The sequence below is a fragment of the Ixodes scapularis genome, unplaced genomic scaffold (assembly GCF_016920785.2).
Source record: "Ixodes scapularis isolate PalLabHiFi unplaced genomic scaffold, ASM1692078v2 PGA_scaffold4__175_contigs__length_147842914, whole genome shotgun sequence".
Lineage (NCBI taxonomy): Eukaryota > Metazoa > Arthropoda > Arachnida > Ixodida > Ixodidae > Ixodes > Ixodes scapularis.
In genome coordinates this window covers 117,663,299-117,807,477 of record NW_024609879.1, presented here as the reverse complement: position 1 = coordinate 117,807,477, position 144,179 = coordinate 117,663,299, and the positions used below count along the sequence as shown (strand labels likewise).

Genomic DNA, 144,179 nt, shown 5'->3' with positions numbered 1-144,179 from the left:
GGTGATTTCCTACCGTCGTTTGTCACACCCTTGAGGACGCGGGCGAAGAACTCGCCGAGCTTGTCGAGAAGCTCGAGCAGCTGTAGTCGTTCAAAAGGATGAAGCTTTAAGTCGATGTCATGCTCTGAGGACGGCGTTCTGTGTTGCTGCAATCAAGTCGGGTCAGTGAAGTGATTGCGGCTGAGTCCCGAAGTTCTACAACACAGCCCTTGGAAGTACCTTTTGAGGCTCTTGTTGATTGTTAGTAACGAGGACCGTGGCACGCCCGTCTTGCAGCTTTGATACACCTCTTACGATGCCGATCCCTCTTCCTCGAAGTAACTGAACACCTCCATCGATCGGAACTTCGCCGCAAGTAGCGTCATCAGTCCCGACGGGTAAGAACACATTCGATCGTGACGACAGGTTCACGAGGTTGGTGATTCCTCATACCGCAGATGACGTGGCTTTGGGTTCTTCTGGCAGAGGGACAGGCTTTCGTACCGTCAAATGGTTTCTTCTCAGATCGTTGACCGCGTTGTATTCGCACAATAAATCCATCCCGTGAATAATGTCCCTCGCACAGTCTTGGAGGGCGACGAACTTCACAGGGCAGGTCGCACTATGAATGTCGAATCGTGAGGTGCGCCTTCCGATTGGAGTTGTCAGGTGGCCTCCCGCGGTTTATATTTGCGAACCGTCCTATGGTGTCGTCATTTTCCGAAGGCAGCGAGAGAGCTAATTTTCACTCAAGGCACTAGTCTGCACTATTGTCCACGAGTGCGACTCTTCGTGACCGTCGATAAAAACGCTGAGGTTGTTGGACACCGTTGCAGAATAGTCGCTCCGATGCATGGTGTCGGTCGAGTAAGAGGTCTCCGCCGTTCTTAGAGGCTGTTTACGTCGTCGGTCTACGGCAACCCCGCCTGCAGGGGTTGCCGCGCTTAGTTTTCTTTTCCGGCGAGACATGGGAGACAAGCTTTCTCGGCAGGACCTATAGACAGGTGATGCAGGACGTCGGGGTGAAGGCGAGTGGGAATCTCGTTGAGAAGCGGCAGCTGGAGACGGCGGACGACGAATGTACTCCTCGATTTCTCGAGGACGCTCGCCGTCACGTGGTTGGGAGTCGTTCGCGTGGAACACGCGCAGCCCGAGTCGCCGGTAGAGGCATTGCAAGAAGATATGATCGGCGTCCCCACAGTGAAAGCAGATCGGGCGGTGGTCAGCCGTTTTCCACTCGTCCGTCTTCCTAGGTGCTGGTCGCTCCAGGCGGGCGTATTGAGGGCGACCGTCTGGTCGTCGGAAGTACTGCAGCGATGGAAAATCACTTCGGGGAGGCGTCTTGCAGTGCTGAGCAACGGGAGGCTGCGGACGATGAGCTACGGCGGCGAATGTCAAGGCCGGTTCTTCCTGTGTGGCGTTGACAGGGACTTTAACTGGAGTTCCTGTTGGAGGCTTTCACGGACAGTGTCGAAGATGGAGTGAGATGCCGGACGACCAGCGGCAGGCAGCAGTTTTCGAAGCTCCTCTCGAACGACTTCTCGGGTGATGTCCCGAAAGCTGTCTCCTCCAGCGCTGAGCTCGGGGTGCGGCAGTGCGAGGGTTGAGGCGTCACCCTGTCGGTGGAAGTGAGAGATTGGGGCCGCCAGTGCTTGCTTTATGTCGCTTGCGTGGGTTACAAATCCAGCAACCGTCGTCGGGTGGTTACGGACGAGACCACCGAAGGTGTCGTCCCTTACGCCACGCAAAGACTTGTAGCTTCTCTCCTTCTGTGGCAAAAGGGTCGGCGCGTGAACCTTGGCGCGAACATCTTCCACGAATTTAGTAACGGTGTCATTCGGGCCTTGAGTTCTTGACCGAAATAGATCATCGGCCCTCTCCAGTTCATGTTTACTCGAGAACGTCCGTCGGAGAACCTCTTTGAGCAGTTCCTAGGAGCTGATCGTGGTTTCGTGGTTTTTGTACCAGTGCCCCGCGTTCCCTCCAGGGAAAAAAATCGATGTTCTGAGGGCACTGGGTCGGCGTCCATTCATTGTGGCGAGCCACTCGTTCGTGCTGCTTGATCCTGTCGTCAACGTTTTCGCAAATATCGTCGGGGAATAAAGTAGCTCTCCGAGGGGCAACGGACAGGTAGACGAAGAGGTGGCGGCAGGGGTCTGCGACGATTGGTTACTCATCGTCGGCTTGATCGACTGGTGGGTTTTCTGGCAGTAGACTGAATTTTGGGAGCAAACCTTGAACACGGCGGCTTTTTCGGGGCCTCGGTCGTCTCCAGAGACGGTCATGTTGAGCCGGGGATTGGGCTTGTGCCACATGGCATAGGGAAGAGGGGGGGGGGGGGACGGCCTGCATCTCCACCCCACCTTATATGTCTTGGTACAAAACAAATATTATATAATAATTCAATCTAAAAAGTCAGAAGCTATAGGCGCTTGGCAACGTGTGTAATTTCTTTCATTTTCTTTAACAGATGGACGGAAAGAAGCTTGAAGCAAACATGTATCATGACAGAAATCGAATGGCATCAGTAGTCGTAGAGGACAAAAACGGCACAGTTGAAGTGGTATACACTTTCTTTATCTCCAGATGTGCCACTTGAAGTGAACTAGCAGAAAGATTATACTCCTTATATGACAAACAGAGAGCATGTGCTCTAATCATGAGCCACTCTGTCCCAAACGCGAATAAATTTTACAAATAGATTAATATTAGCGATGTGTGCGACAAAAATTGTATTCGTGTTCGAAGTTCGCGATTGGCCCAACCATCGCCTTTGTATATTGATAATGCTTGCCGAACCGCCAATTTTACGCGCACAAATCCTGCCAGTCACGGCAAGGCAAATCCTGATCGTGGCGTCACGGATGCAAACCATAAGAGGGTGCCATTGAAACTTCTTGGCGCTAATAGAGGCAATTCCTAATATAAAAACTAATTGATAGTACCGATGTCTTCTTAGTAAGTGAGAATGGGCTATATAACAAAATGTTGTAATCAATACATTTGAGCTCAAGATGACCAAAATATTTACTGACATAATATATTCACTAGTGCGGCAAAAAAAAATTAAAAATAGAAAACAGAATATAGGTAAAACGCAAACTTTAAAAAATGTCAAAACATATTTTTTTAAGTCACAGATTTCGGATGTGTGCACGAATTTCAGATCTGTGCAAATGAGAGCAAAACAATATATACTGCACAATAAAAACCTTTTCTTCTAATCTTTCTGTGTATTTTTACGTAAATTTGTGTTGGGCAAACTTGCAACATTTTTCAATACCTTTCTCTAGTATTGAAATCAAACTAATTTCATTGTAAATTGCATTATACTTAACATATTTGTAAAACCTGAATACTTGCGGATCTTGGAAATGTTACCGAGAATCACTGTATTTGCATGCATCTTGTTTTAGTTTTCACTCTTGTATTTTGGCTTTGCCCGCATTAACCGTAATTGAACACCATTGTTACTTTACTAATCTTATTTAAGCTCAGAGAAAGGGCACCACGCTGAAAACTGCTGCTCTTGCTTCCTAGGTGATTAAAATATTTCATCTAAGATACTAGTTTCCTGACGCTCTCTACATTTTTATTTTCTCTATTGAAGTACTTAAGGAAAATAAACATTTATGGATGTGTGTGTTATTTTGTATATGAGACTACAAAATCTATATGTGGTTCACTAAAAGCAACATCTCATACTTCCCAATTCCATTTTCAATAAGCGATATTCATTTAAGGACACTATAGAATGCTGTTCCATGATACGTTTATGTTAATACAACTTATCATGACAATCACGTGTTATGCATTTCGTGTACGTAACGTTTTTGTTAATGGAAATTGATTAAGAATTAAAAAGCCATAATTATAACACTCGAAGGTTTATCAATATAGTGTTATATTTTATTGGCGTCATGAACATTCTGTCACAGAATGGCGTTTGGTTTTCAAAGTTCATTAAAACTTCAATTTGGAAGGTGTTTTCAATTTTTATTTTAGTTAAGCTTTAGTGCTTTGTTACGTATTATTTTCGCGATATCTCAAAGCCTACAATAATGTGTCTTTATAATGATATTATCCACAGACCGTCGATTGAAACACCGAGCATTTGTATTAATAATGTATATTTACTACACTATGTTTATTTAATGCCGTGATGCAGGCGTTGCCTCCTTTGCTATGCAAGAAGCAAGAAGTTGAGAAGAATATCTAAACTTTGATTAATTTCAAATGCTAGCTCAATCTCTTACTTAGATTGAATCCTATTATTTGTTGTGAGTCCACAATACAGATATTTTTGCCATTTATTTCAATCAGACTATTTTGTTTGGCTTTATAAGTTTACCAATAATAAAAAGTTTGATAAATTGACCTCTCACCAGCACTGCCGTTGTCCAGGTGCTCGACAGGGATTAACATAAGTTCCCAGCTTTTTGCTAAAATATCTCAGTGAGTTATGCATTATTGGTAATTCCTAATCGCCTAGATTTTACCACCTAATTTTTTCGATGATAGTTGAAGTTAGGGAACCCTGTTAATAACCTCAACTGTTTTCTATTGAATGCATGATTTTTTTTTTCATTTTTCATCGACTGAGTGTTTAAATGTTTTGTTGCAGAAAGGAATTTTGAACAATGAACTAAGAATTGCACCTCTTAGTATCAAAGCTCGATCAGAGAATTGGCCTATTCCGCATAAAATATTCGAGGTTACGTCCCGTTCCGATGAGGAGAACAATAATAATGGTATAGTATGTTGGGCAAAATTGCTTGCAATCAAAGTGTATTTTGTTAGTGGATTCATAGTGTTTTAAAGATCTGTTATAATCTAGAAAAATGTGTGCATGAGTACGGTAAGTGGAATATTTTCCAGGGACTCAAACCGTAACCGTAACCGAAACCGAAAACCGTTTAGGAACGAAATTTTTTCTGTAACCGTAACCGGAACGAAACCGTTATTTGATATTTATAAAAACCGTAACCGTAACCGGAACCGTAAATTATTCACCGGTAACCGGTTTTAACCAATATTAACCGAAAAATAAACTACCGTATTAGTTTTTCTGAAGTATGACCTGGAGGAGGGATCTTAAATTGTTGTGGCCATTTGACAGAGTTACTCTCTGCGAGTGATGCATCTGGTTACATATTTCCATTCAATCTGACTTTAGGATTAAGAATACTCAGATTGAATTAGTGGTCGAGCTTATAATTTAAAAAATTCTATATTTCTAAATCTGCCACACTCCTACATCGCTACATGTATTCAGTACGTGTCGCTTTCAGTGTATTAACTAATAAGTTCGAATTCTCAGATGTCCATCCAACTCGGTTCTATCAAAACCACCGATGTTCCTGACATGCAGTAGCCAGTATAAAGAAACGAGGTAAATTGGCCATCATGCAGAGCTGGCGGAAAAGAAAACATGGGCCCGTTTGCTCGAAGCGCTAACCGCGGCTAAAGTTAGCAGCAGTACCTAGGAGAGGGAGTTTGAAATCACGTGACTGGGGGCTGGGATGGCGGGAAGCATGGCGGCGCCCCGGTGCGTGAGCGCCGCTCGCTTTGTAACTAATATGTCGTTGTAGCTGCACTATCGGGCGCGTTAGTCAACAACGAATGGTGCAGGAGGCTTTCGCTTTGCCTTACCTCGCTTAAATCGCAAAGCACGAGCAATGACTTCGCGGCATTTGTTGCATAGTCTTTCGATTCTGGCCTTTCTAAGCCTAAATGAACGCGATAAGTGTCGGCATGGCAACGTCTTTGGAAAGCGGATTGCCTTGACTCAATCGACCGGATATTAATAGTACACAAAAGAAGACCAGCGTCCCGCCCCGACAGACCTTTTTCTAAATTACCCAAGCATCGAGAAGAACGCTGGAAGTGTAATTCTATGGTCCGCGCTCGCTGTCCTTCCTCTTATAAAAGATTCGAAGTAAATAATCATTATAAGACTTGGACGAACGCGCGTGCAAGGCAAAATTTGTTTTAGACTTTTTCCTTTAGAACGATAGGCCCGTAGCTCACAAGTTTTGAGCAGCGCTGCAGGCGAGCAAAATAGAATATTTGGCTCGCGTTTCGAACATGCATCAATACGCTTCCCCACTAGAGTTTTTTCTACTCAGTTCCATTCTAAGTTCCAGCGTAGCAGAGGCTACAAGAGCGAGCTGCGAGCTTTCCGCGTCCCTGCCAAGCACGCGCGCTCGTGCAGTGCGAGCATCGTTCAGGATGACGCGCTTTTCCGAGTAGCTTCGGCTTCACTATCACGTAAAGTGAAATATACGTGCTCGCGGAAGCTGTGAAAGAAAGCAAATATGAAAGGAATGTCTAATGGAACGCTGCGGCCGCAAGCAGCATAATTCTGTTCTTTTTTTTTTTTAAACTTTTTTTAGACGTTTTGTTACCGCACATCTACAGATGCTGACAGCGGCTTGTATTCGAACGTGGCACGTGCAAAATCGAACGTTACAGCGCCACACGGATGATGCAGCCAGCAAAACTTGGTCGCGTCTTGCGTAAGTCGTCCGGACGCGCTCGCGCCCCCTGCCCAGAGCAACGGGTATATTACTACTGCATACGCCAGCACGCGCAATGTCTGCAACTACACTCGTAGCATGCACCTCGGTGCTTGGGAAATTTATGTGCTATCAATACAAGGCCGATTGAGTCAAGGCAATCCACTTTCCAAAGACGTTTCCATGCATGCCGACAATTATCGTGTTCATTTAGGCTTAAGAATGGCCAGAATCGAAATACTATCTAAAAAATGCTGCGAGGTCATTGCTCATGCTTTGCGATTTAAGTGAGGTAAGGCAAAGCGAAAGCCTCCTGCACCATTAGTTACTGACTAACGCGCGCGATATTGCAGCTACAACGACATATTAGTTCAGAAGCGAGCGGCGCTCACTTTGCGGGGCACCGCCATGTTTTCCCGCATCCCTACCGATCCCTGTCACATGATCTCAGAATCCCTCTCCTAGGTACTGCGGCTAACTTTAGCCGCGGTTAGCGCTTCGAGCAAACGGGCCCTAAAGCCCCTGTATCCTGGGAAAAGTGGCGCCTTCATTGTTGTGGAAACGCGCGAGACACGTTCAGCGCGCCACTTCTGGAAAGAACATGGCGTCTGAAATCTAGCTCAGTGCTGCGCTGTGCCGCCATGACCTTCCCAAGGGATGCACGTTGCACGTGCCTCGTGCATCGACGCACTTTGCGCTACTTTTGAAACATGAAGGGGCTTTAATGGGCCCTGCTGTTCATTAATAATGTTTATGTTGTTCATTTAGTGTGAAACGTGTCGCGAGTGACGATTTTGAAACAACACAGAAAGAAAAAAAAAAAGTCAGGGGTTTGACATTGGCGTTTTGTATTATATATACAATATATATATATATATATATATATGCTCGGGCTGAGAGTGGTGGAAGGAGCGACGAAACGTCAGAAGGGTGTCCGAGTTTTTTTCTTTTCCTTCCCGCGCCGAGACCCTTCTTCAAACCGAGTGGCACCCGCCGCCTAAAGCCCCTTCATGTTTCAAAAGTAGCGCAATGTTCGTCGATGCACAAGGCACGTGCAACGTGCAGCCCTTGGGAAGATCATGGCGGCACAGCGCAACACTTAGCTATTTCAGACGGCATGAATTTCCCAGAAGTAGCGCGTCGCACGTGCCTCGAACATTTAACAACAATGAACGGCGCCACTTTTCCCAGGATAGAGGGGCTTTACCGTCGCCGGCACTGCCACGCCTCTCAGCTTCTCAACATGACAAAAGAAAAAGCCAAGGAGAAGGATGCCTCCTCGTCAAACGCGCCAACGCGCCACCCTCGTCCAACAGACACGGGATGCAATTTCTGCCTCCTTCGCCTGAACCTTGGGAGCTGCCCTGCTTCCAATCGTCGATGGCCTGGCCAATCTCGCCCCACACGGCCAGCAGTCTCAACAGTCTCTCTCGCAAAACTGTGAACGCGAGCTATTCGAACGTCGGCACGGTGAGCTCGAACATCCACAGACGCGCCGAGAGATCGCTTCCAGCATCGCCGGAGGCCTCCCCCTGCAAACCAGGTATGGCTTCTACGAGAATCATTTCTACCAGAGCCACCAGCGCAATCCAACTACCTCTCATAGAGCCCCCACCACCCATGCCGGAGCGAGGGTCCGTCATGCCTACGACATTCTGAGCGACCTCGCCCAGGACACCATAAGTTTCTCCACGAGAGATGTCCATGAGATCAGGCATCTCCCCCGCCATCGGTTCTACTGGGATGACATGCTCCCCGAACACCAGGACCTCATTTTCGATAGTCTGGAACTCTTCCACGTCGTCGCGAGAGGGAACTGTAGGACGGCAGTCCTATCCCAGACGTCGAGGATTCGAGTCTGAGGTTTTCAGAGAGCTCCCCGACCAGCTACCCAACCAGCCTCGACGCGGACGCCACACGCCTCGTGCTCCCGCGCACACCAGCTACCGCCCAGACACCAAGTCGAAGAGGCCCCCTAATCGTGAGTCCGGCAGCTACGCTGAGTCTTCGAAACCCACCAGTGCCATCATCGACGGCACAGTCGTCTCCTCGACGCTCCTGTGCGTTTTTCCTGTCGTGGACATTCTCGCCCATGCTCTTTGCGAGGCTGGCGTCTCGGCCGACCGTGCCCGAGCTTGATCTTGGATCGAAGAAAACGACCCAATGGATCCCGACTCGACAACCACCGCCACCGAGCGAATCCTGGAGTGGCTCAGCAGGACCGACAGTCATTGAGCCCCACGCCGATGACGGCTCCTTCGACACGTACGATGGCAAGGAGGAAAACCACACCAACACAAAGGAACACACTACAGACAAACAAAGCGTCGTCGAAGACTCTCAGTCGGACCTGGGTAGCACTGCCTACAAGTCAAAAGCGACGGGACCTACACCGCCAGTCCACTCGACCCAGCAGGCACCTGAAGTCGACTGGGCAGTGTTTAGTGAGGCAAGTAGTTTTCACGGGCCGCCCGACTACGGCGGACTTTCCATTCGCTGCACGAAGGCTTCTTGCCTCACGGCCCGCCCAGCCCAGCTCTCAATTTTATTACTTCATTCCACTTAGCAGTATTTTACTAGTGGATGGCTGTAGTTCTGTTCCTTTCTTCAGTGAAGCGAAGACTCGCCTGCAAGTATGAGGTTGAAATCAACTGTAGCGACGAGAAAGTGCGAATGGTTCTTCCAGCATCAAGTGGGAACTTTCTTAGGGTAATTGTTTATAAATGGTGCCAAACAACAAAGTAGCGGTGTTTATTTTAATTTTTATTATATAGAACGCGATGATCCCCGAGTACTAGAAGTAACATGTATGCTCGGGCATCAAACTAAATAATGTAAGTAGATGTAGTGAACAAGAGTTGGAGCTAGGAACGTGTGCAACTTCTGACCAATTAGAAGTATTAAGACGTTTCTAGGTTCCTTGTATTTCACGTTATTGGATATCTGAGACTACTTTAAACGGTTTTTTCTAAAATGGCTGTCTAGCATTTCAATTAGACAAATTATTGGAAAAACTGAAATAAACCGGTTTTTATGAACGTGTAACCGGTAACCGAAACCGTAAAAATTAAAACCGTAAAAAACCGAAACGAAACCGTTATCAATAGGAAGCGGTAACCGTAACCGTAACCGAAACGTTATATTTTTCGGTTTGAGTCCCTGATATTTTCCTATGTTCGAAGTTAAAAGCCGATACCCTGTATACTCATGCTAAACCGAGGTTCAAACACAAGACCACTTGTTCCACAGACCAATGCTTCACGTCTACGTCAGCTAGAAGACTTTCAATGTCCACCATTTAGACTGTATGACCTACTACTAGAGTAACTCTCTAGTACTATCTAGTGGGTGGTGATGTTCTAAGGAAGGGTGATAATTTTTATTTAACATTATCGTTCTTCACTCCTCGGTACTGCTCTTTAACTTTTCTAAAGAAACATACGCGATCGTTTCTTCAACACTATGTTTTATACATTATTTAGCTTTGAAGATTAGCTACAAATTAATGTTTTTTTTTCATATAAGGAGTACACATAATATTTATTTTGTTGATTACTTAAAAAGTTATCATGTTATTATTACTGCTTCTCAATACCGCCTATACTGCTGCTGGATAATATACAAGGTCCGATTGAGAAAAGTAAACCCTACTTTTCGGCCGTGTAAAAAAAAAAAAAAAACTACGCACCGCAGAACGCTCAAACTCCGCCAGAATGTAACCCTAGCGGTCCGAGCAAGAGGCCGAAGTTTCAGAACATGAGCGTACCTGGATCAAAAGATAAAAGAAAAAAAAAAAAAAAAAAACGAGAAATCTCTACGGGGAGGCTCCGATCACGGAGAGACGCAGACGGAGGCCGTCTGCTTTGCGTTGCATCGCATAGGCGGCGCCACCACCTATGCGGGTTGGCGGGTTATCACGGGCATCTGCCGGGCTTGGCGGCAAATTCGGAATTGTTCTGTATCATTTCTGAAGTTTCACTTACGCACTGCTTTTCACTGCAACGGAAATTAAAATTACACGCTCTAATTTGTGATACTTCGGTGCATTTGCTTAGGCATAACATTTCTTCCTGCTAATTATTTTAGCAGATGTCGTCTGCCTTGCTCTTCGCAAACCCGAACACCGGTTCTCCCGTTGATTACTTTTAATCTCTACCGTGTTTCGCTGCATTTTCCTGCCTGATGAGGCTATTAACCCAAAAGCAACGCGCGGACGTCGTGGTTTGGTATTTGAAGAGCAGAAGCTTTAAGGATGCTCGCCGCCGACACCGTCAAGTGCACCGTTCCAGGCCGCCGTCAAAGAGAACCATCTGGAAGTGGGTCCAGCGTTTTGCCGCAGTGGGCAGCGTCGCGAACATGAAGCACGTCTTCGCCAGCACGCCAGACAAAGAGCAGCTCGCGTACGGGATCATGGGTGCTTTCGAAGCGGACGCGCACCTGTCCACGCAGAGAGCGGCGAGTTTGTTTGGGGTTTCAGATTACACTGTGCGCCGGATTCTTCGCCGACATTTCTACAAGGTTCACGTTCTCCACGAGCTGAAGCCTGAAGACTATGAAAGACGGCTCGATTTTTGCCGCAAAGAGACCCTAAGGATCGCGACCAAACCCTCCCATCTGGACTTCCTTCTGTCCTCGGACGAGGCCGTCTTTCACGTCGATGGAAAAGTCAACGCTCAGGACTGCCGGTACTGGAGCAACGGCAACCCGCACTGGACAATGGAGAAGTCTGAGTACTTTCCCAAGGTAACTGTCTGGTGCGGAATCTGGAGGGAGGGTGTTGTTGGGCCTTTTATTTTTCGATGAGTCTGTGACGGGCAGAAGTTATCTGCGCATGTTGAAAGAGAAGATTCTTCCCGAGCTCGAGGCCCTCCACATGCAACGACAAGTTTGCGTATTCATGCCAGATGGAGCGCCCCCCCCCCCCCCCCACACACACACACACACTGGTTGACCTCCGTCAGGAAATGGTTAAGTGACACCTTTCCTGAACGCTGGATGGGAAGAGGCTCGCCCAGCATGCCATGGCCACCGCGCTCCCCTGACCTAACAATCTGGGATTTTTTTTGTATGGGGGTTCATCAAGTCGCGGGTCTACGCCGGCCGAATCTCCACCCTCAACATCCTCAAGCAACGCATTGAGGCTGCGTTTCTGCTCATTACGGACGAAATGAGAGCTGCGGTGGTGGGCGAATACGAGGAGAAACTTGGACGTTGCACCTGGCATCTGGGATGTCAGGTTGAGGCAGAACCGTAGGACTACGGTGTTGCCTTCCAGTGCCTGTTCCTGAGGCACTCGACATACTTTCATCTGGAAGCAAGAATAGCTTACGCCATGTGCGTGGTTTTTTCCCGTTTTTATTTCGTTTACTTCTGACAAATGGCCCTTTTCAGGGCTGTCAATTACGGTTGTCGGCTGCTGAGATTCTGCTGCTCGGCGCTCTCCCGTGTTTCTCTCATCTGGCGTCCCTGGACCATGCAAATGGTGAACCTGGTTCTTTGACGAGGCAGCTTAATTGTCCAGCATTTAATCTAAATAACAGCAAACCAAAACTACTAAATTTCTTTAATAATATTAATAATAATAAATTCGAACATGTTCGAGACTCGACATAATGAGTAAACCGGGTCACAAAGTCGCTGACTTGACATCTTCTGCCTCTCCCTTTTTTAATTTTCATTGCCATCAAAAAAATAAAATAAAAAATAAAAATATATTGGCCCAGCTTAAGTTCATCTGCAGCCGAAAGGAGGCTCCTCTGACGGCAGAGCCCAAATAATGTAACTTAAAGAAAAATAATTTGGTTATAAACGGTTTATTGGCAGTGAGCAGACTTGGCCACTAGAGGACGCTAACACATCCATACTGAACTTCACATAACCTGCAGCACCTAGTGTCGAAGGTGCTACCGAGCGCGAAGAATAGGTGCACCGCGGCGTTAGGGTTTGCGAAGAGCAAAGCAGACGACATCTGCTAAAATAATTAGCATGAAGAAATGCTATGCCTGAGCAAATGCACCGAAGTATCACAAATTAGAGCGTGTAATCTTTATTTCCGTTGCAGTAAAAAGCAGTGCGTAAGTGAAACTTCAGAAATGATAGAGAACAATTTCAGAATTTGCCGCCACGCCCGCCAAATGCCCGTGGTAACCCGCCAACCCGCATAGGTGGTGGCGCCACCTATGCGATGCAACGCAGAGCAGACGGCCTCCGTCTGCGTCTCTCCGTGATCGGAGCCTCACCGTAGAGATTTCTCGTTTTTTTTTCTTTTATCTTTTGATCCAGGTAAGCTCATGTTCTGAAACTTCGGCATCTTGCGCGGACCGCTAGGGTTACATTCTGGCGGAGTTTGCGCGTTCTGCGATGCGCAGTTTTTTTATGCGGGCCGAAAAGTAGGGTTTACTTTTCTCGATCGGACCCTGTACAATCTCAGTCGTATTATCACATAAACGCATTATGTTTTATGTGGACCGTTACAAGCTGACAACTGTTCAAAATTTGTCATGCTTCTTCTAACTAGACAATGAGTTTTATCCAAATATACCTCATTTTTTAATCAAATTACTTTTTTTTCGTCTTTCTACAGATGACCTAGGAGTAAAAACCACCGGAAGCGTTTTTCTTGTGGAACTAAAAATTTTGGTTGACACAGAGTACATAAAGGCTTTCGAGACCAAGGATGAGTTAGCAGTCTACTTAGGAATGTGTATGGTATTGGTATGATATCTTCTTCAACCCTAATTCCAGATGAGCGTTATGTTCTTTTTTTTTTTTTTAAGATCGTGATACGCTCATATAGTTCCTATACAAGGTGATTTTAGGCCTCACCAATATCTCTAAAAAAGTTGTAAAATCTAGGTCTTTTGTATTTTGTGTGGTGAGTTATACGGCCAGGAGCACAAGGGATAGGGGACTAATTATCAGATTAAGTAAGATAATTAACTAGAAGTTGCTAATTGACATTTCACTTAGTGACAATAAACAAATTGTTTTCACTAGAAACCTGCTAAGTGTCAGTGAAAACCACTAAATCAGTAAAGTTTAGAAGTACTTTGTGCGCGTGCTACGTTTTTCTGGGTCCTAAAATGTCCCCACGGTTTTTTGTGTCTTTCTGCGCTTTCACACTTTTTTCGGCCATTGTGGCCAGCACAAGGGGACAACGTTTTGATATGCCAGATGATGCGGCGAGCAAGTTTCACTGAGCGTCCTTCTTACAAGGCTCTGTCCGCAACGACTTGTACCAGAGGTTACCCCGTCACTGTTTAAGGATAATTTCCAAAGACAAGAGCGACGAGCATGCAATGGGGGTACACCCCGAAGTGTAGTGAAGTAACCACTGTGAGGCCTGGCCCTGCACAAGCTCGCCAGTCGCGGCCAATGCATTGATGGACATCCAATTTCTCCCCCGTCCAACCTACAACACAGCATGACTGAAAAGTCTTCTTGCGACTGTCAAGGTCCGCCAGGTTAAAGCAATGGAGGTACCTCGTCTACGCGTCTCGCAACTTTTACATTCCTTAATGCAAGCAACATGCCCTTGGATGGTCGTAGCAGGGTACGCACAAAGCCCGCCCCATGCCAAGTCAAAACACCGCATAAATCAAAAGACTTCTTAATACTGGAGAGACTGGTCAGGTTCGGACAATGAAAGCACCCGGCACGCGCTACAAGCCCGATATTGAAGTGCCATATAATTCAACCGACTGACCTTGGGAATGGACGAGTTAGTAAACTATGCTTGCTTTGCATAAACATTTTCTGCAGCGTCAAAGTGTGTACCGCATTTACCGCTGGATTCCAACACCCGCTACATATCCATGCAAAGGCTGTGCAGTTTGTACAGCTTTGGGCTGACCCAACGCACAACAGTTACAGGCCGCCGACGGCCATGCCGTTGCCATATTCCTAGGCTCCCCCGACACCCACCTACGTGAAACTTAGGTCTTCCAAAACCCCCGCGCAGCTGCACAGGATAAAACTATGAGCGACTCGTCCCATTATCACAAGACCGCCGCCTACATCCTGAAGCTTTTCGCTACGCGAGAAATGCTCCTTTCCCATCTAGCCGTCTCTCCCCCTTAATGGTGAATTTTTCTCGCGGATCTCGAGCGCTCCAAAAGTACTCCATTTGACGCGCGCATATTCCGCTCGCCGATCTGGTTCGAGGTTGTAATTTTCCGCTCGTAGATCTCTGGCAGCGCACGCCGCGTGGGGTGTTTCCGATACCGCCAAACTTGATCCGCGAGACTTCAGGGAGCTTGGCGGAAGTTGACAGAAGCGCTCGTCAATGCCTTTAACTCTGCGCTGCGCATGCGCGGCTAGGTCGGCGAGGTCGCCGGACCGGCCGGGCCGTAGAAATCTATCCAGATGCGCCGATTGTTTACGTGGCATTGTGACGGCTCGAACGCTTCTACCTCGCGTAGATCAGGGCTAGAAGGCGTGGACTGGAGAGTGGCAAATCGTAAGCGCTGACATCTGCAATTGTGATAGGAACAACGAGAAAAGAGAACGACAGAAAATCCGAAGGTTAGGCCTGTATATTTTCTTACACTGCATGACGTCCTAGTTTTCCCGTGCAATAAAGCAAGAACAGATTAGGCAACGACCGTCCAAGTGATGGTTTGTTACATATTCCTGTTTACTAAAGTTGTATCAGAAATCTGAAGTCCACCAAAAGCGGTCGCTGTGCGTGCCTCGCCTTTCCGAGGCGGCCGAAAGGTATGTGACGATGGCGAACACGGAGCGGACGTTTTGCTCGTTATTTGTGATACGGGCTCTGTGGTACGGATATTTTCGCCCGGCCTGTTTCGCATGTTATTTCTGCAGCTAAACAGTGACATTTATGACTGGCCGTTGGAGAGCTCAAGACGCTGAGGAGTTGGTCAGCTTGTCAAGTTCAAGCAGCGGCCATTTTGGGCGGCCGACCGAATCGGGCGGGTCGCTCCAAAAATGCGAGTTCATTTTCCTCTCGTCGATTTGGAGCGGGTTCCACAGAGTAGAATTTCGCCTTCCTCGTAGATTTTGGAAATCGCACCGGATCACCAGTGTAATTCACCATAAATCTAACCCGTTATACCTCCGCGCGCCCTCGCGTCGCAACGCGGACACAAACACTGTGAAGAAACGGTAGCATTCCCGTCGTCAGCACAGGGCACGTGCTTTACCGCGTCTTTTCCGGGCATGGAGATAACGACTCGATAGTAACCTCCTTTCGAAGCACAGACTCCGATATGGCTGTGTGAGCAGCCGGCAAAACCCTGCCAGGGATTAAGCGGAATCAACCACACAAATCTACACCCAGGTACGAACGGAACATGATCATTGCGCCAGCCTGAACTCCACGGAATATTACACACAGCCACAAACAGGTTGGTGAGGAAAATCGGTGAATCTCAGAATTCCGATGCATTCGTGCCAGGCATCGCGTATCTGGCACGACTTAAGGGAGATTATAGTCCTAATCGGTCGCCTCTGGCCGCTAGGTACTGCAATAGAGCAGTCGGAACCAAAAGAGCGCAAATTGTACCCGAACGCTGCGGACGCACGGAGCTAAGAGCAATGTCGTTAGCTGAAGCAAGGCAACCTGGGAGCGAGCGTGCAGTAAAACTGGTACGCTAGGCTTCCCCCGGACAAAATACAGTTCGGGAATAATTTCCCAACGCAGTCCGTGCAACCGCCGTCCGCAATAGAAATATTAATACACTCCCCGAGCGAACCCTCTCTGACGAGAGCAATGGTTAACAGTCAATTCAAGACATTGCCACAGTACGCGAACAAAGGCGGTTGCGCGCGTCACACCGCCTAATAATTGAGCAGGCATCTCACCCACGAGACGTAGACGGCCGGAGCCGTAGTTGGGGCGACAGAACACCCGACACTGCAGGCCTCAAAGGGGGCGGGAATATCCACGCACACTGAACACTTGCGCCGCACCAACAAGCTGAAGGATAGACCTGCCAGCATCTGACGGCGCAGCTAAACAGTGAATAATCAAGGCGCTCCTTGCCGCAGGGGATAAATAAACTCCTGGTTAACTGAGACAAAGTATTGTCACCAAAGACAACGTCTAGGTCCGTGCTTCCTCGTCAAGCGAACGATCATGTCGGATCTCGTGTGGCGTTGCTACGAGGATCGCCCCCGAAGAAGTGCGAAAGCAATACCTCAATCCACCCGGAAACAAGTCAGGAATCGCAACTCTAGCATGAACGTAAATACGGCCCCATGTTGGGCTGCCAATTATGTAGGGTTCTAGTCTGATTCCTCGGACCCCTGTCTCCGGATGAACGTGACACAGCAACGCATAGCTCTCGGCAGAAAGGGTTTATTCCACTCACAGTCTGCTGGGGAGTTTCGAGATCGGTAAAGGTCATCGAGGAAGCTTGGGACCGTTGCGCCGCCACTATACTACATGTCGATCGTCCCGGCACAGCTGCTGCGCACCGTATTTTGGGGACGTCACCGTCGAGGGTTGAATCCGGAATCTAAGTCCGGACCATGTCACCGAACCGTTGTTCCAGTGGACATCTCGGTCGCCACCGCCGCGAACGTCCGCTGTTGCTCAGTTCCCGCTCATATGTCCTTCCTCCAAACTCCCGTCGCCCGTCGTCCCAGCTTCCTTCGCTGTTCCCACGGTCACCGCGCACGACACAGGCGGGATCGGCTTGTCTCCCATCCTGGGCGGTCTCCCGTTGTAGCCCCACGTCCGGCTCTCCCGTCGCACGTGCAGGTCCTCGGACTCCGACGCTGGCTGAGTTTACATGGATGCGATCGTAGCGAATCGAATCGAGATTAACCGCCTATGATTGGGTAGACGAGGAAGGGAAAGAAGGATCGCGGGCGCGTGACTGGTCACATCTCGATTCGATGCGCCATGGTCGCATCCATGGAAACGTAGCCGCTGTCAGGGAGGGGAATATGAGTATGTCCACCTCCGCCACCGCCAATATCTTCCAGATGAGTCCCGAGGGAGGAGGCACTCGAGCACTAAACGCGCAACTTCGCCACCGAGGCGACTGACAACGAGACCCCAGGCGCTGGCATCCTGTTGTAGAACATATAGGGGCTGACGAGACCCCACAAACTTTATCATTGGGAACCTTTAGCATATACCGTTACCGTGTTCGGTGTACCGCACTACCGTATCTTTTGATGCGTGCTTTGAATCGCACGCCCATGTCACCTTTTCACACGGGCGTGCGCTTAAAAGCTTGCTAAAAGGTTTGCTAAAAGTACGTATTGACAAGCCACATTTTGCCGGCAGCCAGGATCTCGTTCAGCGCGCTCATTAAATGATCACTGCATGAATCAGAAGCGTGAAATGGAAGTTAAAGGAAATCGAAGACCTGTGGAGCTTGATATGACGTTAGATATCAAAACCACGCAGATGTCCTCGTGAAGGACCCAGAACGCATGGCTTCTGCAATATAATGCGTACTATAACCTGCGTAAAAAAGAGGACTATGCCAGTTACGACGGAGCGTGACTCTTCACTCACAGTCCTCGGACTCGCGCGCAAAGCGCGCGCGTAAGTAGCCTGCTCCTGCTCAGCACCTGCTGCGAGCGGCAACCATCTTCGCGTGGCACGTGCCGAGCCAACGAAAGTGGTTGTTAAGAAACTTCTAGTGCACCACCAGTACCAAACGGCACAGCGTCGGAAGCTTGTGTTGGGGTGTTCGAGCGTGAAACACATCGGAGTAGGACGCATATCCTCTCAGTGTCCTACTCTCACGCCGCAGTTTTATCAGTTTCCAGAGGCCTTCAAGTTGCGGAGCATCTGTGGTTCGCCACGAAAGCCGTTGATGGCATTTTATTAGAAGTCGATAGTACTAACAATGTCTTGCGAAGTAAGATTCCTTCATAAAATAAGTTATTTTGACTATGACTTCTTTACTGATTTGAGGATCACCAGTTTTACAGGGCTGAGGAAAGTTCTGTATTTTTACTGTAATCTGACTTTCTTGCCCTGTTTATTCACCACAAAATGTGGGACGTGTGAATAACATAAGCTTTGTTTTCTAACAGGTAACCATCCGTTTTGTAGTGCTCATTCTAGGAAAAAACAACGTTTTTAGTGGCACAAAATTTTGTGTTGTTCTTCCCGGTAATACAAGCATATTTAAACTGTTTATTTGCCAAAAGCTTGTATTCTTGACGAATAAAATGAACCTTGTTTATGTTATTCGTATAGTAAGCTTATCGCTTTTCAACCAATAAGCTTGTCTCTATCTTAACCCAGCAGAACCGTTTCCTTATCGTATCGTAAACTTATCGGTTTTCAACCAATAAGCTTGTCTCTATCTTAACCCAGCAGAACCAGTACCTCCGGGATATTTCTTTTTATATTACAAACATTTGTTTACAGTGCACCCAGCTCGCATGTGACAGTATCACGTGCACTCCACGTGGGCAGATCACGTGGGCATGTGAAAGTATCACGAGAGCAGGATCGCCGGCGAAAAGATGCGCTCCGATGAGAAATCGAATTCTAGAAATGCGTCCAAATTGGGCTTTTTTTTTCTTTTTCGCAACGTTCTGAAACAAATTTTTTTTAATAAAATGAATTGATTTAATGGTTTTCGAAAGTGCCTAGCAAGTTTCTAATTTTAACAATCTGTCTGCTTTAACTAATTAAAAAGTTAATTAGTAAATGCTCAATCATAATTTAGCGTTTTTAGTATATTTTTTTGCAACCTTTGACGTCCTTTGAGGCTGGCAGTTTGTTCCCAGATTTCTTTTGCTTTTACCCACCCAATTTTTAGTCATTTCTTCAAATCCTTCGGCAAGTCGGCATTCATATTTTAATCTAGGGTACGTGGTAAATTATTGAAAGAAGAAAAATAAAGCATGAATATCACGTGCCATCGTCAATATTAATTAATATTATTAAACAAATAATAAATGTGTCTATGCTTATACAACCTGAAGTTAGTCTGCCTCAGCGGGCGACTTGTCTCCGGGCTGTAGATGAGAAATTTAGCTAGTGCACCACAACCGGTAGCTCATCCAAATCTAAACGGGCAGGGCTAGGGATAGATCCCAGGACCCCAGTGTTCTGCAGCACGAGCTTTCAATTCACGAGCACGCAAGGAATAATGGAAACATTCGTTCGCAGTGTTTCTTTCATTTTTTTTTTCATAATGGATTTTTTTTTTACTTTGAGAGTTTTAATTAGGCATACGCTCTATGCGTTTTCTATCGTTATGTTCTAATTCGTTGTGAAATAATTATAGCAGCTTTTGTGCTTTAACATTAAGAAATATAGGCATATATCACGAATTAATTGTAAAATTTCGTATTGGTTAATTTTCTTCTTGATTACTGCAGACGAAATACACAAGGTACAGTTTCATTTCTGGAGACGTTTAATTGTCTCTTTCGGCTTTTTGTATAACTCGCAGGTTAACTTTCGATATGAGGACACGTCAGAACCAACGGTCCAGTTTCTCCTCACCACTGTTGAAGTAGCGGTACGTGCCCACCTACTATATACTACCTTAATATAGCCAATGGCTTGTAAATTTTTATTTTTATTTTCTTTTCAGCTGGACGACATTCTTCATACGTTTTATGGACCTGATGTTGACTGCACTTCGTGTCCTAGCAAAATGTACCTAAACCCTGAACAAACACTTGAAATGATGGCATCAATGTATGGAAGCAATGAAGAGGATGTTGTCGTCCTTGTAACATCGTAAGAACAAGCTAAATATTACGCAATATCCTATCTTCTATCAACCGGAACTTGGAAAGGTCAAGAAATCATATTTTTCAAATAAAGGATTTGAATTTAAAATAAAATTATGAAATTGCACAGAACATTTACTCTACCTTACCAATTCTCGATGCGACGTTCATCTCTGCTATGGCCGTGCCGCTACAGCGCTTCACATCCGTTGTTCCGGTCTTAAAGAATGCACGTCCTGCCACTGTTATTTTGAAACAAGTTTGATAACACATGAAGAATGTAATAGTAAATGGCAAGTAACTCCTGTATTTTTGTTTTCATGGAGGTTCATTTGGCATTTTTCTAACGTTGCTTGAGCCATCTGGAGCCTTGGTGTTATTGGCTGTTGACACTGGCGCTAACCCGGAGAAAGTGAGAGCCAGTAAATCAGACGACATTAAGCATCCTGGCCAAGGTGCAGGATGTGGCAGCGCGCATACGTCAATATAATGAAAGAAAGCACAGTAATATTACATGTCTCCTGCAAAGCAAAGTTATAACTAAACACGTTGCAACATAAAATAACGACTGCCCGAATATAATGTGCTTCAGAATTTGATTAAAAATCGGATATTCGCTACACATGATGTAGTGTCACCAAAATGCACCGCGTGCAACAACGCAGGTGTTACTATGTGCTTGCGGTGGCTTACTAATTTTGACGACGCTACACGTAGATCGGTCCCCTTACTCGATCAGTCTCTGCTCCGCACCGGGGATACCTTTCACCGTACAAGAGCCCCGGCAGCGCTTCAGAATAAACATGGCAGTTCCCCACATGGGGTAACATAGGGACCCATACCCCAAGGGGCCCCGCCGAAGAGCGAAGGAGGCGACCTTGAACCAGTTGTCTGATCGTACGCAAAATTTGTCCGCAGCTAACTTCGCGATGGATTATTCAGTTTTATAAGGTGTATATATTTGTAGAAACAACATCAAATTTATATACAGTCGTATGACCCCTCAAGCTGACTCTTCAGAGGATTTCAGTGAAGAAGAAATAATTAATAATGAATGTATACTTCGAGGATCTTTCATATGAATGTGTTGTGAACTTGAGGTGTTTAACGTTCATCAAGCGTGCATATTTTCTGCCATTCTGCTAGTATTTTCGTTCTGTCAGGAAAGTGTCTAAGATGAACTATTTATTAAAAAAATAAGCAAAAAAGTGGGTTGAAACCTTGTTGGTTACTTTTCAGTTCAGGCGCTTGTATCGTGCTGATCATCCGCCATTCGAAGACAAATTACATTATCTCCTGAGATGGTGTGAATAAAAAATATTTAAAAAAGCAAACTAAAATAATAAAATAGTTATTTAATTATATATTTATTTAATTCCATCCTTTCTCTGTGACTTCGAGTCAAAATAAGCTTCTTGTCAATATAAACGTACATCTTATTTACACTGCGTGACACTGTTAGCGCGAACAAGCGACGTCGGCTTGCTCAGCTTTTCTTCTGACACAAACAGTGTGTCATCAGAGTTAATACTGTAGAGCAAAGTGCTAATTTGTGGAACTGATATAAGTGGTAAAATGTACGGCCCGTCAATACCCTTAAAAGGTAGGCCGCAAAAAAAGCTTTAATTTAGTGTTCGTCCTGCTAACAGTCTCACGCCTTGGTCAAGAAAATAGTCGTGCAAGTTAAACATGTGTTCTTACTTTCAGGATGGATATGGCGGACAAAGATTTCGGTGTTATTTCAAATATTGTAATGGGTGAGCACAGTTTTTTCTTGTTTGACATGACTCGGAGTCGTTTTTTTTTTATTATTTGACATGACTCATTTCATTTTTAATACTTTGTCTCAGCAGGAAGTTAACAAGTTCATACTCCTGGTCCGCTGGACACTTCCAGTCAACAGCAGCTTTAATTATGGGCAACTTTTATACGTTCTGGGGTTAACGTGTTGTTGCTGTATATGGAAAGATTAACAAACATAGCCTCATATAATCTTTTAATATAAACCGGAGGTCTACTAAAAAACGCGATGTTGGCGATTTTACATTGTTGTTAACTTTGCCGACAAAATATGTATATATGTTCAAGACATATTCTTTCCTTTCGGCCGCAACCATTCGAACCTCCTAGTTTGGTGCCCGGAACGCGGGTATTTATACTCCGTTTCACGCCAAGCCCATCGCGCTGGATGCTACGAGCTGGTGGGACCGATCAAACACTGTCAAAAGCGCACCAACATTGAGCTAGTGATGTTTATGAACATGTTTTATAATGGCCAAATCAATCTTTAACATTGATCAATCAAACGAAATCTAAAACGCATGTTTTTTTTTACAATGTTTGAATGGTGGCATTAGCTCATAGCGTCAGTTGTGTCCGGAGGTAAAGTGAAACGATGTATACGTGAACCACGGGTAACCTTCTCTTCCTTCTGCGAAGACATGCACCCGTTACTTCAGAAAAGCAATTAATTACAGTTACATTTACTCGACGTAAAACTTAATGAATTACCGCCCCAAATTACTTCCCGTAATAAGTAATTGATTAATTACTTCGTTACTTTACTGGACTACCTCTGCCGTTCTCCAAGGAAACACGAAACGACACTATATATTGCATGTTTGAGGGGGGAAATTTTGGGCCCCATGAAAATTTAAACAAAAGTACAGCAGATTCAGTACCATCTACGCATCATTCTGGGTTTATAATTTTAGGAGAATGAATCTAAAACGTCTTAAAGGACTTAAACAGGTGCTCAAGATAAACGAGCCTTGCGCTGTATACAGCCGTGACAGAACTAAATCTCATGAACATGCGCCGAATGCACTTGGGCGGTGGAAGCACGCACACCGTTCTTATTAATTCGAGTTTGGCATCGGTGAGCTTCAAAACACGATTCCCCTGAAGGTATGGGTTTTCTGTGCTTGCTACATGTTGCCTAAATAGGGGCTGATTTACATACTAAAACGGACTGGCTGTGAGACCAAGATGCGGTACCTGCCTTTCTGTACACTTCAAGGGCTCCTGCTTGATGACGGTTGTTATCCGACCGAATGACCCACTTGATCTTCTTTGTTGATCACCAAACCTATCAGAAGTAACAAATCAAACGAAATAATAATGCACGATCTGTCAGCCGATCTGATTTCGCAGTTTAGAAATTATTAAAATAAAGCACAGCTTTCAGTGAACAGGACGCCTCCACGTCTTTCACGCGTGTACAGGCGGCTTCTCAACTCCAGTCTCCAAGTGAGTCACTGTTTATTCTCAGAAACCTCGGGCTGCATTTCCTTTCCCTAAAATATGTCTAAGTTCCCGCAGGCTCAGTTGGCTGAATCTGCTGACGAGGACCCTAGCATTCTCGTGTCTGAGAATACGGGTTCAGCTTGGATGTCCCATGACATGTTGTTGTGCTCCGTGGCCAGCTTATTGCCTGCTGTCCAAAACCGGGGCTTAAACTGACAGCAGGGTTGATGCTAGTTTTTTTTTATGTTCCATTAAACTGCTGCATCCCACCCCTCATGTTTTTGCCCTACGCATCCGCTAGTGCAAAGTCAAGTGACAGAACCCAGATAGCTGGTTGGTCCAGCCAGTATTGAGCATTCGCAGTGCTCTCATAGATGAACACGGTCGAGGTCTTTATTAGAACTCCCTCTCTGTCTACGGGGTGAGCGTGTATAGGCAGAAACATCGACAAGCAAAGAATGGTTTCGTGCGAAAAAAAAAAGATTTTGCTGGTCAAGTCGCAGAGGGGTGGGGAGGAAAGAAGGAAAGTGTAGGAGGGCAGGGGAAGAAAGGGAGCCGACATATGCATCACGGTCGCTGTGTCCACGGTCCCACTCGACACGAACCACACGCGACGGTTTTATTGTCCCTTCGTTTTCTGTTCTTTTGTACGCTCGAAGACGTCCGTTCGTTTTCCAAGAAGTTGAAGCCCGTTGCCTTATGTAGACACAGTCGAATCCTCTCAGCCTGGCTGACCGTACGAACGAGTCGAGAAGCGGGCTCTGGCTGGGCTGTCGTGCCCCCCCCCCCCCCCTTTTTCCGTGAATTCCTTTCCCTCACCAGCACTCTCTTCATGACCAAACCCTCGTCTTGTGTTACCATGCTAAAGGCGCGAAGGCCGTTGCATCCCTCTTCTTTCCACTCTATTTCTCCCTCTTTTGGGACGGGAGAATTATAACGAGTAATTTAAGAAATTGGTTACTGAAAAAATAATGATTACCTTCCAAATTACATTTCCAAAAACATAACAGGTTAATTACTAAATTACAAGAAAAGTAATTAATTACGAGTAATCCCGTTACTTGTCACGGTTTACTTCCAAGTCTTCTTTCGCGTAAGTCCTAACGGCTGACAAATTTATTTGAGCTTTGAGGACGCCGTGCTCATCTCCCGGCATATTAGTGAAATAAGGCAATATTACAACAAAAAAAAAAAGTATTTTTCTTTACAAAGTAAGAACCGCGTTTGCTTCCTATCTTCTTTTAGAAAGGAAACAACGTTCTTCACTCAGAACAGGGAAACGTAATTTCTCCCTCGCTTTCACATTATTATTGCGACTACGAATCGAGTGAATCGAGCTGGATAAGGCTTAACAGTGACGCTACGCGTATTGTCGACCTTGAGGCGAAACGCTCCAGCGATTCAACCAAAAGCAGTTAGCAGTGTTATCAACGGGCAAGTAACCCACGTCACTGGCAGCCTCCCGGTGTCTGTGATAAACAGTCCTCCCTAGAAACGAGATCTGCCGATTAACCCTCATTAAAACAAGTCTGCACTTAGGGACAAGCTAATAAAAAAAATGCACGCCATCTTTGTGCATAATAGTTATTGCTAGAACCGAATTACCGCGCAGACAAGAGCGTGAACTGTCATTATTAGCACAGTTTTTTTTTCTAGTTAAATAGGTCGTTCTTGATATCTTTTTTTGCACTAAACCATTCGGGGTGCTTCGAGAAAAAATTATTTGATGCATTCCCGACCGTACGAAACATAGGTGCAAGGTGTTCAAGCATACGTCTGAAACATTGGTCGCCACGAGTATACACTCTCAAGCTTCATGTGGAACATGAAAGATATATCCTTGACTGTACCACGTAAAACGTTATTTAACGTTTTCTTTTTTTTTTGACTGATCTGGCGGACAGTACACCGATCTGTGCCTGCCCGATCAAAATTACTTGCACTTTTTATTGGCCATCCTTTTTTCTAAGTGTAGAAAAAGGCGAAAATCCAAGGAAAACTCCTCGGGAAAAATGACAAATAGCTCGCCTGCACAACTAATACATGGTTCAAGACAACGTTACCCAATTTTATTTTTTTAGGCCTGGCGAAAATTAATGGTCTCTGCAGCGTGGGAGAACGCGTTGCAATTGTGGAAGATCAACCACACACATACTCTTTCACTCGACTTATCGCACATGAACTGGCACATACGTAAGTATAAATTTATCTACTGACTACTAATAATAGAATTCAGGATTAAGAGTAACATTTGCCATTTGACATAAATTAACATAATGACTCGCGCAAACTATACCTGGCACAACCTTTCGCAGCAATGTACCTAAAGTTACGGAGCAGAAGCGTCACATGAACATGAGACATAAGGTAGTTCACGAAAATATTGGGTTGGCTTTTATTTAGCAACTCAGAAGTATTTTGAAATGATATAATTCAAGTTCTGCTCTGCAATTACGCTACATCTTTAAGTGGCGGGTGTCAACAGAACGACTTACATTGTTTCAGCTTTGCGTTAACGACATACAGTACAGAAATATGGGTGTTCTTTCTTGTTTATATGCTTGCTGTTGTTTCAACTTTATATTTTGGGGTAGAAGCAATTTATAACTTGAATTTCAATAAACAAACTTGAAACCGGATTGCCTAGGGGTTGTTTTAAACGTCATTTGTGTCGCATTTAGGGAGATATATTCTGCATGCTGCCAGGTTGCTGCCCCGCCTATATTCGCAATGCAAAAGACGTTAAAAGACAACATTCTTCATAACGAACTTTCTAGTTGACTAAGTACCTTGAGAGTCTTAGTGTAGACAGGCGATTCGTTTGCAGAAAAAAACAAAAATCGAGGCAATTTAGGGGGTGAACTAAGGGCAAAATAGCAGGAGCGTAGGAGCAGCGTCCCTTAGCGTATTGGCTGCACTGCCGCTTAAGGTTTTCCCCAGTAATGGCCTAAATGAAGAAAACAGACGATTGCGGATATATGTGGCGCCCCCATGTGTGCTCGCGTGTTACGACAATCCCGTGTGCATCAAGTGGAAGTGTGCGCATAAATACGAGTTAATGTTGGTTTAATATTTTTGTGATTTCAGGACGTATGGAAGGCGTGTGATAACGTAACAACGTACATGTCCCCTTTGTTTTCTTTTTCATTTCAATTCCCCTTATGTTTTGAACTGTCAGTAATAAGAAAGAATGAATTGTGCGGCATCCAGAATATAAAAAGCGCCCGAGTTGGCTTTAGCGACCATGAGAACAGCCCCACGATTCCCCACACCGCGCGGTGCGTTCTGAAATAACAGATGTCTCAATGAATTTTTTGAAAACATCTATGTGGCATGTTGGTTCCGTATTCAACAAGCAATAACCGAGATTACCATTTGAAAAAAAAAAAATCTTACGCGACAGCAGCTTTACAGCACCAAACACTGGTCGGCTACTGCTACAAAAAATGGTACGTTCAAAATAGCAATAATGGAGTGCGTCCTTTTTTTAGCTATCGTAACGCGTTTGTTTTGAATTTCAGTACCTAGCTGCTAGCTGGTTTTGGAGCGAGTAAGTGACGATATTTAGTTAGGCATAGTTATAAACCCGAGACTGGGGATATGGACAAGGGACAAACACAGAACGACACGGACGAATCCCCAGTCCCCAGTCTCTCTCCCCAATCTCAGGTTTACAACTATGCTCAATTTACACCAGCTAGCCTGCACCCTCACCACTGCTTCATATTTAGTTACTTTTTTGAGTAACGTGTACATATCTGCTGAGCTCTAAATATAACTGAAGCACTGTTTAAAAGTAGCTATGTACAAGCAGACGACACAACGATCGAAAAACAGAGCGCACGCGCTCCCAAACGACCCGGGGACACGCGATGGCGCATGCGCGGCGCTGCTCGCGCATCCGCGGTGGATCCCGGCGTTCAAAATATGAGACCATTGCGATGCTCTTCTCAGCAAACGAAGCCTAGGCAGTTAGTCTAGGCTCCACCGGAGTGTCCAATTTTGGCGGTGATCGGATTTAAAGGAATGTGGAGTTCCACGTCTTTGATGCGCCATCAAATAACAACGAATTACTGTCTCGTACATTAGCTGAAGATTACAAATATTTGCAGGCTTGGAGCTACTCACGACGGGGATGAGACGGAGCTGGGTCCAGATGGAAATCCGGTCAACAACTGCAGCCGAAACGATGGATACCTCATGGCGCCTTATACTCTCGGAAGTAACAGAGGCCACTTCTCGAACTGCTCTATTCGACAGATTCGGGAATTTGTCAAGTAAGCGACATGCGGGACTCTTCATTTCACACCTTCGCAAGGCACCTCAGCAGCGCGAGGTTTATAGACACGTTAGCACCGACTAAATTGTGTATACAGCCTGCTCATTTCTGCAAGCCATTAATATTCTACTTTCGGAGAAATAATTTGCTTCAACGCTGTAGTTTACGTAGCTCTTTAAAAAAACTCCTGCATTGTTTTTCGTCTAAAATGATATCATGGGTGCAGTTAGGAAGGATAACAAAGCAATGTCTGTGAGGTTCATTTGGAATGGTGAGTTCGACGGAAGCGATACCAAGGGGATTAAGTAAAGTCGCATTCGCACTGCGAAGAGTGCCACCGTTCCAAGGAGTACAAACAAGTCTAAACATTTTGCGTACATCTTCACGAATGATTGAAATAATTAATGATCCAGTGTCAACAAGTGCCTTGAATCTTACCTTCTTAATGAAAACGTTTAATAAGTTGAATGTTGGCGTAGTCGGTGGGGGATGTCGAGGGAAAACAGAAGCAGCTGGACCCCATCTCGCTACCTCTACTAGTTTTCCCCATCGACGAACGACTTGGGGAAGGTCTGGTCAGCGCGTAGAGTAGAGCGGCGTCGGTATCCGGAAGAAGGGCTTCGGTCTCGAGCATTGCGACTGGAGGGTGATACCGATCGTCGTTGGTACCTGTGTGGGAGGTTGTCATCGTATTCGTTGTAAGAGGGCGGTTGGTTCGTGCCATAGAAGGTGGAGGGGTGAAAATCGGGAGTCCTTCTTGATATATCCGATATGCGGAGGCGACAGAAACGGGCAATATGGTCAGCTATTCCGCAATAAAAGCAGGTTGGTCGACGGATAACCGGGTATTTTTATTTTATTTTTTATTTATTTATGACATACTGCGGACCTAAATGGTCCAAGCAGGAGTGAATACAGATCGTAAAATACACGACAAAAAACAGTCTTCAACAAAAGATATCAAAAAAGGCCACTAGGTTAAAATATACAGTAAATAACAAATGCAAAAATACAGGACAAGAAGCTTCCAAGACCAAGATACACATTACCAGTAAAAAACCTATACGGTCATGAGGTAGGAAGAAGCAAGTGACTCAATGGGCAGGGAATTCCAGTCATTGATTGTTCTTGGAAAAAAGGAAAATTTGAAAAGATTGGTGCGAGCAAAGTACGGAGTCAGTGAATGTGGTTGGTGATGTCTGGTCTGTCTCGTAGCAATGGGTTTTAGATATGCATGGCGATTAATAGATAGCTTATCATTTGCAAGAAGAAACAGAAACTTTACCCTTGCTATTTGCCTTCGTTCCTGCAACAATTCAATTGTGTTTATCTGCATTAGAGAGGAGGGAGAATCTGATCGCTTGAACTTATCGTAAATGAATCTGACTGCCCGTCTTTGAACCCTTTCCAATTTAGTTATGTCTTTTTTGGTAAAGGGATCCCATACAACGCTGGCGTATTCCAGTTTAGGTCTCACAAGCGTGTTGAACGCTAACAATTTTACGTTAGGGGGTGTATTTTTCAACTTGTGTCTAATGAGGCCTAGCTTTCTAAAAGCAGCAGATGTAATGTTGTCGATGTGTCTTGACCAGCCCAAATGACTATCAATTGTCAGCCCTAGATACTTGTAATGGTCTACCTCAGAGACGTTAAAATCTTTTATTTTGTACTGAAAGGAGAGGTACTTCTTTTTGTTTGTGATTCTAAGAAAGACAGTTTTCTCGAGATTCAATTTCATTTTCCATTGGTAGCACCAGTCTTGTATAGAGTTTAAGCTTGAGTTAAGTGCGAGTTGGTCATTAGTACACAAAACATCTTTGAACAATACACAATCGTCCGCAAATAAACGAATGTTCACTCCTGGGTCCACAACAGAAACAATATCATTGACGTATATCAAGAACAATAGTGGCCCAAGGACACTTCCCTGGGGTACACCGGAAATCACATCAAGCATCTCTGAGCAACCAGAACCAACCTCGACATACTGTCTACGACCATGTAGATAGGATCCGATCCATTTAACGATGGCTGAGTCAAGACCAATACTTTCCAATTTAAAAAGCAGTTTACCATGTGGCACTCTGTCAAATGCCTTGCTGAAGTCTATGAATACGGCATCTATCTGACCAGATTTATTCAAAGTGGAGGCAAATTCGTGCACCGTGGTGACTAGCTGTGTCACTGTTGAATAGCCCTTTCGAAATCCATGTTGAAACTCGGTTATTAAGTTATTTTTATCAATGAAGTCAGTTACCATATTTGAAATTATATGTTCTAGTAACTTACACGATGTACACGTAAGCGAGATTGGCCTGTAGTTGCTCAGAGATAAGTGGTCTCCTTTTTTAAACACCGGCACAACACGTGCTAAGAGTCAATCATTCGGCAGAACTCCCGATAAAAATGACGTGCGGAATATCACTGTTAACAAGTGTGCTAAGGGTTCCGCGAAACGACGCAGAAAGGCATTGGGTATCTTATCAGGCCCAGGTGACTTTTTCGTTTTCAAGTTCAATAACATGGAAAATACGCCTGCAAGCGATATGCAATCAGCATTCAGGTAGGACCGCTCATGATTTTCACACTAGTACGTTTCAGCGTCAGAAAAAACTGACTGGAAGTATCCATTAAAATGACGAGCAATCACTATGGTGTCATCAATCACTGTACTGTCAACACATATTTGGTCGATGGGTTTTCTTTTGTTGCTTAGGTAGCTCCAAAACTTCTGAGGGTCGTTTTTAATAAAATTAGGCAGAGTATTAGAAAAATAATAATCACGAGACTGCTGAACGTGCCGTCCTAGCTCGTCCTGCATGTCCTGAAAGCGACCGTTGTTTCTACGTTTAGTTTTTTTAAGGCGTTTAATCCTTCGCTTTAAGTGAATTATTTTCCAATTCACCCAGGGGTGAGCCCTATTAACACGCTTTTTCTAACTGGGGACAAAGTTATCCAAACAGTAGTTGCAAATAACCTTAAATTTGTTCCATAAAACTTGCACGTCTGAGTCGTTAAAACTATCAAGTGCCAAATCCAGATAGTCCAGAATACACTCATCATTGGACTTTGAGAAGTCTTTAATTTTCTTAACTACACTTTTCCGTTCAGGTGACTCTTTCGCTAAAGTACAACAGAAATAAACAAGTTTATGATCCGAGATCCCCCTCTCGACACTGACCGTATAATCAGATAAGCATCTACTAACAAAAACGAGATCAAGGATAGAGCAGCTCGAGCCCTGCTCTCGCGTGTTTTCGGTTACAACCTGCCGTAGATCATAGGCAAACATAGTGTCAAGAACAATCTCACTGTCCTGACATGAGTTAGCGGACAAATTGGCCCAATCAAAACCCGGAAGGCTGAAGTCCCCAACAACTGCAAGTTTATTGTTCCTGTATGAGGATATGTGGTTGTACAGTTGGTTTAGGAAGTCTGGTTGAGAATTGGGAGGTCTATAAACAGCGTACAAGATAATTGTGTTACCCCAGCAATTCAGCTTTAAACATAAGCTTTCATGCTCTTCAATCTGGGCGGTCTCTGCGGAATATGCTGTAGGATGGTGGAATGATACTATCATTATTAATGTCCTCGTGCAACCATGTTTCCGTTATTACCGTAATATGGGGATCATAATTCAATAAGAGAAGTTCCAGTTGGTTAACCTTGTTCACAATGCTCCGTGCATTTATGTTTAAAATGCGGAGTTGCTTTGATTCTGGAGTACATGGGCGTCATTCATTCGAACGTGGTTGTAATTTTGGCAGCTGAACACGGGAGTTTGCGACGTCATCCGAGATATACCAGTCATCATTTATACGTAGCTTGTCATGTACCAAAACACTTTTTTCCCTTGGTCCTTATCGGTCTTAGCGCTCAACCAAAGTGCCCGACGTTTTGCTAACGTGCTTGGTGAATAGTCGTTGCAAATGGATATCCGTGTATTTTTTAATTTTTTGGCATTGCGAAGTATTGCTTGTTTTTCGTTATAGTCCTGAAAGAACAAGATGACAGGCCTTTTGTTACTAGGTTTACCGAGCCTGTGAATCCTTGAAATGGAAGTGCAAGTTACACCTAGTATGCCATTCAGGACCTCTGTGATCACTTTACTCTTAAGCTGTGCTTCCGTTTCATCTTCTGTTTCTGCTATCCCGTAAACGACTAGATTTGATCGACGGCTCCGATCCTCGAGATCTGTAATTTTCTGAGTTTGAAAAAGAACAGTCCTTTCAAGATTTACGAGGCTACTTTCCAGCGCCTGAACTCGTTCCGTTTTCTGCCTGAGCTCGTGAAGAATTTTGTCAAATTCAACAAACCTGGCGTTAATTCCGCTTATCATGACTTCAGTTTTACTTTGTTGTGTTTTAACTCTGTAATTTCTTTGTGGATTGCACTCTGTCCGTTCATTATTTGTTGAAACATCTCCTCAGTCGTGGGGCCAGGATTGGTCTCGACATCACCGCAAACAAGTAATGTGCATGCATAGAAACAATCATACGCAATGTCAATACAAGTTTGTGGGCATGGCACAACAATGAGCATGAGAGTATTGCTCGCAAAAAGAGAGGTTTTGTGACCAACCTGTATAAAAGAGAGCGTTGTCTTAGTTGACATCGTGCTCTTGTCGCTTTCGCCGAGCCCACTGAAGATGAATTCCTGGGTTAGTCCTTTTGTAGGCGTTGAAGCACTTGACGTCACGAACCCAGAGGGCAGCACTTCTGCGACTGGCGATTGTAGGGACACTTGGTCATCGTTGGCGGCTTGCTTGTCGCTTCCACACGTGCTGTAGTCGATCGGTGCTCCAAGATAAGAACAGAGCAGGGCCTGTATAAAAAAGAGCTTTGTCTTAGTTGACATCGTGCTCTTGTCGCTTTCGCCGAGCCCACTGGCGAAAGTGGTAGTAGGGCTGTGACCATGGGCGTTGAGTCCCGAGTTCTGGAAGTATCTTGACTGTTGTGGAATCTGTTCTGGCTCGAAGGTGTAACATGGTGCCGAGGTCGTAGCACATACCGTCTGAGCGTGTGGAGCTGCTGATTGCGCCAGCTCGGTGCGAATGAGAGCTCGCAGATCATCTGGCGTGGGGCTTGATGAGTCGTCCTGCTGATGGTGGCAACCACGCGGAAATAGTAAGGCAAGCTCCTCCTTGATTATTTTCTGAATGGTGATAGTAAGGTCCCCAGTGGAAGAGACTCCGGAGGACGGTACACAATTTTGAAGTCGGTGGACGGCTTCAGGGCGAGATATGCACCTATTCCGAAGCCCTTCCCAGCGCTGACAGTCTTCCTGGAGTTATTTCACAGTCCGTGGGTTTCGTGACGTCAGCATGGTGAAGGCGTCCTCGGCGATTCCTTTCATTATATGGACGACGTTTTCTGACTCGGGCATGGCTGCGTTAACGTCTTTGCACAGCGCGAGGATGTCTTCGGTGTAAGAGGTAATCGACTCGCTTGCAGTCTGGGCTCTGGTAGCAAGTCTATGCGTTGCATCTTCTTTCCGGCTGACGGGACATCTGAAAACATTCCACAGGTTCGTTTGAAGGCATCCCATGAGGAGAATTTGTCTTAATGGTTATCGAACCACACTTTAGCTGTGTCTCGTAGATAAAATACCACGTTTGCGAGCTTCAGAGTGTAGTCCCATGCGTTGTGGGTGCTTACTCGTTCGAAGCTTCGCAGCCAGTTGTCAACGTCGTCGGGGCCGAAGCCGGCGAACGTCGGAGGGTCCTGTTGGCGATAGGGCACTGAGCCTGGGCGGAGCGCCGGAGTTCCTGCCGCTTCACCTTGTGACATGGCCAGCGCAGGGGCCGTTGATGGCTTCGGAGAAGCGTGGTGATTAGCGTGCGGAGAGGTACGGGGCTCGATACCCCGCACCTCTACCACGATGTTACGATGGAAATCAAGAGCAAGGACAAGAGCGGTTTTCAGCCTCGATCTTTTAACCGACCTGCCCGCTCCAGCTAGCGCTGGAGCGAGCCCCACCGCCAGCGGCCCGATAACGACGGGCATCGTCATATATATATGTTTTTTTTTTTTTTTTGCTTCGGAGTTAAATTTGATTCGATCCCCAAAATCTTTTCGGTCCGCCATCTTGTTTATAGTTTTGCGCCGCGCATTCTTCCGTGTTTTAAGGCGAAGGCCGAAGACCCTATATATATATATAGGGTCTTCGCCTTAATACACGGAAGAATACGCGCCGCAAATCTGATGTCGGATGTTATCTGATGTTATCAAGATGTCGGACCGAAACGATTTTGGGAATCAAATCAAGTTTAACTCCAAAGCAAAAAAAAAAAAAAAAGAAACACCTCGAGTTTGAACCGGTTTGAACCGGTTCATAGGTGTTCATACAGGTTCTTTAAGAATAAAACGAAGAGGCAATCATAAACCGTAAACCGACATTTTAGCGCAACGCCAGGGACTTCATTCCGGCGAAACATCTTCTCCTGCGCATGAAAAGTAGAAAACTAAAACTCACGAGCGAAGGAGTTAGTGTAGTTTACATAAATTTAAAAAAGCATAGATTTCTGTTCATATCTGCTTGTTTTGAATGCGGAAGTTACATTCATTACAAATAGTGTTGCCAATAGAGCGGTTTTCCTATTAAATTTAACGAATTTTTGTTATCTAGCGGGATAGCCTAATCTAACCTTCATTGAATGCTTTCAGACCATGAGACAATTTATTTATAATTGATAACCTTTTTTAGTAACGCGTAAAAGACAGATCAAACATGAGTCGGCTAAGAATAAAATGATTTTGGTCTTTTTTATATCTGCGGTTTTTAATCGCAAATTGTATTATAGATGAAATTTGAAGTTTCACTTTCGGTTTGAATTTGTATCCTAAATTTGTATTGAGCTTTTTGTTTTACATTAAATTCTGCTTTTATTAAAGTTTCTTCGACTTTTACAGTTCCTCAAAAATCGGCATTCAAAAGATTGTTCACACACGAACACCTGCATTCGTATGCGAAATCATTTGCCTTTTGCCGCTCGTGACTTCAATGGTTCAAGTACCGCCCAGGGTACTGTAGTTGAGAGCATTGCCGCTTAATGGCTTGCAACGCGTGGTAATTTCGCCGAGCAGTATTATCCGAAGACTGTACGCTTTATGGCCTATTCGTAGCTTGCATGTAACGCCATTCGCGTCCATGCCGGTAGTTCATGTGCCACGGGCGTTTGATTCACCCTGTTACCTTCACACCGCAGAGGTAGTAGCTCGAGGGAACCAGTAAATAGTAGTTCCCGTAACCACCCGTGCACAGCAATGGCGACACCTGCTAGCTATGCATAGGAAGTATTCACTGGCGGCCATATCCGTGTGCGCTGCTGCTGAGCGCGTGCTGATGGCGAGCTTCCGCAGTCCTTTTGGAGGGTGCATTTAGCACCATCAAGGTTGCCGGTCTTCGGAGGCTATTAATGTAAGCTCGTTCTGAGCATGCGCTTTAAACAACGCCCTCAAATATGGCGTCCAGTGAATACCACCTATATAAGGTATACTCACTGGGTGCCATATTTGAGCGAGCCATTTACAGCGCATACAGAAAAGAGAAGGGTATGGGGGCGGTGAATTGGTTGCCATGGCAGAGGTCCCCGTGTTCTCAGATCAAGCTCCTACATAACGTTTGCAAAAGAATAGCGATCTTGATGGTGTGGAATGAACGTTGCGGAAGCACTTCGCGAGTTTTAACATAATCGACGTGTTTCATTTCCTTTCGTTCTCAGTTACGCGGCTTCCGTATCTAGTATGTAGGACGGAAAATATACATTTCAACATGTAACTTGTGAGAAAATATAGGTGAGGCAAAACAAGAATGCTTGACAATCACGCCTTTTTCGTGAACACCTTCCTGCGACGTGAAGAGATCAAACCGATGTTTTAACGCTTACCAGAAGTGAGGACATTCAAGATGGCTACGCCGATGTGGCAGAAGTGTATACAACGTGCTCTCCGTTCACCCTTACGCTGAGACTCCAGCTAATGCTACAAGCACGATAGCTCGAGGCCGTTGCCTTGCAGCGTTCTTCCGCAGAGCGAGCACTCGCGCTAGAAGTTAACGCCTCGAAGCCTGGAGCGCGGGCTAGTTCGCGCTTGTAGATTTGGGTGTTGTCTCAAACTAAGGGTGAACAGGGCATAGTAATTGCGTTAGCGTCCTTCGTCAAGTCACATTCACGACTAATAGCGAGTTCGTTTCACGGCACTCGTGCCCACGCGTGCCCACTCGCAGCGTGGAACGCGTTCGTTTCGGCCGGCGCTTCACGAGTGGTTGCACTCTCCGAGTTCGTTTCAGCGCTGGCACCCCACGCGTGCATGCACTCGCTGCACCGAGAAAATCGGGAGTGCGCCAAAATGCACTCCCGTCATGCCTCGCTCCGGCGGGGCCGGCGAGGAGCGGGAGCAGACGACGAGGGTTCGTCTGCTACGATGTGTCGCGGAACCGAAAGGAAAAAAAAGTAGATTTTCTAATAGAAATCGCGTTCCGCGGGCAACGAAATCAAACGCCAGCTTGATTTGTGAGCGTCTGCTATTTCACGAAGAAAGCAATTGACAACCCGTGATTTATTTGCAGGTTTTAAATCGCTCTGTTGCCGCACGAACGCTGAAATATACCAGTGTGTAAAGAAATGCTCAGAACAAACGCAACAGCGGCCCCCGAGATGTCTATCACCATCCGTGTGCGGGTGAAAAATTTAACATTTTTCGATAAAACTCTTCCAGCAGAAACCTCTGACTGCCCAATAAGCAGCAGAGAAAGCTAAAGATGGTGACTTTACCCGAGGATGGGGCAACATCATCATGTTTAACATTTACCTACGCAGCTAACTTGCCCCGTCGTATTTTGTTCGAGAAAGCTCTCGTTCTCGACGCCTTCACCAAGGCTAATATCTAATCCACAATGACGATCCAAATCGAAAGTCCCAGTTTTGCTGGATATTCCAACAGGCTAGTTTTAAGCCGTACCCCTTCAGTGGTTCACGCATAATACCATGCTCAAACGGATCAAGCTTCTGCTCGGACAGCATCATCAGTTTTCTTCAGTGTAAACGGTTATAAGGATTGAAAGATCGCAACCAGCTGCTTTGTGGACAGCTGGTTTCGGAAATTTACGCCGTCTGTAACTATCTCTACGGCAGCCGAGCTGCTTGAAGACATCGCAACTATAAACTACAGCTTGCAGTTGCCAACGTTTGTAGATAAATGTTGGCAGCGACTGCATTCTCGCATTCCCACGGATCACTCGGAACAGAAAGGCGCTAGTTTCGGTTTGAAGTCGGTACCTTTTCTACTACATAGATGGCGGCAGCATCAGTCTTCTGCACTCGGTGCATTTGGCGAGTTCGTTTGAGTCCAGTTTTCCGCGCAACACTCTGTGAGTGCGATGCATTCTGGGAGAGAACTCGAACGGTGCCAGTGCGTGTGAAACGAACTCGCTATAAGTAACTCCACGAGCGAGCCATACTGCCGCGAACTGGCGCTATTTCTTAGAAAATCCTGACGTGGTAGCATTACAACAGAGCTTCAAAGATCGCCAGCAGACGCGATTCTGAACTCTGTTAATTAGTTTTAAAATTATAACTTTTTACTTTTCTGCTAGAAGCCCCAAAAGACTAGTCTAGGTTAGTGTATGTGGGCTGCGGCAAAACATATAGCACATCTAAGCAGAAAAAAAAAAAAATATTGTTTACACATGGACACAGTGCAGTGCGAGACATTTTTAATATGAGCGATATCAAATGAAATCTGCTTTTTATAAAGCCGCTCTGTTGACCTACCAGTGAGTGGCGGAAGTGGAATAACTCAATCACGAATCGGGTGAACTTACAAGTAGAAGCGTATTGTATTATTTAGAGGGCCTGAATGTAATCACATATAAATGTCAACTCAGTTTGTCGATAACCTACCTGTTCGCTTTAAAAATTAAATTTTTTGATGGTTCAAGGTATAAAATCAAAGAAAAAACTATTGTCCCTAAAAATTCTGGGGTGGGGAACCCTAGCAATGGGGTCCCTCATGTGGACAGGGGGGACAACGAGGGCATAGCCAACCTTAGCTTTCCCCGCTGGAGGACGGAGCCCCTGAGGCGGGGAGTGCGGTGTGTAACGTGTGGCGTGAGACGTGGGGACGGCGTGAGGCCGCATGACGTGAAACGCCTGGATGAGAAAACATGTGGGGCGTATGACGTGGAGCGGAACACGTGAGATCGTGACGTGTGACGCGGGACGTGACGTCGCGTGAAGATCCTGTCGGGGCATCCCTAAAAGGGGAAGGTTGACATAAAGGTGGTGCCTCTCGAATCTCCCCAAGGTGGGAGGCGCCCCGCATGATGGCGGAGGTGGTCTCCAGGGGAGCCGAGAGATATAAAGCTCATCACTGCGACGGGGCAGTTTGGTCCATGGTTGCCAAGCAGTGACCGTCGGACCCGCTGTGAGACACGCTCGTGTCTTACTAGCGGAGCTGGACAGTGAGTCGAGCATGCGGGTACTTTGAGTGCCGGTTGGTTTTCCCGGGCCGTTCCACTGGCTGTTCCAATAGTTGGTTTCATTTATCCCCACTTAATTCCAATTCGCTTTTTCATGAAAATTTCCACTTGATCACACGATCCAATTCATTTTTATTACAATTCGTTTAAGCCTGCAGTGCTAACGCGGGAGCGGGCAGGGGACCAGTTTTTTTCAATCTTTTACAAAGAGCCTTAACTTCAAAAGGTGTCCCTAAAATTTCTTTCTACTTTTTTTCAGCAAGTTAGGTGAAGACTGCAAGAAAGTAAATTCAAAGAACAAACCTTACGATGCAAACACAGCAGAGCTCCCAGGGATAAATATGAACTCAATTGATTACTGCAAGCTCAAACATCCGAATTTTTGTAACATAACCGCAAAAGAGGTATGATTGACTATAACAGTATATGACTAAAAAAGGACGACAGGGCGGCTCTCTGGAATAGCCTGCCTCCAGCACGCCCTCGTTCCCTCTCGCTGTGTTTTGGCTGCGCGTGCACGCTTGAGACACACGGAACACCGACGCGTTATGGAAGCTGGGAAGTTTGTGCTTAAAGACCGACGACCAGTTCGCGCTTTCCACCTTTCCCCCGCTTCCTTCTCTCCCCCTTTTACCCTTCCCACCGTTGCCTGTTTCCTCCTTCCCCATGGTGAGGAGGACCTTCTGCCTTGCAGAATCCCGAGTATATTCGTCGGCCTTTAAGGCGGGACAACCGAAGCCCCTCCCTGCCGTCCTCATCTTCTCAGAGGATATGGAATAAAAGTTGCTGCAGTACCTGGGTCATTCAAGACAAACTCGACATTCTTAAAGTCCGTCTTTGCGTCTGTAAATCTTGATGCAACGTTTTATTTAGCGGAACTCATACCGCAAATACATTCCGATGACGGCGCCGTTGATTGCTACTGTGAAACATGATCGATTAGGCCAGCCAACGGGAGTGAAGCGCCACAAGCGAAAGAGCATGTGACGGAGAGGACATGCTTGTAATTGCCACCAAACTTCGACACGCACCAAATTAGCATAGCCTGTTAAATTGGGCGTGAGAGATATTTCCCTCATAATTCAACGCGCAGGAGTTACGTAACAACGGACAGCCACTTATACATTTTTGGAAAGAGGGTTTATGTTTTCGTCCTCTTACCTTTTTGGTCTGTTGAGGGTAGCTCAATCTCATATAAATCCTGAAATAAATTCAGCTGTATTTGAGACAATGTGTTGGATTGTCCTTGGATTCTCCCGTTTCGGGGTTTGGTCTTAAAATATGAAAGTAATTTTTTTCTTTCCTTTTGTATTATTCTGCCGTCTTGAAAGATGAAGTTAGTGTTTGAGCTGATTAAATGGTTTTCGTAAACGATTGGTTAGGAACAAAACGATTTCAGCTGAAGTGTTCTGTAGAAAAGCGAAAGTAATTGTTATAAAGAGTTATTCAAAGTTTAAAATTTCACTGGGCCGCTTGATCCAGGTCACTACTCAGACAAAGTAAAAATTCCCTACAACTTCGTCTGCAAAGAAATAAACATGAGCAGGCCATATTTGCATGTGGGACTACAAAACGGAATATAGAAAATCTTCCTCCCACGTGCACAGAGTAAAATCCCTCTGGTCTATTAAGGATCAAAATTAAATACTAAATTAGTAATATTGTAAGGTAAAAATGGTGCATACATTACGTACAGATGTAGTGGAAAGATTTATAGAAATCTAAAAGATTGATTTCGTGAGATAGGTCTCGTATTTTGTATATTGATACGGTTATGCTATGAAGATATTAGATGTCCATTCCTCTCACTGCATTTGATTCTCAACTTTTGCATAATGTCAAACTGTTCGGTTTGCGGCATCTAACGAAATACTGAGATGAAACAACTAGTAGGAAACAAGACATATTTAGTAGTTTTTTACTGCTGCAAATACATTTTTAGGCTTCAGTGTGTTCGTGCCGATTGAGAGGGAGTTTGACTAATGCTATTACTTATCTAGAAACGTCGTTTTTTCAGCCAGCTTCAATAAGACTAATCACTACTAAATATATTAAAATTAAATGTAAAAAAAAAAAACATAATCGCAACTGTTTTTTTTTTTTTTTTTCTCTCAACTCAAAGTTTGAGTTTGGAACCAGTCCGCCTGCCGTCCCGCAGGTCTTGAAGTTTTCTCCTTTGGAACACTAAGTTTGAACGCAACATTAAAATCGCAATGCACTCTGAAGTAGAAATTAAGAATTTATAATTTTATTAACCATTTTGTTTACAGTCAAAATTAGTTTTTAATGTGTAGAACCAAACCTATCTGTAACATCTAACCTCAAGGATTTCTACTCATAACATTATAAAGCTAGTTTATATAAATCAATAGAACTGCGTATTTAATGGAGAAACCTTAAACTTGGGTATTGTGAGCTTAGTTTTGAAACACATATGTTTACGTTGCAAACAGGATAAAATGAACCAATGCACAATCGATTGCTGCCCTGGTGGTAGGGTTAAGTGTTATTATGACGAAAAGAAAAGGAAAAGCTCATGCAGCGAGGAAAGGGTAAGTACAGTTCACGCCGCCATCAGCATCAGTTTTATATCATTTAATGTCAAAATATATAGGTCAAAGCTTATTTGAGCTTTTGTATCACACGAGTGCGCATAGTTTATATTGAAACACGGTTGTTTAAAGCAAGAAACGTTCATGGTACCATTGACTGAGTCGCTGGGCCTAAATGCACTATCAGCTCGGGCTAAAAAAAGTGTTATAATTTGTTTTATAATGATGCATCAGTTATTTCTAAATCTAGAATCCGCACGTAAAATGCAAAAATAAAAGAAAAAAAAAAAAACTCGTTGTTTGCGTGCTTGATTTCGTAACTCACGTTTTGGTAATTCAATTACCAGGACATAAATATGGACACAGTCTGCCCCTTCAAATGCTGTTCTCCGAAAGATTTCAAGTGCTTTACAGAAATCGCTTTAGATGGAATGTCTTGCGGAGATGGAATGGTGAGTGCGGACCACGATGCAATCGACTTGCGTTTTATACAGCTTTATATCAAATAACCAGTTTTCAAATTTTCGTGTATTCCTAGGACACATGACAAAATAACGCCTCACTACTATGTTTTTTTCAGATAAATGTCCTTCGCCCAGGTATTTGGTTGTAGTTCAGCGATGAAACCATTGAAGAACGTGGTTTAAGGAACGACGAGTTGCTTACGTTATAAAGAAACGAAACGGTTATTCTCGACTTCGCTAATTATACGTAATAGCTGAGATTTCTAAAAGACTAGGAGTACTTTGGACTTTGATTTCCGTCACTTCACTGTCACGGAACATTCGGGTATAAATTGAATATCGTATGTTGTTATGTATGTTAATACGGCGTAAAGTCTGTCTGCCCAAAGAGCGACAATTGTCTCTTAGCTGTAGATGCGCAATTTATCGAGTGCAGTTCAATCGTCAGCCACTTGATCGTGGCCAGAGCTATGAGATTACGATCCACCGGCTTATGCCTCAATTTTCCTAAACGACACGGGCTGACCTTTAAAATGATAGGAACTCGTATGCTCTGGATATTGTTGAGCTTTGGTGATTCCTCTCGGAGCAAAAATTGTCACAGAAACGAACGCAAAATGTTTTCCGGCAGAATAATTGTAATCAAGCGTCAACCCGCCTGTGACACCTGTTCTTACTTATTCACTTATTTATTTATTTACAAAGGGCCCACATTTTCGCGCTAAGCAATATTGTAGTTTTTTTTTGGTTTTTGTTTAGAATACTCTATAATAACTGAGAAAAGAACAAGTTGTTACCGTCAATTGACGCACTCTCTTCCGGAAGGTCGCTGCGCTCAGTCCCGATTTTAACAAAGAATGAATTGGCCAAACTGTGAGTTTTATAACGGGGTACAGCAACCTTCTTAAAATGACCGAAAAGCCAGGAGACGATGGCTCAAAAAATATGTGCAGATTTATAATCTTTCTTTTGTTATGAAATACTAGGTGGGAAAAATGAATCATAGTTTCTTTTTTCGTCTACATTAGAGCGTTTCATATCCCAGAGCAGATTTCATTTCTGTAACGCTAGCATAAGTATCACAATTGTTAAGTATAAAGAGAGCTGCCGGACTTTGAATGTTCCACAAGTTTGTTTATAAGAAAGCCGTGATTAGGGTCCCACATGGCGCACGCGTAATTTAAGTTCGTTCTTACTAAAGATAAGTAGAGTGTTTCTTTAAGGTTGCGAGACGTTGATCTAAAATTTCGACGAAAAAAGCATTCTAATAGCTTATCCTCCTGTTCGTTCTATATGACAGTTCCATTTTAGGGGGTCTATAAATAGGATTCCTAAGTAAATGTTCTCAGATACAGTACTTAAAACGGTACTGTTGGTTAGGGATCTTTGGAAGATCTGTGGCTGACTTCTCGAGAAGCGCATATGATTACTTTTATTCAGATTCCAACTAATTTTCCACCGACTTCACCAAGTATAGATAAATTTCTTATGCCGGTTTGCAATCTGGCAAGGTTGTCTGAAGAGTTCACCTCCCTGCATGATAGGCGGTTTTAGTATCAAGATTCCCCTGCGAAAATCAAGTGCCTGGATCATTGGCCTCCCCTGCTAGTTTTTCTTGCAGACAATTACGCGCTTTCCATTTCGTAAATTTTATAATTGACTTTGATTCATAGTTTGTTAGCTAAACCCAACTTTCTGCTGTGCTTTTGGAAACCTTTAGTCTGTGCAGACGAATGAGACGCATGTCCTATACGTTATGAAGATCAATAATTTGGTCTAAATTGAAAGTCACGTGACGTAACGCTCTCTCGTGGCGTCCACGGTGTCACGTGACGTCTTGGGTTTACGTGACATTTTCTCACGTAACGTCAGAGTATCACATGGTGTCAGCATGTCGGTGATGAAGTCACGTGCCGTCATAGTTTCACGAGACGTCATGACGTCACATGGCACAGGAACGTCATTGAGACTACATGTCACGGACAGAAACTTCCTGAGGGAGGCTAAATGCTACAAATTAAGGGGTGGAAAATCTTTTATGTCTTATTTAGCCAAGGGTAAGAATCTGTAGAGGGACAAACGAAAAGCGACTACGTCTGATGAATTCCGCGATCGAACTGATCCGGCCTTTTTATGTCCACGCGATATTCTTATTTTCTCAATGGCTTTCGCCACATAGCCCTCTCCCCCCCCCCCCCTTCCCCCCCCGCCCCCCATCCCTCTTTGAGACGGAGTCGTCTCAGTGAACCGTCCTGGATTGTTTGATGCGGGTGCCGGGTACTACTGTTGAACTCGAGGCAGCTTGCACCGTGGGAAGATCCGCCGCCTGAGCGATCGCGTCGCTGTCAACAAATGCCGGCTTGACCGACAAACAAGAGCGTGTCACGGCCATTAACCCGCAGCGTGAATGTTTTTTCGCCACGTGCCACGACGAGGTGGGGACCAGAGTAAGGTGGCTGGACTTATTGGCGGACGGTATCGACGCGCAAAAACACGTAGCCGCTGTTGTGCAGGTCGCGATGGAAGACAGGAGGCTTGCTCTGGCGCGTCCGCGTTGGTGCAGCGCGAACGTCACCGAACAGACGTGTCAAGTCTTCTACGTCTGATTTCTTCGAGCCGAGGGAAGCTTCCAGAAGGAATCTGAAGTGCTTGAAGAAATCAAACTTCTGCGTGCTGTGCCCAGAATGGAGGCAGGTAGCAATAAGTGTGCAGTCAAGGGAATTTGCGAGTAACACAGTCACGTCAGCTTCTACCGGCTAATCAGTATAGTGCCCCGAGCCCGCCACTCCAGCGAGTCGCGCACCAGCAGCGTCCGCGGTTACTCGATATGAAATCACAGCACTGCGAGAAGATGTGCAACATCTACGGGAGCTTGTCGCAAGCACCTTACGCCTTTCAGGCCCTCGCAGCCCTAGACGATCCTCACAGTCTAGAAGCTCCCGCCGTCGTTCTCTCTCGCCATAGGCGAATTGTCAGCCTAGACATAACCAACCGCGGCAAGAGCAACAGCACTGCTGGTATCACCAGCGCTTTAGAACTGCTGCGGAACGCTGCACCAGACCTTGCAGCTGGTCGGAAAACAAGACCCGGGATCGCTAGTGGCGACAAGCGCTCCCACAAATAAGCAAGGTCGCCTTTTTACATTACTGTCACTATTAGTGGACTAAGGTTCATGGTCGACACAGGAGCTCAAGAGTGTGTGCTACCCGCAAAGTCACTTCACTGCACACTTACTCCTACCTGCCTCCATTCTGGGCCCAGCACCCAGAAGTCTGGTTTCTTCAAGCTGAGGAAACTTCCGACTGGCCAACATAACATCCCAAGAGTTTCGGTTCAGCCATGTCCAGGCTTCGCTGCCCTGCGAAGCGGCGCCGATGAGGGCCACCTGCTTTTTGTCTACAACATTGGGACCGATGCGGACGAAACGTCGCTGTGGCAACTGTTTGCCCAGTACGGGTCGGTGATCAAGGTGAACATTACGTCCGGTTCACCAATCTAGAGAGACAGACGAAAAGCGACTACGTCTGATGAATTACGAGATCGAACTGATCCGGCCTTTTTATTTCCCCGCGATCTTCTCTTTTTTCCAGTGGCTATCGCGGCAAATTTATCTTAGTTAAAGGGAGCTAACACACAAAATAAACAAGGGACACACGAAGTATTTATTCGTTACTTTTTGTTAAAATTCTCACGCAGTGTGTGTTCTTTGCGTGCATGGCAGTGCACCAAAATAAACCATTAGAAATGAACAACCAGAGCACTAAAATTAACCACAAGGGTAATGATACCAATTGTCGCGTTGCTGATGGTTATTGATTATAGGTCATTCAGCGTAGTATGAAGTGTGTATTTGAGCGATTGCGTAGAATGATTATTCAGACAAAGTTTTAGAGTCTAAAGTTGCACGGAGAGTTTTCGGTAGGTAATGGTGCGCGCTTTTATAACACAATTATCGAGGTTGCGTACCTTTGATTTCCGTTATGATTTAAAACGAATCATCAGCCACTTCTTGTGCTTACTGAAAAAAAATATTAGTCTTAATTTAAAAATATGCCTTCGTTTCACAAAGCGCTTTCCCTAGGAGGCCCACATCTTTTTTTTATGGCAATAAAATATTATTTATATTTGACCTCATGAACGATTGGGAAACCTATACTAGGCTTAAATATTAACTCCCCTCAAAATATTTCACTCAAATTTAAGATTGTTTCCTTTTCGCAGATGTGCTTCAGAGGCAAGTGTATTCCGCGTTGTGATCCTTTCAAGAAAACGTTATCGTCAAGATCGCCTACAGTCGAAAATGAATCAATAAAGGCTCCGTGACAACAACGTTCAGTGTGATTTCAATCGAATTTGACTAAACTTGTAAATACTTTTAACAAAAAACTTTCTCCAATATTCAGTTTCATAAAACAAAAATCCAAGATGTCAGAAGGAGAAATGTGTCAAACAGTTAATTTGATTCCTTTTTTTCATATTTGGACGTCCTTTCAAGACTATTGTTTTTACCTTTTTTGATAACATAATTTTACAGTGCAGATCATGTTACGGATCATTTTAGAGAGCAGCTCTTAGGCGCCTGTCTCCGCCTTGAGTGGTGTCGTCGGCGTCTGCAACGGCGTTACCGCGCGTTGCATTATGGGACGTTCCCCATAATGACGCCACGAGGGTAAACCCCGTGAGTGTTACGAGAGTTACTCTCAGGAAGGTTAGAAGGGTTCCCCTAGAGGGTCACGAGGGTTACCCTCACGAGGGTCATAGGTTTATCCTCACGAAGGTTACGGGGGTTACCCTCACGAGGGTCACGAGAGTTACCCTCACGACAGTTACCCTCACGAAGGTTACTTTCGTGACGTCACACGTGACGTCATTATAGGAAACACGTGACGTATGATGTCGCGTGTGACGTCACGTGACGTTACGTGACATTACACGCATCTAACATTAGGCAGTTTTAGTATAGCGTTGCTGGCTCTTACGTACGCAATACGCAATAATACAGCGTACGCTAAAAACGACCCACTTGGACCGAATTTAGTTGTGCGTTACGTGTCCGAGTGAACAACTCGCATGATCTTGTTAAATTTGCCAGAGCCGTAGAATTCCGCGTGCTTATAAAACTACCATGGCCCTGAAAAGAAATATTGAAAATGAAAACGTGTCCAATCATTTTATTTTAAGCTAAACTAAGCCCCAGCTCCTGCGTCAAACGCGTTTTTCTGCGGGGTAACGGGGCTACAGTACGAGTGCGTTGGCAAATACCGTCACGGAGCTAGCCTCCGTCAATCGTTCCGTAAAAACGGCACCTTTCATCAATACTATCGCGGAATGAAATGCATTACCTACTGATGCCCAGTGCATAGCGAGAACTCCGGCTACTTCTCGAAGAGTCGTTCGTCCGTCGGCGATGAACTGTGCGAATAGGCTTAGCGTTGAGCAGATCGCAGCGTTAACGCACATTGCAAGCGGTGAACACTTTCACTGTGCACACTGTAAAAAAAATCACCTCTTTTTTTACGGAGAAATTCTATGGCGAAAAGTGCTGCCCGAGAATTTCTCCGTAATCCAATTTAGTGGGGTGAATTCATCCGTAACCCAATTTAGTGAGGGGTCTGCTAAAATACGGACACCTTTAAGTTCTAACATTTACGGAATTTTTTGTAGAGGTTCAAACGGAATATGCTCCTTAATTGGCGAATTTAGATCTTCCGTAAAGAGGCAACGAAAATTGCTCCTTAATTAGTTGCAAGCACGGCCCCTGGGTGACGCCATCTTGCTAGCTGGGGTGCGCTCTGGGGTGCACTATAGTCCGATTACGGCGTCTTAGCAAGGCATTGTAATCAAATTATGGTGCGTCCAATATGCACCCCAACAGGCAGGATGGCGGAGCCCAGGGGTCGTACTTGCAAACGTGTACACACAAAACCATCTGTAAGGAGGTGAACTCAAGTATGCATTTTGTAAAGAAACAACAAGAACATTGTTATTTAAAAAATGTTTTTGGGTGTCTTATTTTGTGTTAATCACTGAAGACATTATTGCATCCGAAGAAGTGGTATGAAAATAAAAAAAGTTTAGTCACCTTGGAGTGCTTTATTTAGGGTCCTCAAAGGCTTCAGTCAAAATGGATATCCTATGAAGTTTTGCCACTGTTCTCACGTTCAGTGTCGGATTTCGTCTATCACGCCCAGCTAGACAAGAAAAAGAGGGGAGAAATAGCTGTACATTGAAGTATAGTAATAATAAACAATAATAATAATAATAATAATAATAATAATACATTTATTTTCGAGGACTATACTCATGAAGCTGTCAGGTTCGTCAAAGCCGACATGGGCTTGTGTGACTGAACCCTTTTGGGTAGAATTGGTAACATAATCGGTCAGAAAGAAAAAAAAAACAAAAAAGGGGAAAAAAACACAAAAAAAACGTTAAGACACTAGAAGTACACAGTAAATGTCCACTTCAGCGGAACTAATCAATATAAATTATTTGAAGAAAACAGGAGAAAAAAAGAGTTAAAATTGGTTTGTCCGTCTGGTCATAGGACATTAAAAAAAATATCGACACAAAACTTTGAGGCACAGATCTTCGGGATGAGGAGTCTAGCAGAATGAACAAAAAAGGGCGGACTCACACGGCACGTCTGTTCACAGCACATTCAAAGATCGAAACAAAATATGAGGGACAGAAATACCACGCGATGAGTCTCTCCTAGACACAAAAACATACTCCACAGAAATGTGAAAAAAAAGACAGTTATCCTTTTTCTTTTAGTATATCCATATGACGGAGGCGCTTTTTTAGTTTTTTCTTAGACGTAAGGTTCCGGAGATCTGATGGTAATTGATTAAAAATGTCTGGAACGTAGAATGAACGCATAGTTTCGCCATACCGTGTGTAGCATTTCGGGACGAGATATTTGGAAACGTTCTGTAGCTGCCGTGAGACGAGAAGAGGAGATTTAAAGTCGTCAGACCAGTAGTGATTGATCACAACTGTTTCTAAAAAAAGAGATCTAAAGTTCGGCATTAACAATGTCTCAAAAAGGTCTAAATGAAAATAATTGAGGTTATAGCACACGTTTTTCAAAATCCCCTTTAAGATATTGTCTATTTTCGTTTGCCATAAATTCGAGCATGAACCGAAAAGAGTTATACCATAGCGCAGGTGACTATAGGCTAACGAATAGGCAACGCGTTTGCGTAAGCCGAGGGGCATGAAAGTTTTGATGTTATAAAGCAGACAAGAAACGCTTCTCAACTTCGAACATATTTTCGTTAGATAAAAATTCCACGAAAGGTCGGAGTCGAAGTGTATACCAAGATATTTTACAGAGTCGGAATACTGCACTTCAGCACAGTGGCACGAGCTACAGTTTGATGTGTGTAGCAAAAAAGGAATATTTAAGGACACTACTCTCAAGGGATTGCGAAAGCAGACGAGTTTTGTTTTCGACACATTTATAGAAATCAAGTTCCGAGAAAACCAGTCCATGACTTTGTTGGAGGATTGCTGGAGCATCTGAAGCGCTTCTGGGTAGGAAGTATGACGTGTTAATAAAAGGGTGTCGTCTGCATATTGGTTAATAATGCAGTTTGAAACCACGCTATATAAGTCATTGGCATAGATGTTAAACAATAGTGGAGAAAGAACAAACCCTTTCGGAACGCCAGATTTTAAACTAACTGTGGAACTTTGCACATTGTTCACCGAAACCAACTGTGCGCGCCCAAGCAGAAAATCTTCTAAAAGTGACAAGAAAGGTCCACGAAATCCTATGGCTGAAATTTTGCTAAGTAGTATAGAGTGATTAACAGTATCAAACGCTTTTGACACGTCAAGGAAGCATGCGCAAGTGAACAAGTTATTCTCAAAGCCGTAATTTAAGTCATCAGAAAACGTGTCCAAGAGAGGTTGTGTTCCTTGGCCAGCTATAAAGCCATACTGACTCGGAGACATAATCTTATATTTATCAATAAAGGATGCCATCGTCATATAAATATATTTTTCTAATATTTGTGCCAGACATGGCAAAATAGATATTGGGCGATAGTTTTCTACCTTACTTCTTTGACCTCCCTTAAATAGGGGTTTGACAACAGCAGTTTTTAATTCACGGGGTATGATACCAGTCTCTATTATATTGTTGAAAAGTAAAAGCAGTGTATCCTTAATGTAAGTGAAATTTCTTCGAAGATCACTAATGCGTATGTTATCTATTCCAGGGGATTTGTTCAATTTGAGGCTCAGTATTATAGATTCTAAGTTGTTTTCTGTCATGTAAGGGAGAAAAGCGGAAGCAGGGTTCGAGTTAGGAATAGATGAACACATTGAGCTTTTTTTGGCTGTTCCGGAAAAAGAAGAAAAAAAAGAAATAGAGAAAATAATAATAATAATAATAATAATAATAATAATTGTAATAACTTAATAACTATTTAATTAATTTTGATGGAGACTCAAGGAAGAAAGCTGCAGCGCGCAGCTTGACTGGTCTTCTGGCCCCTTACACTAGTCAACGACGAGCACGCAGAAAATAGAGAACATATGGAGTAGGAACACTGCACATCTAAGGTTCATATGCATACAAACTAAGGTTCCCATACATACAAATCATAAAGGCCATGCATCAAGCACATTCACACTCCCACAAACATGATAAATCTATTAGGAGAGTGGTTCTAAAACACTCATGGCTGGGGGCAACTCTTCTGGTATGGTAAAAGTAACAGGGACCCCTCTATGACAAAAAATGAGAAGGGTGGGGAGAATACAATGGCAAATGAAATAATCACCCTACCATATTTTCTGGAACGCAAAATATATGAGTAGGCCCCTAATTAAAATAACTGAGCACAAATGAAGATGTTTTAATGTAGGCAGGCCCAGCCTTCAAAGAGAAAAATGTATCTCACGAGCGCTCGCTGATCCCAGATAAAATTTATTTACCGATCATGCTGGTCACATCAGCCTCTGAACTTCCAGAACCAACCACATGCCTCTCCGATCTGTGGTGCTTGCAATGAGACACTCATGTCAAGCTTACTATTTTGCACCAATGCTGCAGGGCACAGATTTCCCGCATTGCACCAGTGTTCGCAGAGAAGCGGAGGCCAGGGGGAAGCGCTTCCTTGCAGTCAACTAAATTGAGTACAATTTTTTTTCTCAGGATTATAGATTGATCTCTAACTTCAGAAACCAGTGCTAAAAAAATTAGACCTCTATCCGAACCAACCGTCCAATGCTATCATGAAATGGGCTTGCTCTATAATAGTGATATTAAGAAACATCGCACGAAGTGTGACATTTGTTATGTCTAGAAGAGCAAAAAGGTTGATTGCTTAGCTTGACTAACAATTGGGGGGTTTGCAGACCCCCGTTTGGGAACAACTGTACTAGAGGTCAAGCAATGACTTACCGTAAAAAACAGTGAAAGAAACTCCGGTGCTGCCAACTTTTTTTCTGATCCAAAATATCACAAACTACAGGCCTTTCTCCAGACTCTTCATTATACATTGTTTGAAGTTTTGTGACCAGAATTCAACATCCTGAAAACTAATAAATACATGAATTTAAACGGCAGTACGCCAATTTAAACAAGTTATTTCCATGAAGGTCAACATTTCGGCAGACGTCTGCCTGGTTGGGTTAAATGTTATAAATGAATAAAGGGCAAACACCAACCAATCCCTAAAAGATCGTAGGGTCCCAACGCTTCGGTGCCGGCTCGGCACCTTCTTCAGGGGGGCTATTTAAAGGAGAAGCAGCTTCTTTCTTTTCTTCTGCGGTGAATGTTGGGCAGTATCTTCGTTTTTTTACGGTGGTTAGTTTTCAAACCAGGTGCGGTACCTTCGTTTTCTTTGAAGTTGGTTATTTACAAACGAGGATCAGCATCTTCGTTTTCCTCTATGGTAGGGGCCTGTTTCTTTGGTGCCTTTTCTAAGTGTCGTAGTCCACTGACGTATGCTGAGGGCAAGGTGCCGGAGGATCGATTAATATTTCCTGGTGTGGTCTGTATGCGCCATGACTCAATAAAGAGCCGTTGACGCCAGTTGGCAACGGCTCTTTATTGAGTCATGGCGCATACAGACCACACCAGGAAATATTAATCGATCCTCCGGCACCTTGCCCTCAGCATACGTCAGTGGACTACGACACTTAGAGAAGACACCAAAGAAACAGGCCCCTACCATAGAGGAAAACGAAGATGCTGATCCTCGTTTGTAAATAACCAACTTCAAAGAAAACGAAGGTACCGCACCTGGTTTGAAAACTAACCACCGTAAAAAAACGAAGATACTGCCCTACATTCACCGCAGAAGAAAAGAAAGAAGCTGCTTCTCCTTTAAATAGCCCCCCTGAAGAAGGTGCCGAGCCGGCACCGAAGCGTTGGGACCCTACGATCTTTTAGGGATTGGTTGGCGTTTGCCCTTTATTCATTTATAAAAGTTATATCCATGTTACACAGGCAGGCTTAACCTCAGTTAAGCCAACCATGGTTCGTGGCCTCTAAACTCCACCGAGATGCTATTACATGGCTCCCTGGCTCCCAGTTAACGCAAAAACAAAACCATGATGGGGTTAGGTAATCACTATGAATGCTAAAGTAGATTAATTATCAAGGCATATTGTATTGTTTATAGGTGTCTTCAACCGCTTTCAAATGATTTAAAGTAAATATCTAACGTAGAAGCCTCACTGCCATCGGCAGCACTAACCCTCCAAAAATAACAAAAAAAAAGAAAAAAATAGAATTATATCTTTGTTCCCAGACGTGCTGCGATTGCTATAAAGGCAGCATCAACCCCTAGGTATGGCTCCTCCAAGAATATTTGCTGCTACAATCACGACTCCCCCAGCATTCTAAAACAGTGAGTACTTTGCCACAACTTGCGGACGTGGTGAAGTAGTGGACGGCACCAAATTGAAAGCGGTTAGCAAGCCCGAAGCGAGTTCGCCAACCTCGGTCTGCTTTAGCCATGGTTATCGGGCTAACTGCAGCTTGGTTTGCTGTGTAACTGCGGATAACTGCGGATAACTGCGGTTAAGCGTGAGTGCAGTTGGCTTAAATGAGGTTAAGGCTGCCCGTGAAAGAAGGGTAATAGAGTTGCATAAATTGTAACTGACACTATAGTTATGTGCAGCAGTCTTTCAGTACATGCATGGGTGCAAAATACTATCAGAGAGGAGATTCGTCACCACACAATGTATAGAAATAGCAATGAAGAACCAGACTCCTTTGTGGTTGGCTTATTTGGACATCAAGGGAGCGTACGATAATGTGAGCCAGGAAAAACTCTGGAGTCAGCTGAGGGAATATAACTTAGATGCATATTTGGTTGGGTTTCTTCAGCAGGTGTATACAGACAATAAGGTAATTATAGCATGGGAGGCAGAAACTACACAACCCGCAGCGATAAAAAGAGGGCTCAGGCAGGGCTGTCCACTGTCACCTCTGCTTTTCATGATATATCTCAGGGAAATGGAAAAGAAACTAGAGCAGAGCAACTTAGGTTTTGATGTGAGTTATATGGAAGGAGGGAGAAATGTATTACAGGTAATACCAGGACTGATGTATGCCGATGACATAGTACTTATGGCAGATAACCAGGATACGTTACAGGAACTAGCTAGAATATGTGGAGAGGAAGGGGACACAATGGGCATGAGTTTTAGTAGAGAAAAGTCTGGAGTAATGGTGTTTAACGACAAAAAGAGGGAACCCCTGAGGATACAGGACATTGAAATAGACCAAGTAGGAAAATACAAATATCTGGGAGTCTGGCTCAATGAGGGAGCGAAATATCTAGAGGAACATGAGGAGAATATAATTAGAAAAGGGAAAAGAAATTCATCAATTATGAAGCTCAAGGCGCTATGGAACTATAATAGATATGAAGTGGTCAGAGGTATATGGAAAGGAGTGATGGTGCCAGGGCTGTCTTTTGGCAATGCAGTGCTGTGCATGAAATCAGAGGTTCAATCAGGATTAGAAATTCGACAAAGAAGCGTAGGCAGGCTGGCACTGGGAGCACATGGAAAAACACCAAATGAGGGAGTACAGGGGGACATGGGATGGTCGTCTTTTGAGAGCAGGGAGGCAGTTAGTAAGTTGAAATTTGAACAAAGGTTGACCGAAATGGATGATACGCGGTGGGCACGGAAAGTATTCAAATATTTGTACATGAAAAGTTTAAACACAAAATGGACAAACCGAACCCGAAAGCTTACATTTAAATACCTACACACTGGTGATGGGGCTGAACAGACTACTTCAGTGAAAAAAGGGGTGAAAGAGGCAGAGAGGAAAATGTGGGAAGAAAGAATGCAGGATAAATCAGCTCTAACAGTGTACAGGTCACGAAAGCAGGACATAAGAAAGGAAAATGTGTTTGACAACTCAATAGGAAGTTCTTTGCTGTTCGAGGCGAGAACGGGGGCTTTGAGGACGAGGACGTATAGGGCTAAATTTCAGGAGATAGACACATTATGTGCTGCTTGCCATAATGAGAGTGAGACACTTGAGCACTTGGTATTAAAGTGCACGGGGCTTCGTCCTGCACTCCCTGAAGGGGTAACAGATCTGGCCGGGGCCCTGGGGTTTGCTGGCGACGATGGAGGGACGGAGGAGAAGAGGATTGCAGTCACAAAGAGGAGATTAGAAGATTGGTGGAAATTATCTAGGGAAAATTGAATGATACAGAACTAACTAGCACAGCTGGGGACAGGCGGGACAGAGGAAAATTGGGACTCCCTCCCGCGTGGCTCCGGCCCAAAGTCTCAACCCTGTCTCCCAGTGGGTCCGGTGCGGGGGTAACGCCGACAAGGTCTGACCAGAGGAAAATTGGCGACTCCCTCGCCGGGGGGAAGAGGCGGGGGGTGATGTTTTTAGTTTTTTTGCCCGATCCCCCAAAGGTCATCCTGGTGATATCCCACACTACCTGGTGATAGTTAGGGGGTAGAAAATTGGCTTAGAAGGGCGCGGGAAATCAAATCAAATGTTTGTCTTTCTTAGACTTAGGCTAGGTGGCGCAAGCTACCACCCGCTACAAAGGGTATAGCCAGTAACATCCATCCATCCATCCATCCATCCGATATGTGCTGTGACAAGACAGAAAACACAAAAAGGAACCATCACGCAATTCCCTCTTCTCAGAACTCATGATATAATCTACCAAGAATAAAAATATAAAAACAATGGCTTACAGACGCTTTTTGAGATTCAGCATGGTGGTGTTCGCACAGAAACAAAAGTTTAGGCCAGCTTGATTATGCTGACAAAGACCGGGAATGCACAGAATGTGTTGACATCACTCAAACGCATGCTGTGCGTGCTCGGGGACAATAGGTAATGGTCACGTGACCATGTGACCAAAATTGGTTACAATTTCTAGTGTGATCAGATAGTAGACCGGACCCCACTGACCATGATCACGTGAACACCAATGGATGACGGTCTCGGGCAAAGATGCGACACTTTCCTGGTTTCCAAACCCTTTCCTGGCTGGTGGTCACAGAAAATTGGGGTCAACAGCCAGCAGGGACGTGGTCTCTACCTCTCTACTGAGCTCATTTAAGAAAGGAAGGAAGTGCAGCATGTGTGAAACTGACACTTTATGCCGAACAGACTAAGAGGAGTGGGTCTCGGGCCAGTTGATTCGTTGTCTATTGGCGTCTCAGCTTTCGCAACCTCGGATGGTGCACCTCTCTCTGCCTGACAGTGAAAAAGAGGCTATGTATTATATCTGCCAATAAGCTGCATATAATTTGCTACGTGACTGCCCTTCTAGAGATGCGCATGCAACGCCATATTTATACCGATTCTCTGCACGTAAAGAGTGCAGGCCCATGACATAAGAGAAAAACGTTCAACAAGAACTTCTTCTTTGGCATTTGGGATCGCATGCCAAGGATAGTTTTGCGGGGTCGGTGGTTTCAGACTTTCCCGAGAATTAGGTGGGTAGCAAGTCATTTTGACACATAGCTACTTTCATTAATTATGAAGCTGAAGTTGCCCAAGTGGAAAAATGCCCGTAGATCGCCTGAGCTAGCAGTCCAGACTTCTTGTTCAGAGGGCGACAATGAGCACGCAGCGCGCTCGTGATGTGTCTGACTGACTCCCGACACATTTATGTTTCACAGCTTTTTTATGGTAATTGTTAACTTTTTATTCAAGAGCGTCACAGAATATCTGGTGCATCATACTCGCCAATGCAGGACTTCCTTTTGAATATCTGCTAAAAGTAAGGTATTTTCCTCTTATGTATCAGTGGATGACCAGCTAATTTCGCTTAATTGGCACATTAAACTCTTTGCAAGTATTCCAAACTGTTGTTTTTTGCATACAGGGGAAAGTAAGCAAAAGCATATATTCCAGAAATAATTAAACGTTGTAAAGCACACTACCATGAAGTCTTGAACGTGCAAGTTGACAAAGTGGCCAATACAATAGAGTGTATTCACATAATGTCAGACTGCCTTTGAATGTGAGTTACCGCACACAAACATGGTCGCTAAAGGTACTAAAGAGTCACTCTGGCTATAGTTAACTTTGTCTTCCTTCAGTTCTCTATTTAGATTTACCTATTGGCACTTATGTTTGTAGGTGATGACTTAGCCTGCAGATCGTCGGCAATGCGGAATCCATGGATCAATTTGAAATCGCAATGTATTAAGAATCTGTGGATAGTGTGAAAAACCTCCTGGGCGACATTCTGCACTGTGTTGGAGTATGAATATCAAACAAGCTGTACATGAAAGGGTCAACCCCTTTCCCCTCCCTCCCCCCAAAAAATAATCTTGCTTTGCCCCACCGAGAAAAAATTGTGCTGACACTCACGGATATGTTAGACAAGGCTTACTCTCATAAACATGATAAATATCCTTTTGAACCAAAATATCATCAAGTGGAGGCATTTCTCCAAGCATTTGACTATAAAACATTGCTTGATGTTTTACACCTCGAAGCAAACGTCCTGGAAAGTCAAAATATAATTTAACATAAATTGCAGAATGAAAATATAAACAAGGCAGAGTTTTATATTTGCAAGTAACACTTGCTATGCAAAGCAATGTTGCAGTGTATAAGCATGGATGCAGAAGACTGCTAGGGATAAAGTGACATGTGCCGGGAACCGCCTCTGAAAAATATTTACCATAAAAAATTGGAAAAAATTGGCTTAAATTATTTTGAGACAGTCATGGTGATGTTTGCACATATCAATACAAAACCTATTTCAAACATTCGTGAACAGGGCCCTTGCTTGTGATCTGTGATTCAAATGAGGCAAGTTCCTGACCTATTAGGACTCAGCAGCTACTGCCTTGCTTGTCATGTGCAGCATCCCCAACATTCTGGTCTTCCGTCCGCTGGGTGCTGTTGTATTCATTGTGTCAACTGGCAACACCGGCTAAATTAAAGTATTCATTTGATCAACAGTGTCATTCTTATATATCATACCATATGAAAGAACAATATTAGGCACATCAGATTAGCCTTACCCTCTAAAAATGGTAGATCTGCAAAAATGTCACTTTTCCCTATAGGTACAATTTACGTAGCAATCAGCATCAGTCTTATATAACTAGAGGTCAAAATAATTCTGCCAAAGCTCGCGTAATCTTTTATTTCACTCGAGTACGCCGAGTTTACTTTTTTTTGATCACGGTTGTTTAAACCAAGAAAATGACACGGCGCACCTGACCGAGTTGCTGGTTTTAGAGGCACCATTCGTTTGTGCTAAAAACGTATCTTAGGGTGTTTTTGGTGGTTTAAATAATTTATTTGTAAATCTGGAACCTGTACATAGAACATAAAAATTCAGAACTTCTTGGTGTGCTTGATTTTGTAAGTCTCTTTTTCCGGTATTTTAATTACCAGGACCTTAATATGAACACACGCTGCCCCTTCAAATGCTGCTCTCGGCAGGCATTCAAGTGTTTTACAGAAACCGCTTTAGATGGAATGTCCTCCGGGGAGGAAATAGTAAGTACGGACGACATCGCAATCGACTAACGTTTTATGTAGCTTCTGGCCCAATGAACCATTTTCAAAGTTTTCGTGTCATCTATGACATGTACGCGACAGCACAATGCCCCCCTTACTATGCTTTTTTAGTTCAGTGTCCTTAGCCCGATGATTTTTTGTCATTCGGTCGATTAAGTAACGAAAGATGGCGGTTTAAGCCTTCGGCCTTCGGCCAACGCTTATTTCGTCTCTACATGCCTCGGCCCTGACCTCGGTAGACGCCTGGTCATAGGCTGCCACGGGTGCTGTGCCGCCAGGACTTAAAATTCGTAAGAAATTGACATTTTAGGTGGCACTCAAACCATTAAGTATATTTGTTGAAGTGATGTAAATAGTTTTGTAAATATTCTGTTTCCATATTTCGACACTGCAATGCGAATTATCTCTTACGCATCCTCGCGTCTTCTTTCATTTCTTTCTTTCATCATACACACGAACCTCGTGACACAAAGCGTACCTAGTTGAGTTCTTCAATCGCTGCAGTTGTAAATGTTTATAATCTTTCGTTCGGCACGTGAGTCGTGAAAGTAATGAATTCAACAGCCAAGCTGCCGCTTGGTGATTTTTTCTTAAGAATGATAGTTGACCCCTAACTTCAGACGTGTCATCTACGGGGTGAAAGAAGGAGACGCCAGGCTCTTTAATTGACCGGAAAATTCGGTTTTATTAACCTATCGCGCTACGAATTTGTGCAGCGTTGCCCACAGATGGTGCATTTTTTTTGTAAAATTTGCGAAGAGCGAACTTACCTGAGGAAAAAGTAAAGAAAGAAAAAGGCTTAGCTCCTATGGAAACGCAGCGACGCCACCGGTCTGCAAACAACACGGCGCCGTTTCGCACGGGAGACAAGAGATGGCGCAAGCGGTCGCGACGCCAACTGCCGCCAACGAACGAGCAGACGGCGCCGAGAGCCGGCCCTTTAGCAGACAAGGAACTGCAGTTCCTTGCTGTTACCGCGCCTGTCTTTTTTGTTTCTGCGACTGTCGCCGCCTGCGGAACGCGCGCCGCTTTTGAGTCGAAAAGATCGTCTGCTAAAAAGGCTTGCTCTCGGCGCCGTATGCTCGTTCGTTGGCGGCGTTTGCTGCGCCATCTCTTGTCTCTTGCATCTCTTGCAACAAGAGCGACAAAAAAATGAAAGCCGTTTACAAATCCCTCTAACGCCGAATTGGAGCGCAGCTCTTGAGGAGGGGTAGGGAAGGGTACTGAGGGGGGTCACGTCGCCTGCGGGTAGTCACGTGACCTCGGGGGTCATCTGATCTCGGGGGAGGGGGGGGGGGGGTCACGTGACATCGGGGGGATCACGTGACCTCGGGGAGGGGGGGGGGGTCACGTGACCTCCGGGGCCACGTCCCCCCCGGTTACGCCGACGCCGACGCCGCTCAGGCTGGAAACGGGCCCCTAAGAGCTGCGCTCTAAAAACAACCACACATAGGTGACTGATGCGCGACCTAAAAAATCCGCCTAGTCCGGGTGCAAGGCTAATTTCTAACTAACCCGGACCAGGCGGATTTTGTCGGTCACGTACCAGTCACCTAGCCGTGTTGGGAAACTTCAGGAGGCATTTACAATGCATTAACATTTTAGAATACCAAATTATACGAATGCTGAAATAGATATTTCGCAAGGCGTGCAGCCACGTCAGCGGCGCCGAAATGAAGGCCGGGAGCACTAGGTACAACGGGTTCTAGATGACAACAGAGGTCCCCTTGGAGCCCACGGCCAGCGGGCCAGGCAAGCAACTCCGGTACCTTCTCGCTCTCTCGTGCGTCACCTGCAGTAGACGCTGTGGTGGAAAAGAGGAACAGGCTTCGCCGGCGACGTTTTGAGATTTTTGAAAATGAAGTCTGTTCTAAATGACGAAAGCACAAAACAACGAGAATCAAAACACCGAATAAACACAAGGCTGAAGAATTGATCAGCCAATCATGGAGACTCAGTAAATTGTTTGTAAGCATTTGGATGTTCCTGGCAGATGTACACAAGCCAGCGTGTGTGTAAATATAAAAATATATCATTTCATGTGTTTTTGTATTTTTTCGTTTGTTTTTCGTATGGAAAACGTACCACACCAACCTTTCAGCCGGGTGCGCACTTGTCTGGCAATCGCAATAGCAATCGCCATGCGAATACGATTCAACTGCCGAATGTCGCTTAGCGAGTGTTAAATGCTGCAATCAATGCCGAAACAGAGCACGATGCCTCTCGCTCCTCCGCCTAGAATCGCGGTCGCACTGTCGCAGTGGCTCTGCCATAGAATTCCAACTGGTTGAAATCCTATTGCAGCCTCGTTATGATGCCTGGGCACGCACCGTAGCCTCAATGCGATTGCAGCATGCCATGTGACCAGAAAAGGCAGAGCGGAAGCGACGGAAGCGAAGCCCTCGTTTACAGACGTTTCACGCGTTTTCGGTGCGTATTGAAGTCGAAACCTTAAACACCTAAAAATCCTCTATTCATTATTAAAATTACGTACTTCTTGCTTAACACATGCTTCACTGCGCAAGCAACTGTCATGGTGGCCGAGTCGCGATCCAAGAGTCGCGATGAGCGTCAATGTGCCGAATCTCGGACAAGAGCTAACTGGACAAAAGCTCACCCTTTGTTCTTGTACCCGGACAAAAGCTGACTACTTTAGAACTGCACCTTAACAAAGGCTCAATGGAAGGAACGCTGTATTTTATCACCGATTTTAATACTAAGATCAATTATTTTGTTTCTGAGGATCGAAAAGTCCGATCACAAATGTCTTGAGTTCTCACCTTTCTTTGGTAGTTCGTGAAAAACATAAGTGGAAAGTGAAATCAGTGGCTGACTTCAAGAAGGTCACCTTAAGAGCGGAAACAACGACACCTGCGCGGTTTTATCTTAAAATTAGTCATATCATAAACAAAAAACAGTAATTATATTGACCGCTACTATATATTCAATTTCTGGGATCCACGATCATAATGCAAATTTTCTTCCGGGGACTTGGCAAAGGCAACGGGACAAGCTCAGCGGCGAACGAAAATTGAGGTGCATCGAAAGATCCGGTACCGAAACGACCAAGTACCGAGAAGATCAACTACCGAAGCGTCGGCCATAACTATCAATAATCGACTGTTCGAAAAATTAAATAATTTTTAAATTATTTTCAAGGTTTATTCCATATCCTTTGAATCTTCCGCCTCGCTGGATATTCAGACTCGTTGGCATTCCGTCTGGTTAGACATTCAGGCTCGTTGGAAATTTCGTATCGCTTGAATCTTTCGTCTCGTCGGACACTGACGCTCGATGGACATTCCGTCCGCTTGAATCTTTCGTCTTGTTGTACGTTCCGTCTCGCCTGTCACATGACCAATCGGCTATTTATTGAGGCTCGTTGGACATTCAATCTCGTTGGACATTCAAGCAATAAACAATCACCTGCATCTTCTTTTGTGTGTTCCGGACGTTACGTTTCTCCCCCTAAAAGATTTGCCCTTCACTCAAAATTCGCACCAAACCGGCTTTTGTCTCCCTTCGACGCGCTGGTTACCTCATGTGACTACTGCCGTTGCCACTTGCAAAGCTACGGTGAAGTGATTATCACTTTAGCCACAAGTGTTTCCTCCCCTGCTCAGTACGTTTTGTTTGAGTCTCGTAATGCCTCTCAAACTCCTACCCCTCAAAACAAATAACAGCGAACGGAGCCCAGATGGCCCTGGCAGGCTGAGCCACTCCAGAAGGTGGCAGCTCTGTGTGACGCCGTGGCGCATCGTCTCGCCGAGCGGCATGCACCTAAGCAACAGCTGAGTCCACAGCTGGTGCTGTCCGTTTGCAGCGGCTACAACTACACCGAATCAGTCGTTGACTTCCAAGGTTCACCCTACGTCTACAAAATCGCCTCAGGTGCCTCGGCATCCCACGTGGCCAACGTAACGCTTCTATCAGAGTGTGTGCGCGTAATACGGTGCAAATATCAGCTTGAATCTTATGGGAGGTACTGGAGAATAGCGAGGAAAGTGATTCTTGTCTATATAGCTTGTGATTTCCACATGCCCAATCTAGTGAAATGAACCGCATGCATCCTTTGTAACGTGTTTGTTTTAATGTCACGAAATTAAGAGAATGAAACAAAAGTATGAAGTGGAACACATTTATTTTCGAATGCAGCATGCTGCGCTATTGGACCGCTGTTGTCAGCTTTCAGATGATGCACTGGTGACTTGACACAAAGGCAGGCAGCCTGGACCGCTCTTGATCCCAGGGACAAAGGAGTGATCTCTACGTTTTCCCTTTTCAGCCCACCATGACTGGGCAGGAACCATCAATAAAAATCGTTTACGCGTGTGACTACATACAACTAAAACGTGAAGTCATAATCATCATCCTCACCTCTTACTAAACCTTGATGGCCCTTACGGACATTACAAAAGTTGGGGACGCATGCGAGAGGATATTGAATATAAAGGAAAGAAATAGAAAAAAGTAAACACCAAAGCACTTTTTAGAAAAAAACTAGCTAAGCAGAAAAAGGACACAAATACAATATTTCTGCAAACAAGAATCGAGTTTGCTATTAGTGTTACCTAAAATGTCTGGTTAGTGGGAATATAGTTGTGTTGTCATTTGTCTGGATCATTATACTGTTAGGCACGTTATTCCAGTGCGTGTTTCTTAACGGCAAGGTCCATGGAGTAAAGATACAAGACCGATGAAGCAAAAACTGGATGGACTTTAGAGGCGCTATCAGTGCGAGGAAATATGCGAGTGGGCGGGAATAGCAGTGAAGTTCTCATATAATAGTTATCATAGTAAATATTAGGAAAAAAAGACAGGCATAATATAATATTCTAGGTGACGGCGTATGGTCACAAATGACAGATCTTGAGGCAGCAGAAAACGGAATGAACTAAATATTTCATGGGGGCGAACTTGTGCCAGAAACAAAAATATCGGGAGCCATTCCACTCTGCGGAGGTGGATGATCAGCGACGTTGTTTAGCACACCGACACAGACATGACACAAAATTTTGATAAAAAATACGAACACGTCTATTGTCTTGATTCATGGTCATCGTGACAAAAAGTTCGCACACACACGTGTTACCCGCCGCCGCCCCTGACATTCAGTTTCGCTGTAAAAGGTCACACGTCGAGAAAGTAGAAGCGAGCGTGACGGCGGTAGCAGCTGGTCACGGTATGTCGGCGTAACAGAAGGCTATTGCGAGAGAGAATCTATGAATGAACCAGAAATACAGCGCTCGGCTCTTTATCAACTATGCTCAATATCTCGAATATTTCTACCTAGAATGTTCGGGAAAGAGCTGGGGCGAAACTGATTAGTCAAGATTACTCTGGCATTGTTATCGTTTACGTTTGGGGTAAGAGTGTACGCAAATCTTCTAGATGAACAGAGGAGCGTATCTTCCGGGTCATGCACGCGGCATTACTCCACCTTTTAAGAGCGTATCGCTCCGATTAAACACAAAACAAAACCAAATAATGGTAAGCTAAAAACGAAAGACGTTCACAATTCTCTGTAACGCAAAATTAGAGCGTAGCTCTTGAGGAGGAGGGGAGGGTATGCTTTTCCTCCTCCTCCGTACGCTCTCCCCTTACCTCCCTTTTCCTCCTCTCCCCCTCATCCTCCTTTCCTATTCCTCCTTCGTACCCTCCTCTGCTCCCTCTCTATACCCTCCCCTCCTCCAACAGTTTCAACACTAAAGTTAGCTGAAAACTTTACGCCACGTGACCTCAACACGAATACAGTTTCTGCTCCACATTTAGCGAGGAAAATGACGTCACATGGGACTTGGTTCCACGTCACGCATGAACAAATTCACCTTCTCCGCTAGATTTAGCGGGGAAATTGACGTCACTTGACCCCGACATCAATTCAATTGCCCAACTGAATTGGTGTTGAGGTCACGTGACGTCAATTTTTCCGCTATGGTTAGCGCGGTTACGCCCACGCCAACGCCGACGCCGCGAGACAAGGAAACGGGCGCGTAAGAGCTGAGCTCTAAAGCTTCCTCTGGAAACCGAAAAATCGTCAGTGCTACCGAGCGTAGAACGGTATAAACCTAACGACGTGAACCACCTCCGGTTGTGTTCGGCGTCGTGATGATGTTTGCATTGCGTCGGGCACCACTTTGTAGTTGAGCTTCCCGATGCGACGAAGTACCTCGTGCCGTTCGAAGTACTGTTTCAACAGTTTTTGGATGAGGCCGCGGCGACGAATAGGTGTCCACACCCCCACCCGGTTTCTGGGCCGGAAGTGAATGTCCCGAAGACAAAGGTTGTAGCGCCCAGCGTCGACACGCTGCTGGCCATGAATCCAGAGTCGGGTGAGCTAACGGACTTGAGCAACCACATGGACGGCGTCACTCCAATGGACAGCAGGTTCGTTGGGCAGCATCGCGTCCAGCATGGTGGTTCTTTTCTGACCATGTACCAGCTGAAAAAACAACAAAAAACTTCAGTGGTTTTTTGAACTGCCATGTTGTACGCAAACATGACGTAAGTTTTTCGTCGAGGCCTCGTCCCAAGTCTTGTGCTCCACGTCGACGTACATCGCTATCATGTCGGCGATTATCTTGTTTAGTCGTTCCACCAGCCCGTTCGTCTGCGAATGGTACGCCGTCGTTCGAAGATTGCTGGTGTGGCTCAGCCGGGTGATCTCCAGAGTTACCTGTGCCAAAACCGACGACCCTCGGACTGTATTCAATGCTTCGGGGTCGCCATGCTTGAGGATCATGGCCTCTACGAAGAACTTGTCTTCTTGCACGGCGGTTCCCGCCGGGAGCGCTTTTGTCTCGGAGTACCTTGCGAGGTAATCGGTCGCGACGATGATCCACCAGTTCCCTTGCGTCGATGGTGGAAACGGCCAAGCAAGTCCATTCCGATCCGCTGGAACGGCGTTGTCGGGTGAGTGATTGGCTGCAGAAGGCCTGCTGGCTTCGTTGGCAGTCTCTTGCGTTGTTGGCGTTCGTGGAACGATCGGATGTAGAGGCGAACAGTTCTCTGAAGCTTGGGCCAGTATTATTTATATTGAATCCGTGCATTGCTCTGCTGTAGCCCCGGTACCCCGCCGTCGGATTGTAATGACACACTCGCAGGGATAACAAGTAGCCACGGCGAGTTGATACCGCCGAAGTTTCCTTTGTCTAGTGCACTTTTTCGAACACCGAAGTTTGTCAGAGACCCTGCGAGTACAGGTGGAAGTGCATACCCTCGTCTCTCCAGATGCTCGATGAGTGCACGCAGCCCAGGATCGTCTCGATGAAGTGCTGCCATGTTGTTCACGGTAATTGCGCCCACAAAAATGTCGTCGTCGTCGCTGTCGTCAATGCGCTCAACCGCCAACTCGACTGGTGCCCTCGACAAACAATCGGCGTTGTTTTGCCTGCGGCCGTACTTTTAGACCACACTCACGTCGAATTATTGAAGTCGAAGACTCCACCGTGCCAGACGTCCTGAGGGAGCCTTCAGGTTTCCGACCCAACAAAAAGAATGATTGTTTGTGACCCCTCAAAACGGGCTTCCCTGCAGCTACGGGCGGAATTTCGTGATGGCCAAGACGACGGCAAGACATTAATTCTTGGTAACGCGTTCGACAACGTACGACTAGAGTAGGCGATAACGCGCTCTGTACTCTCTTGTTGAACCAGTACTGCTCAGAGTCCTGTATTGCTAGCGTCCGTGTGAACTTCGATTTTAGTGCGAAAGCATTAACTGTTCCCTGCGGCGAGGCTGGCGTTGTCTGTAGCAGAAAAACGGAATCTAAATTCTCAACGGCTGCGACGCGTCATGTGGCTCGATAGCTATGACCTCATCCTTCCTAAGGAGCCAACCGAACCGTGATATCAGCAAGCGTCGCGCCGACATACGCATGCCCGACACCACGCCGAACTTCGCACTCCCGCCGGTGCCTCACCCAGCGCCGCAGCAATCACCAAGAGCCAGGGCGGTTAGTGCGGCGCACCGCCGCACTCCCTGCCGGCGCTGCGGCCGCTTCTGCTCCTCTCGGTGCCGAGAGTGCTTCTGCATTCACAACTCATAAGTGCTTAGATGCCCTCGGAAGGTTTGGGATGATTGGTCGAAGTGGCCAAGAATCGGCGGCGACTCGAGTGGTTGCTTTCGCTCGTTGAACGCCTGTTCTTCTTCTCCTAGTCATTCGAAGTTCACGGCGTCTTTCGTGAGGTGCGTGAGCGGCGCCGAAAGCTTGGCGAAATCCCGAACGAACCGCCTTTACTAAGAGCGAAGTCTTAGGGATGTTCGGACGGCCTTCTTGCCGCTACGGCGCGAGTCTTCTTGGGGTCTGGACGAACGCCTTCGTTGCTCACAACGTGACCTAGGAACTTCAGTTCGCCTTAGGCCAACCGGCACTTCGTCGGCTTGAGTGTGAGTCCGGCGGTCCTGATTGCCTGAAGAACGACCCGAAGGCGCCGCAAGTGCTCCTCTTGTCCGTGCGCTTGTCCGTGTCTACTCGCTTGTTATTGTCCCCTGTGTCGCGCAAAAAACCTCTATACTGCTCCTCGAAGTTAACGGAGAATATCACGACGTCATTGATGTAAACGAGACAGCTCTGCCGGTTCAGGCCTTCCAGTAGGATGTCCATGACACGTTGGAAAGTTCCCGCCGCCGTGTACAATCCGAAGTGCATCGGCTTGAACTCGTACAATCCATCGGGCGTGACGAAGGCAGTCTTCTTTCGGTCCCGTTCGTCGACTTCGATCTGCCAGTAGTCACTCTTCAGGTCCATCGCCGAAAAGTATCGGCGGTGGCGCAGTCAATCCAGTGTGTCGTCAATGCGTGGGAGTGGATACACGTCTTCGTCACTGCGTTGAGCTGCCGGTAGTGTACAGTGAATCGAAACGTTCCGTGCTTCATTTTCGCAAGTACGACTGTGGAGGCCCACGGGCTGCTTGACGACTGGATGATGTCGTCTGTGAACATTTCTTGGAGCTGTTCATGAATTGCCTCTCTTTCCTTTGGGGAGACCCGGTACGGCGGCCAATGAACAGGGAACGCATCGTCGTTTGTATCGATGCAATATTTCGCAACTGTTTTTTGGTGCACTTTCGATGTCGTCGCAAAGCAGTCGCTGAATTCGGCGTAGAGATCTCTGAGCTGTCATCATTCCCTGGCACTGAGATTGGGGTTAACCTCGAGCAGCGACGGTGGTGCACTGTACGGCTGAGATTGCAAGGGCTCATCGGAGATAGCCTTGATTTCCGTGACGTTCCAAAGTTCCTTGACGGCGCAACAGCGGCACCTCTCGTGAGGTGCTGCGCTTCCTGTCGAAAGTCCGTCACAAAGACCAGGGCCGCAGTACGTTCATCTTGCAGCGCTGTTACGCCCCTTGAGACGCCTACTCCTCTTCCGATAAGCAGTTGGACGTTACCTTTCTAAAGAACTTCGCCGCCGGCGACGGTGTCGGTCACGGCGGGCACAAGGGCACTTGACCGCGCCCAGGGGTTTCCCCAGGAATTGAAATTAGGAGTGGTGCCTACATTTTAGGGGGAGAGGGGTGAGGGGGGGGGGGCATTGAGAATAGAGAACTTGTTGCGAATAAAGCGGTGCCTTCAGAAAAACAAGGGGGAGGTGTGTACACCCCCCTAGGGGATGTGCAGGGAAATCACTGGCCGTGGCGGCAGGTTCACGTGGTCCTCAATGGCGCGGACGGCGGTTGGCATCGTTTTGGTTCCCTCCGGGGGTAGAACGCAATTTCGCAGCGTCAACCTGTTCGCTCCCAGGTCGATCACGGCACCGTATTCACACCGGAAGTCTATGCTAAGGATTACGTCTTTCGCACAGTCTAAAGGAAAACGAACTTCGCTGAACAGGTTTCCCGTTAATTTAGACGCGAGCAATATACCTCCCAACAGGGGTGATGAGGTGTCCTACGGCGGTGCGTATTTCAGGTCTGTCCTATGCCGTCGTCACTTTTCGTAGGCGTCGAAAGAGCACCAGTGTCAACGAGAGCCGACGCTTCGTGGCCGTCGACAACAACGTTCACGTAGTTGGACACTGTTGCGGAACCATCTCTCCGATGGATGGCGTCGGTCCAGTGGGAGGTCTCCGGCGTCCTCGAGGCTGTCTGCGCCGTCGGTCTACGGCAACTCCACCTGCAGGGGTTGCCGCGGCGCTTAGTCTTCGCGACAGGATATGGGAGACAGGCGTTCTCGGTGGGACCTATGGCCAGGTGATGCAGGACGACAGTGTGAAGGCGATCGGGAGCCTCGTTGAGAAGCGGGAGCATTAGATGGCGTACGACATAGGTACCCCTCGACGGAGGTAGGTACTCCTCGACGCTCGCCGTAATGTGAGGGGGGGGTCTTTCAGTTGGAACCCGCGCAGCCCAAGTTGCCTGTAGGGATACCTTCCGGCAGATGTGATCGGCTTCCCCACAGTGAGAGCAGGTCGGGCGGTGGTCAGCTGTTTTCCGCACGTTCGTCTTCCTGGGTGCATGTCGCTCCGGGCGAGAGTACTGAAAGCGTTCGTCTTCTCATCTGAAGCACTGCAGCGATGAAGGGTCACGTCAGAGAGGCGACTCGCGGTGCTGAGCAACGGGAAGCTGCGGACGACGGGACACGGCAGCGAATGTCGGGGCCGGTTCTTCCTGTGCGGCGTCGACAGGGACTACTGGCTGGAGTTCCCGTTTGATGTTTTCGCGGACAGTTTCGATGATGGAGAAAGATACTGAACGACCAGCGGCAGGCGGCAGTTTTCGAAGCTCCTCTTGAACGACTTCTCGGATAATCTCGGGAAGGCTGTCGCCTCCAGTCCTGAGCTTGGCGTGTGCGTCAGTGCGAGGGTTGAGGCGTCGCCGTGCCGGTGGTATTGGCAGGCTCGGGTCACCAGCACTCGCTCAATGCTGGTTGCCTTGGTGACAAATCTATCAACCGTCATCAGGGGGTTACGGACGAGGGTTGTGAAGATGTCGTCCCTTACGCTGCGCATGAGGACTTGTAGCTTCTGTCCTTCTGTGGCATGAGGATCCGCGCGGGAACTCAGGCGCAAGATATCTTCCACGAAGATAGTGACGGTCTTGTTCGGGCCTTGTGTTCTCTACCGAAGCAGGTCTTCGACTCTTTTTCGTCGATGTTGATTTGAAAACGTCCATCGGAGATCCTCTTTGAGCAGATCCCAGGAGCTGATCATCGTCTCGTGGTTTTTGTGCCAGTGTCGTGTCGTTCCCTTATGGAAGAAATAGACGTTCTGCACAAAGTCGTCCGACGTCCATCCATTTTGACGAGCCACTCGCTTATACAGCTGGATTCAGTCGTCAACGTCTTCGCAAATATTGCCGCGAAATGCAGCAGCTGTGCGAGGGGCAACGGGCAGGTAAATCATGTGGAAGGCAGCGCCGGAAGCCTCAGTTTACGGTCCCCTGCTGGCCATAGTTTGTTTTGTGGACTTCCTTCTCTGGTGGCCCGGTAGAAGTCCAAATTCTGGGGGTTGATCTCTGGTGCGCCGGCTTCCTCGGGTCTCGGTTGTCTCAATGAACGGTCTTCTTGAGCCAGTGGCTGGGCTTGCGCTGCCAGACCTCAGAAGGGTACGTTTCATGGGCTGCGCTACCCCGCAATTCCACCAGAAATGCCACAAATGACAGACGGTCAGGCAGAAGAAAGTGGAATAAACCAAATATTTAATGGGGGCAAACTTCTGCCAGAGGCGAAATAAAGAAAACAGACGTCGAGAAAGCCACAGTGAGCGCCAACAGCGGCAGCGCCAAGCGAAGGCGCGACGGCGTAACAGCTGGCTCTCCCGAGAAATAATCAGTGAATGAATCGGCAATACGGCGCAGGGCTCTTTATCTACTATGCTCGTCATCTGGAATATTCAACCTATAATGTTCGAAAAAGAGCTAGAGCAATACTGACTAGACAAGGTAATTCTGGCCTTCTTAGTGTTTACGCTCGGGGTAAGAGTATACACGAATCGTGTAGATGAACAGAGGAGCGTATTTTCTCGATCATGCACGTGGCATTATCACGGTTAGATTTCATTCCCAACGAAAGAATGCTGCTTTCTCGTGAGTAAAATATAAATCTGACGGCGCGATATTGAAGTGCCTCTATGTTTGTAATTACTCAATGTTGCCAGTGGGCGAGATGGATGGCGCGCACTCAATTTGTGATATTACAGCTGTAGTGTAGGCTACTTACTTGTTCTACTGGCGATTTTGTTAGTTTTGGATTCCGTCGAATATAGCCGAGAGAGCAGTTAGAACGTTTGACAGGGTATGTGTTATATGAGTGTTTAATTAGAGCTCGTCAGATATGTGAACACCACGATACTTGTAAGATGGACACCTGGTAATGACCTGGTTGCACATCGTGTAAGCCAAACAGAGAGGACTACGAGCACGCGTGGAGGAAATAAGTTGCGTTTCAAAAAGCATGTTGTCATTTTCCACTTTTTACGCCTGTCTGTTCTTAGGTCAAAATCGGCTTGTAGGGTTATATGTTATGGACCATGGCTACATACAAATCGGTAAATTATGCAGCTCTCTGCAGAGTCTAATACAGGATATTTTTTTTTATCAAAGAGGCCTTTTGTAAATATTAAAAAAAATACACAGTGCCAAGAACACTGCCCCAGGGAACTCCGGATGATACAGGAGAATAAGATGACGAGTAGTTGTTCATTCGAGTGTGCTGAGTACAATTTGTAAAAATATTGTTCGATTGATGAAATCAAGGACGAACGAATGTAAGGTTCATTTAGTAGGAACATGACTCAGCTATGGGATGCATTACCGAATGCTTCTGAAATTTGAATGAATATGGCGTTAGTATGTATGTTATTATCCGTATTGGTGAGTATTTTATGTACAAGTTAAAATAGTTATGTTTTACAAGAGAATGATTGCCTGAATCCGTGCTTGTTTGAAAAAGAAATATGGTTATTTCCGAGACGCATGGTGAAATTTAAATATATTGTATGCTCCAGAAGCATGGGAGACTTGTTAGGGATATGAGGTTATAGTTTCATGCTCTAACTTGATGGCCCAATTCGTGTATAGGAACCACTTTCCCAATTTTCCAGTCTTTGGGGGGCTCGTCAGAAGACAAAGATTTCTGAAAGATAATTACCGAAAAATTGACTAAGTGTGATTGTGTGTTTTATTTAGTAATTTGGAAATCATGTTGTGAGTCCAAAAATAGAAATAACCTTTGTATTGGTTTGTTTCTGCGACCTTTCTACCACCAAAGGCATATTGAAGGCACGCTTCAGATATTGAACTTATATTACATTCGACTATATATTACAGTTTATAATCGCATCCGGAAGACACATGTGGGAATGCCCATTATTTCGAGAAGAGCTACGCTAGCAGCGTCATCAAACAACCGAAGTCATAGCATTGGGATTCTATATACCGGGTGTTTCATCAAAGACTTTAATAAATCCTTAACAATATGTTTGTTGATAAGAAGAAGAAACTCTTTACGGGAACAAACTGTCGGCAACGGCGCACGTCATAGAATGTAAAACACATTGAAAAAAATTAATAAAACGTAATATTTACTAATCATTTTATAACCCGGGAAAATAAACGTTTAGTTTCAATTATAGGCTTCCTGAGCATCATTGAAAAACACTAGATCCAAACCAACGCCACAGGATTGCTGGCGTTGGTTTGGATTTCACTTCGGACACCATGTCGCGTGAAAAGTAAAACGGACGGAACCGAGACGTGTGTCCCTTGACCCCAGCCAAGCAAAGAATGCCCTTTATTCCAGATCGTTCTACCGACCACGTACTCTGATCTCAAGAACAAGGGCACGCATGCGCGCGCAACGTGCGAGTCATCTTGCTTTGCGCAGGCGAGGCAAGATGAGAGTGCTTGCTGCTTGTATACAGAGCCTCGTACCGACTTGCCGCATATACATATATTCAAAGCATGACTGCTAGTATGTCAATAATAAAACAAAAAATAATAAAAGTGTAAAAAAAATTAAAATTTATTATCAACGTGCAAGCTAAACTGGAGACACCATTCTTTTAACTGATATTTTATTCGCTTCAATAATGTTATAAAGGGAGAAGTGCTTCCGGTTACGTATTAAAATAATGTATAACATAAAAGCGTCTATTTTTTTTCTGATAACTTGTATACTTTTTTGTAAGAATAAAATTCTCAATGCGTCTCAGAGTTCAAGGTTTCGTTAGAACTGGTCAAAGTCGTTTTTATAGTAATGTTTTATTAAAATGGACGTACCAGTTCAATTCTCCTATAGTTAACGTGCCAAAAAATAAGCAGTTTCTCACATTTGTCCACGTCGTCGTACGTATAGGCAATATTGCTTGAAATTTTGTAGACTATTTTGTCTATTTATAGTCGTGCATATAATTGTAAAACTTTAGCAAGCGCTATATAACCAGACGGCATATCGAGAGATTGATTCACCGAGCGCACTACACACTTTTTGTTCCTGAGAGAAACATTTGCTATACAACGCATCCTGTACAAGTACCCAAAAACAACGCGCATTATCTTGACGAGAAAATCAACATGATTATTCCAAGAGCAGTTCTCATCAAGATTCCTCCCCGAACATACAGGTCTCGTAACATAGTCTAACAGTTTAATGGTACGCAATTAGAGCTTTTACAGCCTTGTGGACACAGGAATAGAGGAGTCGTCAATTTTAGGCCTTTATACCGACTATGAAAGCACATTAGCTTAGTTTTATTAGTTAGCAGAAACACAATTAGCTGGAAACCAATTACCTATACCATTCAACATATTTCTAAAAGTGAAGCGAGTTTGTTTCTTCATCGTGACTCAATACCAAAGCAGTATCATCAACATATTGATGTAGGTGAGACTCAGTTGGAGAGAATCCAATTTGATTCAAGTAAATAATAAACAAGAGCGGCTTCAATACAGGTCTTGGGCATCCTTCAGAATTTACGTGTACTACATATTCCTCTTGACGTTGCCAATTCTAACTAATTGATAACGGTCAGTTATATTGTTCCTCAAAAAAAAAACCTAAAAGCATACCTGAAACCCATATAAGATAGTTTTATATGAGTGCATTATTATCAATAGTTTCAAATGTTTTTGCCATGTCTAAAAACAGTCCTCGAAAAAATTTATTGCTACCGAGACTGTATTTTAAGTAGTCTCAAAAACATTCCAGCAGTAGTTCAGTAATCCTATGTTTAAGAAAACCATGTTGAGAAATTCGTAAATGATAATTTTTTTTTTTTTTTGCATTAGGAGGTTCTTGTATTCACCGCAAATTTCTTAATACTTTGCGATATAACCAGTAAAGTTGAAATTTCTCTGTACGGTAATTTCTAACGTCTTTTGTTTTAATCCCTGACGTTTGTTTTTGCCGGTAGTAGATTTTAGTGAAGTTATATATTTTTCTCAACCACATTGCTTTAGGATTTTTTTTAGTCTTCGCTAAACACCCTCTTTGTATATGAATATAACAAAAAGAAAACTGACACAGGCGACGCTGTCTATTGAAGTCAGACATAAAAGCACGCATCGTCGGAGAAGCGCTCACAATATAACGTATCATTATCACATAAAAGTTGCCAATATCGCTATATACTTTAAGATTACTTCTCCGTTTAGAAAAACTCAACCTTTACGCACTTTCACTATATTGTTCGTGGTAAAGGTTCGTCGCCCCATGCGCCGTTTCCACACGTCACCAGCATATTCCTACGCATTGCAGACGGCATTCACACTCTTCCTGTTGACGTCGTAATCGTACGAACAGATTCAGAGACGCGTAAAATAAACACATACGCTTTAAGTTTTACTCTTTTTCAAAACGTCCTACGCACGCACCTGCCGTTTATTTAAAGAAAGATGGTGCAATAAACGCGTCTCATTCTCTGGTATATATATATATATATATACAATTAGTGAATCGACGATGTTCATATAGAAGAGATTCTAAAATTATGTTCGCGATATTTCAGTTCGCGTTCTTGACGTGGCTGCTCTTACGCGTTGCAGATTGTGGTAAGTGTTCGCTAGAGCAATCATGGTATACAGGTCTCACTCCCCTGCATTTCCACCTCGACTAATAAGTAACTTAAGTTCCTTCGGCGCTTTGCCCCTTGTTGTTGTTGCAATACCCAGCACATACTCTCGTGAACGGTAATAGAAAATGCCACAAATAGTGAAAACATTATAAGGAATTTGTTTCAAGCGCCTTGTTCGTAAGATGTTCACCTTGTCCCCGCTGTAAGTAATAATTCGCCATATTATTCTGGTAGCCGAAACCGCCACCTCATGAAAAATCTCATTCTGGGCAATAACTATGACGTCTTCACGTTTCTCCTGGTGTTTCTTAGTTACACTAAGAAACAGGGGCTCAAGGCCCGCCCTGCGTTCCTTGAGCCCCTGAAGGCTCAAGGAACGCAGGGCGGGCCTCCTATGAATTACGCCTTCTGACTGGTCATTCGTGTTTCGGCGTTGTCATCGGCTCATGCAGCATTCTCATTGACTGCGAGGCGTTAATGAGATACTTGGGAACTGGCACGCCCATATGCATCCTTTAAGCTGCCTCTGAGCACGTGATATTTGTAAATTTACTATCCTGTTCCTTCCTAGGACAAACATTACCAGCAGATGGGTACTCTGCTGGACAATATTGTCAATACCATTGTATCTGGGTTTTCCTTTCGACGAATTTTGTAAATGTAAACATTAAGGCCTTCGGCTTTGTCACTTCCTCGTTCTTTCAAATTATATCTTGGAACAGAGTCGCGGCGCCTTTCAAGAAATTTGCGGTTCAGCGCTCCTGTTTGTGTCAATGTGAAAAGAATGACAGAATGCGTCTACATATTTTGTTTAATAGGCATCGGCCGCTATGTTATGTGTAAAGATAAATAAATAAATAATATCGTTTTAGAGATATTGCAAGTATTCTTGTGTCGCAGCCTTGGAAATCAGGGAAAATTAATCTTCAAAACAATTTTTTTTTTTGGGGGGGGGGGGGGGGAAGGAATTGCTGTATTTTCTGTCGAGGGTAATTTATTTACAACACACGCGACACGTAAAACGACGCCAGAACAACATTGACAAGTAAATAGGACCTTATTTTTAACAGAAGTTGTTGTACGCGAGTAATTTTTATATTAACACACAGTTACATACTTGACGTGAGTGTAGAATAACCTGACAACAGAGAAAGACGCATCTGAAGGGTTATTAAATTGCTTGATTTGAATTAGAGTTACATAGTTAAAAAAAATATCAATAAATTTCAAGGAATATTGATATGAAAGCGCACTTCAACTGTCTCTTCACACTTACTGCGTAACAAAATTAGCATTAATGTGAAGTCACCTTATTTTTGTAATTTTGTATGCTCTAGAGTGTCTAACAGCAATTTTCAGCCCATAGGTGTATTCCCCGCGTAAATACATTTCACTACGATAGGTTCTAATCACAGCGTGTTAGCTATGAATCAGTACTAAAAACAAACCAGTGACCGCTTGTTTTTTTGGCTTCGTCATATACACCACCGATAAAAGATTCTTTATCTAATTTGTTCTAGGTCTGTATTTCTTTATTATTTAAAAAAGACGTGTCAGATTTCTCTGGCATATGTTACTGGGCAGAACCTGATTTAGAGATTATCTCAAATTAAACACCTAAATGACAAATTACCATCGAATACAGTTTTTTTTTTAATCATAAGAAATCCATTACCTTGAATAGGCTGATTATATTCTTAGATGAGTGACACGGAACCTTCGTACCGCTCTTTTTATTTTTTTAAACGCGGCAGATTGTTGAATCTTGACGAGCAGGTCGAGTTATACGTCTGATGTTGTCCTTTTATACGCCAGCATGTCCACGTCGTCCCGCAAGTTATGGGCGCGTGTGCGTCAAAACCGTTCGATCCAACGTATAAAGCATCGGAACGATGGCCGGATCCTCCAGGTTTGGCCATCGCGGAACGTTGGACTAGGGCTCTCGCAGTGAGAGGACGACCTGCAAAATATTAGGCGTGTCAAGGGAAACCTAACTCGATGAAAACCCCTACACTCTAAAAAAGCCCGTGAGTCTGCTTTCCCGCACAACACTCGCAGAGCCAATCCCCGCAACTTACGGAGGCAGCTCAGCGAATGACAATGCCGAAACATATGTTTATACAAAAAAACGCAGTCTGAGTTGTGACATTAAGCAATGCAAGCGTGACGTTTTCCGTTGCTTAACGTCACAACTAGGACTGCGTTTTTTGGTCTAAACATATGTTTCCGCAATGTCCTTCGCTGAGCTGCTTCCGTAAGTTACGGTGATTGGCTCTCCGAGTGTTGTGCGTGAAAGCTGACGCACAAACTTTTTTTAGAGTGTATGGCGCGCGCGTCATAGTGGCGTCACGCACATGCTCCGCGTGACTTGTGTGTGCGGCAAGTCAGAGCGACCACATTTCTAGAGTAACTAGGGTTTGAACGAACGTGTGCCTTGCGCCGCCGTATTGTGAAATTACAATGAGAAAAAAAATGCAATTTCAAAGAGGCGAATCATACTTTCAGCTTGCGTTCAAAGGCCACTGTTCTCTACGCCGTTGGACTATAATTAATGTTTTTTCTGTTGCCCCTTAATATAGGTGTTACATGGTAGAAAAACCAAGGTGGTGTTCTTGTCCTTTTTAGCTCTTTCTCTATAGGTTTTTCTACTATGATTCGTCACTAGCTCGCCTGAGTGTTTACTCTAATTTCTTAGCTGCTGCACCCCGTCTATATTTTGCTTGCAGTGTGACGAAGAAGCAATTACTGCATTATCATTATGCGCAAAAAGCCGAAAAAAAAAAGCTCCGCTAGAAACATTTCGTACGATAAATATTATACACGCAAACTTTCGCATTAAAACAAAGTGGCAACGGAAGCGAGTTGGTACATCCAAACAAATTAGTTAAGTTGTCTAAAGTAGACAGGGACGGAGATAGATAGTGGACCTGAGAAGCACAGCACTTCAATTTATTTATTTATTGGAGCACATGGGAAGGGGATGACTAAAGCCGTGGTGTGGGATTAGGGTTTGAGGAGGGGGATAAAAGGCATATGCGAGGATTTCTGCACGCTTGACAATCTCTCTGGGGTGCAGAAGGCATCCTAGAGGTCGTTCTGCTTCTGAATATTCCTGCCGGTATGAGAATCTGCCGGTCAAGTAATGGGAGTCACCTCACACTTCTCTCGCAAGGCCACTCTTACCACCATAGCGTGTTTTGGCTAGGGTGATATGTTCGGAAGTGTGCAAGTAATGTGTCATGATCGGCATGTGGCATATCCTGAATATATGTCCTGCCGGCGGACAAGCGTGAGCAGTCCCAGATAAGGTTCAGGAGATTAGCTCTGCACTCCAATCCGCAGTGACTGCACGAACCGGTGTGTCCGCGGCTGGGGTGTACCATTTCTTAAGTCGATACTCCCTCGGGCTGCCGTGGCGGTGTAATGTGCCACTGCCTTCCATCCTGTCAATCCGGTGTGTACTGATGTCCACTGAGTACGAAGGTCGAGGCCCACATCTTGTAAGTCGTGCACTAGTTTTCTTTTGGGCTGAGTCGGGGAGTCATCCGTATTAATGTTTTCGATTTCTTGGAGCGCTTCCTTGGCGTCCGTTAGTAATCTTATGGACTCGTGTTGTCGTAGGGGGCCTGGGATTGAGGAAGGGGCTCCTCATATTGCCAGGAGTTCAGCCTGCCGGGCGTCGATATAGAGGAGGTGATAACTATGGGCGCTATTCAGTTCCGGTCGTGTGGGGCAGTACCAGGCCATGCCCCCCTTGCTGTTGTTAAAACTGGCGTTTGTGTAGATGACCATGTGATCTTGTTCGAACTGTTGGTGCTGATTGGCAATACGAACATTGGCATACGTAATGATCTCCCACTGCCGTATTATCTTGTACACTTCCGCATTAATACGTCAATAGTTGGGTTATGGTCGTCCAGAAGGGAGAGATCTAACGGCCACCCGGGTGAGAGTGATCCTGCTGCGTAATATTATCATATGCCATTAATATCACTACTATAAGCTCCTCAAGTAAGGGTGAGAGTTCGTGCGCTAAAGAGGCGAAGGTTGAGGGTACACTGGACATAAGGCAAACCCACCTGGAAATGGGTCTTACGTCTACTAGAGTATCAGCTTTATGTTTACCCAGCGTATTTAAAGTTCATCAAAAAGTAATTATTACACGATCACACGATCCCTAGGATTTTCGTTTTGACTAAGTCGTGTAGGGTCTAGAATCTAACCAAGGAATTATCCTGAGGTTTGACTGGCGTAACGAAATAGTAAACTGGGCCAGTTAGTAGTAATTAAATATGGTTGATGAATATCAGCTTCAAAAGACGGTGACCAACAAAGAAAAAACATGACAGGACGAAGTTGAACTCGTAACTAAATATATTACTTGAAACAAAACAAAAGGAAAAATGTGTACAAATCAGATCTTCATAAAACATTGCCCTTTCACACACACACACACACACACAAACACACACTCGTTATCCCCGCTGCTCATTATTAGGCGAAAGTGAATTTACGTTACGTCAGTATTATCCGGACACTTTATTGAAGATACCAGGAACGTCAGCTCCTTTTGGGGCAACGCAAAAGATGATTCGCTCACAAACCTCGCCCCTAAATATAATATGTAAAAAGCTTCGATAATTTCTCTCGTGGCCTTGTCCCTGTTCTTTCCTAGGACTCTCGCGTCAGTGAAGGCAAGCTGGCAAAAATAGTTCCTAGAATTTAAAAGAAGAAGGCCACCCACCGTTTTTTTTTTGGAACAAATACGCATGTTTTTCGAGTCTGTCGTTCAGACACTTCCCCGTGTGCACGACACTCAACTTTCCACAAGACAGGCAAATTCGATACACAACACACGAAACGCATGACACAAGCGGGTTTACATGTTTTTGGAACACCTCACATTCGCACGCTTTCTAACTTTCTCACCGACTCCGGCACAAATTTGGCTCAATTTTGATGTTGGTGAGAACACCTTGGGCACCCCAAACCGACTTCCAACATTTTCAAGTTGTGGGAAAAACGTGAGATGCACGGTGCCACCCCCATTCGCTTTATGTTAAAATCGACGCTCCTCTAAATGCTCTTAGCCTTCTTCCGTAAAAGTTCTCACGTTCGTCAACAATGCTTGCGGAAACCCTGATGCTCTGAGTTTCTTGACATGAGGCAAGAAATTGTTGTTCATCGTTTGTGGGCATGACTTCTCCAGGAGCGAGCCAAGACATGAAACCCCGATGCTCCTCTTCACCACCTTCAAATGGGCTGATCTAAAATCCAGGATTGGCTCTTTCGATAGGGGACTAGAAGATGAACGCACGTGGTTATCTCCCAGGCACAAAGACAGATCCAGGAACTGCAGAGCCCCTTCATATTGTTCCTCCAATGTAAAACTAAGGACACCCCCCCCCCCCCCCACACACACACACACTTACTAAACACGCCCAAGACCGAAGCACACACTGTATCTCCTTCTATTTTATGAACCACCAGAAAATCATCCGCCAATCAAAGAACCCTTTTCACAGTCAAAACTCGCAAAGCATTCTCAATAGTACTGTTTACTTTTCCAAGAATATGTTACTAAGGACTGGGGCCAATTTTGAACAATTAGACACACCCGTTCTTTGCACAAAACATTCACCGCACCAAGCCACCACCATTGGCCTCAGATTAAAAAAAAAAACAGCAGCCGACGAAAGCCCTCAAAATTGACGCCGTTAGAATTTCTGAACCCAGTTCTCTATCAGATTCAATGCACGACCTCACCGAAGAGAGCATCTCATCGTGAGGCAGGGAATAAAATATCTACACTAAATGCTGACCAACTCCAAGACACTTCACTCTTCAGAAAGTCCACCTCCGACTCACAGTTTAAAACCCGATACGGGTCTGCGATGCACAAAGGGATAATTGATTCTTGAGGTACATGGCCACCTGATTCTGCCAGGTGCCTTCTCAAAAACAATAGCCCTGTAAGGCCATGATTCTGTAGGTACGTGGCCACCTGACGCTGCCAAGTGACTTCTCATAAACAATAGCCCTAAGAGGACAAAGTGCATTTGCGACTTTGTATTAAAGAATACTTCTAGATGCATACCCGCCGACTTCTTGACTCTACTTTCCTACTGGTTCAAGGCTAACCCTGGCACAGTTCTGAAGCCCGGTCTGTAACCTTCTTCACCACGACATCCACCCGCTTAAAGTTTTTGTTTATGACGGCTTCAGCTCTTTAAATAGACAAGCCTTCAGGTAAAAAGACAAAAAAAAAGCATTTTTTGTCCGACAGCCCTCAAACACCATTGTCCACCAAATAATTGATCAGTGGCTTCAGTTGATTCCCCCTTTTCAACATCGCCTCGGAGGTTGAAGGACATCCACACATTCAGAGGAAAAGAGCGTCCTCTACATCTCCGTGGTCTAATATGCCAGCATTCTTGCCCGCATCACCAACTTCGGGAGTCTCAAAGTGGACTCCACGCAAAACTTGGTGTTAAGTCCCAAGGACTTGGAGAGCTCCGAGGGTACGCTCACCTCGACAAGGGCGGAGAAGCTACCAGCCGCCGGGGTCACTTTTACTTTCGTTTGACGCAGTGTCGGAGCACCCTCATCCGCAGGAACTTTGTGACGTCCCCAATTAACCTGCACATTTCCATGTACCCTTTCCCTACGTGCGTCGAGCTGTGATGCAGTAATACCGATGTATAATATTGTTATTTTTATTATATTTAATAAATGTTCTTCATATTCTCAAAGTGATGTTCTGTCTCCTAGTGGGCTAGGATTATATTCATGGGACTACAGTGACAAAAGAACTAAATTCAGTTCTGACCTTAAGTAACGTATTTGATCGGTGTGACTTGGCGGCGCCGAAAAGTCATTATTTGTGGGAAGTAAGGAAGGCACTATCGGGTTAAAATGAAATGCAAACAGAGGACCGCGTGGTTCTTGATACGTTCTGTGCCTTCAGGAGGCCTCTGAAAACGGATAGAACTACGCGGTACAGAGTAGGGCGCCCGGCGAGGGTCTGCATCCTGCTCCAATCTGTTTGACCCTCGCCCAGCACACCCCAAGCTTCGACGCTGTGCCGGTGGTGCACTGGAGGTTCCGTCAAAACCACTTTCGATGGCTCGACACCACGTGAGGAAGCTCGCCGCTCGCAGTAGGAGGAGGCTGTTGCGCGCGCGCCTTGCGCGCGCGTCCGTGGAGCATGACCGCATGCGTCACGCTCCCTCCCAACTTGCGCCTTTTTATTACACATTTTTCAACAAGCATTATTCTGCAGGAGCCACACGCTCTTGGTCCTTCAAGACGACAACTGCTTGGTTCTGATAACCGACGTCAATTAAACTATACATACTTTACCTGCACGAACAAACGGCGTTAACTCCTATTTCACGCTTCTGATGCACGGGGTGATAATTTAATGTGCTCTCTGAACAAGATCCTGGCCACCTGCAAAATGTGGCTTGTCAAAAGGAACTTTTTGCAAACCATTACCGTATTCCGCGTACCGCACTATTTGAGCTTTTGAGGCATGCTTTTAAGCGTGCGCCCGAATGATACCGTTACGCGGGGCATGTGCTCAAAAGCATGCTTCAAAAGCTCCCTTAATGCGGTACGCGGAACACGGTAACGGTTTCCTAAAAGTCCCCAATGATAAAGTTACTGCATTTAGTTTAAATGTTTGGCGAATGCTGGAGCTGGTGAACCAGCATTTTGGCGAGCCCGGCGATACACACGAGACACAAGAACAAGAGGGGAAACAGGGCGAGCGCTATAAGCTGATATATAGAAGTTTGTCGAGTAATTGAGGTTATTAGGCGTCAGCAGCCTTCTTTAGTTCTCCTTCTTCTTCTGTCTCAAATATCGCACAGTTTCTGCTATACTGTTCGCCAAAACAAAATCCCAATGCGTACTAAAAAAGAAAAAAAAAAAATGGCACAAGTCTGGAGGGAGCATGGCACTGCAGTCATGCTACACCGACGCGCGCGCAAGCAGCTTGTTCCTCCTGCAATCAGCGAGTTTCCTCAAGTAGCTTGTTTCAATTCAATAAAACAGGGTGTGACGCGGACGGAACTTCCAGCGCACCACCGCCGCAGCCTCGAAGCTTGGGTTGTGCTGGGCGAGGGTCGAAAACGTCGGAGTAGGACACACGCCCTCTCAGCGCTCTGCTGTCCACCCCGCAGTTTTATCAGTTTCCAGAGGCCTCCTGGAGACGCAGCATGTGTTGACGGCCACGCGCTCTGCTGTTCGCATTTCATTCCAACCGGAGAGTGCAAATGCACATTTAAAATATTTCAACGCTGCTTCTATAAAGTCTAAAGGTAAAATGATAGAGGTATCATTAAACCAATATACACCTCTTGAGACTTCAATATGTTTGTGTTGTCCTGTAGCAACACCCAATTCTCGGTAAAGGTTACTACGTATATACATACAACTATTATTGCTGTACATCTTATTTGTAAACAAGAGCATATATGTTACATGTTTAACCGATATGTTAAATGTATAACCGAAAACCTTAGCAAAAATTGCTGAACGTTAGGCATTTTAAGACGGCAGAATATGACTGGTATAAAGAGAACTGCCGAGAAGCATGTAAAAACTTTTGCTGCACAGCATGGCACCCGTAGTAGCGCTTTGACATTTACGCCCCTTCTAAGAACCGATTCAATGAAATTTACAAGGTGCCGCTCGCGCCATATCATTCCAAACATTTTCTAGCTCAAAAGGGTATGGTGTTCTGCCGAAGGCAGCTTACAATTACTTGGGCTAAAATAATTTATTCGGTGCCTGAAAAAAAAATGAAAAACGTTCCGAAGCAGTGCTACATAATAGCTGATTATTCCACACTAAACAAATAAAACTATTACGCAAGAATTTTTTTTTTTAATTTGCGACTGTTATTTAACCTTATTTTGGCTGGCAAGTGGTCAGATCGAAAACCGCTTATATGTGAAGCAGTCTCTATTTAAAAGATGCATGCTTCCATACTATCAAGTCATCAATTTTGTGACAAGTTGATCCACGACACCTCTATTTAAGCTAATAGAAACACTGTTTGGTGGCATTATATTATAATTTATGTATTCTGAAGGTCTAGTCAACCTTTTGTACTGGTTAATGAGTCGTAAGAGACCCGCGTGCGTTTATTATTGAACACCATGGTTAAAATCGCGCACAAAGAGACGAGGACAAATGGGGAAGGAACACAGAACACAGACAGGCGCGCACTCACAACTCTAGTATATTAAGTGAAGAAGAGAAAGATGAAGCACTGTTTTTTACAGGGGACAACGTCACCAGGGGGAAACAGATCACCCGCAGTCAAATGATCGCAAGAAGGCAACTTCTTTTTCACTCAAAGCAACCGACGGCTGGCTAACGCAGCGATCGCTCAGGCTCAAGATGGTGAACGCCTTGAGCACCTCCCGTGTTTGTTTTTCTTTGAAGCGGCCAATGATTGATGTTTTTTCTAAAGATGGTGTGCACATACAGGTTTTACAGTGCACCGAAAGCTGATCTCCTACATTAGATGTTAAAGAAAGTTTATGCTCTCGTAGCCGGTCATTCAGACACCGTCCCGTCTGTCCAACATAGCATCTTCCACATGAAAGAGGGATGCTATAAACAACGCCCGATGAACAGGAAACAAATGGCCGCACATGTTTTTTGTGGCCATTTGTTCCCTGTTCATCGGGCGTTGTTTATAGCATCCCTCTTTCATGTGGAAGATGCTATGTTGGACAGACGTCCCGTCTGTCCAACATAGCATAGTGTCTGAATGACCGGCTAGGAGAGCATAAACTTTCTTTAACATCTAATGTAGGAGGTCAGCTTTCGGTGCACTGTAAAACCTGTATGTGCACACCATCTTTAGAAAAAACATCAATCATTGGCCGCTTCAAAGAAAAACAAACACGGGAGGTGCTCAAGGCGTTCACCATCTTGAGCCTGAGCGATCGCTGCGTTAGCCAGCCGTCGGTTGCTTTGAGTGAAAAAGAAGTTGCCTTCTTGCGATCATTTGACTGCGGGTGATCTGTTTCCCCCTGGTGACGTTGTCCCCTGTAAAAAATAGTGCGTCATCTTTCTCTTCTTCACTTAATATACTAGAGTTGTGAGTGCGCGCCTGTGTGTGTTCTGTGTTCCTTCCTCGTTTGTCCTCGTCTCTTTGTGCGCGATTTTAACCATGTTCAACGTTTACCAACTCGCCCAACTTACTACTCTTCTATTGAACACAAGTTTATTTTCTCAGAAAGGACATATGTACTCCAAAACGTTATTAGAAAGTACAATCGCATATGTTCTTGCGCTTAAAATAGGCGAGCAAATCTGAAGAATAAGTGTTTTACATCATTCGCGAATCAAGTTTATGTAAAGTGGGTGAAATATTTGCAAAAACGATTAGTTTTACGTTTGTGTTCTCGTGAATCGGTCATTTTGTCATTTCAAGTTTGAAAGGCCCAAATAATATGAAGTCTATTTCAACTACATATAACAGTAACAGTTAATAAAAAGCAAGGTCTATTTCCTGCATTTTCTGGGAATCGCAGCAACCCTCATTTTAAAACTAGAGGAATCAGAATACAACAGAACTACTGGCCGAATACCTAATAATAAGGAAATACCCTTCTATTCCAAACGCAGCTCGTCCGACAGGCAACGTCGTCTATCCAAGGCTTCTCGAGACAAGAGGACTGGACGCTGAGAAGATTCTCTACATTCAAGATGACATTGTTCTAAGGCTTCGAAAGACTTCGGTACTCACAGAAGGCGTTGTGTTTAGCGAGAACATTGATGGAAGAAGAGTCGACAAAATTGTAAGTTTTCAATTGGACGAATGAACACATTAAATATAAATATTTCTTTCAATACAAATTAATATGCTTGGAGGGTCCAATGATGTATACCGATTTGCTTTCTATGTTCACTGACAGAGTGAGAACGGCAGAGCGCGTTTTTCGAGCGCCCGGTTTCCAGCCCCTGCTTTATGCCACCCGCCATGCTTTGACTGCGCGGCGACGCTCGAGGTGCTCGATACACCGAAGGATAGATCAAAGGTGTGAAGCTAGCGCTGGAGGCGGGATATCTGAAGCTCCTCTTTGCTGTTTTTACCTTTTCAGCGACCATAGTTCTAATTCAGGTGACGCCGGATCCCGCTAAATAGCGTTAAACAAAAAACGAACTCGTCACGTGATTGTTTTTATGGTTTTCGCCTTTCCTTTCTAATCCTAGGATCGCCAAAGAAGACCCTATTAATCGAAATTTCGGAGGAAGCGATTCGAAAATCCTGAGGAAGCGATGCCACACAGGGGCAAAGACGTGAATTTTTATAGTTTGTTTATCTCTGACGTTGCATCGACACAAGCGTTCGAATCGCAACCACAAAGCGGATACGCGATCGCTTCCGTCGTCTAATGTGCGTGAATTTGTATTGGACGTTTAAGCAGTCGCATTCGCAAGAGTCTCGAGAATGGGCCTCCTGCGCTGCCCAGAGGGTGCTGCGAAAGGGACTTGTTAGGACTTGTTTTGGGTAGTACAATATTTAGCGTATCAAGCTGTCACGCATGCAGCAGCGTGCCTGCTCTGGTGCGGAGCGCGAGATCACGATGAAAATACAAAGACAGAACAAAAATTCGAACGCCGTCAAAGCTAAGACGCTGAAAGCGTGAGCCAAGAGATGCCGTTTCACACGTTCCAAAGTAGACATCAAAAAGAAAGAAAAAAATTAAAGCGTCGCGACTCAGGTGTTGTGACGTAACCACCCAGAGATAAGAGACGCGTGCCCTAGCGGTGGTGTCATGAATTTGGCCTTTTCGATTCTCCTGCAACGTTGAGTTTGGCCGATTTCTGGCGTCCAAAGGTATTTTTTTCGCTCTTTAGCACCGCATAGAATTGAAAAAGCTCGACCAACGTGCCATAGGTAGGGCTATGCTCAATCAGGTGAGCTTGTACTACCATAAATGAGGGCGCTACAGTTTGTTCAAAGCTTCAGCGCAGGAGGCCTATACGGGTCGACGGCCAGTGTAAATGACGCACGAGTCTCACCGCAGCCAGCTCTACCATTCGATGGAACGAATCAAGCCGCGCCTCTAGTGCACCGTCACGGCACTCGTCATCTTTGTGCGTTTGCTATCACCGACTAAACGAACCCCGCGCAACAACAAATTCCTCATTATCCTGAGCTTGTTTGTTTTTTGTTTTTTTTCTTACAGCGAAGTTATTTATGGTTAGGGTTCCGTGGTTTTGTTTTGCGTGCGTGACTAAAAACTTTACGCTATACTTCGTCTCACGTTAGTATGGACTATTGTTGACCGCACGTGCTAAAAGCGCGAGATAGTTGCTTCGAATGAAGCCTCGGCGGCTGCACGAGCGCTCGTACAGCGAGTGCTCCAGTCAAGGCAGTCAAGGTTGGCCGCTCGCGCTAGCACAGCATTCGCGGTTAGTCCATGCTAAAGTGAGACGAAGTATAGCACCGCACCAACGCGCCGCACCATACCCACGCGCCGCACGTGCCGGTGTGTGCAGCAGTAACTGTTCTAAAGCAAAAGCCTAAAACAAATGGCACCTTGAACGCGAGTTCGTCAAGGCTTTATTTTGACTATTTACTTTGAATCTTTTATACGGGAAAGGCGTGCTCGTGCGCCGCATGGAACACTATTCCCTGCAATCTCCGTCAAATTTGGGTAATTTAGCAATTATAATGTGCGTGACCAAAAACTCTAAGCTCGCACCGCCCTCTCTTTGTCGTCGTTCCAAGCCGCTTGCGTGCCTAGTTTCCTTTCCTTCCGCTCTCCCGGGGTGCTGGTCCCGTCGCGCGTGTCTACTTTCCGCCGGGTGGCGGTCCCGTCAAGCATGTCTGGTTTCTTCCGGCTTCTCGGGGCGGCGATAGTCCTTGACGAAAATATATAGCATATAAAACCAGAAAACCAAGCTACCCGTTCTCCATTTTTAAGTTCACTTATTTTCTCTCGTCATAATGGGGAGGGGGGGGGGGGGGGGGGGGGGGGACGCGGATAGTCCGGACTCCCGAAAATCAACGTGCCTACGAAGAGCAACGGCGGCAAAGGCAACGAGAATGTCAGCGGCGGCGGCGCTGTGTGTACGTTCCTTTCGGCACAATAACGACCGATCAAGACAATAAATGTGTTCGTGCCTTTGTTCAAAATTTTGTGTCACGTCTGTGTCGTGTGCTGAACAGCTTCGCTGGTCATCCACCTGCGCAGAGGGGAATGGCTTTTAATTCTTTCTGTGTTTCACGATTTAGCTGGTGTAAACAAGCGCACAAAAACGAACAGGCGCCATGACGAGCAGTTTTGTCGCTGCATGATTTTTCGCTATTAGATTGTCACGGAGGATGATGTCGGACCTCATGTAAAACGGAGTGTTGAAACGCTGAAATAATAGGTGCTACGCGAAGTGCACTTTCGTCTGCTTCTTGAGCAGGGGGTGAGGTGACGTCAGAACGCCAAGATCCGATTGTCTCTGATCGAAAGTCAAAGTCAAATTTGGGGGTTTTACGTGCCAAACCAACGACGGGCATCTGGCACGCCCCAGCGGAGGACTGAGGATTAATTTGGACCACCTGGGGATCTTTTGACGTGCAACCGAAAGCTCGGTTACACGGCGCCTTCTCCGCAATAAGCCTTCGTCCTATTGCGGGCACCTCGGTCGGGATTCGAACCCGCCACCTGGGGATCCGTAGGCCAGCGCTCTCGCCTCGGAGCCACCGAGGCGGCTTCTGATCGAAAGTATAGTGGGTAGACCTTAATGGGGGCCCGCTGCCCTCACGTCTACCCCCTATCCTTTCAATCGAGCCAATCAGAGCTCGGTGTTCTGACGTCACCGCTATCCCCTGCCCAAGAAGCTGGCGAACATGCGCTCCGTATATTTCGTTCCATTTTAAGCCGCCTCGGTGGCTCCGAGGCGAGAGCGCCGGCCTACGGATTCCCATGTGGCGGGTTCGAATCCCGACCGAGGTGCCCGCAATAGGACGAAGGCTTATTGCGGAGAAGGCGCCGTGTAACCGAGCTTTCGGTTGCACGTCAAAAGATTCCCAGGTGGTGGGAATTGATCCTCAGTCCTCCGCTGGGGTGTGCCAGATGTCCGTCGTAAGTTTGGCACGTAAAAACCCCAATTGTTTTTTTCGTTCCATTTTAAGGCCACACGCATCCGATATTACGAGGTAATGGGACGAATCAACTAGTTTCAGAAGCGCAAGTCACTACGTATGCGTTTTTTGTTTATGATTGGTTTAGTGATGATAGAACACGTCCAGAATCATGACGACCACCATGATGGTGCGCTTTTTAAGCTGTCTGATTGGTCTCATCAGCTCGTTACGTCGGCTACGTTGGATTTGAGGTGAAAGCATAGCCGTTGTTTACCACCATTCAAATGTTGGCATGTAATTAGAACTAAAGGGCGAGGGAAATTATTCGATTTTCTACCTTCACGTTAAAGAAAATGGTGTTTGATTTAGTGCTGTGTTAGCGGCTCTAACAGGTGACGAGGTTGATTTGATTTTAAGAGTGTGACTCAGACTTGTGACTGAATTTCTGCATGTGTCCATGTGACGTGACCGTCCGTTTGGTCTCAATATTTTTTTTGTTATTCTACCAGCTGTTATTGCTAACTCCATGCGGAAATAAAACTTTAGTTGTCAGTCAGAGCTATCTGTGTGTACTTCGCTCCAGACCGTGTGTTGTAGTTGCTGTTGTTTCTTTGCACTATTATTGCCCCACGGGTGCAAAAACTAATTCATCTTTATACAATGTTAACGTCTACGTATGCTTCGTTATCAACACGTATATTATATAAAATATTCTAAGACATCTACGCATTACGGGACCAATGAAAGAGTACCCCTTTTTAAAATAAATAACGGTCCACTCTGTGACAGCACGCGCGTTATATCAATGTTTCTTTTTCTCTTTGTCAGATGAACGGAAAGGAGCTTGAAGCAGACATGTATCACGACAGAAATCGAATGGCGTCGGTCAACATAAAAGAAAGGAGTGGCGGGATTGAAGTTGTACGTGAAACTCGGTTTTTTCTCTGCATATTACGTTAGAAAGTGACCCGGTAGAAATAATTTTTCGTCCAAGTGGCACAAAACATTCGTGCGGTCAATATCATGCCACGTCTTTAGTACAAACAAAAAATAGTGTGAAAGAAAGCCAATGAATAGTTTAACAAATCAGAATAGATGTAGATGGAATCGATTTTCATTCAAAATGGCTAAAATGGTCATCCAGTAGACAATTACCAAGACTGCACTATTTCGTATTTCTTTATTATATATTTATGTTTGTAAGTCGAACTCACCAACAAGTCATTTCTGTAGCGGTGTGTCTTTAGTGCTTCTAATCGAATACCACGGGGGTCACCGCTGGCTTCAACACTGTAAAGAGAGCCAGCATGTGCTGGCTTTTCCTTGCTTTGGGACGTCTATGGATCATACAGCGCTATTCGAATAGACCCACTATTTGCACATCTCTAATTTGTTACGATGCTAAATTTCTGTTGCCAATTATAACTCCGATTTTTGGGCGCATTTGTAGTACTTACGACACTATTGATTACAATAACCCTATTAAAGAACGTTGGACGGACATGTGAAAAAATAAGATAGATTGGAAATAATATACTTTAATTAGTTGCAAGATAAAGCGAATCAAGAATAACACTTAAAATAGGAAAAAGTCGTCTTTGCCAGACCAAACGGTCTATTAACGTTTCAAATACAGGCCTTTTTGTGCGATCACAGACTAAAAAAAATGCAGAAACTTATTTAAGGATTCTTCTAGTCCTGCGCTAAGTTGGTGAACATAGGTGTTGAACCTTGAACAGCCAAGCGAGAAAGACGGCGAGAAGGAGCAAGCGCGCCCCATATTTTGTCATTCATTGTAATCACGAAGCAGTCTCTGTTAAACGAGTATGGAAGCCAAATTTCACAGTTCATCTATTTGCTTCATTATGAAGCGGTCTAAGGCAGGACTTCACCAATACCAATATTTCGCATGAAAACACAAGAAAACATATTCTAAACTGATTTAAACGATAAGCGAAATCCATTTCTTGGATATCGTGAAGCTTCGATGGAACGTTGTGGTGACATGTCAGTATGAACAGCGCCACAACGGGAAGTACGCTCATCCATATAGATTACTTCGGCCTGAACGTAGTACCGACGCTCTTTGGTGGACAAAGTAACAGCAGAGATATGGCCACCATTCGTTGACGTTTCGGGTGGTCTTTTTGGCAACGCTGGTTTCGAGTGGTTTGGAGATTGTGCCCGTGCGACGTAACGTTGACGCTGCGAAAGATTGATTTAAAAGTGCCGATGCCGAATATGCCGATGACGAGATGACCGCCTTGATGGACTGCTACAAACTTTATCACTACGAAATCAACAGAACTATACCATTGTTGCTAAAGGTAGACGGACCGCACAGTTCTGCAAAGCGGCGCATATGTAAACAAATCGCCACGGCGTCTACCGTGGCTTCGGGGAGGCTGGAAGGAGCCGACGTCCAGGAAGATACGTTATAACTAAAAGAGTGTCAGTAAGAGCCACGTAAATACCTGCGGTACCAGTGCGGAAGAGGAACCGCACTGGTACCGCGCTCTTGGTGACCGCTTCGAGAACAATACCTTGCAGCCAATTTTATGTACCTCTGGGCCACTAAACAATCGCAGATTGATGCTGACGTGTCGCCCTGCAGAATATTAGACCTCCATTGAGTAGTGCCCAAACACCGGCCTAAATCGGCATATGTTGCCGCACCGTCATGTCGGAATAAGTAGGACATACTAAAAAAAAAAAAAGTGGAAGCCGTTTACAACTCCCTGTAACGCCAAATCGGAGCGCAGCTCTTGAGGAGGAGAAGGGAAGGGTACTAAAGGGAGGGTAGACCCCTCCTCCTCCTCCTCTTCCTCCTCCTCCTCCCTTTATTCTTGAATATGCTCCGGGGGGGTCACCAGACCTCGGGGGGAGGGGGTCATGTGACCTTGGTGGGGGGTGTCACGTGAGTTCGGGGGGGAGGGGGGGTGACGTGAGTTGGGGAGTCGCGTGACCTTGGGGGGTCACGTGACTCTGGGGGTCACGTGACCTCTGGGGGTCAGGTGACCTCTGAGGCTCGTGTGACCTTGGGGGGTCACATGACCTCTGGGGGTCGCGTGACCTTGGGATGACCTCGGGGGTCACGTGACCTCGCGGTTACGCCGACGGCGATGCCGACGCCGCTCAAGCCGGAAACGGGCGCCTAAGAGCTGCGCTCTAAAACGTTTATGTACCCATGTTGCGAAGGCAATCCACATAGCGTTTAGTCGAACTCTGTAAGATTAAAGGAGCTGTGCAACGATATTAAATTGGAATGTTTTTCTCTCTAGACGAGCTTACCGGCACACCTGGGACTCAAGGATACTCACACGCAACGCCATTGGCCAAGAAACTCCTTTGTTGCGGTGTAATTTCAAGGACAAAAGCGATCATTTTCATTCAATCTCTCCTTTGCAAAATTTGATGACGTAACTCGGGGATCGCAGTACACCCAAGTGACGATATCCGAATGCGGTTCATAGATTGGACCCGAGCATTACGTGGGCACTCGACTTGGGCTCGTGACAATTGCTAGCTCGAGGAGCATTCGGGTAGTGACCCGTGTCCAATCGCTGCAACGACGACCACAGCCGAGCCATAACAATGTCTGGAACTCAGCGCGTGTCCTGCGCTTTGCCAACCCCAGCGCGTGGCTATGATCCACACTGGCGGAATATAATCGGCTCCAGATCACGTGGCCGCCTGTTCTGGCTGCGAGTTGAGGGGGTGAACGCTGCTCGTTTTTCTTAAATTTTTTTCTGGGACTTCTATTGCGTGGGGTGAAAAACGAACGCGTGTTTCATAGGTCATTAACGTTAGGGATCCGTTTTAAGCGGTATTTGTGCACAGTACAAAAATTGTTGCACAGCTCCTTTAATATAACACACTAAAAAAAAAGATAGAACCGATGAGTGTCCCTTTTGAAAACAGCGTTTGCCACAGCTAAATCTGAAAACAGGCTAGAGACAACGAAAGGAAAGACTGGCCTTCTTATACCAAAATAGAGGTTAGGGCTCAAGCTCTTGATACGGGTAGGGTTCAGAAAGGTCGCGTGGACATATTCCATTCAGCAAGCCATCTATTCGTAGGCAGGTAATATACTACAGGGTCGCCGGAGCGTCGGAGCAGCCCTGCGCCGGAGTGCCTTACTAAGCCTAGCGTTTCCAGGCAGTCCTCGGCGGACGGTTGGTCCGTGGGATCGTTGTTGTAACTTTTTTCGGGTATCCGTAATTCCAGCGTTTGTCTCCTTGGCGTTCAGTTTAAAGCATCTGTTCCTTTTCTCTTGCTGCTTGAAGTCGGGACGCGAGCAGAGAGCACGCAGAAATCGGTGGCCGTCGTGACGACTAAGAGAACGGTGTTTTTGGCCATGTTAATTCGATCGTAAAAAGTAAGTACAGCTTTGTAGCTGTCGAACGTCTCGTAACTTCAACAGAACTTACGAAAACTCTGATTCGTGAATACGAATTTGTTCTTAGGTTTTGTCGTGCGCACTTTTTCTAAGCTCTGAGTAAGCTATGGCTATGTTACCTGTTGCGGACGACGAAGACAAGGCAGACGGGTCATACATATAGGGCTCTAGGCCGAATTGCATCTCGGACACCACTGCCCCTAGTGATGGAGCGGCGTCTTCGTCATCCTTAATGTCATCAGCCACCGCTCTCGTCGTGCTGGTCGGCCATCGCACACTCAAGGCAGCTCCGCCGCTCCGCCGGCTCCGCGATATGCTACAGCTCTCGGATACTTCGACCAAGCGAGATTCTAACGCGTTGACGCCTCCAAGTAGGAAAACTCATAACTGCGGTACGCTTAACCCTGCACGGAATAATGACGTCGAAACCTTGCCGGATCTCCCGAGATGCCTTGCACTTTTCGATGGCTGATTTTGAAGCGTTCGCAAAAATCCAGTCATTTAGAACAAAATAAATGAAGCCATCTGCTTAAAATGCAACTATGCGATTATTAATTACAGGTTTCTTTCATCCTATTTAACTATTTCCTTGGTGTTCTTTTTTTGTTCGTCTTAAGTTTCGATTCAGCAATCTTTGAAATGATTAACAGGAACATTTGGTGTTCGTGATTTCTCTTTGCCTTAGCCATGAACCCGGAGTATTATTTAAAGGGACGATGCAATGATATTCAAATGAATTTTTTTTTTTTTTAACTTTACACAATTCAACTTGCACTAGAAAAGCCAACTATACTCCCAAGCAACTCCATTAACCAAGAAACCTCTTTGCTGCGGTGTAATTCAATTATAAAAGCAAGCTTTTTTTTTCAGCCACTTTTTCGGAAAACTTGATGGCGTAACGTGGGGTTGGCTGTGTCGGCAAAATCTCCCAGTGGCGGTATTTGAATGCGGCTCATACATTGGATCGAGCATTGCATGAGCACTTGATTTGGGCTTGTTCTAATCGATAGCTCGAAGAGCATTCGCGTAGTGGCTCGTGTCCAATCGCGGCAACAACGCCAATAGCCGAACACTAGCAATGTCTTGAACCTAGCGCGTGCCCTGTAATATGCCAGCCTCAGCGCGTGGCTAGGATCAGCACTGGCAACATATAATCGGCTCCAAATGCCGTAGCCGCTTTTTCTGGTTGCAATTTGAGGGGCGAACGCTGCTTCTTTTCTTTTATTTTATCTGCGACTTTCATTGCGTGCCGAGAAACATGAACGAGTGTTTAATTTGTCCTAGACGTCAGGGATTCATTCTCAGCGCTATTCGGGCAAAAAACAGAAATCGTTGCACCGCCCCTTTGACATTAGGAGCTATAGAAAAGATACAAACTTGTTAAATAGGGTAATTACCTAAAACGCTTCAGTTAAAGGGACGCTGAAGAGGTCCTTAAGTTTGAACAAACGCTAAAATTTGCAATGTAGACTCCTTAAAAATGATGTGTCTTAAGTTTTATTCCAATCTTATTAGTTGGAGTGTCGTAATGGCCAATTACAACTTCGATGTCAATCCGCCCGTTGTGGTGCGCCGACGGTAGGAACGCGCGCAAGCGGAGAGAAAAACTAGCAAAAGTTACGTCAACTGCGGGATTAGATGACCCTTACTCGCCACCAAGCTTGCTCGCGGTTGCGGTCAATAACGTCAAGACGCTCCAGGCGGATAACAGGTGGCAGAGAGGACTGCCACATGCCCGGCGGCAATCGCTGCACGTATTTTTAATATGAATGCAGTTTACGTTTACTTCTTGCCATGATAGGTGCATTAAACCAATTGAGGAGACAAAAAAGCTTCAGAAGTGCGTTCCTAACTCAGATATCTTGAAAAGTTATTCAGCTTCCCTTTAACGTTTCACATTTACATGTTTAGGAGCATAAGGTAGTTGGAGAAATGCACTGGACCTCAATATGTAGTCTTGGCGGGATCCGAACTTCTGATAAAACAATTTCGATTGGGCGCTACGGGTCGACAAAGGCTATTCATGCACAGCGCTTGTGACCAAAACTGGACCGGCAAAGCCAGCAAAGAGTGCTCGTGACGTCGATCACCCCGCTCCTCGCTCGCGTCGCGCTGCTGGCTTACTATGCGGTGCAGATATATGGGTTGCGGGGTCCGCGAGGAGTAAAGGGTTAGACGTCATGGGCGCGGTTTGCGGATTGGGTTTGAAATTTAAGCCGCGTGCAAAAGTGATATTTCTAGCCCTTTGGCGTCTACTACAAACTGCTTACTAAAACTCTTCCGTCACAGCAAGATTGTAATGAGATCTGTGTCAAATCTTCAACTACATGTTGGCCCTGAACATAAAAATATAAAAAATGCTAAGTACGCTTTTTATTGTGCATTTTCCTAAAACAATATCCTTTTTCCATATCGTGGTCCCTCTCAAAATGCACCCTGTATAAACAAAACACGCACCTAATAAGTTAAAAAAAACTTTACGGTGTTTTGCTTTTTATGATGGAAATAATATGGAATGGGCTGGTGCAATCTTAAAGAATGATAGTAACTATTTATTCACATACAAATAGAATGCAGATGACAATTGATTCGAATTTCGAGAAACGTTATATACCGATCAAATGAGCATCACCATATGATATAAGATTACCTTGTTATGTTTCTTGAAGAATAGTTGCGAATGTGATATCTATAAAACGTTTTCTCACTCATAAAGGACATTCCTCACATTATCGCAAAGAAAATATTTTTCTTCTGGTCATTTTTATTCAAACTTTATCCCACAAGTCACACATAAAATCTTTGACATGCTATGCTTTCCTTGAAAAGAGCCCACCGTTTAATGAATGTTTACATATCGTGATGTTTTTGCTCTACTCATTTTCTTTGAACCATATAAACAGAAATAATAATAAGTGAATATGTTCAACTTTGCAAGGCTAGATACATCCACCTTAAAATTATATGACTCCCTCCACAGCAGATTTCATTCAATGCCAGTTTTGGGGTAGGTAGCTCAAATATATAAAAGCTTGATTTTGTTCGTTATTTAAAAATTAAAGTACAACATAAAAATTAGTTCATTATCTCAAATTTTACAATGCCAATTGGTGAATAAAAACTTATCACTGGAAATGTGTGTTTAGGAATATTTTCATCATCTTAGTGTGGCTGGAGTGCTTCGGGTTTAAACGTAAAACAATTAAATTTAAACAATCAAACACCTGATACACAGGAAGTGTTTTTCTCTTCACAGTAAATTAATCCAGCTTGCCTACGCCCTTCCATTGTTTTGTGTAGAGCCTTTTCCAATATCATTTTCTTCTCTTTAAAACACCTATTTTTATGGCTGCTCTTATTAGAAGCCTTGAATTGAGTTTGGTAGACAAAAGCTAATTTCTGCAATCGAAAGATTTTGTGCTTGTCCAATTCTAGATATTTATTGTTTCAGAAAGGAATTCTAAGCGATACACTGAGAATCGCACCTCTGGATATCAATTCTCGATCTAATGAGGGTCCTATTCCACACGAGATATTAAAGGTGGAGCAGCGGGCTGTCATAAACACTACATACAAAGGTAGTACTTTCATGTTAAACTAACAGAATTAGATATGTGTAGGTCTGGCGTATACGTTGCAAGACGTTTCTTTGAAATAGGTCATTTTGTGCATGTCCTTACAGTTTGTCGAGTTCTTTCGTATATAATTATATCAAACTAACAAGTGATAAAAGGAAGAGTTTTGTGGAATTACGGCTCCTAAAAAAGTGCGAGCAAATTCAAATTTCGAGATGACAAAATACACCGACTATATTCTCATAATTGCCTTAGAAATACAAAATGGCAATAAAACCGTAATGGACGATTAATAGTTGACTTTTCTTTAGATTATTCTCAGGTAATATTGCGAGCGGCGGATGTTATGAGACAAGTTAGGGGTTGGTGATATTTATATTAAACGCAAATTACGTAACTATATTAGGGTCGTGTATTCTTCCATGGGATTAGTTTTTAAGTTGTTTTTTTATTTGTATCTATCCAAATGTAATTTCCGCTGATGGTAGTTCGACGTTTATTTTTACGGCCTATCCAGTTCAGGAAAGGACTATTTTCTTAGCCGGTTCTGACTGAGTTCAATCTAAAATCCCGACCTTTGCAAAAACACGATAATGTTGCCATGCACCATCAAAAGCTGGTTTCTTCTTCAGTTATCCTCTGTGCTAAGTATCGGGCAGCAGGCTATACGTTTGTAATTTGATTGCTATTCAAAGCAACACGAGTCAGTAGATCACGAATATTAATTACCAATTATGCCACCTTTTTCTTATTTTCTGACTTCGGGCTCGCAAAAGTCACTTTTCCTTTAGGGTTTATCGATGCTTCTCATTACAGTTGAACCAGAAATAAAGAACAGCAATGACACATTTTACGCAGAACTAAGGATTGTCGTCGATGATAATCACCGAGATGTCTTCAATAGTTCGGAAGATTTAGTGCAGTATTTAGCACTCGGCATGAAATTGGTAATGCTGCTTTTTCTTAATTAACCTCCGAATGCATGTGGTCTTTCGACTAGTCTCGGAAATACAATATATAAACGTTTTATATTGTTGATATCGATGTATATGTATAGTTTTGTGCATTAGCGCGATACTATTATTCTGTTTTGAATACACAAGTACCATATTTTCTGGTCTATGACTTCTTACGTTGTATGAGCCGCACTCCCTATAAACGACTGTTTTCGCAAAAAAACAAACAGTCTGTATATAAGTCGCACCTTTGTATAAGTAGAATTTATAGATGTGTACTGTCGGCGCGGTGAAGCTGGATTAGTGGGTCCGCATACGCAGGGTCCTTTTAAACTTAACATATTCGTTTAAAAGACTTCGTGGAAGCTACACTACTGCTGATTTCGAAGGTTATTTCAACGGTCCGGGGGGGGGGGGGGGGGGGGGGGCATAATATAGGGGGCTAATTGTTACGATAAGTAAAAAAATAGCTAAAATTTGTTCATTAACTTTCTAATCCCGCAAAATAGGCATATGATTACAATTAGAAAGTCGCTGAGCATGAGCGAAATCAACTAACTATGTAATTTTTAGGAAGACTCCAAGCGCGTTGGAAGCCCAGTAATACGCTAAAGTTACCACCCATGCGGCGTGCACAATGCCAGGGTTGATAAGAGAGGAAAAAACCGCGCGGGCGGCGTTGTCGCACCGTTCGCCTTGCTCCTACTGCACGAGTGGTGACTTCAGCACTTCAACGTGTTTCCCACGTGCTTCAAGTATTTCTAATATTGACTGATTTAGTGGGTTTCAATGACATTCACCGAGTTTCTAAGTGGAACGTATATTTATTTTCAATTTTTAGCACGTTAATTAACATGGTTTAAATAATTAGCCAACTGATCGTTAAACTGAGTCCTCTATAATTTAGATTATGTCCTCCTGGCCGTATAGGTCACCAGAGGTGCTATCCTAGTCGTAAACAAGAGCCTGACGTAACGAGAACGTTGGAGCGGAGCGTCAAACTAAAAAGATTGTTGTTTGAAGCTCCGCCCCAACGTTCAGGTTCATGCACGCGGCCTGCTAGAATCAGACATTCCCCTACATCGCAATGACGCGGCCACGCAGTTGGGGTGCCGAAATTCCCGCATTGCCTCCTATTATTTTTGCTCCCTTCTTTCTTTTCTTTGGGCGTTAGAACGAGCGAATAACGGAGAAAAGGCTACCTTCCGGAGAATAAAAGGAAACAAAGAAAAATATTATTTTTTTATAAAATGAGACATTATTTCAAAGATTTTAAGTAAAGTGTATTTAGCGAAGATATCTCAACTTGTTTTCTTGAAGTCTTTTTCTGCGGTCTTTCAAAACAAACATGGTGAAAACCGCGGTAACGACCTTGTGGTGTGTGTGCCTCGTTTACGTCGTTGTTTTCCCTGTTTCTGCACGATACGAATGGCATTACGGGAAGAAAACATTATCCTTTGTGAAGCCGCTAGGAACAGAAGCTGTAAATGAAATGTCATGTTTGCCAACGAAGGAAACTCCGAATAGATAGCGAGCTGACGGCAACGCTGTGCTAATAATTGACAACTCGCGATATCGACGCAAAGTGCACCGCTTGTGACTAGTCTGTGAATTATGCAGGAAAGTTTCTTTGGACAGTTTTAATAATGATTTGCTCCCCTTGTTTGCTACAGTGATAACGACGGTGGTCCCCGTAAGCCATTCTCTTTTCTTTCGTGGCTGATGAAATGGGCGCTACCGCATGATCCCGGGCAACCTTTTTGTCTCACTTTTTTAATTGAGCGAGAGGTCGTGCAGAAAAAAAACGAGAAAAAAAGAACGGCTTCCACGTCTTTATACGTTCCTACTTAGGTACGTCGCTATCCTATTGGCTGCAGTGCACGCGACAGTTCGACGCTCTTCGGCATGGAAACGTTCGCGAAATTAGGAAGCCTCCGTTTGCCGTTAACAGTCGCTTTTCGCGTTCGGGTTGTAACGACAAAATGACGTAAGAGTAAGAAGGCGCAGGATTATTTGCGCTGTTTAAACTTGACGACCGTACTTTTGGCGAAATAAACTCAAAAGAAAATGGACGCAAAACCTGAAAGAACATGACCGCGATTCTCGTCGGTTCGATCGCGGCTAAGGTTTGATATGCGATCGGTGACTTGATTCATCTCGCACGCGAATGCTTTTGTGGTGTTAAATGAACCCATTCGGCTGCAGGAGCGGTTCAAAGAGCACGGTGAGCTGGCGTTCAACGTCACCGATATAACCCTTGGCAGGATGCAAGACTTGGCTTTTATTTGTGCCGGTGTTATGAAGTTGAAAGTGGTGGGGTTGTGGCTCGTAATGGTGGCCCTGCTGAGATTATGAATACAGTAAAATACCGTCATGCAGCGTTTCCGTAGGTCAAGATTCAAAGTTTCACTTTGACACCAAGTGACCAACGTTTCCATGAGTACGGGGGCAGCAGCCAACGGTCCGAGAAAGAATTGTGTCGCCACCACGACCACCAGCGATCGCCCCAACGACAAGAAAAACAAAAAAACAAAAAAACGCGAAAAGCTCATTTAGGTTTGTGTAGCACTGACTGCTGATCCATCGGACGACAAAGCTGACTGATATAAAACGCAATGTAAATTTGCCAGCGTTTTGCAAAACTAACGGGTTTCGTTGAAACTTTAGTATGTGGTATTTGTTAACGCCATGGAAGTTTGACGGAAACTGCATTGTGAACGCAGCCTTCACACAAGTGTTTTCTGAAGCGTGTGTTTCGCCTGCATGCATGTAAAGCTACAGTAACTTTGCCTATACTGTGTCCTAACTGAAAAAATTTCCGCTTATTCTGATAACTTTGACTATCTATTGAGTGCTCTTGATACCACTGCAGTGGCGTAAACAGGAACTTTTGCGGAGGGGAGGGGAGAGAGGGGCCCAGGTGGCTGGGATGCTCATAACTTGGGGTGCGAAGGGAAAGTGGGGGGGGGGGGGGGGGGGGGGGCTAAATTAGTGTAAATTATCGGGCCGCTATATCCCCCCCCCCCCCCGCCACTGGCTACGTCACTGGTTCATGTTATATGATGGAGCATTTTGCATTCCCAGGGTGCCGTAAGCATGTGCATAGTCAATGAGCTCGTGCCAGAATACCAAGATTGTTGCAGACATGCTTCACGTTACGTAGTAGGTCTTTATTTAGTACATATGCTCGCTTTTCCTTCCCACGTCTACTTTGTTTCCGCTGGTCGTTTGCGCTTGAGGGCGATAAATCAACACTGCGTATTTGCTCTGCATCACAGGCAAATCTCTGAAATGCAATTCACGCTCTTTAATTTTAATGAGATATCGTCACGTTTGAAACGACAATCCAATTAAGTGGGATCATAATATTTTTGGTTAAACACACGTGTGTTGAAAGTAGAACCATGATCTACTTTACTGTTTTTCTTGGTCACGGAGGTGACAACTGTGACGGAGTCGCGTGAACGCCTCTAAAGGAAAGAGGAGAAAGAAGATCGATATACAAAAACTAAAAATGTCACTACTCCTCAACGGAGCCGGTCATTAAAATATAGCATTCGACGACTAATCAAGCATCGTCACACTTGGCGATAAAACGGCGACTCCGTAATTAAATAAACCTATGTGGGAATGGCGGTCGTTATCAAATTGCCCATTCAGCTCTTTGAATCAACGAGAAGGCTTAACTACAAAGTTAACAACGATAGACGAAGACGGCGCAAAAAGCTGCAGTGATGCGTCGTTGCAAGCTAAATTTGGGGTGGCAGTTGCACGGAGCGAAGAACTTCAGAGGATCTTTTCGAAGAGGGACGAAAAAATCAATCGATTGAGGCAACGCATCACAGAGCTTCCTAGCCGACAACAGGCTGTAACCGCATCGACGCCTCTCTACTCCGCAAGTGCTGCTGGGGATAGCGTTTCCTTGAAAGCAGTGAAGACCCTAGTGTGTGGATTACTATCCCCAGTAATCGAGAGGCCCAACTGCTTGGAATCCCCGAGCTCGAGAAGTAGAGTAGATTGTTGGGCTAGTTGGTTTCGGAACTTGGAATAGATTTTAGCGCTCAAAACCAAAAACAAAAAGACGAAAATCAGACACCACAGCGCACTGTGGTGTCTGATTCTCGTCTTTTTGTCCTTGTTTTTGAGCGCTAAAATGTATTCCAAGCTCGAGAAGTAACTCTAAAAGCAGCGACGAGGGCTCCAACCAGCAAGGGCAGCCGCGGTCGCCGCATACCTAAATACAAGAAAGCGTCCTAAACTAGTGCACCACATCTGAAAGCAAAGACAAGGGCTCGCAGCAGCAAAGCCAGGGGAGAGTCCTGGGAGATTCCATCAACTATCGAGTTCAGCCAGCCACTGTGCAGCTCCCCTTCACTTTACTGACGTAATTGATGCTTCCATCAGGTCGAATTTTGGCTGAAAATTTACTGGGTGCTGGAAGATATCTCATTGCCGCTGCTCATGTCAAAACTGCCTTCCAAAAACTTTGCTTGGATGCGCCTTGAGCTTAACTCGAAGAGTGTGTCGAGTAACGCCGCAGTTAACCTAGTTACACGACTTCCGCCATGTGCTATGTAGGTCATACGTGGTAATACGTCACTTCCTCTTCACCGTCCAAACTCCAATAGTGACAGTTACGGCAAACAGTTGCTTCCGTGTTTAGTGAACGTTCCCATGGCAACCGCATAGAATTATCACGCACGAAGTGGCCAATCGGTTCGGTGTCCAGGGGGGAGAGGTTTCCCCGTTCACGCTTTGACCAGGATAGCACCCCTGCCGAAACCACATTAGTATAGCTTTAACAGCTTTTTTCAAACAAATATGTTAACTTTAAAATAAAAAAAAAACTACGTATATACTGTGATTGCCATATCATTGCCAGCGGGAACCAGTTTTAATATCATCACAACAAAATCGAACGAGAAGCACCACCGCGGCGACAAATTTTCGTAGAGGTAGATATGTACAGAATGAAATACATATAAGTCGCATAGCAGATGACGCACCGACGGATGTTTTAGAAATTAAAAACGCACCTTATACGTCGGAAAATATGCTACAAATATAGCGCCAGTCTCTTTCTTTTTTCAACATAAATATATATTTGTTTATTTTTCGTTTTCAAGGTTGTGAAGAGAGGGGGGGAGGGGGTCGAATTAGGTCGAATACCGTGGCACGTAAAATTTACAGCCGACTGTTCAAGTACATACCTGTTTTCTCATAAAATTTAGAGTGTCGCGAGTCAAATTATTTTGATGTGCATAACTTCGAAGTAATTTGCTGAGAAAGTATTCGAGAGGAAGAGATTACAGCGCGTGGGGGCGTCAGAACGACAAGCTCTGGTTGGAACGAGTATTGGCATGGGCGTACCAACCGGCGGAGCAAGGGGGCGCTTGCCCCCATCCCCCCCCCCCCCCCACAGATCTCAGAAGGGGGGGCAAAACATGTGTTCTGCCCCCCCCCCCCTCCCCCCCTGAAACAGTCACCACTGGGCACGGCAAACACTCTCCGGCTGCCCGGTGGCGCCCAAGAGATATAAAGGGCACCGCCCCCCGGCCCTTGGGGGGGGGGGTGGTCTCGTTTGTCCCCCCCCCCCCCCCCCGCTCAAAAAGCAACTGGGTACGCCACTGAGTATTGGTTAGATCTAAAGCAAGTTGCCTTTGTCTGCACTCTACTCGTGGAATGTGTTGGAAGGCGGAATGCAGGCGTCCGGCGTTTGGCTTTCGCATTCGAACGCGTTCAACGAGTACAGCGGAAACAAAGGCAACTAGCCTTAGGTCTACCCACTAACATAGCCTCACCTATACTGACGAAGCCTGGCAGATCGCCACGAGAAGCGGCAGCCGAAATTGAAAAGCTAGAGCGGCAGACAACGGATTAGAGGAGAGCCACGTGGCGGGCGCCCCGCTGCGGCGACACGCCGAAACACACTTCTTCCGAGCGATGGAATGCCTGCTCATGCTTCTCACGTTCCTCGGGCTACGGCAATTCCTTTTTGGTCAGATTCAAAACCCATGTCTCAGGTCCTCGCCGCTGCAAAAGCTGTGTGCTAACGTCCAGACTCCCCGAGAAACGCTCTGTGCTACCAGATCCTCGCGCTCTAAATGTGCAACCGGGCATTCTGCGGCTCCGTCGTCGAACTGCCAGGCTTTGGGAGCATAGAGGAGGCTATGCCACTTATCATTTCAACCAGAGCTCGACGTTCTGGCGTCTCCTCGCCCTCTCGTTTTCTTCCCCTTTCTAAATTTCTCGGCACATACATCGGGATTCTATGTCGGCATTCGGTTTCTAATCCGCATTTTGCTTCACCTAACTTCTTGCAATGAATAAAAGCTAAATTTTAGTCGGGCGCACCTGGCTAGTTTCTATAATAAAACAATTCTTTCAAATTAAACTTTGTAGGTCAATATTCGATACGAAGAAACGTCGAAACCGAAAGTTCAGTTCCTTCTGACTACAGTTGAAGTAGCGGTAGGTACACTTTACAGCAAAACTGGCTTACACTCAGAGTCTAGACACAGCCATTGATATATTTTGTATTTTGTTTCATAGAGGACTGAGTTTAGCGATGCGCAATTCATTGCTGCTGACGTGGACTGCCCAAGTCGTTCTCAAAAATATTATATGAATCCAATAAACATGATCGAAAAAGCTGTAAAGCTTTACGGGAACGGCAAAGAAGATATTACCGTTGTTATCACATCGTAAGTACTTGCTATTACGTAGCAACCTGGACAACAGGATGTCAACATACATTATCATCTTTAGACGCGCTGTTTCTTCAATGTGGACTATACGGATCGGGTAAGCTTTGAGATATAAGTATGATCAATCAGCTGCACTGGCATTTTGTATGGGGGCTTGGAATGGAGTAAGAATGCCCGCTGTGTGTTTTTCTTCCGGTCCTCAATAGTAAGGTGACCGTAGAAGAGCCATCGCTAAACATCGTAAGTGTGAGAAAGTAATCGTGTGCGAGCGAAACCGTTGCCTTGTCTGGTATTATTTAAGATTATCGCATTTGTGATTTGTAGTTCCATTAAAACCTGTCAAAGCCTCACCATAACGCTACACCAGTGCATTTTATAAAACACAGGATCGTTGGACTCAACTATAATAGTGCACTTTACATTTTCCAGAGTATCATTTATCAACAAGAGTAAGACAAAATGCATTTAGTCGACGTTTTCACTGGTGTATCTGGAACTTGCCTAGGATCAACCAACCGTGTAAAGTTTTAATTAGTTATTTAGGACACATGTAAGAAATGCGAGCGTTATAAGAAAGCTCTAAGCCACAAAGTATACCTCAACAAACCCGCTCGAAAGACACGTTCTTCCCTGAGGTCTTTACGTTCAAGATTTAGGGCTGGTTTATGTCCAGTTAATGTTTTTTTTTTTAGAACGGAATACTTCACAGCACCTTATCCAGGTGTTCACTACTACGTGAAAGGCCTCTAAACACTGTTGCTGCAGTAGAAGTTTTATGGTCCCTAATTCCAAAGACCAGGCGTAATTGCTGAAATCCAGCTACTGGCTCCAGTAGGTTTCGTTGGAACACATTCGCATTTTTACATTTTTTAATTACACCTCATTTTCACCGAGCGCAAAACTACTTTCGATTTTCTTCCTTTCAGACTTCAACCTTTCTCAAAACAACCTTTAATGTTTTGAGTGTTTCTAAAATGATTTTTTTATTTATTTATATCTATCTTTCAACAGTTTTATAATTTCAACCCGTTTCAATAGAACATTCGCTTTTCAAACTTTCTCAAAACAACAATCTCTTTCCAAGCTTTAAAATAAAAAAAAAATGTTTAAGCCCGCGTGACGCAAATTTTTTTTCAAAACATCATTGTATGTCAGTGTCTCGGCATAGACATGTATATGACCATTAGACATAATAATGTAGGGCAAAACAATCTTTCAGCCTTTCCAATTCGGTGGAGAAAGAAGAGCAGCGGAGCTGGTAGCTTCTGTTCTCGGCGGTGGCTTTCCAGGCGAACGATTTGCTCCTCCTTCGCAAAGGAATCTGAAGCGCTCGACGCAGTGGATATTGAGGCGATAGAGGCGTCGTTGCGGTTGCCGAACCATTTGCGCTGCTGCGCACATCGCCGCTTGTTCAGCTCCCGCTTTTCTTTCTCGGAAGAAAGGTTGCTGCCATCTATGAGTGACGGCGGTAATCAGTTGTCTGGTTGCCGCCGTCGCTTATAGATGGAGGTAGCTGTCCAGAATTCGGTGTCATAATTTTTAATCAGGCAGACAGGATTCTGGGGAAACTAGCCCTTAACAGCTCCGCTGTAAAGAAAAAAAAAGACGCAACAATACATTACTATTCCCCTGAAATGAAGCCCAGCTCACGTCCTTCAGGCAACTGGAGGCCACCAAACAAATCAGCCTGGTTCGGGAATTCATCCCGGGACCACTCTAACCCTAGAAGATCGCTCTGTCAGCTGAACTAACCAGGTTGCTGGCCTTCATTGGAGAAAACGAATACTGTCATGAACGACAAGTGATGAGGAGGCGAATGACCGAGTAAACTGAACGTTTAGTGGGGCCAGCTTGTGCCTAAAACAAAAAGAAAACGAAGGATAACGACACAGCGTCGCGGGTGTCGAAGTCGGCGTAACAGCTGGATTGAACGCTAGGGCGGGAAACTGACTCCGGTCTGCCACGCGGAGCCCCTTTTGTACACGCGTGGGCTTCTGGAACAATCGACGTAGAAGGTTCGGCGTGTAGAACATTCTAACCTCAAATCAGTCAACACGGTTTTTGAATTTACCAGAACATTACATTAGATTCAACAAAAATGCGTCCCCGCGGCCAGGAATTGAACCCTGCGCTTTCTGCGTGGAAGGTAGGCACAATAACCGTTAAGCCACGCGTGCGTTTTTTCTTTTAAATTTCTTTTATTGTATTTTGACAACACCGCTTGGTCAAAGAGCGCTTAAAAGACCGTCAACCGAGCTTCGGCTGACGCGGTCGGTTAAAATTCTTTCAAGGTTGCCATATTATCTAACAGTGGTAACCACTCACACCCGGGACAGTCTATCTTACAAACGTCTCGCAGAGTGCACACATTTGAATCAAAATAACTGCGAACTGGCTGTACATCAATATCAGCACGCCTCGCAGCCATTCGACTCCGCCATGTTGCGTGCAGGCCCAGGACCATCGCTGTATCATATGGAAGTCCCTCCTCACAGTCTACAGACAAAAACAGGATTTCATGGGCTGTCAACGGTAGGTCCTTCTTTAACGTCCGCTGGAGGACATCCCAAAAGAAGATGGCATCCCAGCAGTCCAGTAAGGCGCGCTCTATGGACTCCGGCTTTTAGCACAAAATACATTTTGTTGACCAAGCAACGAACAAGCCCTTCTCCTCCATCCACGTTTAAACCGGGAGCTTCCTGTGTGTAGTTTGAAGAAAAACGTCTTCACAGTCGCTGGGCTTACCATCCTCTTAACTCGAGAAAGAATATCCTGCCCTTGGCCTTCCCGATACAAGGATCGGTATATTGGCATCGCAAACAGCATTTCTCTTAGATGTTCTTACAAGCACTTTCATGAAACTGTCGAAAGATATTCAAATGATAATGGCGAACCCAAAAACCTTACGGAACTTACAACTTCTTTAAGACAGCCGGTGACAGTGTAACACCCGTCATCAACTCAGGAAACCACAAACTCAGGCAGCTCATAAGGCGACACTACTTGAAAAAAGGTCATTAAGAAATCTTCTGCTGCGTCTCTTAGAAATAAAAAAAAAAACGGTTTACGATTTTTCGCAGCAATATATGGCACAAACTAACACCTCCAGAACGAACAGTGCGGAACAGACAGCTTCTGCTGGTTCGCTCCCATCCTGAGTTCCACACAAACACTGCAAAAATGCGATGCATTTTTTGTACATGCAACCGGGAACAATGAAGAACAATGAAGTACAAAATTTTTGCCACAGGAAATAGATTGTAGACCGATGCTCTGGTGAACACTGATAATTCACGTCCACCCCACTTGGTTGTTTTTTCTCTAAGCTTTGAAGTTTCTTCGCACCAGTATTCGTTACTATTACGATAAGATTCCAAAGGCACGCCTAGCTACCGAACTGGAGAGGGTGACCACTTTATGGTCTCAAACAAAACCGGCGCTGATGCCCACTTTTCGCGCCAAAACCCAGAGCACTTCCCCCAGTTCACCGAGCTGTTGGTGGCAGCACAAAATTCCTTGGTTATGGCTATTACATTGCTCACACTTTCTGCGTTTTCACAGAACGCAACCACATTATCAGCGTACGTCAGAAGTCTTACTTCGCTGGAGTGCAACCTGAAACCTAGCACACTTTCACTCTGGGTAATCTTCAGACAAAAGGGCTCCAGGAAAATTCAAAACAAAAGCGGCGACAAGGGACATCCCTGCCGAACAGACGACAACACTGGTATTCTTTCAGACACACTTTTGTTTACTATCAGCTGCGTCGAGCAGTTCTGACACGCCATACGTATTCCAGCTAAGAGGACGTCACCGACCTTTAGATCTTGCAAGATACAAAAAAGAACCTCATGGAATACATGGTCGAACGCTTTTTCAATATCAATTAAAAGCGTTGCCACTTTGCGAAGCGTCAAATCGCAGCACTGTAAAACATTACGGGCAACATGAATGTTCGTCACGATACTCCTGCAACGAATACCGTACGTCCGATGCGATCCAACGATCGAAGTTATTACTCCTTGCATACGCCTTGCTAAGACGTTCATGAGTATCTTGTAGTCGACATTCGCTAGCGTGATTTCTCAGTATCGTGTCACTGACTGAAGCTTAACCTGGTCGTCACGTGCGGGATTAGAACCCTATGCGTGCGCGAAAAAGATGGTGGCAAAAGTTGTTTAGCATAAGCCTCTTTAAACACGCAAAATAAAAAAAAAAAGGCGGCTTGGTCTCTAAACATTTAAAAAAAATCTGCAATTATGCCGTCCGGGCCCGGCGATTTTCCACTTTTTAACTCGTCCTTCGCTTTATGTATCTCGTTCATAGTGATCGGCTCTTCTAGTTTTTTTTCTTTGTCTCTTCCTCTGACTGGGGCATTGTTGGAAGTAATCTTTGTTTAAAGATGTCTATTTTCGTACTGTTTTTGCTGAGAAGGTTCCTGTAATAGTCTACAAACGCTTCTTCCACGCCTATCCTATTACGTGTAAGCTGTAACAGACATTTTCTCGATTTCATTTTCCTTCGCATACTTCATTTCAATACTCAATGCTCTTTTTGTAGGCATCTCCCCAACCAATAGGCATTCAGCACGTGTTCTCACTGCAGCCCCTTCGTGTCTCTCCTCATCTAATCCATCCAGTCTACTTTTTATATCTGCTATATCATCTCGAAACTATCCGGGCGTCAGGCACTTAAGGTTAAGTAATTTTCCAAGGTTAGAACGAAGTTTTTGTTTAAGTTTGAGACCATAGCCATAACCATAGCCCCTTGGTGTCTCTCCTTATCTAATCCATCCAGTCTACTTTTTATATCTGCTATATCATCTCGAAACTATCCAGCCGTCAGGCACTTAAGGGTAAGTAATTTTCCAAGGTTAGAACGAAGTTTTTGTTCGTTCTCTTTTTTGATGGGCTTTAGATTTCCTGCTCTCTCAATGGAACATTTCCGAGAAGCGTTCTGTGCACGCGTGAGCGCTCGATGCAAAGCGGAGGAAGTCGGTACGAAAAATAAAGGAAATTCGGAAGGAGGCTGTGGATCAGCGAGTAGAGCCCGCAATTGCAGCATATATATAATCGAGTTACACACAAAAAAAAAAAAGAAAGTGGACGGAAAGAAAACCACGACGTTTGGGTGGACGCCACCGATGCCACTCTTTAAAGTCGCGTTGGGCACGCGCCGCAGCTCAGAGAGCGAAGAAACTGGTAGCGTTGCTCCCGTTATCGATTGGTAGCGCAGGTAGGTCACTTCCTCGATATTTAGTTCATGCAGCCACCGCCTGGTGCCGTCGGTATGTGGAAAAGGTCCATTGCGCTCATGTTGATGTCCCATTTAAAAAATTCCCCTTTCTCTCCCTAGCTAATGCCCTCATTATCTTTATACTTGCTGAAAGAGTTCTTCACCGTCTCACTAAAAATCTCGTCTTGTAACAGCTTCCCGTTTAACTTCCATAATTCCCAGCGAAATTTCTTTCACTTATTTCTTTTTCCTCCTACCTGTACCGAAACTATACCATGGTCCCTGAACGCGACATGATCGAGGTTATAATACCCGCTGCGAGTAACGAGCTCAAGGGACACGTACACTATATCCAGTCGCGCATGGCTGGCTCTCTGAAAATGCGTAAACGGAAGGCAGCTCGGACTCGACGCACACTGCGCCACGTATGCAAGTTCACACTCATCTAGTATCTCCCTAAGTAGGTCAGCACTCTGATCATGATGCCGCACTGTGCATACTTTATCTTCACTGGCACAGACACAATTAAAATCCCCAAGAATAATTACGTGCCTATCGCACTTTAGATAGTTGCAAATGCATAAAAAAAGAACACCTTTTTCGAACTCAATTTGGGGCGTACACACACAAGGCACGCCAGTTAATGCCAGAAAAGGAAAATTCACACATAACTAATCTGCCCGATTCACACGCAACAACACTATTTTCCGTTATCTCAATTGACTTTTTTAGAAAAATACAGCAAACCCCTGAAATCCCAACCGCATGACTAACACATGCTTCGTAGCGGCTCGCGAAAGGTCACATCATACCCTCGGCTCGGTCGTCGCCCCCTACCTTGGTTTCTTGCACTGCCACGATGTCCAGCTCTTTCTCAGTTAGGAACCGGTATAGCTGCCACTGCTTACGCCTGGCTCCAAGGCCCTGCGAATTTAGAGTGGCAACGTTGAGTGGCCTCTCGAGGGCATCCAAAGCTTAGGCTAAGTTCGGCACCGAGAGCAGCATGACACAGCGGGACCTTTCATTCGGCGAAACGATCCTCGCGAGGCAAGGAAGACTACCTTGGCAGTGACTCCGGCCCACTTTTCATACTCCTTAGTGCGCTTCGCTTTTCTTCGATGCGTCTCCACGTCGGCTCCCCATCGGATGCCTCAGTAGATTCTCCGTGCCTCCGCTTGCTCGTCGCCGTGTCCAGGATCATATCAATGTCTTCATTTCCGACGTTGAAGACCGGTGGCACAGCAGGTACCTCTGCTGCTCTCTTTGGGCCCTACAGAGACGGGCTATCTTCCGGCTCTTGGGTCTTTCCAACTTCTTCTTAAAGGGGGGGGGGGGGGGGGTGTTCCTCGTGCTGCATCTCCTCCACTGGCTCCAAAAAAGCACGGATCTCGCTCCCCTCCGTCGTCGCCGACGACACCACCTCCTACGCCTCCGCTTCGTCCATCACCATGTCGTTGACATCGTTGCCGCCGTTCTTTGCTGCGGCACCAGCGTAGGTCTTGGCGCAGTCTTTATCTTCATGGTCGAAGCCACGGCACTCAGTACACCGAGGCGTCTTGCAGTCGCGCCGGACGTGCCCCTTGCGTCGACAACGAAGGAATATGGGTGCACGCCCAGGCACAACAGCCAGGACCATACCTCTGAATAAACACAGCTGGTGCGGGATGCTGTCCTCCGACAAGTCCTGACGGAGCGTCATGACGACAGTTAGGGTCGTCGATTCAGTGTTCAGATGAGCGTTAATTTTCCACACATCCCGGACAACTTTCTTGACGACGCCGTAGGGCCAAAGGCCCGACGAATGGCATTGAGTGAGGCGTCAAACGCCACCCAGTGTATCTTGACCCTAATTTCGCGCCGGTTGGGGTCTATCACTAGACAGCACTTGCTTTTGACTTCAATTGTCCCGTCACTCAGCACCTTTTCCATTGCTTCTGGGGAACGCAGCTTGAGCAGCCAGTCGTGGTTCATCTGGTAGACGTCCAGCCCAGTCACGTCCGGCAGCAAACCCGCCTGTTGCAGTGGACGCACAAAATCTTCCGCTCGGTAAGGCCTCCTTGAAGTGTCACAGTGCAGAACAAGGCTGGAGTTCATCGATATTCCTGTTAATAGCGGTGGTAAAACCATCTTGTAGTCCTGAGGTACCGCCGCCTGAACAGATTTACCACGGCCGTCGCTGGCCGTTATCGCTGCTTCTGAAGAGCGCTCCATCACACGTCCGAACAGCACGGCTGCCAGAAGCGGAAATTCGAGGCCACGCGTGCGCTGACTGCTTGGTCGGCTGCGCGCGCGGCATTATTCCCTTCTTTAAAAAAAGCATCGTCCCGATGCAGCACGAAACGGAAACGCAAATTCACTTCAAAATGACAGCAGAATCGCGAGCCTCAGTTCACTCTTTGACGAGAGTCCAAAGTTTTATCGTTTGTAATTCGGCTTGAGCCGGATAACTTCCACCACCTCGGGTTGTGGCTGGCGTCTTGCAGATGGGCGCGTTCCGTCTAAAGAACTTTGTAGTTGAGATCGTCGAGGCACCGGATGATTTTGTAGGGTCCAAAATGGAGTTTCAGATGCTTCTCGCTGAGACCGCGGCGCCGTATCGGTGTCCATACCCATACCCGGTCTCCGGATTCAAAGTGGACGTCCCGGCGACGAAGGTTATACCGGCGTGTGTCGACCCGATGTTGGTCTTCAATGCTAATTCTTGCCGGTCGGCGAGCTTCTTCCACGCGTTAAGAGATCAGTTGAGCGTCGTCGTTGCCATCGTCGGTTGACACGTGAGGCAGCGTGGCGTCAAATATCGTGGTAACCGTCCGGCCGCGTACCAGTTGGAACGGCGTCATTCCCGTGGTTTCTTGAACCACTGTGTTGTACGCAAACGTTACGTACGGCGACACCTCGTCCCACGTCTTGTGATCTACGTGGACGTACATGGAGATCATGTCGGCGATGGTCTTGTTGAGCCTTTCTTCGGCCCGTTGGTATGCGGGTGGGACGCCGTGGTGCGACGATGTCTGATGAGGCTGAGACAAACGATTTCTTGCATCAGCTGGGCCATGAAAGACGATCCTCGATCTGTGATCAGCACTTCAGGTGCGCCGTGTCGAAGGAGAATGGACTCGACGAAAAACTTGGTGGCTTCAACCGCTGTTCTCGATGGAAGGGCTTTCGTCTCGGCGTATCGTGTAAGATAATCGGTCGCCACGATACTCCACCGGTTTCTTTGCGTCGATGTTGGGAACGGCCCAAGTAAATCCATTCCGACCTGCTGAAAGGGCACAGTCGAGGCAGGTATCGGCTGCAGGACCCCTGCTGGCTTCATCGAAGGCTTCTTACGTCGTTGGCTCTCATGGCACGACCGTGTGTACAGATGGACGGTTTTCGGGAGTCAAGGCCAGTAGTACTTGTCACGAATCCGGACGAGCGTCCTGCTGTAGCCGAGGTGTCCAGCCGTCGGGTCGTCATGGGCCGTGACATGCTTGAAAGATTTCTTCTCGCAGGCTAGCAGGAACCACCAGAAGCCAGGCAGGGTTGGTGGTTCCGAAGTTTTTCTTGAAGCGCACGCCTTGCCGCAAAACGAACCTTGACAAGTCTCGGGCAAAGACTCGCGGAACGGAACCGCCTTGACCTTCGAGGTAATCAATCACAGCGCGAAGTTCCGGGTCGTCTCGTTGAAGTGCTCCCATGTCGGGAACTGTACCTGCGCCGAGAAAACGGGCGTCATCGTCGTCGTCGGTCCTGTCGGTAGGAGATTCGACTGGGGCCCTAGAGAAACAGTCGGCGTCGTTATGCTTGCGGCCAGACTTATGCACAATGGTTACGTCGAATTCTTGCAGTCTAAGACTCCAGCGAGTGAGGCGTCCTGACGGGTTCTTGAGGTTGGCAAGCCAACCGAGAGCGTGGTGGTCCGTGACAACGCGAACGGGATCTCGTATATGTACGGGCGGAGCTTGGCTAACGCCCAGACGACAGCAAGACATTCCTTGTCGGTCGTTGAGTAATTTTGTTCTGCCTTGGACAGTGCCCGGCTTGCGTAAGCGATCACCCTATCTGCTCCGTCTTGTCCTTGGACGAGTACCGTGCGGAGTCCGGCGTTGCTGGCGTCCGTGTGAACTTCCGCTCCCGCTGAGGCATCAAAGTGTCCGAGGATGGAAGGGGACTGGGGTCTTTCCTTCAGTTCGCTGAACGCTTGTTCTTGCTCCTCCCCCCACTGTAAGTTCACGTTGTCCTTTAGCAGATGTGTGAGCGGCGCTCCATGAAGCGGGAAACGTCTGTGGTAAGCGCACAGCTCCATGAATCTTCGTACGGCTTTCTTGTCTGATGGCTTCGGAAATGCTGCCTCACGGTACCCTCAAGAGAGAGGTACAGGTTTTGGAGGCGCTGCTCAGTGGTCCATCCGTTATGGCGAGCTACACGTTCATAGTGCAGAAGCCAGTCCTCCACGTCCTCGTGGGTCTCGCCATGGAAGGTCGTCGGGGTTCTCTGGGCGACGGGCATGTAGACCACGGCGACGGCTGTCGGGGTGTGCGACGACTGGCGGTCCATCGTCGGCCTCGTTGGCTGCTTGGCCTTGGTTGGCAGCAGTCCGTATTCCTGGTGTAGGCCCTGGGTGCGTTGACTTACTCGGGTCTCGGTGGTGTCTTCGTTGGGGCTACGTGGGATTGGTGTCGCACTTGCACTGCGGGCCCTGGGAAGAGTACGCTGCATGGACATGCGTTACCCCGCTCCTCCACCAAAATGTCACGAATGACAAGTGATGAGGCGGCGAATAACTGAGTAAACTGAACGTTTAATAGAACGAACTTGTGCCCAGAACAAAAATGAAACAGAGGATAACAACAGACCGTCGCGGGCCTGAATATCTACTATTGGATATTTTGTCGTGTTCGGTATTTAGGCTTGTGGACTATACAGACATGAAATAAGAACGCACCACGCATTTGAATGATGGAAACTCCTAAGCCATTTTATCAAGTGGCTGACATAAATTACAGAACAAAACAGTACTTTCGCCACAGAATTGTGTTATTATTTCGTTAGCATTAGAACGCTCGTTTTGGCGAAACCTCGGAGGTGTCTGTCAATTTGTCAGCGCCGGAGAGAGAGGGAGGAGAAGGAAGAGAGGGTGAAACGTGCGCGCTCCCATTGGTTCGAAGCGCTGAAGTCGGCACGCGTCACCCTCTCTTTTTCTTTTTCTTTCTGGAGCTGAGAAACTGAGGGACAGCTCAGGGTTTTCGTCAAACGGAGCGCTTTCGTTTTTGTCAAAGGAGCGTCGCACAGCTGGCGCGGAGCCAGCGAAGAGGCGGCGCCGAGGCGCGGTGGAATGCGAACGTGCTCCGTTGCCACACTGCCGTCACCATATGTTCTTCACTTTGGGTTTTCGTAGTAGCAATACGTGATTTGTGATGTGTATAGTCAAAACGATGGATGCGGTTCCCTCCACGAATGATATGATTGAGGTTCCTCTCACAAGTGATATGGGTGTGGCTCTTTCCTCGAGTGATATGGATGACCGTATCCAAGGGCGTCGACGCACTTTGACAGGCAGAGTTCAGAAAAGGGGCGAAAAGGTTACAGAAAGATCCATCGGTGGATTCTTGGGGGATGCGTTAGCATGACCCTTGGTATATGACAAACACGTCCCCTTTTGGAAAGCGCAGTGACGCCGTAGCGAGGCCAAGAAGGGGCAGCAAAAATAAAGGAAGCAAAAGAGAAAGCGGAAAGAGATAACCAAAACTGAAAAGTGGAGGGATCATATGGGCAATCTAGACAATACCTCCTTTACAATAATTTTACCTATGTAATGACTAGTGTAGGCGACTCGATTGAACAGTCTTATAAAACGATATAAGACAATTAATTCTCCTTTCTGAAAAGACTCGAGTATATGAGAAAGAATAATGAGACGTGAATATATAAAGAAATAGTTCTAAGACTACAAAACTTTCCAATATGTTTATTTATTTTTCTTTCCTTGTACATCTATGGATATGTCCTCGATATTGACTGTACTATGTTTGTACAGTAGAGGGCTGGTGCAACCAATCTAGCACGTTTAGTAGTTTGCGGTACTTAACATTCATAGCACGGCAATAATTTTAAGAGTGCAAACTGGTGCAATGGGTAGCTGTATAAAAATATTAGGCTATAATATTTATAAGGTTTCGATGAGCTCGCTCAAACTTACGGGCACACAACTCTTACCTGTTACATTTTGTGTACCTTAAACTCGTTTCCACCTCAAGAACCGTAGTGAAAACCGTGCGACTATTCGCGGGACATTACCAAGTTCCCACTTGATCTGGCGCATTAAACAAACTTGTATTTCCCTATAAAATTAGTGATTGGCTATCAACCTAAACGCGCTCAATTCAAATGCATACTGCTTCCTGGTTTTCTCTCTTAATGAAACCTTGTAAGAACTACTCAGTGCAAGTATGATATGCGCAAAACCTCTTTTGTCTTAAACGTGCCAACGAGTGTGGCTTTAATGTCGGTTCCTGACTAGGGTGGGAACAGTTTTAGAAAACCGCAAAGCAAACGTACTAACGGTTTCTTTTTATTAAAAGCTTTCCTGTTGGATCGAGCTACACGAATATAAAAAAGTAAAAACTTTTTGATTTGCTATATGACGATTACCGAACAAAACTACATTTATTTTACTTAAAATTGTTGGGAACAGGATGATATGCCCTGCATTCAATTCTCGTTCTGGAGTCCTTACTTGCTAATCAGGAAAGAGGCGCCAATTTGTGTTCCCGACGTCCGTTCAGAACATATTGGAACTTATGCCTCACACCTGAAAACTACAGGCGGATATATATTTCACCCATGTTCCAGTCATTGCCTCCTAACTTTTCTTGAATATTCCTGAATACCTATGACCCTAGACAACACAAGTTATCTGGTTCTTTATAAAACCAGCTAATGTATGAAATAACTGGGAATATACAACCTACTCTAAGTTCCCCGGAGCTGAGTATCCAAATGGTTTCACACAATCCAGCTCAAGCGTTCTCAAAATGAAAGTGAGTTAAATGCAAATTCTTTGTACTATGTGGAAGGTGGCTTTATATTTGCACTAACAACCATTTAGTTAAGTGAGCCGCCATTGCAACCATTGTTTGACAAGGTCTCTGTCCAATTGTGCTTGTGCTCAAATACCATTGTGCTCACAACGTATTTATATACGGAATCCACTGGGATATTGGTTCTAATATTGTATTGACCAAGATTTTTGGTATGTTCGTTGCCTGATTTTACTTTCAGCGTGGACCTTGCTGACAATTTTAATGGCCATGCTTACAATCACGTGATGGGCAAGTGCGGATTTTCTTATCTCTCTACGTTTGATTTTATTTTTTATGAGAATCATTAAGGCCCGCTTCAGACGGACCAATTTCATCCAGCCACTTAACGTCGCAACACCGGCAACACCGGGCCGTCCGCGTTCACACGCAGCAACCGAATTGCTCGGACTTGCTATCATCATCATTCACTTTAAATTTTCTTGCACAATTTAGACGCCCAGCTACGTGTTAGAAACTTGCTTTTATATCTTTGAATGGCGTTGAGAATACTAACTCACCTTTCTGAAAAGGTTTATTCCCAAAAACGATCGATATCAAACCAGAACCAAGTCTTCAGCTGTCATGATCACTACCACGGGGTGTCACGTGAAACTATCGCGTCCCTGATTGGCTGCTGACGCTTCAAACGGCTCCGAGTTTTTCGAGTTGATCGCCCGTTTCGCGCCGGACCCAATCTCAGCAATTCGTGTCGATCTAGGGAAAGCTAGGGAACAACCCGCCAGCAACCTCAAAATTGCTGGAAAAGTTGCCCCGTCTGAAGCGGGCCTTAGGACCGGAGTTTTACTTCTGCAATTCCAAGGTTATATACCGTCTTAATACTTGTAATTCAATTGAGTTTTAGTAAGTATAGTGATGACATTGTGAGAATAATTATTATTTTTATAAGAATGATTGCTGCAGCAAACAATAAATATGTAAGAGCTAACTGAATGTTCAGATTGCATCGCGAAACGTGCCTGGTAGTTGATAAAAAGGCTCTTGATAAAATAATATGTTTAAAGAAATACGAAAATTAAAGTTGGCGTGTTTTTTGTGTTTTTTTTTAATTTGCTATATATAAACTATCGAATACAAAAGCCACAGAAACACTAGCTGGTTGTTGAAAAACGAAAGGAAGTGTATATTGAAACGACTAGAAAAATTCTGAAATTTCACGTAGCGGATGCATAGGAACCTTTGTTCGGGGGACCTGAGATCAATGACCTTGCAAGAGAGGTGCTGCGCCGCAGGAGTACGGCCTCCTGGTGCATACCTGTAAGCCCTGTACGCAAGCACGAGTGACTGGCGCCGCCACCGTTGAGCTGGGCTGCACCGGAAAGCCTCGTTGAGCCGTTCCCGTTTTCACGCAAGTTAACTGATGGATGGCCATCTCCTTCGAACAGTTCATTTGCTTTGTTGGAGGCATCAAATGTAAGCACTAAATGTTCGCGGCAAAGGGCATCGGCAGCAGCAGGGTGAAACTACGTCACTACTGCGACTCCGGTGATTACGTCATAGCATTTTGCACAGCCGAGACTTAAAAAAAATTCCGGTTTTGTCATGAAACTTCCACGGCGACAAAACAGGCGTCTGTGTATGTGGTTTGTAAGCGCGTATATTTTGGCCACACGAGTGCCATAAAGCTTTTACGTTGCATGGCTTCCCGTACGAAAATGTCAGATTGTAGCGGTTCCAGTTCGGATCCGCGGGATTCTAAACTTGTGGACAGTTCCGATTCGCGCGATTCTGGGAGTAACCAGTCGGATCCAGGGAGACGCAACGCACTGGAGTCGCACAGTGTTCGGTGGATCCGATCCGCTCCCCTTGTTCCAGTAGAGTCAGCTGCCAGCCAGCGGGCGCGCACACGCGTGACTGGAGGAGGAGGGGAGGGAGGGGTGGGCTTAAGGAGGGGGGGGGGGGGGGGGTCGGCAGATAATTTCCGCGATTTCTCGCAGGTCACGGGTTAGGGACAGGCGCATCCGCTGCGGAGGCGCTGCGAGCGGGCGTTCTCCGCGCGCACGCCTGGCCTGGCTTTGTCTGTTGCCTGTTGCAGACGACGTCAGCGCAGCGCCGAGAGTTTAGCCACTTTAGTTTCCTTCTTCGCTCTCGTAGGACTGTCAGTAGGCGCCCGCCCGGCGGCGACGTTTGCGCTGCGGGCGCACGGATCAGTGCTGCCAACCGTAGGGTAATTACCCTACTTGTAGGGTATTTTAGGCATTTATGGTATATTGTAGAGCTGTACGGCCGTCCGGCCACTTCCCCGCCAAAAGCAGGGTATTTTCAGACGTTGCTTCTTCAACGGCGAGCATAAAAAAAAAAGAAGCTGCCGCGCAAGTTTTGCATAGCTTTACAACCCGTGTGCTGCCACACCATAACATCATGCAAAACGAAAGGATCAAGTTGCAAGATGTGCTAACTGAGAGCACCACACACAAAGCTGGAGTATGCAGGCTCCCTAAGTTGGAGAGCTGGAGCAAGTGGGAGAGGTGGGAGGAGGTGGAGTTGCGCTTAGGAAGTTTGGAGCCAGAAGAGGTATCTTCCCAGTGGAAATGGTCCCGCCAATTTTTTTCTGATGACTGGTCCATCCGGCGGTCCTTGGTACACCTGCGAAACACATGGCACCGCGGGCGGAACCATCCCGAGCCCACCAGGACGGGTCCATATCGCTTGAGCGAATGATGTTTTAGCGAACAGCGACATTTGAGCGAATCGACGTTGTAGCGAATAACGGGGGCCGCGCTGCGGTCACGCAGTTTCGCCGGCGACAGTCTGCGGCGGCTCATTACAAAAGTGTGAACCCCTTTGGCCCACCCGAAAACGCCGCTTCGCGGCGTCCGACTATTCGCTAAAGTGTCATTCGGTGAAACGTGGGCATTCGCTAAAACGTCATTTGATCAAATGAGTGCATCCCGGGGACTGGAGGCGTTCACTTGAGTGAACGACGTTTTAGCGAACGAAGCCAAAACAATGATGTTTCATCGAATGAAATTTTTGCGAATACGGAGGAGCCGCCGGTTTCCTATCCTCCCCTGATGTAAAAGCCTAGTTTGTCCAAATAGTGCCTTCGTTTGACGAATCCCTAGGCGGTACACCCAAAGAAGCTAATATACCATTCGGATTAGCTTCCTTTTGTAATGAGCCGCCTTGTCTGACGCTGCGAGCGCTGGTTCCGCGTAGCCCAGTTTTTTTAATTTCACGACAAATCGACTAAACATTGGTTGGGGATGTCTGTGCGCTCGCTACATCAGTGTTGAGCAGATGCTACACAGCGCACATGCAAGATGCAAGTATGGTGTTCTAAAATAACGCAGGTATGCGCGTGCATGCGTGTCCTGTCGCTTTGTACTGATTTAATGTTACCCTGTATCATCATAATCCATGCAACAGTATTATTTGAACAAAGATTTGCCTCGTAATAAGAAACATTCGTAGGATAATGTAGGGTTCTCTGGACGCTGCCGTGGGGTATTTTTGAAAAATAGGTTGGACACACTGGCACGGATACTGATGCACCCATGGTTGCCCTGGATGGACACCCACTGATTTCAGCTTTAAATCTTTATATAGTGTGAAGCTGCCCACCCATTCCACTTTGACTCGGCATCTGGATGCGCTTGGCGCTGGTGTGCTTGGTGAAAATACTTGCACAACTCGGATACCGCTTGCCCGCCGGAACTTTCCGATGCACTCCAACACTGGATACTGTGCTTGTGCGAGCTGTGTGTGTTTGTTCCGTGCACCGTGTTTGGTGACGACGCGCGCCTTGCATTGTCCGCTGCAGTTAGCGGCAGCGCTTCGAGAGTTTCGGTTCTTCTCCGCTCCCGTCGGACTGTCGGTCGTCGCTCGCCCGGCGGCGACGTTCTCGCTGCGGGCGCACGGATACTGACGCGCCCATCGTTCCCCTGGATGGATACCCGCTGACCTCGGCTTTGAATCTTTATATAGTGTGAAGCTGCCGACCCATTGCAGTTTGGCTCGGCATCTGGATGCGCTGGTGTGCTTGGTGACGATACTTGGACAACTCGGATACCGCTTGCCCACCGGAACTTCCCGATGCACTCAACACTGGATACTGTGCTTATGCGTGTTGTGTGTGTGTTCCGTGCACCGTGTTTAATGACGACGCGACGACGCCTGGACGACAGTGTGCGCTGCCGGAATTACCGCTGCGCTCACCAATGGACCCTACAGAAGTCTTTCGCGCGATGCCCTTAGCCGTTTCAAGCGAGAGATCGTCGTGATTTCAGGCCAGTCCGCCTGGGTGTGAAATCGCGACGATCTCTCGCTTATAACGGCTAAGGGCATCGCGCGAAATTCTTTTGTAGAGTCCAGTGGTGAGCGCAGCGAGAATTCCGGCGGTGCACCGCCTGGGTTTAAAATTGGGGCTGGAAATGCGCGGTTCCAGGCTGGATACAAACTGATGCCGCAATTTTGGGTCTAGGCGGAACCGGCATTTTTCATTCCAACAGGCTCAGAATTTATTCGACGTTGCTGATTGTTTTTATCAGCTCGAACGATCTTGATTGGTCGGGTGTGAAAAGTAAATAAAAAAAAAAACTCCTTCCGTCAGCTGTGTGAGCCACAGTGTGTGCTACGTCACTCACTCCCCAACACTCCTCTACCCTTGTAGAACAGACGTGATGGGGGCAGACGACTTCGCGTTGATCGTCGTGGAGATTAGGGAACTGGAGCTGGGACACCATGATGAGACACTTGGCGGAGGACGTCGAACTGGAGATCTTGAACTTAAGAGAAGATTGTAAGGGGCAGCACACTTGGATGGTGCGAGACCGCCGGACGTGCATAGACTATGCGCTCGCGTCAAAAAGACTTGGGAGCAATCTTCAAAAGGTGGTTGTGGACGAAGAAGGTGAGTGGAGCGTCAGCAGCGATCACAACAGCATTTTCCTGCACTTCGGCACTGTTCGAGGAGCTCCGAGTCGTTCACAGCGCAAAGTTGTAACTCACCTACGCGAAGACGACATATCCACTGTCGTTCAAACTTTTAACGAGAGCACTCGACGTATGCACGCACTAAGCTACGAAGACTTTGCAAAAGAGCTCAGGACCATTATCGCTAATGACTCCACCGTCAAGAGCGCACGAGTAAAACGAAAACTTGTCCCATGGTGGGACGTCGAAATTAAGAGGTCCATCCAAGTACGACAAGAAGCTAGTCGGCGGCATAGACAACCACTGAGGACTCTTGGAAAACATCCCGTGACCTTGCAACTATGGGAGGAGTACCACAAGTGCAAGATACAAACGCAGGGCACTGTGGAAGCAAAAATACAAGCCCATGACTGCAAGGTGATGGCGGACATCAAAGAGGCAGGAAAAAAGGCCGTCGAAAAGTTCTGGAGATATTTGGGATCTTTGGCTGGCAAAGACAGTACCCAAGAACTGCTAGGTTACGACAGTGGGTATCCAGTTCAGAATATCGGACAACTTCTTGAGACACAGCTCTACACTCTGTTTGGAGTTGCGGATGTAGAAATTTCCTCGGAGAACTGGAAAACTCAGAGCCGAATCATAGAGGACGTTCCATTGTCAGCATCTAATGATGAATTTGTATAACTAGTGGGGCGAGTGCATGTAGACCGTGCACTCGCGCGGTTGAATGCAACACTTCTCAGGGCCTAGACGGAATCTCGGCTAAGGAGCTAAAGAATTTGAGACCCGATTCCCGCGCCCAAATGGCGCAGCTGTTTAGCCGCATAGTTTGCGGCGATGAACCCATCCCAAGGGACTGGAAGCGTGGCCGAGTCACATTCATTCCTAAGAAAGGCGGCAAAAAACAACATCTGCGTGACTACCGCCCACTCACTGTAACAGCTGTAGCCTACAGGGTGCTTGCAACCATCCTTAATTGGCGCATCTCATATTGGGCCGAGGGTGATGGTGCTCTCACCGAGCTACAAAATGGTTTCCGCAGAGATCGTCGACTGGATGACAACTTGTTCACCCTGACCCAATGCATTGAGATCGCTCGGTTGGAAAAGCGGAACCCTATCTGTTGCTTTTTGGACGTTGCTAAAGCTTACGACAGTGTTCCCCATTCCTTGCTGATCAAGCGGCTCCAGCAGCTCAACATGCCGGAACCTTGGGTGGACCTAATAAAGCGGCTATATGATGGAAATCAAGTTATGGCAACGTTCAACGGAGCCTTCTCTGGTGACGTTCCGGTGCGTAGAAGACTACGTCAGGGTTGTCCGTTATCCCCCTTTCTGTACATGCTCTATACATCCGGCATGGAGAAGGGGCTGGAACACACAGGTATTGGCTTTACTCTGCGACACATGCAACACGGAGACATGGTTGAATGACGGCTCCCCGGGCTCGCTTTCGCAGATGACCTAATACTGATGGCCGACAACGACTCAGATATGAAGAAACTGCTGATCGCCTGCGAAGCGGAACCGGCTCGGCTTCGACTGCAATTCAATGTCAACAAGTCGGCCGTGGTGCTTTTCTCCGGGCAGGGCGAGAGCCTCGAATCCCCCACCATCCAGAACACTGCGTTTCCTGTGAGTAACCGATACAGATACCTTGGAGTGACCCTGACCAGTGCAGAAGACTACCTAGCAGAGCACCATGAAATTCCCAAGGCGTCAGCGCTGGGGAAGCCAAATGTGCTACGTCGAAAGAGCCTTTGCTGCTGCGATCGGTATGTAATAACCCGCGAACTGTGGAAAGCTGTCGCTGTACCAGGCTTGACTTTCGCCAATTCCGTTACATGTGCCCCCAGCGAGATCCGAGAATACCTTGAGCGGCGCCAAAGGGAAATCGGACGTCAGGCACTAGGATGCCATGGAAGAGTCGCAAACGAACTGGTCCAAGGAGACCTTGGCTGGTCCTCCTTTGAGGCACGGGAGGCCAGCAGCAAGTTGGAATACTACTCCCGATTGCGACACATGAATGGAGATCGCTGGGTGCGGCAGATTTTCCTGTACATTCACCTAAGAGGCGCGCACAAAACATAGAGACGGCGTACCATCCGACAGGGCACGAAATACGGGGCTTTCTCAATGTCCGACGAGCCTCCGACAAAGAAAGAGTGGGTTGCCAAGGTGAGAGAGAAAATTAAGACCGTCGAGGCGAACCGGTGGAGAGCAAACATGCAAAAACACTCAAGCATATGCACCTTTACGCGTCTTTCAAGACCGCCATTGCTGCAATCCTCTGGTGTGATAATACGCTGGGCAGCAGGCTCCTCTCTGAGGCCCGAGGGGGCGCCTTGCGTACCCGCCTCTATCGACGAAAATACGACAGCAACGCGACCGACACCCTATGCAGTGCTTGTGGTGAAGTGGAAGAAACTATACACCACTTGGTACTTGAGTGTCCGGCACTCGCACCGGCAGCAGACGTCAGCGCTCGCATCGAGCAAGCCCTCGGGCTTACCGAGGAGAACACGTATGTGCAGTGCTCGAAGCGGAGACTCGAGGCCTGGTGGGCAGTACATTGTCGAAACTAGTGGATACACTCCGCTTTCTAACCTTTCTTTTTTACTTTTTTTTTGGCGTGTCTATTTATTAGACGCCCGATTCAAAAGGAATCGCCACATAAATACAATACAATACAATAGATACGACCTCGGGTGGGGCAGCCTCGAAAGCGGGTGCTAGTGCGGGTGGCTCGGGAGCTCCGTCACCGGGATCACGACGGCGGAGCTGGTCGGCGTGGCGCTGGTGGTTCTTGACATCTTCTGGGGTTCTGCTCTTGTACGAAACTGGAACAACTGGTCGACTTGACGAGTCCGGGGCTCCATTTGTTGCCAGGACTGTAGCTTGATAACCAGACTGGCTTTCCTGGACGGAAATGATTAGTTTACGATTGACTGAAAGGTGTAGATAATGGAGGCAAGGCGGCGTCCAGACGTGAACGTATTCGCAACTGACTAAGCGCTAAGATGTAGAACGACCATCTTTGACGTACGTGTGACAATACTCACGCAGGAATCGCGTTAGTCGAGTCACCATGCTGCCTTTGCTCAGCCATTGGAGCCCTTCGTTTACAGTGCGGTCGGCTCGCTCCGCGATACCATTTTGTTTCTGGGAAATAGGGAGATGAGGAAAGGCTGGTCGAATATTGTTCCGCTCGCAGAATCGTTGAACCTCTGCGCTCACGAACTGGGGATCACTATTCGAGCCAACAGTACGTGGTACTCCGAACCGCCTTAACATGGACCGTAACGCGGACGTGGTGGTTTCTTCTGATGTGCACTTGAGTTGAAATGCTTTAATATTGGGCCGTTGAAGTCCACGTGCCCTCTGGACCACTTTTCGTTCGTCTCGGCCATGGAACAACCTGGGCATATTTCGGGTAGTGACTGACCATACGCTCCTAATCATGGTCAATTCCGGGGTACCATATAATGAACCGTGCTAATGCCTTCATGGCCTATGCGGCGCTGTGGCTTTCATGCAAGATAGCAAGTACAGTCTTCCACGCTCTCTCCGGTATCAGAACTCGCGGCCCCAAATGCCCCAAGCCGTGCGAGGTGGTTAGTTCGCTTCCCCTTTCCAGGTATGGCTTTAGAGTTACTTCTCCGTTATGATTCCTCGGAGGCCAGGAGCCGCTATTCTGACATTTGTTTTGTGGTAACAACATTTGAATTACACGACTAAATTTGGTGCGATCTAAGACTACTCGATTTTTTACAGGACAAGCGAAACTTGGAGGTCTCTGCAGTGATGGAAGGCGCGTGGCAATAGTGGAGGATGCACCACCCACATACTCTTTGATTCAAATTATAGCGCATGAACTTGCACATACGTAAGTATAGAATGATATTCTGATTACTACACACTAAATGATGAAAGAAGGGTAGCACTGAAATAGACCCCGTATTTCCCCAAACCTCGGCCAGTTGTCATAGAGAAGAACAATTATTGCGTTATTATTGATTGATGAGGGGTCAATTTACTGAGATACCTAAAATTTAGGATAAATAAGTCAGAATATTAGTTTTTCATAACGCACATTTTTGATGATAAAAGGTACCGCATAGTTTCAATGCAAAACATGCTCACGTTTTTCGGATACAACTAAACCAGTAAAATGAAGAAAAGCTTGGGGCATGTGAGAAGCGAGGTTGGGAATTAATTCCGCTTGAGCCATAGGCCCAAGGCTGGCGGAGCAAAAATGCCGATGATAAGGTACAGTGCTCAACGAAACGAAATGGACCAGCGGAGCGCGTGACCTCGCATTCCTGCGGCGCCATCTGCCAGGTGAAGCGGTTTTTCTGATGTCGCGAGTTCCCCATGCGTACAGCCAACACCACCTAGACAGAAGGCCTCCACACGCGTCATCATAGATCAATCGAGGCGAGAGATTGGGCACGAGTGCTGCGTCAGTGTTCGGCTGCGGCTCGTGGTCAATCAGCGCGTCGAAGGTCGGGCTCGGGTCCAATAGCCGACCGAGCGCGATCCGACTGTGATGACGTCTCATAGAAGAAGAGGAAACCATGCGGAGGCCTTCTGTCTAGGTGGTGTTGGCACAGCTGAGGCAAGCACTTAGCGGCTGCTCCTACTCTGTGCACTACCCCTGATAGCTGATAAACGCTGGCCAAGAGCTTGCCACATGACAGCCTTCTTTGTTTTTCTTTACAGTAGCGCAAACAGATTTATCTGTTTCCGAGTAACAAAGTTAAAAAAGTGACCACCACATCTCAGTGTTCATACTAAATAAATATGTAGTGTCATGAAACGTGTGTTCGTTTTGTAAACAAAAATCAAATGTCTTCCCTTTTCGTTGTTTTCTTTTTTATATATTTGAGGCAATATAACTTCCCATCTTCAAGGACAGGTAGCAATTGCGAGTGTCACGCAATAATAAAAAAGGCAGTGTACGGGTTCTTTCGTTGCTCGGTCACCTTGTGCAGTCCGGGCTGCCAGGTCCGGATGGGTGACGGTCTTCGTTATGGGAAGCTGGGCGGGTCTTGCCGGAGACGAAGTTGCTTCCCTTGGCCGTCGACGACTAATTTTGTTGAACTTGGAAATTACTTTTCAAGAATCAATTTAATACTTTTCTAGCGAATGAAAATACAAAGATAAACGATACTGCGAAAATGATGACTTCCCTTGTACGGGGTTGGGAAGGAGGTGGTCGGGTGTTAGCTGATCCAGGCTAGGGTGTTGGCTGGCTCGTGGGATTACGTCCCAATTACGGGGACAGGCGTCCCTCGGAATCCCACGACGTGACTCGATTACGGAGCGACAGCTCTCAAGCCCCAGCACGAACTAAACTCACTCGCTGAGTTTCCCATCAAAGTCACTCGCTGGTTCGTCCAATTTTAGTGGACCGGCGAATCCTCGATGCGTCGTGAGACAGGCGTTTCCTACTGCCAACCAATCGGCTCACTTTCTCGCCACGTGGCAATTGCTTATATTTTCGGGTGGAAACCAACGGTCTGCGTATATCTCACGGTCAAAGGTCGGGCTGGTTCGGATGCAAGCAAAACCATTTCTCGGAAGGCGAAGCGAACAACCGACCCCAGTGTGGATAGCTCCGACTGAGTGAGCCATCCCGTAATTCATTCCGCCAGACGCGGTCTGACGTGGCCCTTATGCCGCGACCCTCCCCACACTCGGCCGAGAAAAACTAAACCGATGAAAACGCGCCGTATAAACACCGCCGGCCAGAGCCACTGCGTTCTGGTGGAGGGGGTCATACACTCTAAGCTCGGTAACCCTCACTATAGGTGCACCTTTTCAAATTTTAGTATACCTTTACTTTATAAGGTACATTGTAACCTATAGCACTGTAACTTTTAGTATAGGTATACATGCTTCAGATGTTTTAGAGGTTACATTGTATGCTTTTACTGTTTGCCATTAGTTGTAACCTTTAAACGGTGCAACAAATTGAAAGGTTACAAAACTATTTATTCCACAACACGCAAACAAATATATGCTGAAACTTTGATGACACACTGGTTTTGAGAAATATGCTATCTTGACAAAGCTCCCTCATATTTAATTGACTGTTGTGTCAAGCAAGCTTAAGACCTCATCCGCTAAAATATACTTAAGCCCATACGCACATTCGCGTTTGAGCGCGGTGCGTTCCGTAGCGGCAAACGGACGCGTTGCGTTGCGAAGACTGCTTGCGCCAAACTTGTACGCACAGTTGTGTTCACACGCAGTCAACCGCAGTCAAGAGCCAATAAGAACGCGCTATCGTCGCTAGTGGCTCACCAATAGGAAGCGAAATCCAAGGCAACATGGCGGCGCACAGCGACAGCGTCGAAGTGTTTGATCTTGGGACAATCTCGCCGGCTTCCCCGACGTTTTGTCAAGCTTGAACCGTCGCGGCCTTGGAAAATACAGTCCCCACCGCTCCCCAAACCGAAAAAGCAAGCACTGCGACCGGCGAACCGGATACGTCTCGCCGAGTCGGCCGGGTGGGGCGAGCGAAAACGTCACCCCCTCTCCTCTTTCGGCTCCTGATTGGTCGAACGCACCCGAACGCACCGCAACGCTTCGGAAAGTTGAGCGAGTCTCTACTCGCTTGCGTCGCGCTACCGAGCGTTGCGAGAAGGCGCGCGTCGCTCCGCAAGCGACCGCGCTTGGCCGCAAGGACTCCGCAACGCACTCTAACGCGTTCAAACGCGAATGCGCGTATGGACCTTTAGAACAGCACATCCTCTACAATGTGAGTCAACTTTGTAAAAAAAATAAACATATTTCTCTAACAACTGTGTCGTCAAGCTTTCATCAGTTTGTAGCATCATAGAAAATGTAATATTTTTTCTATAAATTTATTGGTGAATTTTTTTAATGGAAGAGGTATTCAAAATATGATGGCACCTGCAACAATCATTACCTATCAAACTTATACTTAACAGCTTCCTGGGCCTTTCCGACAGAATTATGAATCACATTGCACAAAAAGAAGAATGGTGAAAATATTTATTGGTAAAAGCAGCTTATAACAGATAATAAAGGCCTTACCGGCAATGGGGGCAAACAAAATTTAAATCGTTACCATGAAACAGCAAAAAAAAAAGAAAACAAATCTACTGCACCACTAAAAAAAGAAAAAAAATTCGCGTATGATAATTGGTGATTAAGTCTGGAGCGAAACCAACTATATTATTCAGCCTTTCTTTCCTCAAAAACGTCCTTTTTCAACAGTGCCAATAGACACTTCAAACGCCTTCCCATGACACCTTTGGGCACAGGTTCGCCCGGCGCAGTCAGCTTTTGGACGAGCAAGACCATTTGCGAAAACGCATACGGGTATTTCAGGTTGTTGATGTAATACGTGAGAAAACACAGAATTAGGGCGCGCTCCAGACTGCCAGTTGAAAGTCGAACGACTTCAGCTTCGCTGCCAGCAAAAATGCAGATCCCTTTTGAGGTAGTGTAAATGTGGGGTGCAGTGACTTGTGGCTCTCTTTCTAGCAGTGGTTCCTACAAAAAGAAGTGCACAAGGTATATTTTTGCTGACACAAACAAAAAATGACTCATGGCTCTGGGTGCACTGAGGAAGAGTCAGATTGTGTTTTGTGTTTCTTGCGGCTTCGAGGTTGCTGGCCGCCGCTGTGGAGGACTCGTCCGCCTGTCAAATTTCTTGCTGCTCTTTTTTGGACAGTCTCTTTTAGGCGGGCCTTTGCCAGTGTTGTTGCGAGAATCAAGCTTGCGTCCATTTGTAGCGCCTCCGAAAGCTTCGTATTCATGGAGCCTACAGTGAGGCGGACTTGGATCATGCGTTCTTCGAACTTTCTATAATCGCAGCAGTCTGGTAGGGAGTGCAAGGCGGTGACGAACTGACCGACCGACTCTCCTGGTTCCTGAATACGTCGATGAAAACAGGCGCTCTCGTACACCAGGTTCCGTGCCGCGACGAGGTGGTCATCGCACCGTTTCTTATCGGTGTCGTAATTCGTCGCGTCAGCATCGGACAGAGCAAAGGTTTGAAAAACTTGCCGCGCTTTTGTTTCTATGGTATAGAGTAAAGTTCGTACCTGGGCTTCTTCACTTAGTTCCTGAAGTTTCGGTGCAGAACGGCAGTCGTCAAATTGTTGGCTCCAGGTGGGCCACTCCGGAGAGCGGTCGAAGACGAAAGTGGACGGTGCGGTTACGACGAAAATTCCGCTGAGGAGCTTCGAGCCGTTGTTTTCCGCCATGTCTGGTAGCTCGGCAAGAACGGGCCAATTCCGCCCAGATGTTGGTAACCAGACAGCCCCGGTTAGGCGTGCTGCGCTTCTGACAACCATGTCGCGTTATCACTTGCGCCGCGCTAAGAAGCAGCCAAAAGAATGAGCCACAGGAATTTCCATACACACATTTTGTAATAACAGCATTTCCAATCTCCACTGAATGTCATATTTTCATTGGTCACCTGTCGCCCTGGCTGCTGGAACAATGCTCTTTCCATTGTCGGTTAGGACCTTGCTGTGTTCAATCTTCGGTTTCTTTTTTAATAGAAAAATCGGCCACTCATCGTTATGATTTATGGTTTTCTAGCATGCCTAGAGCCTGTAGAGTGAGTGACCGCCATATTTAGGTGATCTCAGAAACCCCCTCAAGGCGCCTTTCATGTTCGGGTTTTCAGTGGCGACTTAAGCTCAGGGCTCCACACGCTTGCCTCGTAAATTGCCCCATTTCTTCTTTCTTTCTTTTAATTTTTAAAGAAGCACCATATGGCTCAAAAAGCATGTTAAGAGATTTGAGCTTAATATTGAAATACTACTAATATGAATTTCTCGTATACTTACCACTTCTTTTTAAAAACTCGCAGACTTGGAGCTACACATGATGGAGATGCTACTTTTAAAGACATAGCTCATATCACGAACAAAACGTGCAGTAGTTACACCGGTCACATGATGGCACCCTCAGCTCACGGAAGCAACAACGGGCACTTTTCGAACTGCTCCATTGAACAGATTAGGGCGTTTGTAAGGTAAGGAAAACGTATAGACTTAAAGTTGACACTCTCGTTAGATGCAATGGCAGAATGTCGTTTGCAAGCATCTACGGTAGTTGTGTCACTATTCTTGACTTCATCTCATCCCTGGAACATCTGTCACTTGTGATCTCAAGTAATAGTCACATGCTTGCGTGGTAAATGCACGTGGCGGAGCCTCACAGCTTTTTTTCCAATGGACGTTCCCATTCATATTTTTTATTGCTTCGTTTCTCCAACCCACTAGTCTGATGTACTATGGCATGACAAATTCCTGAGTCTTGCAAAAAATTAGGGGCGCAAAAAAACGCGTCATTTTAAGAAATTCAGACGGAAAAAGTCTAGAATAAACTCATGGTGATAAATTACGTCATTCACCTATATTAAGAGAAACGCTGAGTGCCCCTTTTTTCTTAGGTTATGTACTCGTACTTGGGCAGCCGTAACGGCCAACGCATTTGGCGCGCCTTGTAAAAATTTAATTCCAAAAATGCATACCTGAATTTTGGCACGGGAACGTAGATTTGCAAGGAGATTCATGTATATTTTTGAAGCTCAAGTCAGAAGTGTAAAATATTAAAAAAAGAGAGAAGAATGCTGCCAGGCATTTTCCATGCCCTATATCGGAGCTTCGTCGCCTGAACAGTGGTTTGTAAGCTTTCCTCAAGTGGTCATGCTTCATATATATCGTTAAAATAATTATTTACCGTTACCGCGCTTACATTGCTCATCGCCATCGTCTACAATAGGTTCTTAGTGTTTTAGCGTTCAGCAAGTCGCCCGAGAGCGAGCTAATAAACTAGTCTTCAGACGACAAACAGGCTGCCATAAAACAAAGGGAATATACGGCTTCCGATTTAGCCTTTGATATTTGACTACCTCCAAGTTGAACTTCAAGAAAATAGACAAAGCTTCTTGAGGAACTACGTTCCGGTGACCACTTTGAGGAATCTACTTTTGGAATTCAAATTTCTGAAGGCGTGCCAAATATGCTGGTCCTTACGACCGCAGCCTGTACTTCTGTAACTTTTATTTTCACAGTCATACGGCCAGTGAAAAAACAGTTCACATTTCGGATTTTGAAAAGTTATCAACAAGTTTTAGACACCTAAAACAAAATTCTTATTAGCACACAGCCGATGTCTACAATAAGATACCTAAATCAACGAAGAAAGGGTAAAAGCACAGGCGAGCTGGTGAAGAACTTCCATCGTAAACCGGAGACACGGAAAAATAAAAAAACGGACAAAACAACAACAAGTCTCAAACACAGCTTCTAGTTTATTTGAACACCACCGCTCTTATATATACACCACAACCCTCCTCTCCAAAGGTCGACACACCTCCTCTCCACTCCATCAACGACATCTCAAACTTTTGAGACGTCGTTTGATGGAGTGGAGAGGAGGTGTGTCGACCTTTGGAGAGGAGGGTTGTGGTGTATATATAAGAGCGGTGGTGTTCAAATAAACTAGAAGCTGTGTTTGAGACTTGTTGTTGTTTTGTCCGTTTTTTTTATTTTTCCGTGTCTCCGGTTTACGATGGAAATACCTAAATACTTGTCGAAAACTAAACATTTCTCATTCACAATATATTTTGTTTCCAGCAAACTCAACTCCAGTTGCCGCGATGTTAAATTAGAAACTTATCACATTACAACAAAAAACGTACTACCTGGGACGAAAATGGACCTGGTAGATTACTGCCGAACAAAGCATTCAAACTTTCCTAACATCACTGCAACTCAGGTAAGATTAAATATTAAGAATAAAGTGCTTAAATTCGTTTATTTTGTTATATACTTATAACAAAAGAACAGTATATGCCTACGCTTATATCATGCGACTAGGCTACCATAGCACTATATTTGATCGTGATATGAATCCGCCCTATTGTGCTACCCAACATAGCCCAATATTTGTTTAATTGTGAAACCGTGCCTATATCTCACAGAGACACAATTAACGAATTTAACCTTCAGTAGAAACACTTTCGATAATTTGTTTTATTCTGGCGTTCTTCGTCTGGCTACTGTATGGAATGTTTATTATAACATTAACCTCTGTGTTTTGTATTATTAGAATTCTTTTTTATATTAATGTAGTGTTGTCCACCCCTGTAATAGCCTTCCCGAGGTGACAGTGTCAACATAACCAAACAAACTTTATATGATTATAACGCTTAACTGAAACATAAATATGCTGTCGGTCGCGCAGGATTATTAAAACTTAAAATTAGAGTGACTTAAACCAAGGGCCTCATCTGATTTTTGATTTCAAAATGCTCTCTATGGTAGTCCCAATTTTTTAAATTTAAATAGTTTGGTATCGAAACCGCTGTCTTGATGGCGTTCGCGTGTCTTTTGTGTTTTTTCTAAGTGGGATGTCAGAGACACGAAACAGCTGACGGCTGCCAAGTATGCACTCCTCTTTAGGAGCTCGCGCTATCTAAATATTTTTTTTAATTACATCGGTTTGTCATGCGGCATAAATTCAAAGGTGATAGTGCATTCCCGTTTCCTGGAAGAAGTCCAGAAGGGAACGGTTATGCGGGCCATGTGTCCAACGTTGAACGTCTGGCAGCTAGTTAAGATGGTAGCCCATCCGGCTAAGATGGCACCAATGGGTCGCTTGAAGGCCCAGGCACGTCCGAAGGTGGTGCTTCAGATTCCCCTCGAGGACTTGGGCGGGACAAAAGGGACAGCTGGTGGATGTCCTGGTATGACCCCATTTAGCGTGGAGAGCCGGTGTAGCCGCCGCATTCACGCGAACTCCTCGTAGCGAGACCTCTTCTAGGTGGGTAAAACAGCAAGGGAGGTTAGAACCACGGGGGGATAAGAGCTCGTCTGGTGCAATACAGTGTGTCATTGTAAATTACCAGAACAGCCGAGGCCGGCAGCTTAAAAGGAAGCGGGTCGACTATCGTTTGATGATTACATGGAGCGTCTGCTGTAACATGAGGGGGAACATTAGAACGGTGAATCCAAAAAAACTAGGACCGGGCAGGTGCACTCGGACACAAACCGATTAAAGTACGTCGCCACACTGCAGGGGTGGCCAACATGACGTAGAGCGTGGATAGCTTGCATCTAGTCGGTGTAAAAAACACACCAGGAGGACGAAAACTAGCAATAAAAGGCAAAAGACCGCACAGACCGTTCCGGAGGGCCACCGATTCCGCGAGCGCCCAAGGTTGTCCAGGAAGTTACGAGCAGGCTCGATTGACAGTCGAGGTGGAGGGATAAACGAGGTATGGAGCCGTGTTTCAGTCAGTCCAGCATCCACATAGGCTACAAAGTCAGCGTCCTCGGACAAGAACGAGGGAGGACTAAACAGAGCAAAACCCGTAGAAAGAGATCTTCGATGAGTCTGCCTGAGGCCGCAACTAGGATTGTTGTCGGTGGTTTGACAGTGGCACCAAAGGGGTAACGGTATAGCGAGAGAGTCCGCTACAGGCACAAAATGATTCATGTAATGGGCCGAAGCAGCCGCCGCTGGAACTGCGTCAAGCTTTAAGCCCCGGCTTGACGACATTGGTGAATCAATTCGTCTAACGTGTTCAACTGTGCCTCAGCCTAAAGTGTAGGGTTCAGTGTTAGCCGGGAGAGGTCCGTAATGACCCGCATGGTTTCCCCGTTAAATGTTTTCAATTGGGCCCTTTCGGCCTTGGTGATGTGCTGAAACTGGGCCTGGTAAACAAGGCAAAATCGGAATCAGAATGGAGGTAACGGTGCAGTTCTCGATCCCAGCTAATGGGTACATGACCAAGCCACCACGGCAGGGCGTAAGAGGGAGAAAAATACGGGTTGGCACCACGACATGAGAGCATATCTGGGAGTTCAAGAGCGTGAATTGGATCGTCCAGAAATGTGTACATCACAAGTTGGCTTCATGCACTGGTAGAGGAGTAGCCCCAATCTATATGTGGGGTATTGAATTCCATCAATTCTAGGTGGCCAGGATACGTTCTGTGCAGATGGCGCAGCCATCCTAGGCGGAGGCGTGCCACTCCTACTATAGGATCGCATATAACATGATACTAGAATAACGTCCGTGTGAGGCAGATGTATCAGTCCAGCAACTACTTTCTGCCAGAGGGTACATCATGAAGCCAGAGGAATGGACATCTGAGGGTACTTAGTGTCCACATACACTGCTACCTGGCCTGGAATTGCTGATGAATCGGCACTGTGACGATCCCGAATGGATGGGGTGCTTTAGGCTGTAAATCCGGAGAAGCGTGAGAGCGTATATTGTTAACGTAGCAGCTTGGGCGAGTTCTGCTTCGAGAAATTATCGAAGCAGAACATATCGCCAGGAACTATAACAACTGTATAAGTACACCATCTTTACACCTAACAGAAAAAGAGAAAACATTTTTAGGCATCTAGGAGATCGGTGCGCGTGATTTGGGAAATTCGGTGGTGCTAGAGGTTGACGAAGACAAAGTTATATAAAAAGAGTTGTTAGTCAGCGCGGTTTGTTTGAATTTTGCTTTATTTTTCGTGTGTAAGGTGTGAGTGTTGTTTGCTATTGTGCGCTGTGGTGTGTGTAAGCGTGAGAGCGAGCTAGTTCCTTGAAGAAGCAGTGCTCAAGTAAAAGATTACAGACGTTTACGCTTCTCTGTAAAGCTGGGGTCAATGCTCATACATCATAGAAAAGACTTTCTGCAAACACGTGCCCCCGCGATATCCGAGCTTTGAATGTCACGTGCTGACTTTTCTTTTTGAACTCATTGCCATGTGGCATTTTAAGCATGAAAATCACGGTGACTCGCGTTCGAATCTGTGTGCAGACTGTCTTTTGTATGATGTAAAAGCAGTGTGACCCCGGCTTCATGCGAAATTAGAGCGTAGCTCTTGAGGTGCGAAATATTTTCTTATATAACGTGGCAAATAATTTAAGAATATATATATATATATATATATATATATACAACGGGCATGGTGGCGGGAGGCCGAAGGCGTGGGTATATAACTGAGAAGAAAAAAAAAACCCTTGGTGAAAACAGCAACAGCGGACGATTTAATCTTCGACGTTTCGGCAGGAGTCCGGCCTTCGTCAGGAAGAAGGCCGGACTCCGGCCGAAACGTCGAAGAATAAATCCTCCGTTGTTGCTGTTTTCAACAAGGAGTTTTTTCTTCTCAGCTATATATATATATATATATATATATATATATATATATATATATATATATATATATATATATATATATATATATATATATATATATATATATATATATATATATATATATATAGGTTTTTCTTTTTACTTTTTCATATTTAAAAAAAAAAAAAGCCGTGAAAGCTAAACCTATGCGGTTTATGCAGGTGAGCTATACGGCAAGGGGGACATAGTATAGGGAGATAGTCGCAACTATCAGTGGGCTGATTAGGTAAAATTTGTTAATTAACTGTTTAATTAGAGCAAATAGACATATAGTTTTAATTAGAAACTTGCTGAGCATCATCAAAAGCTACTAAGCCAAGTTTTTCTAAAAGGATATAACGCCGGGGCAGCATTTTATGGCGTTCTGTAAAAACACTCCATTTGGACGCGTTTCTAGATTTCGGTTTTTTATCGGAACGCATCCACGCTCCCGCGGTCCTGCACCCCAGTGGCTGAGACGCGCAACACACGTGCGCCTTACTTCCCTCCCTTCTGCGAGGGAGATGAGGGAATGGCTTCGCGCCACGACCACCAGGGATCAGGACCGCGGGCGCAAAGATGCGCTCCTATAAGAAACCCAAATCTAGAAACGCGTCCAAATGGAGCGTTTTTGCAGAACGCCGTAAAATGCTGCCCCGGCGTTAGAACCTTCTTAAAAAAGTTGATTTAGTGGTTATTGAGGATGTTCAGAAGTTTTTTTAATTGGAACTCCATGTCTACTTGCACTAATTAAAAAGTTTAGTAACAAATTTTACTTAATTAGCCGACTAATAGTTGCGAATACCTTTCTGTGCTATGTGCTCATAGCCGTACAACTCACCTGCACAAACCGCATCAGTGTAGCCTTCGCGGATTTTTTAAAACAAACCTGAAAGAATAAGTAAAAGCACCCTGTATATATCCAGATTTTTTTTTTATTTTTTATTCTTACACATTTGTTTTAAAAAAACCTTAAAAGCTACACTAATGCGGTTTGTGAAGGTGGGTTATTGGGAAGGAGGAGCGACCATGACGCCCCAAGCGGTTAACTTTAGAACTACATGGATGGGGACAACAAATACAATGATTCAGCGCTCGGCCGACATAACCGAACGCGGCGTCAGCGTTCGGCTGGAGTTCGTGTTCTCTGGTGAGGGGGAGGAAGGGCTCTTTTGTTTCCATTCCGGCCTGCATGAACAACGCAGTATGCACGGTCCCAGCTCCGCACAAAAGCCGAAGTGGGTCAAGCTCGCATCCTCTGAGGATAGATCCGGCACTTAACGTTGCTTCGTCGATTGTTACTATTCTTTATATTAAACTTTGCAACGCGCTCTATTGTAGAAGACGCCCATAAGGCCTGTCGGCATGTGCACAGACTTTGTGTTGAGTAAACACCGAGGGTGGGGACAACAAAGGGGTCAAAACGCCCCCTATACTTCGATCTCATGCCCAACACCGCCAGGCGGACATTATGTGGGTGGTTAATCTTTGCGATAAGTAGGACAATTAATTAAAATTCGTTAGTTACCTTTTTAATTAGTGAAAATGGACATATAGTTAAAATTAGAAACTTGCTGAGGATCATCGAAAACCACTAAGTCAACTATTTTAAAAAGGAAACAACGCCGGGGCAGGGTTTTTACGGCTTTCTGTAAAACGCTTAATTTGGATGCGTTTCTATATTTCGGTTTCTTATCGGAGCGTATCTTTGCGCCCGCGGTCCTGCTTTCTGGTGGTCGCGGCGCGAAGCCATTCCCTCGCCACTCTCGCAGAAGGGAGGGAAGTAAGGCGCACGTGTGTTGCGCGTCTCAGCCACTGGGGTGCAGGACCGCGGGAGCGTAGATGCGCTCCCGCGTCGGACACGGAGAGTGGGACAAAATATGCATGAGAATTGCCTCTCTGGGTCTGATAACTTCGTTTTTGGTTAAATTGGGAGCAGCGCAAAAATATTAATTGAGCAGCTCATTGATTGCCTACTTAATTTTGTTACACGCTTGCGTGTGTGTGTTCTTTTTCTAACAGCCCGGTAACTTTATGCAAAAGTGCAAACTTTTATGCTGCGCTGAAAGCGGATACCCGTGTTTTGAAGAACCCGCTGTGGATGGAATGTCGTGCGATAATGATAAGGTAAGCGCTCTCCATGTTGTAATTTGCGCCTGGTCAAAGTTACAAGAAAAACCCCCATTCGCGTACAATCTTTAGATGCCGCGTAGCAACACATTTCGCAGATAAACAAACTGGCGAAACTATACGTCTGTGTGACCGCCATCACTGTAACATTAATTTTTACCAGTTTTTTTTTTACATTGAATTTACTAACCTTATTTGTAGACGAAAATGTGGTGCTGAAGTGTGGTGTGTTGGGGTTGTGTTGTGGTGTGTGGTGTGATGGTGTGGAAAGTGTGATGGTGAAGCCCGTCGACGGTAAAACAAACCCATGATGGTAATTTCTTCGCACCGAATTAAACAGTTCGCGGTGAAATGCACAACAATAGAATTAAAGACAAAAAACAGGAGTTATTTATTTATTTATTTGTATTAAAGCACCTCTAAGCCCCATGTAGAACATACATTACAAAAGAAGGTAAAAGACAAAATTCGGTAGAAATAATAAAACAAATAGAATTATATACTCATCAAAACAAACAAACAAATCTATCACGATCCCCAAAGTAAAAACACAACGTAAAAATAATTATCATCTTTGCGTATAAAATATAAAAAAACCTTGATGTAGAACCGGACTTGTACGTAGTTCAAATACTCTACTCAAGTTGCTGTAGTTAAACTGCTTTTCTGAGTAGTTTAGTAACTTTCAAATTACATATTTATTTTAGTAATTAGTAGTTTGCTTGAATTATGTATTCCTAGTAACTTCTACTTAAATTAAAAATTACTTTCGAAATTTAGTGGTGGGTTTGCTTATCAACAAACATGCCTGCACAAAAAGAAATAAGATGTATGAAGATTAGCTGACATTTGCAAAAAAAGGGGGGGGGGCATGTATCATAGGCAGGGGAGAGGGGGATGAGGCTGGGGATGGTTTGGAGGGTCCGAGGCCCCCCTAAAGTTTCACGGGTCCCCCGTGCGTTGAAAATGTCTATAACTCTAAGATTTATGGAGAGTCTACTCTGTAGCAAGGCACTCGACAGAGTGAATCGCTGCAATCTACGGTTGGGGCTCGGCCTAGGACGACGCTGATATAATGTTAACACCTCAAACAAACTGTCTGCACTGTGGCACTGAGCACGGCGTTTCACCCTGCTCAGTGCCACAGCGTACTCTGTTTGTATGTCGTTGTTCTTTTTGTTGTTTCAAGGTGTAAACATATTATCAACCTCGTCATTGTTTGAGCACCCTCCAGAGAATGCAGCAACTGGCTCTGCCATGTGTTCAGCGGGCAAGTAGACGCTTCATATTACTTGATATATGTACAGACCAAAGACTCCCTCTCAAAATAGATCCGATCGCAACCACCGCTGGTATCCGATAGCCACTCGGGCACCGCCAAAATTGAGTCATCACGGCGCTCGTCCTGTTTTTTGCCTTTCACATCACCCGCTAAATCAATCACGGACAGAGAAAAGAAGAGGATCACAGCACATTCTCCCCGCGTGATTGGTTTAGAATCTGGTAACAAGCGCACACACATATTATAAGCGCCACAACAAAGCCCTTTTTGCACTGGTCGATTGCCTCCGTCTCATCCTTACGTTGGCTGCGGTCGAACCCACTGTGAAACGGAGTGTAGCTACAACAGTTGGCTGACGTCATTAAACTCTTCTTCCTCCGCGCTTATAGCAAAATTCTGTTTGATCCGGAGTGCCACCGGTTCTCTTTGCGATCACATGACCGCTTACGCCAGTCGACGAGGGTTCCTTCGTACAAACACAGGCTTTTGCTTGAGTGCTGACAGCTCAGTCATTTTTCTGCCTTATCGTTTGTTTTGTTTTTGTTTTTTTTATCCGAAGACATTAATTTTTTTATTGAGCGAGGCCGGCGGCGTCTGAAGCCGTTGTCTGTAACAGCAAAAAAACAGCCTTAAATGCCCATTGGCTGAACGAAACGGCATTTTAATTCCCATTGGCTGCGATGCGTCATATCAGATGCTTTGTCACAGGACCCGGCGAGGCCGCTCGTGGTCAAAGCGGCCGTGCCTCAGAAATAAAACACAAAGAAAAGCACAGCAACGCAGATGCGTCGTGACGGAAGTCGTGGATCCGGCGAGCGCGCCGCGCCTGCGCAGGTTGGGGAGCGCGATTTCACCGCGTTGGGCCGTGTGAAAAAGACGTGGTGCGCTGCTTGTAGGATGTGCTACTTCTAGGCGAAATCCACCATCGTTGTCCAGTCTTGGAATGCATAGCGGGGTGGAATGCGCGCGCACCGCCGCACTCCCTTTCGGCGCTGCGGCCGCTTCTGCTCCTCTCGGCGCCGAGAATGCTTTCGCATTCCCAACTCATGACAAGTGCCTAGGCGCCCTCGGAAATTTCGTGCCTAGATATACTGGGTGTTTTTTTTTTTTTTTTTTTGTCTTTTTTTTAGCTCTACATGTTTGTTTTTTTTTATTTGTTAATGCTACACTTATATGGCCGGCGGAGGTGAGTTACACGACCAGGGGGACTAGAACAGGCGGCTAATCGTAATGATCAGTTGGTTAATTAAGTAAAGTTTGTGACTTAACGTTTTTAAATAATGAAAATAGACATGGTTCCAGTTAGGAGCTTGGTGAGCGGCATCAAAAACCATTAAATCAGTCATTTTTAGAAAGACTTTGGGCTCGTAAGAAGCGTAGTAGTGCACTAAAGAAGCGTAGTAGCACGCCAAAGTTACCACTCGTGGAGCAGGGACAAGGTTAGCGGTTGCGGTAAGGCGCCCGCTCGATTTTCCCTTCTCTTATGCGAGCCCCAGCCTTGTACCTACTCCACGAGTGGTAACTTTAGCGTACACTGCGCTTCTCACGCGCTCAAAGTCTTTCTAGAAATTACTGATTTAGGGATATCGGACGACGCTCAGCAAGTTTCTAATTGTAAGCATTGTGAGAATCGGCCCGCTATCACCGTGAAAGGACGCGGGAACAGGCTCTTTTCTTGGCGTGTTTGCGTTTGCACGTGTGCCCCGGTGTGTGGGTGAACTGGCGACGCTCGTGCGAGCTGGGGCAAGGGACATTTTTTGAGAGGAGAAGAAGACGAGGGCAGCACGTGGTGTAACCTTCTGGAGACATTCGGAAATTAGCTTCGCTTGTAAATAGACGTGTTTTTTTTTTCTTCCCCCTTTCCCCGGAGTCCTGTCTGCTTTACTCTTCCGTCAGCGACCATCAGCTGCCTCCGTCGTCGGGTCCCGGCGCAATCTCCAAGAAAGAACATCTTTAGTAGCATATGTCTATTTTAATTAATTAAAAAGCTAATTAACAAATTTTAACTAATTAACCAACTGATCGTTATGATTAGCCCCCTATAACATGTCCCCCTGGCCGTATAACAAAATCGCTCCTGCGAAAACTACTCATCGCAATAATAAAAGGATTGTGGCGTTTTGGTCCTGGGCGAGGGGCCCATTTAGGAAAATTATTAAAGCCCGGAATAATTAAGATTTAATTATTTTTGCGTAATTAACTTTTTTATTATTGTGTTTAAGGGCATGGTTTAAAATAGAAAATTGCTCAGCATCATCAAAAAAAAAAAAAAAACGCGAAATAAACAAAATGCAGAAGGATAGAAAGCACGCGAAGCATTTTACAGCTTTCTGAAAAACCCCACAAAATTGGCGTCACTACGGGCTCCGGCCCCCGTATTTGTATTACGGGCCTGTTCTAACCGCGCTTTATACGCCCTTTTACCGCGCAAGTCACGCACTGAATGCGCCAGCGCGTCGCTCGCTGGCCCATTCAGAACAGCAGAGGGTGTCTTAACCCTGAGAGGGACAGAGATCTAGGCACCCAACAGTCGACCGGATTGAGACGCCCGTCTCGTCCTGGCGGTATCCCACACCGTCTGGTGACTGTTACGAAATTGCGAATGGAAAGCAAATTGGCTTAGAAAGGCAAAGAGAGGAATCATACTTTTGGTTTTTAGTTTCTAGGCTAGGTGGCGCGAGCTACCGCCTGTTATAAAGGGTACAGCCGTTCGCATCCATTTCTGAGAGATCCCTGGTGGTGTGGTGACACTATTTGTTGTACTCTCGTGCGTAACATGTTGTCGTCTTCCTTTCGCGTGTTGCTTTTGCGTCTTCCGTTTTACCGAGTTACCTTGGCCAAGAGCGTGTGCCTCTTTAAAAAACGTGCACGTTACGTGGTTGGGTCACGCGTGTTCGGAGCATTTTAAAAGGTTATCATCAGTTCGCTCGTTACAGCAACTCGGTCTCAAGCAGACTTGTACGTATTATGTTACTTGTATTTAATTATTTGTACGTTGACAAATTAACGCCTTAGTTAGTTTTGAGAGCAGGATCATGTAACGCAGTTAGATATTTTTTTGTCTGTGTAGCGAGTACAGGTTTCTTTGTCCTTTCTTCTGACGACGAGTGCAGCAACAACCTTGACTTCGTCCCAAATCGCGCTGCCACTCTGAAGCGTTATATGGAGAGCCAAGGGAAGTTCATGAACTTCCCCTGGTTCAGTGAGATATTCTGTAGATGTGAAGGCAACTAAATTGGTATACCTTTTTCTAAAGTCCTTACATACAGCTTCGATATCGCATTAACGTAACTAAAACGATATTTTTCAATGTGGGCGTGTACGGTTTTGAAGTGAAGTATAATCATATTCTGGTCACCGCCCCACCACTCCAGTCTCAATCTTCATCAACAAAGAGTTTTTGAAGTCGCTTACTGCACGTAGCACCCATCTATCGTTTTCATCTCCATACTCTGCAGCCGCTCGCTCCCGCCCGACACACTTCCCCTGCTAGGACCCATGGCAGAACTAATCCTACTAAGGACACTATAGTGGGCATTTGACGAATCTCGAAAGGCCGACCTTAGCGACACTTGTGATCGCGCATGTCGCCAGCAGCCTCCAGCATATCCTGAAATTGTCGGCCCTCCATGATCTTGAATTTATCATGCAGGGCTGACGGTGCTTTCATGGTTTTTCTATGGTTGGTTGACCCCTTATCTTCAGTGTCAGTGTCAGTGTCACTATCACAAAGGTATTATATAGGCTGATAGTGCTCTCCGCGCTGCATTCCCGATTCTCAGTAGAACCTGCGATAATAAGCTGACTTCCACCTGGAAGAGAGTGCAACTTGCGCCCTTTAGGGCGGTCGCTGAAAAAGCTGCCCGCTTCGGAATTCGATCCCGGGGCGTCTCCAAGACTAGCGGAGCGGTCATCACACGCTAAGGCGGCGCGAGTTGCGCTCCTTACTAGAGAGAACAACTTATTATTGCCCAAATCTTCTCCACCTTGAGAACTTCCCCTAAAATCGTTATGTATAATCATAAACATTTAAGACATGGCCAAAATATAAAGCTATCTAAATTTATTGTACAAAATCTTTCTTCGCTCTCGCCTCCGCTCGAAAATGACATCAGAGAGCTAGGAAAAGTGGCTAGTAGAAGGAAGAGGAAGCTCGTCGGCCAGTCACGGCGCCACGTGAGTGCACGTGGTGTCGTCATTGACTGGCGTCTTCGCTCAAAAATGGCGGCGTGCCACCAGGAAGAAAGAAGCCGAGAGAAGGAGAATGGCTTTACATTTATGTTTACAGGGGGCTTTAATTCCAAGCCACTTTCGCCCTCCTGCCCTTACCCGCCGACTCACTTCTCCTCAGTGAAAGCAGATGCTGCGTGTTTGGACACCAGCCAGTAAGATGTCATATGGCGGTGGAAGCATCGTGCTCGCACTGATCTACACCTTAACAGGCCAGCGGACCTTACATTCTGCGTGACAGTTTGAGCAAAACATAGTATTTCGTGGTGCCATACCAACTGTGTACTGCTACAACAAGCATGTTGCATCCAGCATCCTGTCAGGTTATCAGTGAAAGTAGTACAGGAGTGCAAGGTGGTGCTGTTACCCCGCATACAAATTAGGCTCCAGACTGCGGGTTTGAACAGCGGGACCATTCTCCCCCGCCCGATTATTAAGCCTTTCCCTGTAGCCCACAAGGAACATGATGCATCTTTGGTTTCGGAAACAACTGCCTTTGTCTCGCTTACTTTTATCGGTACTTGGATGCTTTCTTTTATATATATTCGTATATATCGGTTATAAGCATCTTTTCTTTTATTTGCGTGTGTGAGAAATTTTTTGTTTGTGTTCTGGGTTTTCTGCAGAAGTTGTCCTACATCAAATAAGAACACGGGGGAAAATAAACACGAAACAAATACCCCCAATTTGGAAATAAACAAAACCCGAAGACTCATATCTGCAAGTCTATAGGCTACGCCAGCTAGTAAATGAAAACTGTTCATGACTCAAGAATTGATACACTCTAAAGTATACCTCACTCACATTTAATATTGTTTTCTTTCCCCAGTACTGCCTGAGGCACAAGTGTGGTAATCATACTAACCCTCTTGACAAAATACGATAATCGCCCATATTGCGGAGCAGTGGACACAACTACACTGGGCTGACGACAACAACAACTGGAGCAGAAGAAACAATTGTAGCTGCAAACAAGATTGGTTGCCATCGCGTATGTTTGTGGCAAAATTAATAAATAGTATCACTCAACATATGCTGACCGACGTTCCCAATAATTTTTTTTATTTATTTCTAGATGGTTTTTATTTTTCTTGTTGGATGACATAAAAGCTGCAAATATATTTTTATAGCTGAGTGGTAATTCAATTCCAGTGTCACCTCAAATCGACATGGAAAGAGTATTCAAAGCGTTTACTTTCGAAAACATTTTTTTTTGTTTTGTATAACGCTTCTGTGCCTGCACTCTCAAGAGAAAACAAAATTACATGGAGTGTATCCACAGCTGATCTGTATGCTGCCATTCTAGTTGCATATTTCAGTTAAGATGTCAAGCACCGCTACCTCCGCCCATATTGCTTTTACCGCGAGAGCAAACCCGGAACTGAAAATCGCAAGCAGTCTCACCCCATGAGCATTGGGTTGTACACATTTCTTTTTTGCTACTCATTTCTTTTTCACTAAATGGTACAAGTGCACCAAAATTCTTTAGACAAAACAAGGTCTCAGCGCTCCACGCTAACAACATGACGACGTTGCAACAAGGATCCGAGAAAGTGCCTTTCAGATGATTTCGGCCGCTTTAACACTATTAGGAACACGATTAGAAACTTATTCCTAAGTTCTCGTTTTCATAATCTCGTCCACTCTCCTTGCTTTCGTCGCGCCCAAGACAGCGCGACACTGAGACTGGCTTGACCGAATACCGGTTTTAGATTGCTTGGAGCAGTTTGCATGGGCTCATTTAGATGGCGATGCAACTGCTTCCGCATACTGTTGCGTTTACCTGTACTAAAAGCGCTGGTTTGACGAACTGCACAGCGTTTCCACTGAGAGCTTGCGTGCGTCGCACGCAGCGCTAACCCAAGTCTATATTTACGCTATTCTAAAACCCTTTGTGAGCAAGTTTTGGGATAGCGTACTCAAAAGCTTTGGGTAGGCAACGAAATAGTGTAGCCGCCACTGGGCATACCCCAAGCTTTTGAGCATCTCTGGTATCGATCATGTGTTCAAGAACAGTGGGTTTTCCCGGGACCTCAGTGAAAATATGGGAGAAAGGTTCCAAAAGTCGCGCTCACAAGTCGCGTTGGGCATCGGATCCCGGAGGAGCTCAGTGCCTGACGTACACCTTGTCTGTCGCTGGCGTTCACTGAGATATCTCTACGACTCTCTGGGTATCGCTCTTTGCCCCGCAAAGGACGCT

The 144,179-nt window shown here is 45.7% G+C and overlaps 2 protein-coding genes across 2 annotated transcripts in view; both read left to right on the top strand.

The window, feature by feature from the left end:
* The window catches only part of LOC115316102 (venom metalloproteinase antarease-like TtrivMP_A), a 58,127-nt gene extending 12,607 nt beyond the window's left edge, over positions 1–45,520 (top strand). Inside the window, exons 3-14 of the mRNA XM_040212640.1 lie at positions 2,450–2,542; positions 4,604–4,730; positions 13,081–13,211; positions 19,892–19,960; positions 20,036–20,184; positions 21,885–21,934; positions 25,505–25,616; positions 27,536–27,700; positions 38,441–38,585; positions 40,635–40,733; positions 41,081–41,185; positions 45,419–45,520. Of these exons, the coding sequence (XP_040068574.1) occupies positions 2,450–2,542; positions 4,604–4,730; positions 13,081–13,211; positions 19,892–19,960; positions 20,036–20,184; positions 21,885–21,934; positions 25,505–25,616; positions 27,536–27,700; positions 38,441–38,585; positions 40,635–40,733; positions 41,081–41,185; positions 45,419–45,520 (1,347 nt within the window). The remainder of the gene's footprint in view (positions 1–2,449; positions 2,543–4,603; positions 4,731–13,080; positions 13,212–19,891; positions 19,961–20,035; positions 20,185–21,884; positions 21,935–25,504; positions 25,617–27,535; positions 27,701–38,440; positions 38,586–40,634; positions 40,734–41,080; positions 41,186–45,418) is intronic.
* A 27,610-nt stretch (positions 45,521–73,130) lies between these two features.
* On the top strand, positions 73,131–142,865 carry LOC115330956 (venom metalloproteinase antarease-like TtrivMP_A). Its single transcript, XM_040212641.1, has 13 exons — positions 73,131–73,191; positions 83,865–84,037; positions 88,159–88,251; positions 95,181–95,307; positions 96,121–96,251; positions 102,663–102,731; positions 102,813–102,964; positions 115,469–115,518; positions 123,936–124,047; positions 129,019–129,183; positions 130,793–130,934; positions 136,360–136,464; positions 142,809–142,865. The coding sequence occupies exons 1-13, from the start codon at positions 73,131–73,133 to the stop codon at positions 142,863–142,865; spliced, it is 1,437 nt and encodes a 478-aa protein (XP_040068575.1).
* Positions 142,866–144,179: the final 1,314 nt, after the last annotated feature.

Bases quoted from the DNA above. Each gene is read 5' to 3' on its own strand.
- LOC115330956 (XM_040212641.1), top strand. From the start codon at position 73,131: ATGTTCGCGATATTTCAGTTCGCGTTCTTGACGTGGCTGCTCTTACGC. The intron at 73,192-83,864 runs GTAAGTGTTCGC...TTCCAAACGCAG, and splicing joins CTTACGCGTTGCAGATTGTG to CTCGTCCGACAGGCAACGTC. The intron at 102,965-115,468 runs GTAAGTACTTGC...TTTTACTTTCAG, and splicing joins ATTACCGTTGTTATCACATC to CGTGGACCTTGCTGACAATT.